Source organism: Hylobates moloch, unplaced genomic scaffold (assembly GCF_009828535.3).
Source record: "Hylobates moloch isolate HMO894 unplaced genomic scaffold, HMol_V3 SCAFFOLD_6, whole genome shotgun sequence".
Classification (NCBI taxonomy): Eukaryota; Metazoa; Chordata; class Mammalia; order Primates; family Hylobatidae; genus Hylobates; species Hylobates moloch.
The window spans coordinates 127556638-127699488 of record NW_026652281.1 but is presented as its reverse complement, the minus strand read 5'-3'; the positions used below and the strand labels follow the sequence as shown (position 1 = coordinate 127699488).

Here is a 142851-nt window from a genome sequence, read left to right as displayed (position 1 = left end):
CACCCTCCCAGTGCACCTCTCCCTGGCTAGTCCTGGGCTGGCAGATAAAACGCAGCCAAGTGGCCTGGGAGCCAGAGCTGAATGGCAGGAAAGGCCAAGGCCAGGGTGGCTTCTTGCCTACCCACCCATCCTGGTGATTCAAAGCAAGGCTGAGGCCCGACAAAACACTTGAAAATGTCAGTCAGGGGACAATCTCTTTCCCAAACTCCTTGCCTGTGACCTTGGGCATCCAGCTTTTACTCAGGATGGCTGATTTTTTCCCCAGCTCTGCGCATTCCATCCCCTGCCCCTTCCCACATAGCACTCACAGCATATACCACACACACACACACACACACACACACACACACACACACACACACCCTAAGGTGGCAACTGGGCTTTCCACTCTGTAATCACAGAATTACAGGGCGGTTGCTAGTTTGTGGGGGCCAAAAGATGGCCTACATAGCAGATCACACCTTCAGGCCCTAGACAGTCAAAACCAACGCTCTTAGGAATATTTAAAATGATGAAAGCGGCTAAGCGAGGTGGCTCATGTCTGTAATCCCAGTGCGTTGGGAAGCCATGAAGGAAGGATCGCTTGTGGCCAGGTGTTTGAGACCAGCCTGAACAACATAGTGAGACCCTGTCTCTACAAAAAATAAAAGAAAAAACAGCTGGAAGAGTTATGATCATGCTACTAGTCTCCAGCCTGGGTAACAGAGTGAGACTCTGTCTCTAAAAAAATAAAATAAACAAATAAAAATAAATAAATAAAATGCGGGAAGCACAACGAGAGCCCATTGCCAAAAGGGACAGAACACAAGGATCTTCTCCTGATCCCCGGCTTTTATTCATTTGGGTCCATTATTCCTTTATTTCCATCTACCCGCTGGCTTGATATGCTATTTAGACACCTTTCCCTAATGTAGGTAAAAACAACACACACTCCTTGTTACAATGAAAATTGGCAGTCTACGTGGCACCGTCTCATGGGCTGCCAGAGGTGCACACACCAGACTTTGGAAAACACTATCCTGGCCCAACTCTGCCATTGTGGGGATAGGGAAACAGGCCCGGAGACAGGAGGAGACCTGTCCAACATCCGTAGCGAGGCAGTGGCAGGGCCACCACCAGAACCCAGAGCCTGGCGCCCAGTAAGGCTCATTCCTTAAGGAGAGATGATCCAGGACTCAGGTCACCTAGGCCCTCTGGGAGCCCCATTTGCCACAGAACCTGAAAGTGTGCACTCCAGCCTTGCACCAAGGCTGAGCCCACATCCCAGTGTCCTCTGTGCCCCTGATGAGTCTGGATGGCCCACCACTGTCTCCCCGATGGCCAAGAGCAAGCTGTCCCTCACTCAGTTTAGGTTTTCTCACCTGCCAGGGCTACAGTGGCGTTGCCGAGCTCCTGGAGGTGACTGCTCTGAAAAAGATGAAAACAGATGTGGGAGCAGAGATTGTTATCACCTCCTTGCTCTACTTCTCAGCTTTTCCCCCAGGGAAATGGGCAGAGGTTGTGCAGGTGCCAGAAGACTGAGCTGGGCTGAAAGAAAAGGAACCAAGGAGGATGGTGGTCACAAGGGGGTCTCTGCACAGTGAGGACCAACCCCCACTCAGGTGAGTGTCCTCTCACCCAGAGGGCCCTCCCAGGGGGCAGCCAGCAGGCTCCCAAGCTCTGGGTGACAGGTAGGAGTGTGCCCAGGACTTAGGCCACGGGAGGCCACTTCAGCCCTCCAAGCAGGAACACCCCACTGACCTACAGACAGGCTCTCACGTGTGCACACACGCTCATTCATACAACAAGCACATGCACAGAACTCATTCACTCACACTCTGACACACTCTCACTTGTACGGATGCAAATGACCCCAAGCCCTCCTGCACAGCCCCTCACCCACCCTGGGGCACATGGTGGGGCCAGCTGCATCTTTTCTCCCCCAGCCCCAAGCCCCAGGCTTGGCGGCGTCTCTGCCCCGCTGCCTGGGAGACACATGTGGTTTCAGTTAACAGGAAAGCGGGCATTTCCGTCCCAGACAGCCAGGCCCTGCCAGGGCCCTGGCCCTACAGGCGCCCGCAAGAAGGGCCACCTCTACCCCCACTCCTCCACTGGCCATCCCAGGGACCCCGAGGCCCCCTCTCCCCTGGAAGGCCCTGTTCTCCTTCCCTGTGGTCGCCCCCTCACCTGTAGCCGGACACTACACCCTCTGGCACAGCAACTGGCTGTGCCCGGGCCTCTGTCCACGGCTGCCCGGCTGCCCGCTGCCTGCCCGCCTGCTCCTCACTCTGGCTCTGTCTTGAGCAGGCTGAGCGGGATGGGAGGAGGGCAGGGTGTCAGGGGGGGCGGGCGGGAGGGAGGGGAGGGGGCGTGTGGAAATGAAACTTTAATAACAGAGCCCCTTTTGTTTCCGAGCATATGGGATATTTCATACATACTGAAGACATTAGCCGTCTATATTTTTAAGGGCTTGGGCTAAAGGATGAATAAATACAGCCCATATTCTGCTTGACAAACACACACATCAGAGGACTGACTTCTGTAGCATTTCAAAACCCGAAGAAAAAGCCCCCAGCGACACAGGACACTTAAAAATATATATGTTTCCAAAACCTTAGGCTGGCTTTGCCCTTTCCTGGAGCCACTTGGAGGACTTGGGGCTCCCTTTATCCCACGGCACTTCCCACCACCCCCTACACCTTCTGTGCTATTGTGGGAAGCAAGCCCCAGGAATCCAGCCCCCTGCCCCATTTCCCTTTCCCGGATCCCCTAACCCCCAGCCAGATCCCTGAGTGTTAAGAGTTCCAGAAGAGCTTGGAATCTCTGCTCTCCTCATTGCAGAGATGGGGAACCAAGGCCCAGAAAGGGGCAGGGACTTGCCTGAGGTCACACAGCAAATCCGGGGGCCAAGGGGCTGTGCCTTCTTCTTTCAACAGGAGGGATCCCCACTTCCCCGCCTGGGGGATGGGCTGGGGGGACCCCAGAGCCCCAGAGGGAGGGCCGTTGTGTGGGCTGGGAGAGTGCCCGCCTGCCTTTCCCACTGGAGTGCTGCTCTGGGCATCCCCTCCAACTCTGGGCACCCATCCAGGAGTGACGTCAGCAAGGCTGGGAATGGGGCTGGCCCCAGGAAATCCCCTTCAGGCCGGCAGATCCCAACAGGCCTGGAGGCCTCAGGTGCAGGAGCCTCCCTCCTTTACAGTTCAGCTCCCAAGTCCCCTTGCGCCCTCCATCTGTTCTCCGCAAACAAAAGCAGAGGCCCAGAGAGGTCTGAGGTTTGGCCAAAGTCACGCGGCAAAATGATGGCAGGACAGAAAATCGACCCCGGCTCTTCTGAGCCTGTGTTTGCTGGCAAAGCTTTGCCAGCAAGCTGTTCCCAGCTCCCTCCAGGCAGGGTCCCTTGCTTGGGGTCTGTGCAGTTTCCCCACTCATGTCTATTCATTCTCCGGAGGTGGCCTCAGGCCCCCTCTCCTGTTAGAATTCAATTCCTTCTCATCAACTGCCTAACCATCCATTTAGTTAAGCAGTTAACACAGTGCTTGACACTTAGTAAGTGCCCATGATAAATGCAAACACTTTATTATGATGATATTGATTGAGTCCCTGCTACAACCAAGTCTGTGCCCAGCACTGGCACTGCAGTAGTTACTGTAAGACAAGCCCACCCCGCGACCCCCAGGCTCACAGTACAGAAAGAGCCTCCGTCTTTGCAGATGTCTTCTCAGGGACTCTTCTCCGATACACTTTGCAGTAGGTACCACAGTCATCCTCACTTTAGGGCAACTGAGGCTCAGAGAGGTTTAGATGTCTCCCCAGGCCTCACTGGTGGTAAGGGGGCTGGGCCTCCAACCAGGATTCCCTGACTCCAGAGCCGGTGTGGGTCACCCTCCTGGGCTCACTCAGTACTTGGCCCCAGCATTGGTCCCAAGTCTACTCAGCACCGCATATACCGCTGGGTGTCTCTACAGCCAATAACAGTCACTTTCCTGGCCCCTGCCAGGAAAAGCACCCCCAAACCATCCATGAAAAAGGGGGCACTGATGCAGAAGCTTGCGTCCTGGGTTCTTGGCCTCACCATGCCACTAGCAAGTGTGTGGAGTCCCTTCTCTAAGGACTGGTTCTTCACCTGTGAAGTAGAGATCGCCGTTTCACTCAACCGTGAGGATCACATGATAAAGGATGTGAGAGGGGCTTCGCCCGGTACGTGGTGATTTCCCTGTCTGGAATTTTGTGTTGAGAATGGATCCTGGCATTAAATCCTGTCTGGGTTCCAACAGGCCCTGACAGGCCTCCTTGCCCATGGGTGGCCCTCAGTGTAACCCGCATCCGGCCCCAGAATCAGCCTCCTGAACAAGCACTTCCGTGTCCGTGTCGCCACCCCTGCAATAAACGGACATCAGGTCCCCCAGCCATATCAGGGGCTAGAGGGGATTGATTCAAGGCCCCCATGAACCTGGCCCCACCTCAACCTCCCCCTCCTTCCCAACACAGACCCCCCACCATGTCAGCCTGCACCTTCAGGCCTCTGGGGACCCCTCCCTCCCCACCACCATCAGCGGCCCCTGCCTTCCACTGCCGCCATCAGCTGGCCCATGCGGGAAGTCCGTGAGCTGTGTTGTCTCTGCACACGGAACGCTCTGTTGGTAACGGTTCAGAGGCCTCTTTAGAAAGGGGGTTTCAGAGGAGTTCTGGACTGGGCTCTGCATTAGGAAGTTTCCCAGGTAGGTGGGAGGTTATTATCTGGATACTAATTTTCTCATAAAATAATAAGAAAACTGCCATTAGTGGAGCACTTCCTCTGTGCCTGGCACTGTGCTAAGCATTTCACATGCACCGTACACGCATTCCTGACAACCCCAGAAAGCTGGTAGGGAGGCTGAACTGTTTGCTGAAACCCCCCAGCCTGTCCGTGGCAGTGCGGGTATCTAAGTGTGTCCTACAAGTATAACCTGCTACCTCCAGCCTATGCCCTTCGCAGCAGCACAGACTGGCTCCAGGGGCAGCAGGAGCCTCAGTCTTTTCTTTCCCCCTGCAGCAGGGCTGAGCACCATGCTTGTTCTGAATTGGCATTCGTGAACATTTGCTGTGTTGAATGCCAGAGAGGTCCTGGTTAGACTCTCAGATGGAAGGAGGTAGTGTGTGTTTCTCTGTGGGCGGGGGACACTGCTTCCTCGGTCTGGCGAGCCCTGCCCAATCTACGTGGAGCCCGTGACCACGATGTGTTGCAAGGGCAGTGGGTATTCACAGGCAAGATCCCACTACTGAGAAGCGTGAGGATTTTGACCCACTCTGTTTCTGATACAGGGAAGTTTGTCCCTCCTTACGTAACTGGTGGTCTCCCACCCCCAGGAAGTCATTATATTCATGCCAAATTTAGTGTGGTCCGGGTGTGGTGGCTCACGCCTGTAATCCCAGCATTTTGGGAGGCCGAGGTGGGCATATCACTTGAGGTCAGGAGTTCAAGATCAGCCTGGGCAAGATGGTGAAACCCTGTCTCTACTAAAAATATAAAAAATTAGCCAGGCGTGGTGGCGCATGCCTGTAATCCCAGCTACTCCAGAAGCTGAGGCAGGAGAATCGCTTGAGCCTGGGAGGTGGAGGTTGCGGTGAGCTGAGATTGCACCATTGCACTCCAGCATGGGCAACAAGAGCTAAACTCCATCTCAAAAACAAAACAACACAAAACAACAAAACCAAATTTAGTATGGACAATCAATCAGCACAGCACACTATGTCGCAGAACTCCTGGGCTCACTGAGCCTCCTGTGTATGTTGATGGTGAGGGGTGGGAGACAGCCGAGAGGTGCAATGTCTAAGAAAACAGTCCTTGAGCAGTGGGCTCAGAGTAAGACGTGTTAAATGGAGATTTGAAGAAACAGGAAGCTCCAAAGCCCACTGTCCCCGACTAGGCAACTTAGCAGAAGCCACAGGAAGACAGCAGGATTGTCTTGATTTCCCAAGGAAGGCGTATTGAGACACAGCACTAGGTCCCCAACCCTCACTATCACAGCCCTGCAAGCAGGTGCCAGCCCTACCATCCAGGTTCCCCTTCTAGAGTCCAGAATGTGGACAGAAGTCATGAGGCTTTCCAGTCCTTGCAAACTCTAATGGCCGGGTACATGATGGGGCCCGTGGGTGTGAAATGCATACACTGTCTTCCCTTACCTTCCAGCCTCCTTGCCCTGACTTGGGTCTTTGCATGGGGGATCTGAGCCCGTGCAGGAGATGGCAGCCTCTTCGGGGTCCCTTACCCTTGCTCAGCAGGAGACACTGCTCACCAGACTCATTCTGGGACCCAGGGACCTCAAGAAGGTACCCTGGGCTGTGGGAGGGGTGGATCACTGGCCCAGGAACCTTCATCTCTGGCAGAGCAACCTTCACCAGGGCCCCCTCTGACACATGAGCCGTCCTGATCAGATCACTGGTAATTGAGTTGCCTTGGGGGGTAAATTCCATCCAGATGTGGAGGGCGGGGTGGACTTCCTGAGCAGAGCAGGGGCGGGGCACTGATACATGGGGGCCGTCCGTCAACTCGCCAAGTACCTAGGAGGCCTGGGATCGAACATCGTCATCTGAAAAAGCCAGATGTAGAATTTCAAGACCAGGATATCTGAGTCCAGCCTTCTTAGTGAGCAGGTAGGAAAACTGAGGCCTAGAGGGCCTAGAGAGCAAAAGGGACTAGTCCCACGGTGACTGCTGGATTTGCGGGATCAGAATTCCAGATCTCCTATCCGGCCGGATCTCTTCTCTGGGGGTGATTCCCCCAGGAATCTCTATCAAGCCCTGGATTTGGAGGTCAGGAGTAGGGGTCAGGAAGCAGAGAATCTGTGGTTGGAGGAGGCTCTAATCACCTCCAGCTTAAACCCCCAAACCATACAGAGCTGTGTTTTATTTGCAGAGATTGTGGGGACAGAGGAGAGAAGATTCTAGGGGCAAGCCTATAAACAAGACTTCCCCCCCAACTCACCTGCCCTTGCAGGGTCATGGGAGAGCCTGTGGCCTGGGCCTCTTTTCCCAGGGGAGGCCCCTCCATGCTTCTCTCCTTTGAGAAGAGCCGCTGGGCCACATACCTTCCTGGCTCCGTTGGGCCGACTTACTTACGGGAAGGCAGGAAGGGGCCAGCCAGCTGGGGGGGTGGGGGGCATGAGAACTTGGAGAGAATGAGAGGAAATGAGGGGGGAGTGGGCTGGGGTGGGGGGAGATTAAGAAGGGAATTTTTTTCCTCCTGCCTCATGTTTTGGCTGCCTTAGTGTGAACATGTCTAGGCGCCTTATCGCGAAGGCCAGCACAGTCTGCACAAGAAAGAAAATAGTGTCTGCAGCGGAGAAAATTACATCTTGATAAAATAGCCCTTTGGAATGACATTGTGGGTCTCTTATCAGCGAGTGGCTGGGCCTTACATACCTCTTGTCTGCCTGTCCCCAGGCCCCCAGATCCCTCCTTTTCTTCTCTCTCCCCTGTCCCCTGACTCCTAATGCCTACCCAGAAAGTGGCCTATGCCGAAACTGTCAGCGAAGTGTGGAGACCCAAGTTCTAGTCCTGTTGCTCCTGATGCTGTGAGGCCTGAGCCAAGTTCTTCTCCTCGCTGGGCCTCTGTTTCCCTTCAGTGAAGAACAGGGAAGGGTGGAGGAACAAGATGGTTTCTGAAGATCTTTCCAGCATTAGCATCTCACGGTGATGACATTTTCATACTTGGTGATTCTATGTGTTTTGAACTTTTCCAACCTCTTCCCAAATTCCATCGCATGCTAAATGTCTACAATCTAAAATGTGCAAATCCCCTTCATTTCCCTTAGACACATGAAGTTCTTGCTTAATCCCCAGGTAAAGCTACCCAACCCAGAGTCTGTGCAGCTCAGAAGAGGGTCCGCCTCAGCTTCCACCTGAGAAGTCTTGCAACAGCACAGGGTCTTCCAATTTTTTAGGCATAAATATTTTTTTCCTCAAAATATTTCCTACATGGAAATCCATATAAAATAACAGACAAGTGAAGCAATCATGCCTGCTTCATCCCATCCCCCTCATCCTCCACATCTGCTCCTCTCAGGACTCTGACCTCCTTCCAGCATCCAGGCCCCACTGAAGCCCCTTGCAAACTTCTGGGGCAGTTGATGGAAGTCTGGACGTAACAGCAAGAGTCCTGCTCGACCATGACCTTGCTGTGCAAACTTGGAAGGACTTTCCCCATCTCTGAGCCTCAGTTTTATCATCTGAAAAAAACTGGGGATAATGTTCACCACGCCCACCTCCCCAGGTTGTTGAGGGATAAACTAAGTGGTAAATAGGAAAGTGCTCTGTTAACTGAAAGACTTGATGATGTTGAGAGAACTTGTAGTCTGCAAATGTGAGGCCCAGGAGAGCTTTTAGTGACCATCTGTGCAATTCCTTCTTCTTACAGTTGGGGAAACTGAGGCCCAGGGAGAGGGGAAGGGATTTGACAAAGGCCACACAGTGAGATGGCAGCAGATCCAGGGGCAGGTGGAGGGACCCATTTCTGTAGCCATCTGTCAGGAAGGCCTGTTGGTAGGTTGTGGGGAAGACTGGTTGCTTTTTAGGGATCCTGCCCAGCTTGAGGATTTGCTCTGACCCCTCTGAGCTACTCAGAGTCTGGGTTTTCCCCTCTTCCAGCCTCCTGGCTCTGCAAGGCAGGGATGGGGAGAAAGCCCCTTTGTGTAGCAGCCAAGCCCCAGCTCTGACCCAAGTTTTTGTTCCCTAAAGATCTTCCCCCTGGCAGAGAAGCCCCATCTCCACTGCCCCAGCCCTACTTGGCCAGACTCCCCTGCCGCCTTCCACGCCACCCTCAAGCCGCAAGTCCTGGCCCACACACAGGATTCCACAGAGCGCCTCTGTCCTCTGGCCATCTGGATGGCAGGGCGGGAGCTAACACATGTCTGCAGGCTGAAGAAGGACAGCGCCAGGGTCAGCACGGCCATGCAGGGTAAGCCCCTCTGCCCAGCAGGGACACCCCCTGCCCCACGTCTGACTTCATTATCACCTCACTTTGTGGGGCTTTATTATTCCAGAACCAAGCACTGCCAGAGCTGGCAGCCCCCTAAGTCTTCCATGACTGGTACCTACATAGCTCTCAAACTGCCATTCTACTGACCACACACTGCCCATTTACCCACCAAACCCAGACACTGCCTCTGAATTCTTCTTTTTTTTTTTTTTTTTGAGAAGGAGTCTCGCTCTTTCACCCAGGCTGGAGTGCAGTGGCGCGATCTCGGCTCACTGCAGGCTCCGTCCCCCGGGGTTCACGCCATTCTCCTGCCTCAGCCTCCCGCGTAGCTGGGACTACAGGCGCCCGCCACCTCGCCCGGCTAATTTTTTTGTATTTTTTAGTAGAGACGGGGGTTTCACCATGTTAGCCAGGATGGTCTCGATCTCCTGACCTTGTGATCCGCCCGCCTCGGCCTCCCAAAGTGCTGGGATTACAGGCGTGAGCCACTGCGCCCGGCCGCCTCTGAATTCTTCTTATCACAGTTCCAGCCAGCACTGGCCAACCAGAACAGACACAAATGTTTTTATTGTCAGAAATAGGCCACGCCCGGGGCGGGGTGGCTCATGCCTGTAATCCCAGAACTTTGGGAGGCCCAAGTAGGGGGACTCCTTGAGCCCAGGAGTTCGAGACCAGCCTGGGCAGTGAGGCAAAACCCCATCTCTACAAAAACACAAAAATTAGCCAGTGTGGTGGTGAACGCCTGTAGTCTCAGGTACTTGGGAGGCGGAGGTAGGAGGATGGTTTGAGTGTGGGAGGCAGAGGTTGCAGTGAACCGAGATCATATCACTGCACTCCAGCCTGGAAGACAGAGCAAGACCCTGTCTCAAAAAAATAAAAAGAAATAGGCCAAGCCACTTCCGGAATATATAAAATAGAGCCAAGGCTCAGAAGGGAAAGGAGTGTTGCCCAAATAAGGGACTGCATAGGGAACAGAACCCAGGTCTCCGGGGCTCTGCTGCAACTCCTGCAGACTCAGCATCCAAAAGCTCAGAAAGGAGCTTTCCTCCTTGTCCTGGCTCTGCCCTGGCCCCGGCTCCCAGGGCAAACCTCATTCTTACTCCCTGCCTGAAGATAGCACACAAGTCAGGGCCACCAGGCATGCCCTGGTCTGGCGGCCTAAGGCCATGTCTCTGCAAATGAGAAAGCCAGAGACCAGGCCATAACAGGTAGAATTCAAAGAAGTGGGTCTATTCAGACTCCAATGGGCTACCAATACAGCTCTGAAGAACTGTCCCAGGGCAGAGGGGAGCACTTTGTTCAGAAGGCAGCGGTAAATCTACAGAGACATAACAGGAAGGCAGGTTTCTGTTCAGCCTAAGGAAGAGCTTCCTAAGCTGCCCAGTGATGGAAAGACATAGCTTGGTAGGCGGTGAGCACCCTATCACTGGGCACAAGGTTCAGATGCCCACATGGAGTGGGCAGGACCGGTAGGTGGTATTAGAGGAGATGCCCTTAAAAGCCCTTTTCCATCTTGAGAGGGCGTGATTTGGGCAAACACACTCAGTCACTCAAGCTCACAAACCACAGTCACTCAAACACAAGATCCCCTGTCTTCTGAAAGAAGGGTCAAGCTTTAATCACTGAGGAGTGGCCTCTGTCCTTCAGGCCATGGCTCAATGGGAGGAAGGGTGCTCGGGCTCCAAGACTGCTGTCTTACACTAGCTGGCCTATGGGTCCTGCCCCAATGCCTCCTTCTCCTGCATGGAGCCTTCAGAATTTCCCCCATTTGGAATGTTCTTAACCTACTTGCAGATTCCCACACTAGCATGTTTTGTTGGTCTAATTCCACCTTGAATCAGAACAGTGTTTCTCAAGATTTATTTTTCTTGGTGGCATAGGGACATGGAAATATCCAATATCACTTAGCAGTGAGAAAGCTGTTCCTTTAAAAACTCTCTTTCATTCATTGAGGGTGGGGTTACCAGATTCAGCAAGTACAAATACAGGAGACCCAGTTAATTTGAATTTCAGATAAACAAGAAATAACTTTTTTCAGGGTAAGTAGGGCCTCCGCAATATTTAGGACATATACTAAAAAATTATTCATTGTTTATCTGAAATTCAAACCTAATGGGCATCTTATATCTTTTTTTCTTCTTCTTTTTTTTTTTTTTTTTTCAGACGGAGTTTCATTCTTGTTGCCCAGGCTGGGGTGCAATGGCGCAATCTCGGCTCAGCGCAACCTCCGTCTCCCCGTTCAAGCAATTGTCCCACCTCAGCCTTCCGAGTAGCTGGGATTACAGGCATGCGCCACCACGCCCAGCTAATTTTGTATTTTTAGTAGAGACGGGGTTTCTCCATGTTGGTCAGTCTGGTCTCGAACTCCTGACCTCAGGTAATTCACCCACCTTGGCCTCCCAAAGTGCTGGGATTACAGGAGTGAGCCAGGGCATCTTGTATTTTATCTGGCAGATATAATCAAGAAGAAAGTCTTAGTTGGGTGCTAGCCTGTCTTTAACACAACCCTGACACTTGTTAATCTTCCTTTTTGTCAGAGAGAGAGAGAGAGAGAGAGAGAGAGAGAGAGAACAAGTCTCAGGCTCTAGGTAAAATTTAACAACATTGTTTTGTTTTTATTGTATTTTATTTACATGGTTACTATGTACGGTGAGTGTTACCATCTTCCCTTTACAGTAGCAATATCAAATTCCCTTTGAAATAAATGTATTCAGGTTTTAAAAAATGAATCAATTTAAAGAAAACTGTTATGTAAGTAACATCACAGGTTCAATGCAGTTGTGACAAAAAACAGGAAGGCGAAGGCCAAGAGACCAAGGCCTGGGGCTATCTGAGAAGGTGCTTCTGCCCTTTCCCGTCTGTGAACTCCAGGGTCCCTTCCTCCCCTGCCCCGTCCCTTGTCCCACACAGGCTTGATGGCTGGACTTCTGCAGCCCCTGGGGCAGGCCTGCAGGAAGTGCTGGGGGCTCAGCTGTGCATGCTGCAGTTCTAGGGGAGAGGTTTCAGTCCATTCTCCATCACCGAGGTCCCCAGAGCCCCTTTATACAAAACAGCCTCCCCGTCCCGGGCTCGACTTCAGAGGGGCTGTTACTGAGGAGGCAGCCGCCAGGGACTCCTCAATGTGTTTCCAAGTCAAATCCCAGCCTTTTCAGCTTTGCCAAGACCCACCCCCCTTCCACTCTGGCTGCCTCCAGGAGTCAGGGCTGCAGGCCATGTCCTCCAGACACCCCTCCCCCACCTACCAGACCTTCCGGCCCAGACACCATTAGTGCCCCCATCCCAGGCCTGGCACCTTTGCCTCGTCTGTTCCCCACCCCCTCTAACCCTGAGGCTCAGAAGACAGTCTTGGAATTAGAGGTAGGGGCTGGGAGGGGAGCAGAAAAGGAGCTAATTCCCTGGATTGCAGAGAAGGCCCCAGTCCCTTCTTAGACCGGGACTGGGCTGGGGACGGGGAGGTATAGCGGCAAGTCTATGCTGCACGAGCCTCTTCTCCTTAGAAGCCCCCTTCCCACTTCTTTATTGTCATCACCAACAACAACGATAACAGCCCTTCCTTTTCGAGACTCTTCACGTGTCAGGCACTGTGCTAAGTATTTTCTGTGAATCTTCTTATTGCACCCACACAGGGACCCTCTAAGCTGAGAATTGCCATTATCTTATTCTAGAGAGGAAAAAGCTGAGGCTCGGTTGTATTAAGTAACTTGCTCAAGGTCACATAGCTAGAAGGGACAGAGCCCACACAAGCGCCACCCTCAGATGCACAGTATCAGCCCCAAAAAACTTCTAGGATGTGAAGTAGAGAAACTGAGAAACCAAGAGACTAAGGCTGCCTACCAGGCTTGGTTTGACCCTGGTAGAAATCCCCTCTGCTGTCTCACCCAGTGTCTGATCACCACCAGAGCTGAAGGGCTCTACCAACTTGCTGTGTGGCCTGGAGCAGCCCCTTGGCCCTCTCTAGGCCTCCGCATCCCCTTCTGAGCTCTTAGAGGCTTTTCAGCTTGGCTGGCTGTGGTGGTCCCTCTCTCCCCCACCAGGGGCCTATGGTCCCAGCCAGGAGATGAGCCAGGGGAGCACATAGGGGAGAGGCATGGGGACCATCTCAGGCCTCATTCCCCTCTTGATCCTCAGCAAAGATGCTTCTCCCCAAGGCAGAGGCAGGCTCCAGCTCAGACATCAAAGAGCCTGTGCGGCTGGCGCTTTGATGGGAGCCTTGTAAAATAATAGGAAACATGAGGATGACACTGTGCCCCAGCCCAGAGCGCAAGGCTTAGAAAAATGAAAAGAAAAAACTCTTGGCAGCCCTCCGTGCGGGCTTTGGCTGAACTTCGTTCCTTGCAGCTGTCGGCAGCCTGTCCTCTCCCCACTAGGTTGTTTGCAGCCACCCCCGGTGGGGGATGTGGGTCCTTGCATGACTGGTGAACTGGGGACCTTTCCCCACAGCAAAGGAACTTGTCTACTGGAATCCCTTTCTCCCAGGCTCCAGAGAGCACTACAGAGAGCACAGAGCTGGGGGCTTTGAAAGGGCTCACAGGGACTCTGAATAAACCCTCACTTGAAGATACTTTAGTCCATCTCAGACCTGGAGACTGTGTGGCTCATAATCCAATAATTTGCTCTTTCTACCCCCTGCCAAATGCATTAGCAGCAACTGACCAGACCACAGAGCCCTGTCATTCCCCTGCTCAAAACCTTCTAGGCAACAATGTGGTGACACATACTGAATTAAATGCATGTATCCTTTGACCAGCGATACCACTTCTAGGAAGTTATCCAGCTGGCACACCAGCCCACGTGCTCAAAGGTGAATGCGTGAGGATATGTTCATCGCAGGGTTGTTTGTGGAAGCAAATGGCTAGAAATGATGTCAAGGTCCATTCGTAGGGATGGGTAATGAAGTGCAGGGCGTCCATATGGCAGAACAGTAAGTGGGGGTAAAACCAATGAGATACACCTACATGTGCTGCTCAGAAATTATCTGTAAGGCTGGGTGTGGTGGTTCACGCCTGTAATCCTAGCAATTTGGGAGGCTGATGTGGGTGGATCACTTGAGGTCAGGAGTTCAAGACCAGCCTGGCCAACATGGCCAAAACCTGTCTCTACTGAAAATACAAAAAAATTAGCTGGGTGTAGTGGTGCACACTTGTAGTCCCAGCTACTCGGGAGGCTGAGGCAGGAGAATTGCTTGAACCCAGGAGGCAGAGGTTGCAGCGAGCCAAGATCGCACCACTGCACTCCAGCCTAGGCAACACAGCAAGACTCTGTCTCCAGAAAAAAAAAAAATCTATAAAGCATAACTGGAACAGAGAATGGTGTGTATAGTACGTTACCACTTACAAAAAGGAAGCAACGGAATACACTGAATCAATATAGCCTCTAATATTGCTCCAAAGACATACAAGACCTGTCCAAAGGGTTTGCTTCTCCAGAAGGAATTGGGAGAGGGGAAGGAAAATTTATTTTTTACTAAAAATTCAGTTGTGTTGTTTGCTGCCTTTTTTTTTGTAAATAAGTGACTGTGCAATACAAATTTTTTAATGTCAAAAAGTGTGAACACCTTTAAAAAAAAACGGTTCCATATTCCACAGAGGATAAAGTCCAAAGCCCTCATTAGACTGACTTTATGGCCCCTGGGAGCTCCTGGGAGCACCACCCCAGCCTCCTCTTCTCTCTCCTGCCCCCTTCCTGCACCCCACCCCTAACCTCTGCCATATAGGATGGTTTTTCTCCCCCACTCTCCTGGACAGACTGAGATCCCCTTCTCTCTGACTCCCACAATCCTGTGTCTGGGCTCTGAGATGCTCAAGACCTACTTTCTTCCATGGCTGCTGCAGAGATCCTTCCCTTCCCAACATGTGGAGCCCTTTTTCCTCTGGGTGGGGACAGGCAGCCTGAGGCTCGCTCTCGGGGAGGGGAAGTTCCCCCTGGCAGACACACCCCCAGCTTCAGAGGCTGGGGTTGCAGAAGTCCAGGGTAGTGAGAAAGTTCCAGGGAGGTTATGTGGTGCCAGAAACTCACTAAGGGCCCTTTTATAACACGCAGCTTCCACCGACCCCCAGGGCACACCAGAGAGCGGAAAGTCATGCACGGAGATATGGCCGGTGGCCAGGCTGGCTCAAGAGGGAGTTGGAGGTTGGTCCTCAGACCAGAATGGGAGGTCCCAGAAGCTCCCAGGGTCCATAAAGTCAGGCTGAGGCCTTTGGACTATCCTCTATGGAATATGGAACCATGTTTTCACACTTTTTTAAAACTAAAAAAATTCATACTGTACACTGACTCATTGTAAAATCACTTCACTTTACCCCCAGGGGCCTGGTGTCCACCCTGACAACTCTACCGGGCTTTGAGAAAGGTATGGGGAGGGATATCCGACACAGCTCAGCAAGGCTGACCTTCCCAAAAATGCAAGGGAATAGCTAGATTTTGCCCCTGGGAGAGACCCAGTCTTTTCTTCTAAAGAGAAAATGGAGTCCCAGTAACTTGTCCCAAGTCACACAGAAACCTCAGAAGAGACAGGACTGGAACAAAGCCTTCTGACCCCTTTTCCAGAGGCTGTTTCACACAGTGGTGAGAAAACAGATTTGTGGACACCTAATTTGCTGTGTGGCCTTGGACACATCGATTTCACTTCTCAGAGCCTATCTGCTTATCTCCTATAAGAGGGAATTGAGCTCTTAATTGTCCCTTCTAATTATAATGCTATGTTTTATTTTAACAATGTAGTAAATAAAAGGTACCTGTCTTTAGCATTCTAGAGTTTCGTGATTATGAACATTCTAACAGTCTAACATTCTAAAGTTCCGCCCAGACATCCATCCACCCATCCTTCCATCCACCCATCCTTCCATCCACCCCTCCGTGTATCCATCCACCTGTTTATCCACCTACCTACCCAGCATCCATTCTTCTATACATTCTTCCACTCATTCATCCTGCCACTCACCCATCCATCCATGCATCCACATATCCATCCATGAATCCACATATCTATCCATGAATCCACATCTTCATCCCTGCATCCACATATACCTACATGCAGCATTCATATACACATACATGCATCATCCACATATTCATCTATGAATCTACATATCCATCCATACATCCACATATCCATCCATGCATCCCTATATCCATCCATCCATCCATTAACATATCCATCCATATATCCACCCATGTACCCATATATCCATCCATACATCCAAATATTCATCCATGTATCCATATATTTATCCATGTATCCATATATACATCCATGAATCCACATATATATATATGCATCCATATATCCATCCATGAATTCATATATCCATCCATGCACCCATATATCCATCCATGTATCTACATACTCATCCATGCATTCATATATCCATCCATGAATCCATATATCCAACCATGCTTCCATATATCCATCCATGCATCCACATATCCATCCATGCATCCATGTATACATCTACCCATCCACATCCACTCAAGCATCCATTCAACTTGTTCAACTAATATTTCTCAGGTTTTTACTATATTCCAGGGCCTGAGGATAGTCTGGTGAACATGATAGACACAACTGCTACCCTTTCAGGGCTTGCAGTTAGAAGGGGCACAATATCAATCAAATAATTCCACAAATGAATATATAATAACAAACTAAAGTTCTGCCCAGACATCATCCATCCATCCATCCATCCATCCATCCATCCATCCATCCATCCTTCTATCCACCCGTCCTTGTATCCATCTGTCTATTTATCCACCTACCTACCCAGCATAGGAAAAGCCTCAGTTTTAGAAGTGCTGTTCTGGAGTTTGACCGTATCTCCAGTTTATAGTGGGGGTTGGGGGTTAGGTATCAGGGCGGGCTTCCCTGAGGAAGAGTAGCTAGAGCTAAGACCCGAAAGATGAGAAGGCATTTGACAAGGGGAGGGAGATTGAAGTGGCAGGTGAGTCCGGTTTAACGAGCTTATCACAGCACTGGCCTCAGCTGCCTCGCCCTAGAGAGACAGCCGTCAAGCATGAGCTTCCCCTTCTCCCTTCCCGATTTTCCAGCCCCACCAGGTCTGCCAAGGCCGAGGGGAGCCTCTGCCTGGCACTCACCTCTGCCGGTCCCGCATGCTGGCCTGCAGCTGCGCCATACAGCAGAGAACCTGATGCCAATGCATCCTGAGGACCTTCAGAGCCTGGTACTTGTGCCGGCCCCTGGCAGCGTCCCTCGCTGGGGGTGGCACAGCCACTAGAAACCTCTTGGCTCCTCCTTCCATGGGGCCTGGTTTATGATGCCAAGGAGAACTTTGCCCAGCTCAGGGCCTCCCAAGTTCCTCTGGGGCTGACCCTGGCAGAGCCTCCAAGAGCTCCCCAGACTTGGGTTCCTGGGCCAGGCTCACCTGTCAGCCCTTCCTCCAAGGAAGAAACGGCAGGATGCCAAGAGCTCAAATGGCTCCCTTGGCCAAAAGCCTCCCTCTGATCGGGCTGTCACCTCGCTGGTCCCAGGGCTCAATGGGTATGTTTCGGCTTCCATACCTTGGCTCGAACAGTGCCCACTTTCCAGGATGTCCCCCTCCCATCCTTTTCAAGGTGTGCTGAAACCCCAGCTCCTCGTCAAAGCCTTTATCCATTGGGTGCCCCAGTCCCTTCCTCATCCAGGGCAGGTCAGCCTGCTGGGAGAGCTGAGGTTTTAGAGAAAACAGACCTAGGTTTGAGTCTTGACGGCTGTGAGCCTTGGTTTCCTTGCCTGTAGAATGGGGGAAAGATGATAATCATAGTGTCTACTTGTTGGGTTATCAGGAAGACTAAATAAGAGAATGTATGTAAAGGGCCTGGTGCACACAAGCACCCAGCACATGGAAGATACAACTCATGTCAGGGCCACTCTGAACTCCCTTAGGATTCCATGTCTGAGCCATGTATTTGGAGTGCAACACATGCCACCTTAGACCATTAGTGCTCCCGGTGGCCTGTGCTGTCTCCCCAAATAAAAGCCCTGGCCTGGGCACAGGGAGCCTCAACTGTGAGGCCTGGCTCTACGCTCCCTCCTCGTGTGACCTGAGCAAGCCCCCTCCTTCTAGGCCTCACATGATGGGATGAGCTCTCAGTTTCCCAAAGGATGGGAACCTGAGCTACCCACCCCACCACAGGCCCAGTGGCGACCTCAGTGCCAGGCACACAGTAGGTAGGCACTCCAGTGGCTTGAGAGAGCAAAGGAGGAGAGAACAGGGAGAGGCTGGCAAGGAAAACGAGGGAAAGAAAAAGGATTCAGGGACAGGGGCAAGGGGCTGCCCCCCCATCCAGTTCAGAAGCGCAGGTCTGGGGAAAACTCCACATCTATACAAACCAAGAAGGTGGTTTACAGCCTGTGTTTATTATGCTTACTGTGTCTCTAGCTGCCTGAATCTGGACAAGCCAGGTCTGTTCCACTGTGTACCAAGGGCTGGGTGAGGCGTGGGGGGTTCATGTGGTGAACACTCGGCTACTGCAGCCCGGGCAGGAAGGCAGCGTGCAGGGAGTTGGGGGGCCAGGTTGTGTCTGAGTGGTGGGAGGAGAGTGTGTGCTGAGGGTGGGGCTCCTCTGGTCAGCATCTCTGTGACCTTAGGCAAGTGACTTTCTCTCATCCTTGCAATGAAGCTAACAAAAGGAGGCTTAGACAATGCCTGGGAAGGGCCTGGCATTTAGTAAACGCTCAATAGGTGTTATTAAAAGTATTACTACATTATTATTATTGTGCATCTGAATGTGATCTGCATGTATGAGGCAATGAAGATGCAGTCTTTAGTTAGAGAGAGAGAGAGAGAGAGAGAGTGTGTGTGTGTGTGTGTGTAGGGTAGAGAATGCTGCTGGTAGTAGTTGACTTTATGTGCAAAGTTAAATGAGCATCTGCATGTGAATGTCAAGAAAGGTGCCAGTTCCATGCAGTTGGGATTCTCAGGTTCCAGGAAGCCTTGAGAGGTCAACCCCAAGTCCATTCTACTCCTCCAGCCTTCTCTGAGCAGTCACAGCTCATGCCTCTTTGTCACACATCCCTGTCCTCAAAGAGAAGCAGCCAAGTCTTCTTCAGTTGCTCACTTCAGGGCTGAGCTGCTCTTGCCCTGGCCAGGGTTTCCAGTCTGTTGGTAGGAAGCTGGGCTGTCACTGCACAGGCCCCTGCCTGGAGCAGTGCCCATGACATGAACATCCTGCCCTTGTGCCTCTCACAGTCCCCATGTGAGTCGCAGAAGTCCCTGCAGTGGGCATATTGTAGAGGACCTGCTGTCATTCACAGACTGTCTAAACTGAAGGAGGCTGTGGTACTGGCCCCCCGTCACTCCCAACGGGTAAAGTGTGGACTAGACAGGACCTGGCTAAGGTCCCTTCTGTTCCAGTCCAGGACTTCCCCACCATGAGATGCCCTCTAGAGAGAGATCAATGGGGCGAGATATTTCTGGGCTCCCAGGCCAAACTTGTCTGGCCAGAGTGCCCACCCCCAGCCCCTGGTGAAGGGCCTTGCAGTACCACTAACCACCTTCCAAGGTGGGGTGGGGGCACGGTGGACATCGCGGGCAGCTCTGAGGGAAGGACATAAGCAGAGGGAAGAATGAGGGCCTGCGTGTGCGAGTTCAGTTGGTTCATAGGTTTACCCTTTGAGCAGTTTTACTTCTTGCCACTTATCCCAGGGAAATAATTCACATGTGTACGAAGGTGCAGGTACCAAGAGATTCAGTGCTGCATTGTCCATTCAAGGGACATTTTGAAAATCCCCTAAAAGCTCGACAATATCAGGCAGCTATACAATGGAACGGCCCTAAAATGGTCGAAGTGGATCTGCATTTCCTAACATGGCCAGGTGTGCACCACTGGTGTTGAGTAGAAGAAGGAACGCAACAAAGCTAGATGGGTATGATAAGCCCACTTTCCTGAAAAGTAAACATACATAAATACTACATAGACCCAGGATAGAAATAATAGGAGAAATGATACCAACATATTGGCAGTTAGTCATTTTACATGGTAATTTTGGGGTGATATTTAGTTCTCTTTTTTGTTATATTCTCTTCTAGTTGTTATGTGTTTAATAATAAAATCATTGGCTGTGTGCAGTGGTTCATGCCTGTAATCCCGGCACTTTGGGAGGTTGAGGTGGGAGGATTTCTTGAGGCCAGGAGTTTGAGACCCTGTCTCTTAAAAAAAATAAGACAACAATAATAATAAAACCATTGAAAGGGCTAGAGATGGTGGCCTGCAGCTCTCTGCTATAATCACCGTACTTGAGAGGAGCTCATGAGGAAATGCGCCTTGGGATCATCTCAGCACCTGCTGGAGGGACTTTCTCTGAGAAGTCCAGAATCTGCCTTCGGACCCTCTCCGAAACCACTCACCCAGGGGCCTCAACCTGGATTTTCCTCCTCTATGGATGGTTCAGGTGCCAGTCACACCTCCCCCTGTGGCTCTGGCCACGGTAACACAAGAACCTTGGGCAGGTGGAACATTTTCCTTTTTGGAGCTGAAAGCCCTTTCCTAGGCAGCTGTGTGCCTCTCCCAGCAGGACAGGGTGGGTGAGTTCCCCACCCCCAATTCTGAACAGAGCCAAAGTCCAGGAGACACAGTCATCGGCCAAAGGTCAACAGTACAGCCAACGCCACCTGGGCCCAGCTGCTGAGGGGAAGGAGGTAGAGAGGTTCGCTGTCTGGGCAGCTGCCCTCTGGCCCGCTGCCGGCCTCCCCTGCCCCCACCCCAGCTCCCCAAAGGCCGGGAACATCTGGCTGCTGGCCTAGCTCCAGGAAGGGTGAGTGAAGGGGCCTCTTTCCACCAGGCCCGCCGCTGCCGCGGTGCAAGGCACATCAATCAGGACCGCAGAGCTGGCTGGTGCTGGGAGAGGAGCCGGCTCCTTCCCCACCCCCTCCCCAGACATTCCTGCGTAATGGAATCTCCTTTCCTGTTCATTTATTACCAACCCGCAGAACCCCGCCAAGCCCCGTCTGCACACTCAAGCCCCACCGACCCTGCCTGTTCCTGGGGGTCCTGGAAGGAGCGACCCTAACGGCCACTAGCAGAGTCCCATAGTAGTCCTCTGCCTGCGTGCACTTGCCCAAGGGGCCTGCTCTGCTAAGCACTCACATAGGAGATCTCAAGTGTCTATGCCTATGATATGAGCACTCCCATCCTCATGTTAACAGATGAGAAAACTTCAGCTCAGAGATGTTAAGCCACTTGCTCAGAGTCACACAGCAAGACAATGGCAGAATCTGCCAGATTCCCAAGCCCAAGCTCTTTCTTTTCTTCTGTTGAAAAGACTGTTTTTTCCCTCACTGAATGGTCTTTCTTCGAACCCTTGTCAGTTGATCATAGATGTATGGATTTATTTCTAGACTCTAGACTTGATACATACATATCCTTGTGCCACACTGTCATGATTACTGTTGCTTTGCAGTTGCTTTAAAATCTCAATGTGTGAGTCCTCCTGCTGTATTCTTTTTCAGTATTGTTTTGACTATTCTGGATCCCTTGAAAGTCCATATGAATTGTAGAATTAGAATGTCAATTTATACAATTTATATCAGCTAGGATTTTGATAAGGGTTGTGTTGAATCTGTAGATCAATTTTGGGAGTACTGCCATCTTAACAATGTTAATTGAGTCATCTAGTCCAGGAATATATAGTATTTTCCATTTGTTTAAATCTTTACTTTCTTTCAACAGTTTTGTAGTTTTCAGAGTATAAAATTTGCATTTATTTTGTTAAGTTTATTTATACTTATTTTATTTTTTCTGATGCTGCTGTGAGTGGAATTGTTAATTTAATTTCTGGATGGTTCATTGTGAATGTGTAGAGATACAATTGATGTTTGTATACCAATCTTGTATCCTGCAACCTTGCTGAACTCATTTATGAGTTCCAATAGTTTTTTAGTGAATTTCTTAGGATTTTCTATGTGTAAGATCATATCATCTGTGACTAGAGATAGCTTTACTGCTTCCTCTCTTTTTTTCTTTTACGTTTACTTACGTATATTTTTATAGCGACAGGGTCTTGCTCTGTCACCCAGGCTGGAGTGCAGTGGTGTGATCACAGCTCACCACAGCCTTGAACTCCTGGGCTTACCCAATCCTCCAGCCTCAGCCTTCTGAGCAGCTTGGGATGACAGGTACACACCATCACACCTGGCTTATTTTTTTTTTTTATTGTGTTGAAGTGAGGTCTTGCTTCGTTGCCCAGGCTGGTCTCAAACTCCAGGCCTAAAGCAATCCTCTCACCTCAGCGGCCTCCCAAAGCACTGGGATTATAGGCACGAGCCACCATGTCCAGCCTATGTCTTCCTTTCCAATCTGGATGCCTTTTTCTTTTCCTTGCCTAATTACCCTGACTGGAACTCCCAGAACATGTGGAGTAGAAGAGGCAGGCATCCTCATCTGAGCCCCTTTCTTCTCTATGTCCCTTCCTTTCTTATGGCTCCTTTTCCTCTCCTCCACCCAACGAGGGGTGGGAATGGTGTTAGCAGAGAAGAGAGTCTACACAAGGGAAGTGGCAAGAATAAAATAAGAAAGAAAAAAAACAATTTGTCAGATACCTGAAAGTCCAAGACTATATCAGGATCCCCACTGTATAATTGAGAAAACGGAGGCCCAGATAAAAAGATGTGACAATTAAATTTATTGGACACCTACTCCATGCCAAGTACCCAAGATACAAAGATGAATCAGAAACTCAAGGTTGAAAGCTGGAATTCAAACTGGGATCAAAGTAGACCCACACTACCATCTTGGAAAGGAGGGAAACATAAAAGAAACCCGTCACTATTGCTCTTAAACCTCTTTAGAAGCGGAGGCTCTGAGCTATCAGGACAGTGGCCACTGCACACAGCCAGGTGTGCCAGCTGTGGTGGGGTGGGCAGCTCTAGGCACTGGCACAGGGGCTGGCTCTGTGTGAAGCTGCAGTTGAACCAGATGTACTGCAAGCAGCTTCCACTGTGGGCACCGGGGAACATGGTGGCTCCTGGAAGCTTAGAGACACCAGAAACCCGAGTCCCAAAGAGGGTGTCACAGCCCTGGCTCAGGGAGCCCCTGGGTCTGGGCTCCCTGAAGGGCTGCAGCTCCTCTCTCCTCACCACCCGCAACATGGCAAGTGGGGGGCATGTTTCAGCCTGTTGGTGTTACAGCTCTTTCAGTCCCACCATTCGGTAGGTCCCGAGTTCTTGTCCTGTGTCCAGGAAGTATGAGGTATGTGGACAACTGGAGGGTGAGCAAGACAGAGAGGAGCTTCACTGGGTGACAGAACAGCCCTCAAGAGACCCAGAGTGGGTAGCTCCTTCCTGTAGGCAGGCTGTCCCAATGTGTCCATCTTTCAGCGGAGAGGAGACCCACAGTGGACAGCTCCTTCCCGCAGGCAGGTCATCCTGACAAGTGTCCATCTCGCAGTGGAGAGAAGACCCACAGTGGGCAGCTCCTTCCCGCGGCTGGTAGTCCAGACATCTGTGTGAGTCTGGCTGAGTCTGGGTTTCTATGGGCTTAGAAGGGAGAAAGTGCTTGCTGATTCGTCCATGGGCAGCCATAGGTGGCCTGGAAAAAGCACCATTAGTTATCATTCTGGGCTGGGCTGTGGACTTCACCCAGAATAGGCAGCCCAGCACCCAGGCTTCAGGCCATCCCTAGCTTGAAGGTGGGGTTTCACCAGGGACCTGCCCCTTTCTGCCCAGGGACCTGTCTGCCTCTGCCATCAACATGCTGTCCATGGTGTTCAGGCTGTTCATGGCAAGGAGTGCCAACAGGCCAGTGCTGAGCTGCCCTCAGCCGTCCCTGGCCTTCCTCCCAAGCTTATCGGTGCCCAAAGTCCAGAGGAGGTCAAGGTGGTGGGGGTGCCGGTGTGTCAGTGCCACCTCAAATGCATGCACACCTAGCTGGGTTGTGACAGCACCTGGGCTCAGCCACAACTTTGCTCCAAAATCACAGCAGGTGCCAGGAGCAGGGAGAGGCCAGGGAGCAGGAGCAGGTACATCAGAGCCTGCACGGGGAGGGGGACTTCCCAGGCCCCTGAGCACACAGGGATGCCCTGATCCAGAGCTGCGGCTGTGCCTGGGAGCAAAGGCTCCCACCCTGCCGACTTGGTAGGGGCGGGGCTCCTGCCTGTTCTTGGCCCCCTCTGGCTCTGCAGGACGCGCAGCCCTGGCAGTACCTCCCCCACTGCAGCTGATGTGCCTCCCCCACTGCAGCTGACGTCCCTGCAGCGGCTGCTCCAGACGGGCCGCTGCCGCCATCAGTAGCTACCTCGGTGCTCTATTGTGAGGATTAGATGACTGGTTAATAGGTGACGTTTGTGGCAAAGGGCCTGGCATGCAATGGAACTATGCGAGCCGTCCCTCTTCTGCATACTTGGCACCCAGAGAAGCCAGCTCTGTTGTGCTATGGAGTGTAGGTGGGGTCGTGAGGCTGTCTGTGCTGGGACTTTGGACGGGACTTGTCCTTGCTGCCCAGAGCCCTTTGGAGTCATGGAAGAAACTGCTGTGACTTCTTTTTTTTGTTTTGAGATGGAGTCTTGCTCTGTCACCCAGGCTGGAGTGCGGTGGCACGATCTCGGCTCACTGCCACCTCCGCTTCCCAGTTCAAGTGATTCTCCTGCCTCAGTTTCCCAAGTAGCTGGGACTACAGGTGCCTGCCACCACACCTGGCTAATTTTTTGTATTTTTAGTAGAGACTGGGTTTCACCGTGTTAGCCAGGATGGTCTCGATCTCCTGACCTCGTGATCCACCTGCCTCAGCCTCCCTAAGTGCTGGGATTACAGGCGTGAGCCGCCGCGCCTGGCCGAAACTGCTGTGACTTCTGTTCTGCTTATAAAATGGGACTCCTTGGCACTTGCCAAGGGCCTGCGACATGCAGACCTACTGCTGGGGACTTCCCAGAAAAGGCGATAATTGCGATTGTTATTCTTATCACAGCTCACTATGTGTGTCAGTCAGGGTTCAGCCAGAGAAACACAACTAGTAAGAGATGTATAGTAAGAGATTTACTGCAAAGACTTGGCTTACGTGATCGTGATCGTAGGAGCTGGCTAGGTGAGTCTGAAATGCATAAGTGTGATGGTGAATTTTATGTGTCAATGTGTCAACTTGACTAGGCCATGCGGTGCCCAGAAATTTGGTCAAACATTATTCTGGGTTCTCCTATGAGGATGTTTCTGGGTGAGATTGACATGGGAATCACTAAAGGCAGATGGCCCTCGCTAATGTGGGTGGGCCTCATCCTGTCAGTTGAAAAGAACAAAAAGGCTGACCTTCCTTCCAGTAAGAGAGAATTATTTTTGCCTGCTGGCCTTGGAACTCAGACATTAGCTTTTTCTACCTTTGGATTTGAACTGAAATAGCTCTCTTGCTTCTCAGGCCTTCAGACTCAAGACAAGAATTACATTCTCAGTTCTCCTGGGGCTCCAGCTTGCCGACTGCTGTTCTTGGGATGGGTCAGCCTCCATAATCTGGGGAGCCAATTCCTTATAACAAATCTATATAAATACATGTGTGTGCACACACGGGTACACACACATACATACACATGCACATGCACACATGTGCACATATGCACACACACAAATGCACATGCACATATGCACACACTCACACATGCACACATGCATGCACACACAAACCCACATGCACGCACCCACACACATGCACATGCACACACATGTGCACACACAAACGCACACACGTGCACACATGCATGTACACACCTTCTATTAGTTCTGTTTCTCAGGAGAACCCTGACTAACACGGCAGGGCAGGTTGTCCAGAAGGGCAGGCTGGAACCCTCAGGCACAGCACACACTGAAGCTGGTGTCCACAACTTCTCTTCTTTAGGGAAACTTCAGCTCTGCTTTTAAGGCCTCAAACCACTTAAATCAGGTTCATCCAGATCATCTCAGATGGTCTCCCTTACTTAAGAGTCAACTGATTATGGACTTTAATCACATCTACGAGATACCTTCACAGAACACCTAGATCAGCGCCCGACTGAATATCTGGTGACCATAGCCTGGCCATTGACCATCACAACACCTGCTGAGTGTGATGGTGAGCCCATGACTACATAGCAGCTGATTTGTATCCCCAAAAATCCCATGGGAAGATGTTTTTAGAACATGTCTTGCCCAAAGTGACACAGCTGGCCAGGGGGAGCGCTGGTGTTAGAAGCCAGAGTTGCCTCCAGAGCTCAGCCTGAGCCACTCTGAGGCTCTGATCCCCTAACCCACCTTCTCAGCCCTCATAGAGGCCCCTGTGGTGGGACTCTCTTCTCTGCTTTTGGAGGACACAGAGGCTCAGAGAGGGCAGGTGGCTGCCCCAGTCACACGGCTGGGCGGTGGAGGCTGTTCCATTTCAGCTCTAGGCCCCTCCTCACAACAGCCTATGCTCACTCCCCTCCCTAAGCAGTCCACCCCAAAGGACAACGCTGAGTTTCTGCCCAGGAGCTCTCTGTGTGATACAGGCACCCCTCCCTCCGGGCCTGAGCATCGCCCAGTGTAAAGAGGGACAGGGGTCTTCCAGGTTTGAGGTCGGGGGCCCCGGCCTTGGAGCACAGGGTAGAATCTCAGGACCCCTGGCTCCAGGGAGCTCCTATTTTGGGACTACTCCCACTCTTGGGAGAAGGTGCTGAGGGTATCTCATGGGGGCTACTCAGTTAAGACCAAATGCCCTCAAATGGCCTCCCTCCCAGAGGGCCTGCATCGCCCAGTAGAACATGCGTTCCTGGGGAAACCAGGGTGCCTCCTGACAGACAGGCCCCCAAAGGGTCCCAACACAGCCGAGCCTGTGGTCAGTCCAAGCTATGGCCCGGCCCACCTGCCCACCCTTTCCTGTGAGGGCCTCAGTGCCAGGGGAGGCAGCCCCTGAACAATGCCTCACTCTGTTCTTGGCCTGGGCAGGGGCAGCTAATTCAGCCACACCTCACACCGGCTGCAGATCCCACACTCCCCTGCTCTCCCCTGCTCTCTCTGGCTCTCCCCTGCTCTCCCCTGTTCACCCCGATCACCTCTCCTATCCCCTGCTCACCTCCGCTAACTGGCCTCAGGAAACCCAGACACTCCACACTTAGCACCCTCCCAGCTCCCCGACAAGCCACAACTCAAAGGTCAGGAGTGACAGCCAAACGACTTAGGGGTCCTGGGGCTGGGGGTTGGGGATGGCCCATCGTCAAGGCCAGCCATGAGCAAAGAGCCTACCCAGCCAATGTAGCCCCACCTTTGCTCAACCACATTGACCATCATCATCTGGTGAATGAGGAGAGGGGCTCAGAGAGGCTGGACAGCTTGCCTCTGGTCACACAGCCCAGGAGCAGCAGAAGTGGAACTCAAACCCAGGTCTTGTGCCTCCAGAGCCCATGGTCGTAACCACTGCACACAACTGCCTTTAGGAAACCCCGAAGTGATCATGAGTCCAAGAACTCAGAGGCACCTTGTGTGGATTTCAGCACATATGCACACACACACACACACACACACACGCCTTCCTCGGTAACCAAACCCCATAGATGGGGCCTGCCCTTCCCAGGCAGCCTTGAAAAGGGCCTTGCAAGGGTCTGAGACATTCCAAGCCCGGTCCCTACCTTCACCTGGAGGGGGCCTCTCTGCCTCCCACATCCCCAACCTGGGCCTAGGAGTCAGAATCACAGCTCAGAGTCTCCTTGGTGTGTGTACATGGCTTGGGGAGGTCAGTCCCGCCCCAGAGCACCCCCAGCCTGCCAGGCCTGTGGGTCAGCCAGATCCCTCCCCCAACCCTCTCAAGGCCCACAAGCCCCGGGCCAGGCCTGGCTTCCGGAGCTGCCGCCACCTTGGCTGGCCACACCACACATGGTTTTAATCAGCAGCCTGCCTGGATGAATGGCGCCTTGTGAGAGCGCCGCAGGGCTCACCTCCACGGCAGGGCCAGGATGGGCCAGGTGGGGCAGCCTCAGGGAGGGAGGAGTGTGAGGGGACCCCATGTGGGGGTCAGGCTGGGGGTGAGGGGGACAGACGGGGACAGCCCAGCACAGCAGTCATGAGCCAGGGTCTGTGGCCAGACAGAGAGCGGGGAGCCTGGCTCTGCCACCCACAGTCTGCGTCCGGGCAACTCACGGAACCTCTCTAAGCCTGGGCCCCACCCTGCATATAAATGGAGCCCTTTACGGGGGGCTGTGAGGATTTCATCTGAGGGTGCTTGGTGCATAGTGTGGGCCTGACACATAGTATGCACTTTGTACCTAGAGGCCAGCCCAGGGCTAGGGGCAGGGGACTCACAATTTGATTTAATGGAAGAATGGAGAGAACTCACCTTGGAGCAAGGTGGCTGACCTCCAAAGAGGCTAGGGGTGGCATCTACGGCTGACTCTGGTTTCCTCAGTTCCAGGGCCTGGGCCTCTGCTGCTCCCTCCACCTTTCAAAGGGCCTCACAAAGAGTGCTGGAGGGGCACACCTCAGCTCCTCGAAGGGCCCACCTCGCCTCCTTCCGTGGCAGGCAAAGCTTCAGACAGTACTAATTAATGTTTATTGAGCACTTACTAGGTGCTGCACCTGGGCGTTTCATGCATAATCTCATCTAATCCTCCTTTTATGATTGTTTTCATTTATGTAGAACAAAACTATGACTCAGAAAGGGTAGGCAACCAGGCCATGGCCACACAGCCAGGGAAAGGCAGAGCTGGGATGCGACGCGGCAGAGCCCTGCTCCTGCTCTTGCCTCAACTCCACCCACCCTGTGTCCCATCGAGGGAGCACCATTTCCCACAGGGGTGGCTGGCAGTGGGCAGCCTCCCTGGGGGTGCAGAGAATGCCTTCTCCTCGGGCCTCCAGTGGACAGAGCTGTCTCCCTCACTGGCAACCCTGCTCAGCCTCCCTTCCCTCCCACAGAGCCTCCGAAGGCCCCATCCCAAGGGCCCAGTACCCGTGTCCTCCTCCCTGCCACTCTCCCAGCACCCACCAAGCCTGGCTCCCGGGTGTCTGAGAAATTATGGGAGGGAGGGAGAAAACATCAAGGGAGGGCCCAAACCTTGTCATGCCTCTCCTCACTGAGCCATCATGGCAGTCCTGTCATGTGGGGTAAAGTGCAGACTCCTGTAACCCCTGCTGCACCCCTGCCCCTAACCTCCACCCTGCAGACTAAGGCTTTCAGCTCCTCCGCAGTGCTGGCTCTGTCTCTCATCTCCAGGCCGTGCTCATCTTTCCCCCTGCCTGGGACCCTCTCCTTTTCTACTCTGGCTAACTTGTGGTCCGAGTCCCATGCACTAGGATGACTGTGTGAAGCCCCTCTGTTCCCCACCCACCCCCTAGAACAGCCCCTGGAGCACTTCTGGGAGCAGAGCTCTGGGACCTCTGGGAGTTGCTCCAATTTCAGAATCCATTTCTGCAGAGGAAGGACTGCATCCTCTTTCCTCTGTTGGAGATGGGGACATCACCTTTGCAGACTGGTTTTCTCTCGTTCCTCTTCAAATTCAACTATCTGCAGAGCCGCGGGGGCTGTACTCACATGCCCACATGGGTGTCACTTGCCAAGCTAAGCTCCCAGCCTTTCAGTGGTTCTCTGAACTCAGCTGAAACCATTTCTAGAGGACTGTTGAAAGAATAAGGCATCCTGCTGTCTTCTACATAGATTAGGATGTCTCCCTCAAGCTGACTTGGCCCAGCTAAGAACCGGGTGAGCACACCTTATTGGGTGCTCCCCCCACCCAGGGTCTCCCTGATCCCCCTGCCCTTTGGTATGATGGGTCAGCGAGGGGCCTTAGGGAAACAGCCCTGTGGAAATAACTATAAACATTCTCAAGGGTTAAGCCACAAAAATGTTTCACATAGCTTTGTTTATGATACTAAAAAATATCTAGAATAACCCACATATTCAACAATTAAATAAAGTGTGATACATCCATAAAATGGAATTCCACAAAGAGGGTTATTTAACAACACCGAGAGATGGTCACAATTTATCTGTAAGTGAAAAAAGCAAATTATAACATCTTACGCTGGAAGAGGAAAACCTCCAGGCAGTTCAGTGAACAAAACTGAGGGATGTAGAATGAGGGGTGCTTCAGGGTGCAGACTTGGAAGCTGGAGGCCCGGGTCCTCCGGCAGCCTCTGCCCCCTTGCAGCCAAAAGACTTTGGGCCATTCACCAAACCTAAAAAGCTAGAGGTGGCCATCTGTACAATTGGGATAATATTGTACCTACAGACATACTAGCCACTTAGTACACTGTGTGGCCTGCGACAGACATACAGACTAAGCATGCAACAGACATTATAAACATCATGTATGGGCTTATTTCCATATTATGGGTGATTTTCATTTTCTTACATTTGCCTATTTGTTTTTTTTTTTTTTTTTGAGATGGAGTCTCACTCTGTCACCCAGGCTGGAGTGCAGTGGTGCAATCTCGGCTCACTGCAAGCTCCACCTCCCGGGTTCACGCCATTCTCCTGCCTCAGCCTCCCGAGTAGCTGGGACTACAGGCGCCCGCCACCACGCCCGGCTAATTTTTTGTATTTTTAGTAGAGACGGGGTTTCACCGTGTTAGCCAGGATGTTCTCATCTCCTGACCTCGTGATCCACCCACCTCAACCTCCCAAAGTGCTGGGATTACAGGCATGAGCCACCACGCCCAGTGCCTATTTGTATTTTTAAATTTTTCTGCAATGAATGTTATTACTTGTATTAACTTAAAAAGTAAAAGCAAACATGACTTTACAAGGAAACAGCCCAATGGAACTCATTCCTGTGTTAATGGCCAGCATGTTGTTAAGGACATTGCTTATTATGCTGCCCTAGTGAGATTTCCTGGGAGAAACTATGATCTGCTCTTGGAACCAGGAGGCTTCGCTGGTCACACTGGCTGCCTGTGGGCTTCAAACAGCTGTGTTCTAACCTCAATGCCCACTGTGACAGAATCATTTAAATAAACTATGACACAGCTCTACCACGTACACCAGTTTGTCATGTACACAGGAGAATGTCTGAGAGATTTCCACCAAAGGGTTAGAAGTATTACTGGGGGACAGGAAAGAGGGGGACATTTGAGCCTTAAATTTTGTGCACTTCAATAACGATTGCAATTCTTTCACAATAATCTTGTGTTATAATCAAAATAGAAATAACATAATTTGATGTAGTAGAAAAATATTTCACAACATATAAAGATGTTGACAATTTATTATGATTTAAAAGAGTTCGTAGTCTGGGTGTGGTGGCTCATGCCCATAATCCCAGCATTTTGGGAGGCCAAGGCGGGCAGATCACTTGAGGCCAGGAGTTCAAGATGAGCCTGGTCAACATGGTGAAACTCCCCTCTTTTTCTTTTTCTTTTTTTTTTTTTTTTTTTTGAGATGGAATCTCGCACTGTTGCCCGGGTTGGAGTGTAATGGCGCAATCCTGGCTCACTGCAACCTCCACCTTTCAGGTTTGAGCGATTCTACTGCCTCAGCCTCCTGAGTAGTTGGGATTACAGGTGCCTGCCACCACGCCCGGCTAATTTTTTATATTTTTAGTAGAGAAGGGGTTTCACTATGTTGGCCACGCTGGTCTCAAACTCCTGACCTTATGATCCGCCCACCTCAGCCTCCCAAAGTGCTGGGATTACAGGCATGAGCCATCGCGCCCGGCTGTGAAACCCCCTCTTTACTAAAAATAGAAAAATTAGCCACGCATGGTGCCACACACCTATAGTCCCAGCTACGTGGGAGGCTGAGGCATGAGAATCTAACCACTTGAACTCAGGAGGTGGAGGTTGCAGTAAGCCAAGATCTCAACGCTGCACTCCAGCCTGGGTGACAGAGTAAGACTCTGTCTCAAAAAATAAAAATAAAAATAAAGGGGGTTTGTAAAATACAGTGTATGCATATTCTCCTTTCTGCAAAAACAACTTTATATATCAGACAGAAAGGAAACGTCCTAAAATATGAACCATGGTTATCCAGGGTGGTGGGATACAGACATTTAGATTTTCTTCTTATGTGTCTGTATGTTCTAAATTTTCCACGATGGAGATTTATAACTCTTGTGATGAATGAAAAAAATGCATTTTCTTAAAAGGAAAGATTTGGCCCCAGCTCTCCCCTGCCCTGAGTGCCTAAGTCACAGCAAACTCATTCTTAGCCTTCTCGCCTCCTCGCTCCTCACCCAGGCATGTCTGTTTCCCACTGGCTTTCATATGGGCCACCTTGCTGTCCTTCCTGTGTCCTTGTAAAGGGCCTGAAATCCTCGTTAGAACCAGGCAAGGCAGAAGCCAGGACACAGGCCCAGCCCACCGCTCAGCGTCCAATGGTCCCCCAACCACCCGCCGCTGCCTCCTGGGGCATTGTTCTCATTAGTGAGGATGCAAAGCAGACCCAAAGGCGGAACTATAAACACCAGAGGCAGAGACCCATAAACAGCTGGGTAACCAACTGCAGCTGTGCAGATGGGCCCTGGCCACACTGGGGGGCAGATGGGGGCTGGGCTGGCCACTGAGGAATTGCCCTTTGCCTGTCCTCCTTAGGCCATGAGCTGCCAGGAGCCAGGTGGGCACCACTAGTTAGAGAACTGGAGGGTGGAGGGTCTGCACAAACCTAAGTGAGATTACATGCAAGTGAGCAGGGGTCTGGGAGCCAAGGATTCTCAGGCACCTGAGTCCCATTACCTATGCACCTGGGCCTCAATTTACCTATCTGAAAATGGGGAAGAAAAGAAGTAACAGACTAGATAGGCTTTCTCAGCTCTACTACTTCATGACCCACCCATAAATCTACGCACTAGGCCTAAATGCCTGTAATGTATCTGTCTGTAATAAAAATATATACTATGCGATAATATAAACAAATGTTGTAACTAAATTATCTATACCATAACCCATACATATTATATGTTTTATATCAGCCTCTTTAATGTTATGTTTCTAAAGGTTTAACGACCATCTCTGGATATCTGTGATCAGAGAGTATGTGGAGGAAAGCCAGGAAGACCTCCTGGGAGAAGGGAGACTTAAAGCCTATGAATTCCACAGGCAAAAGGAATGAGCCTCCAAAAAGGTTATAATGGAGGAGAAGGGAGATTTGAGTGTGAGGGGATTTATAGGGCTGTTGAGGGTCATCTGGGGAAGGGATCCATGTCCATCTTCCACCCTAGAAACAAACCTTCTGGCACAGGAGAGGGCAAGGAGAAAGCACACTGGACTGAAGTGACTAAGATTTGCCAGCCCCAGAAGCTCCCAAACCTGGTTATGTAACAGGACTACTGGGGAACTTGGTAAAATACAGACTCTTGGGCCCTTTCCAGGGCTCCTGAATCAGAATCTAGGACAGCAGTGTCTGAATATTTGGATTTTTAATAATTGCCTGGTGGACTCTGAGGCTAGAAGTCTGTTACAGGTGGGTGTTTGGGAACCTCTGGCCCTGAGCTCCCAGTGTCTGTGGATTGGATGTAGGGCAGAAGGAACACCCATGATTTTCACATCCTGTCCTGTGTCTGATCAACCAACACAGGGTATAGTCATTGCCAGGCAGCTGGTGCCACCCTATGCTTGGGGCCTGATGGGACTGGGGACCCTTGAGAAGCTCATCACCTAGTGAGGGGTCCAGACCCCTATATCAGCCATCTGAGCTCAGTGCTGGATGTTGGAATCTTCTCAGGTGGCACAGCCGAAAGGGTTGATGCTGGAGTAGCCCGGAGGAGCAAAAGCAAACCTCTGAAAGCAGGACTAGGAAGGGGACCACAGAAGGCTCTAGAGAAGATACTCTGAAGGATGGGGAGGATTCAGATGATGGAACAGGAGAGGAACAAACAGGCTATATGGAGGGAATGGTGGGATCAAAAGCGAGAAGTGCAGAGGCAGTAGAGGTACAAATCATATGGAAACCATTTTCTGGCCATATGGTTTGTCAGGGGCTCTTTCTGTTGGGTACTGTGAAAAGGCAGTGTGCTGAACAGCCTGGGCCAGGGGACCAGAGAGCACATCTCCCATGTCATAGGCAGCTGGCCCAAGGTCCCAGAGGAAAAGCCCAAGCCTGGGACTCCCCCCACCTACCTGGGGGAGACTCTCCCTGTCCACCAGGCCCAGCCATGTGACTTTCCCAGTTCCCCCATCTAGGATCACATGAGGCAGGCATGGGCAGGGGAGAGTGGCAAGTTCCAACTCTGACCCCAAGATCAGAATCTCCTTTTCCAGAGGGGCCCCTGAGGCCAAGTCAACCCTGATCCAGGTCACATCTCCCCAAGCCAATTCAAAAATGGGCAAAAGACTTGAACAAACATTTCTCCAAAGAGACATACAAATGTCCACCAAATACATAAAAAGATAATCAACATTATTAGTCACTAGGGAAATACAAATCATAACCACAATGTGGTACCACTTCACATCCATTAGGATGGCTATAATTTAAGAAAAAAAAAAGGAAAATAAGGCCAGACTCACACCTGTAATCTCAGCACTTTGAGAGGCCGAGAGGGAAGGATCACTTGAGCCCAGCAGTTAGAGGCTGCAGTGAGCAATGATCACACCACTGCACTCCAGCCTGGGCAACAGAGTAAAACGCTCTCTCTTAAATAATACTAACAACAATAATAATAATAATAAGGCCAGTCACGTTGGCTCACGCCTGTAATCCCAGCACTTTGGGAGGCTGAGGTGGGCAGATCTCTTGAGCCCAGGAGTTTGAGACCAGCCTGGGCAACATGGCAAAACTCTGTCTCTATAAAAAATACAAAAATTTTCCTGGTGTGGTGGTGCACAACTGTAGTCCCAGCTACTCAGGAGGCCAAGATGGGAGGATCCCTTCAGCCTGGGGGGAGGAGGTTGCAGTGAGCCATAATCCCATCCCTGCACTCTCGCCTAGGCAACAGAACGAGACTCTGTCTCAAAAATAAATAAAATAAAGTGGAAAAAAACAAGTTTTGGTGAGGATGTGGAGAAATTGGAACCCTTGTATATTGCTGGTGGAAATGCAAAATGATTCAACTTCTGTGGCAAAAAGTTTGGTGGTGCCTGAAAAAGTTAAACATAGAATTACCTTATGACCCAGCATTTCCCTCCTACGTCTATACCTAAAGGAATTTCAAATAGATAATTGTACATGAGTATTCGCTGAAGCACTATTCACAATAGCCAAAAAGTGGAAACAACCAATGAATGGATAAACAAACATACCAGTAATGGAATCGTAGTCAGCCATTAAAAATGAAGTATTAACACAAGCTACAACATGGATGAACCTTGAAAGCACATTGAGTGAAAGAAACCAGGCACAAAAGGCCACATATGGAAGAAGGATTCCATTTATGGGAAACGTTCCGAATATGCAATTCATTGAAACAGAAAGTGATTCAGTGTCTGCCAGGGCCTAAGAGAAGGGAAGAATGAGGAATGACCACTTACTGCTATGAGGTTTCTTCTTGAGGTGATGAAATGTTCTGGAATTAGATAGTGGTGATGGTTGCACAATTTGCTAAAAACCACTGAATTATACACTTTAAAGTATTATTTTGTGTATGTAAATTATATTTCAATTTAAGAAAACAGAGCTGCCTTGAATGCCATATATGTATTTTTATTGTGGTGAAATACATATAACATAAAATTTGCCATTTTAACCATTTTAAAGTGCACAATTTAGTGGCATTAGTACATTCACAATGTTACACAACCATTGTTACTATCTATTGTCAACATTCTCCATCACCCAAGGAGAAACTCTGTGCTGCTTAAGCAATAACTCCCATCCTCCCTCTCCCCTCAGCCATGGTAACCTCTAACCTACTTCTTATCTCTATGAATTTGCCTATTCTAGATATTTAGTATAAAGGAAATCAGACAATATTCGTCTTTTTGTGTGTCTGGCTTATTTTATTTCACATAATGTTTTCAAGGCTAATTTATGTTGTACCATGTATCAGAATTTCTTCCTTCCTTTTTTGTGGTGGAATAATATTCCACTGTATTATACACCACATTTTATTTGCTCATTCATCTATTGATGGACACTGTGTTCTTTCCAGCTTTTGGTTACTGTGAATACTGTTTAACCTTTTGATGAAACACTCAACTGTTTTCCACAGTAGCTGTACCATTTCACATTCCCACCAGCAATGTATAAGGGTTCCAGTTTCTCCATATCCTTATCAAAACTTATTTACCTTAAAAAAAAAAAAATTATAGCTGGCCACATGTGGTGGCTCATGCCTGTAATCCTAGAACTTTGGGAAGCCCAGGTGGGCAGATCAGCTGAGGTCAGGGGTTCCAGATCAGCCTGGCCAACATGGTGAAACCCCATCTCTACTAAAAATACAAAAATTAGCCAGGCCTGGTGGTGGAGGCCTGGAGACTGAGGCAGGAGAATTACTTGAACTCGGGAGGTGGAAGGTGCAGTGAGCCGAGATCACACCACTGCACTCCAGCCTGGGTGACAGAGCAAGACTCTGTCTCAAAAAAAGAAAAAAAAAAAAATTATAGCCATCCTAGTAGGTGAGAAGTGGTTTTGATTTGCATTTCACTAATGACTAATGTGTTGAGCACTTTTTCATGAGTGTGTTGGCCACTGTATGTCTTCTTTGGAGAAACATCCATTCAAGTCATTTTCCCATTTTTTAATTGGATTGTTTGTCTTTTTGTTGTTGAGTTGTTCTTTATATTTTTTGGATATTAGGCCCTTATGAGACATATGATTTGCAAATATTTTCTCCCATTATGTGGATTGTCTCTTAACTCTCTTTATAGTGTCCTTTATTCTTTCTTTCTTTTTTGAGACAGGGTCTTGCTCTGTCACCCAGGCTGAAGTGCAATGATGCAGTCTTGGTTCACTGCAACCTCCACTTCGCAGGCTGAAGGGGTCATCCCACCTCAGCCTCCCAAGTAGCTGGGACCACAGGCACACCACCATGCCAAGCTAATTGTTGTATTTTTTTGCAGAGATGGGGTGTCACCATGATGCCCAGGCTGGTCTTGAACTTCTGCTCTCAAGTGATCCACCCACCTAGGTCTCCCAAAGTGCCAGGATTACAGGTGTGAGCCACGATGCCTGGCCTTAATGGTGTCTTTTGACACACACAAGTCTTTTAAATTTTAATGAAGACAAATTTATTTTTTTCTTTGTCGCCTGTGCTTTTCGTGTCATATTTAAGAAACCATTACCAAATTCAAGGTCATAGATATTTGCACTTATGTTTCTAATAGTTCTAAGTTTAGCTCTTAAATTTAAGTCTCTGATCAATTTTCACTTAGTCTTGGCATATGGTATGTGGTAAGGGTTCAACTTCGTTCTTTTGCATGTGATATCCAGGTTTTGGAGCACTATTCTTTCTCCAGTGAAAGGTCTTAGCACCCTTGTCAAAAATCAATTGGCAATAGATGTGAGGGCTTGTTTCTGGGCTCTCAATTCTACCCCAGGGTCTGTATGTCTATCCTGTGCCAGTAGCACACTTATAATTACTGTAGATTTGCAGAAGTTTTGTTTTCTTGTTTTGTTTTGTTTTGTTTTGTTTTTGAGACAGAGTCTCACTCTATTGCCCAGGCCGGAGTGCAGTGGTGCGACCTCGGCTCACTGCAACCTCTGCCTCCAGGGTTCAAGTGATTCTCCAGCCTCAGTCTCCCAAGTAGCTGGGACTACAGGCATGTGCCACCACGTCCAGCTGATTTTTGTACTTTTAGTAGAGACGGAGTTTTGCCAAATTGGCCAGGCTGGTCTCGAACTCCCAATCTCAGATGAGCCACCCACCTCGGCCTCCCAAAGTCCTGGGATTACAGGTGTAAGCCACCGTGCCCAGCCTGCAGTAAGTTCTGAAATCAGAAAGCATGAATCCTGCAACTGTGTCATTTTTTTTCAAGATTGTTTTGGCTATTCTGGGTCTCTTGTAATTCCACATGAATATTAGGAATTTTCATATTAGGATTTTTTTTTTCGTTTCTGGAAAAAAACCTATTGGATTTTGATAGGAATTGCAAAAAATCTGTATATTCCTTAATAATACTAAGTCTTCTAATCAAACATGGGATGTCTTTCCATTCACTTAGATCTTTAATTTCTTCAAGAAATGTTTTATAGTTTTCTGTATTCAAGTCTCTCACCTCCTTGATTAAATTATTCCTATATATTTTATTTTTATTTATTATTATTATTATTTTGAGAAGGAGTTTACCTCTTGTTGCCTAGGCTGGAGTGCAGCGGCACGATCTCAGCTTACCACAACCTCCACCTACAGGGTTCAAGTGATTCTCCTGCCTCAGCCTCCCAAGTAGCTGGGATTACAGGCATGTGCCACCACACCCGGCTCATTTTGTACTGTTAGTAGGGATGGGGTTTCACCATGTTGGCCAGGCTGATCTCAAACTCCTGACCTTGGGTGATCCACCCGCCTTGGCCTCCCAAAGTTCCAGGATTAGGGGTGTCAGCCACCACGCCCAGCCTATATTTTATTCTTTTAGATGCTATCATAAGTAGAATTGTTTTCTTAACTTCCTTTTTGGATTGTTCATTATAGTGTATAGAAATTCAATGGATTTTGTGTATTGATTTTGTATCCTGAAATTTTGCAAAATTCACTTATTAACTCTAATAGTTTGTGTATGTGTATGAATTCTTTTGGGTTTTCTAGGCATTAAGATCATGTCACCTATAAGTAGAGATAGTATTACTTCTTCCTTTCCAATTTGGATGCCTTTTGTTTTTTTCTTGCCTAATTGCTATGGCTAGAACTTCCAGTATTGTGTTGAGTATAAGTTTCTAATCTTAACTAGAAGTTATGAAAACAGACATCCTTGTCTTTTTCCTCATCCTAGGGGAAATGCTTTCAGTTTTTCACCATTAAGAATGATGTCATTTGAGCCCAGGAGCTCTAGACCAGCCTGGGCAACATGGCGAGACCCTGTCTCTACAACAAAAATAAAAAATTAGCCAGGCGTGGCACGTGCCTGTAGTCCCAGCAATTTGGGAGGCTGAGGTGGGAGGATCGCTTGAGTCTGGGAGGTCGAGGTTGCAGTAAGCCACAACTGTGCCACTGCACTCCAGCCTGGGCAACAGAGCGAGATCCTGTCTCAAAAAAAAAGTTATGTTAGCTGTGAGTTTTTCACATATGGCATTTATCATGTTGAAAGAGTTCTTTTCTAGTACTAGTTTGTGAAGCGTTTATATCATGAAAGGGTGTTGGATTTTGTCAGATGCTTTTTCTGCATCAGTTGAGATGATCATGTGGTTTTTTTCCCCTTCATTCTAATAATGTGGTACATTACTTTGCTTTCATATGTTGAACCACCCTTGCATTCCTGGGATAAAACCCACTTGATCATGGCATACAATTTTTTTTTTTTTTTTTTTTTGAGATGGATTCTCACTTTATCACCCAGGCTGGACTGCACTGTCGCAATCTTGGCTCACTGCAACCTCCGCCTCCTAGGTTCAAGCGATTCTCCTGGTTCAGCCTCCTGAGTAGCTGGGATTACAGGTGCATGCTGCCATGCCTGGCTAATTTTTGTATTTTTAGTAGAGTTACGGTTTTGCCATGTTGGCCAGGCTGGTCTTGAACTCCTGACCTCAGGTGATCCACCTGCCTCAGCCTCCCAAAGTGCTGGGATTACAGGCGTGAGCCACCACACCTGGCCTGCAATTTTCTTTTCTTGTAGAGTCTTAGTTTCAGTATCAAGGTAATGCTTGGCCTCATAGAATGAGTTGGGAAATGTTCTCTCCTCTTTAGATTTTTGGTAAGAGTTTAAGAGAAGGATTGATGTTAATTCTCCTTTAAATGTTTTGTAGAATTCACCGATGATGCCACCTGGTGGTAGACATTTCTTTGCTGGGAGTTTTTTGATTACCGATTCAATCTCCTGACTTGTTACAGACCTATTCAGATTTTCTATTTTCTCTTGAGTCAGTTTTGGTAGTTTGTGTGACTCTAGGAATTTGTCCATTGCATCTAGAGCATCTGATTTTTTAACATGCAGCTGCTTATAGCAGTCTCTCGTGTTCCTTGTTTTCCTGTGAAGTTGGTGTTGTGTGTGTGTGTTTTGAAGGGTCATTCTCAGCGCCTCAGATCACCCACCACTTCCATTTCAAGGTTCCAGGAAGAACAATCAAATGTAATGAGTTTCCACATTGAGTGGGCTGCTTGACTCCTCAGCCCATCCTGATCTGCCTCAGGACAAAAGTGGCAGTGCCACCCCCAGGCTCAGGCTCAGAAATGGGGTCTGTATGTGTGTGATACCAGGAACTGGCAAAGACTTCACTGAGCACTCACTGTGTAGCAGGTTCCTGCTGAGGGCTTTCCAGACACTGTCTCTTCATTCCTCACAACATCTCTGTCACCTCAGTCCTGTGACTATCCCCACTTCACAAAAGCAGAGACTGAGGCTCAGAGACATGAAGTACTTGACCAAGGTCACACAGCCAATACTGAGCCTGTATTTGAAACCAGATCTACCCAGCTGTGCATATTCTGACTACCGTACTGCACATCCTATTCCTTCCCAAGGGAGAACACCCCAGAATGGGGCAAAGACCAAGGAATTCAAGCTCCAGTTTTTACCCCCACTCCCTGAAAGGTGTAATAGAGCAGAGCTTCTCCAAGTACCCATGCAGAGGAGCCCTCCATCTGCTGCCATGCAGAGCAGTAAATACCCTCCACCCACCGACCAGAGGCACCCATGGAAAAGCACAGTGCAGAATAGCCTGAGGGCACACACCAGCAGGGCGTGCATGCGCACTCAACTGTTTGTATATATAAAACAATTTCTGGAAAGATCCACAGAAACTGCTAATGGTGGTTTCCTCTGAAGAAGTGAGTTGGAGGACAAAGGTCAGGGAGTGGAAGGAGACATACATCTCGCACCATTCCCTGTTTGTACTTCTGTTTTAGATTTGTAGGTACACATACTGTTAGGCACCTTTAACAGCTTCTCAGGACCACCCAGTCCCCAGCCCTAAAAAGGGCAGGGGCAGGCTCGGTGATTTGTCTCCACTCTGCCTCATGGTCATGGCACTTTCCTGTGCCAGGGCACATTCCTAGCCTCAGGCCCAGGGGGCAGGACAGCCTAGTGGACTCCAGGCTGTGGAGTCTCATGGACCAATGACTACCAGCTCTGTGATCCTGGCAGAGTTACTTAACCTCTCTGAACTCAAATTCCTCAAATATACAATGGGAATGATAATACCTACCTCAGAGGATTGTTATGAAGATTAAAAGAGGCCGGGCAAGGTGGCTGATGTCTGTAATCCCTGCACTTTGGGAGGCTGAGGCAGGAGGATCATTTGAGGCCAGGAGTTCAAGACCAGCCTGGGCCACATGGCAAAACCCCATCTTTACAAAAAATACAAAATAATTAGCCAGGCGTGGTGGGGCATGCCTGTAATCCCAGCTACTCAGAAGGCTAAGGTGGGAGAATGGCTTGAGCCCAGGAGCTTGAGGCTGCAGTGAGCCGAGATCACTGCATTCCAACCTGGGTGACAGAGGGAGACACTGTCTCAAAAAGAAATAAAAAATTTTAAAGATAGCACTTGATAAGCAGAGGGTCTGCCTGACAGGATAAGAAATACTTTTTATTTATATTACTTAACTTATTGATGTTAATATTGATAATATTATTGCCCCACCACCATTAACCACCAGCCCAGTCTTCCCGGGAGGCATTCGTGCTGACTACACTGTGAGAGGCTAGGATAATAGTGCCCCCTGGTGGACACCTTTTGGACTGCATCTGATGAGTACCTATCATCTAGTACCACTAGAGAAAGAACAAGAGTCAAAATTCAGTTCCATTTCTTCCTTTTTACCCCTAAATATTAGGTTGGTGCAAAAGTAATTTAAAAAAACTAATACCTCACATGTACTTCATTAGACACTCTTTCATAACAGTAAAATAATCAAAACCAGAAAATTGAACATCGGTTGAATAGTATTATCTAATCCACACGGTCCATCTTGACATTCTGCTAGGTGTCCCTATGGTATCCTTTATAGCTAATTGTTTCATGGTCCAGGACCCCTCCAGGGTCACACATGGCATTTGATTACCACATCTCTTTAGTATCCTTTAATCCTGAACCATTTCTCAGCTTTTCTGTATCTTTCATCACCTTGACATTGTTGGAGTTCAGGCCAGTTATTTTGCAAAATGTCCCTCAATACGGATGTGTCTGTCTGTTCCCCTTGGCTGGAATCATGTCCCGTGTTTTTGTTAGGAATTTCCCAGGTGTTGCACTGGGTCCTTCCCATTGCATCATATCGGGAGACACATGGTGTCAATTTGTTCCAGCAATGGTGATATTAACCCTAGCTGGGGGAAGCTAAGCTCCCAGGGCCAGAGAGGAGTTGAGACTGGCCTACAGTCACAGGAAGGTTAGGCTCCTCAGCTCAGGGTCTTCACGAATGCTTAGGATAAATGCAGCAAGGCAAGAAATTCATCGCCGGCACCTAGGCCTCCTCCAGATCCTAACTCCATAGGAGCTTAAGGGCTGGGTAAAGCAGTGTTGGCCTTCATCGCGTCGTCGTGTAAGTCTAGCTGCTTGGAGTCCCCCTTTCTGCTTTGTCCATTTCTATTTTTCATTAAGACTTTTTCATTCCACAAATGATATACAAATACACTATACTTGTCTTATATATATTTCAGCCAAGGCTGAAGTCTCCTTTGAAAGTTCCCCTTCTCAGTCTTTCCTCCCCTAATATCAGTTTGATGTGAGATACGTCTATCTACAACCCCAGGAAAAATACAAACTGTAGTGTTCTCTTTCCATGATGGTCACATTGTATAGGTCTGTCATAGAAACTTCCCTGGCAGGGCTTGGAGACTGAGCTCATTACTTTCAACTGAACCATCATTACAGTGAATGGATACACTGGAGGTTACCTAGCTGAGCCCCTATGGATGGACATCTAAGTTGTTCCCAGCGTTTTGCTATTGTGAAACACACTGCCCTACACGCATGATCCAGGCTTCTCCAAGGGAACTCCCCACCTCTAGAAGCCCGAACCACTCCTGGGGCACCAGATTTCCTGGGTGGACATCCCCGTGGGGGGTGAGGAGGGGCTGATGGGCTGCTATTCATTCAGCCTATTAGAACTGCAGGACTTTTAGGACCTCTGGAAGCAACTGGGCTGGGTTTTCACAATGTGTTTTGAGAAATCTTAGGGTTCCAAGATAGGCTAAGAGACAGGGAGGAGGTGAGCTGGGAAGAGTCCAGAGCTTCACTCCCACTCCAACCACAGAGCACTCTCACCTTTACCTGGTTTTCAATTAAGTGATTCTTTCAAAACAGAATCTCAGCTGTATTTAAATTCAAAAATCCCTGTTGCAGGCTGACCCCTCAGCTGGCACAGTCACCTTTCTGCACCATGCCTCTGGATCTGCTCTTGTCCATGCAGCCTCCAGCTGTGTTCTTGCTGGTGCGGGCCACCTGACCCAAGCCAAGCTCCCAGCTGACGAACTCCAAAGAGGGCTCTGCAGGTGCTGCCCTTGTGCCATCAGAGGTGGCACTGTGGTATGTTCACTTTGAACATACTGGGTCCTGGGAAGCAGGACTGCCCAGCTGCGCCCCCAGCATGCCCCTCCTCTGCCCCTCAGAAGCTGTGCACACTTCTGGGTACCGTCTCTGACATACATGGTGGCCTGGTTCCGTGTTCCCAAACTTCCCTGAACACCAAGGAGTCTGTTAAAGTACACAGTGCTGGGTCCCACCCCAGAGGTTCTGAGTGAGCAGATTTCGGGGGAGCCCAGGAATGTATATTGTTTAAAGCTTCCCAAGGGGATTCTGAAGGAGCACGTCTGATCAACTGCATTGCAGACACTGGCCTGGGCCCCTCCCTACCTGTGAACTCTCCTTCTCCAAGCAAATCTCGAGTCTGGCCCTCAATTAGGCTGTGAGGGCTTCAGTCATTTGTTTTACCCTGTTTTCCTGGACAGTGGGGCTCTCCGTATTAATTAGAACCCATAGGAACCATGGATCTGAGCCAGAGTTTCCCACTCTGAGCCAGAGTTACACTGGGCTGCCTCAGTGTACTGGAGGGCTCGTTAAAAATTCCTCAGTGTTCTGGAGGGCTCCTTAAAGATGTTGGGCCCCACCCCACATCTGCTGGAGTTGAATGTCTGGAAGTAGACCTGGGAATCTGCATATTTTAGGCAAGTTCTCCAAGTGAGGCCACGGAGTCCAACTCCCTCCATGTGGGTAAAAGTGAGGGAAATGGGATAAAACAGTAAAAGTGGCTTGCCCCCAGCTACAATATACATTAGTAGCAGAAATGGTTCCAGTCCCCAAGTCTCTTCTCGGTCCAGTGCCCGACCCCCAGGGCTTCTGAGCAATCCAGCTTGTCTGAGGGCTCCTGTCATCTGAGATGCCCCCTGTGGCTGCCCCGGGATAGGCCTCTGCTGTATCTGGGAAATCTTCCATTTATAACCCAGTGAAAATGATCTGTGTTGACCAAGTCACCATGTGTATAGGTGTGTGCATACATGTGGGCACGTGTGCATGCCTGAGGTGGCAGGGACAAGCGGGCTTTGGCCATGCATGAAAACACCCCTACTCCACTCTTCCCTGCAGGCCTTGCAAAAAGGTCAGACAGGACCGAGGTGTACAAACAGAACCCCACTTTATTAGCAGTTAGTTCGAGATTGTACATTAATGGAGGAAGGTCTCACCTTTAACACAACCCAAAACGGCTGGTTTGAGAGCGCTCATCAGGCAAACTGGGTAGCACCCACTCTCCCCACTCTCCCCACCCCCCTACAAGGGAAGGAAATCTCTGCCTGCTCCCCCAATGTGCCCCCCACCCTCTCCAGTCAGCCCTCTCCTCTCCCAGGAAATGACATGAATTTCATGCACAAATTACAAAAGGAGCCCTCTTGCTAATAATAAAAGCTAACACGGTCATAGAAAACCCTCTCCTCCCTCATTCTCCTCCAGGGCCAGAAAGAGGAAGAGCAAGAGGGATGAACTTCTTAGGATAAAACGCAGCCAGTTACCCCCAGGTTCCTGGCATTGACCCCACAAAACCCTATGCCCGTCCCTTGGGGAAGCTGAAAACTCTCCAGCCGTCTGAGCTGGCAAGGGCAGCCAGCCCAGAGCTGTCAAGCCAGGAACCCAGTATTACCTCAAGGGCCTGGGCAGCAGGGGGTCTAGGCACCCCCCCCCCCCCACCCATCCTCACATCAACTAGAGCAGAGCTGCCTCCTTTGATGTGTGAAAATCCCTGCTGTGGCCCCTATCTGCTCATTCTATAGATGAAGAAATTGAGGGCCTGGGAGGAAGATGGTCAGGCAGCTACTAAATGCACCCGGCTGGGATGAAATTTCACAGCTCCTGCCGCCAGCCAGGGCTCTTCTCACACCACAGCTTTCGGCAGGCAGTTCCCCATGTAGGCTTTTCCCTGCTGCAACCGAGAGCCTGGCTCTGCTCCAGTGCACACAGACCACGGGCCTCCAGGAAATGAAAACCCTGGGACCCCAAAATAGAAAGACAGAGACATATGATGTGTTTGGTGCCCTGTGGCCGATCCCCAGGGTCAAAGGCCCAGCCTTCAGGCATGCAGCCTCTTCCTTCCAGAGTCCTGTGTCCTTCCTTCTGAGGCCCAGATATTGTGGCCCTCTCTAGGGAGCCTTTCCAGGCCCCCCCAGAGCTCTTGCTCTAACTGGCCCCTCTGCTGTTTTGGCACTTGGTACAGGTGACAGCGGAGGCGCATCTTAGGCAGAAGTGAAGCTGTCAAGTCAGCACAAAAGGCAAAATCTCATGTAGCCTAAATTATCCTTGAAAGTACAGGGGATAGAAGAAGTGGTTATGCGACACCATGAGCAAACAATTGGACAGATTCAGAATGTGGGGCTTCAACAAGATAGCAGGCCTAGGGCCTCAAAAACAATGTCATTTAAAAACTCAAAGTGAGCCGAGGGAAGACCTTTCAGCATTCAAAGAGGTTTTAAAAACATAGTTAGAAAATGCAACGTGTGCACCGTGACTGGATGCTGATTCCAAAACCAGACATAAGTTACCTGGGAGACAATTGGGGGGATTTGAATACAGATTAGATAGCAGACATCGTTGGGAAATGACTTCTCGTCTTGGCTGTGATACTGGGCCAATGTGTGGGACAATGCCCTAACTCTTAGGAGATGCAGGCTGAAGCTTTCAGGGATCAAGTTTCATGATGTTTGCAATGTACTTTTAAATTAGGACAGAGAACATATATGTACACAGAGAGAGAAAAATGAATGTGGCAAAATGTTAATAATTTTATATCTAGATGCTGGGGAGTGGGCATTCATAATTCAATGTTTGGTAAAACATTGTTGTACTTGCTTTTCCCACTAACAAGCCCGTGGGCACAGCTCTGTGCTGGGACCACCAAACTCTGCAGGTCAGCGCAGCAGCTCTCCTCTGTTGGGAACAGATGGCTTCCTTAGCTGGGTCCAGAAGCACTGACTGCTCATCAGGGGGGCTCAGAAAAGGCCCATTTTTAAACTTTAGACTCATCCTCCAAGCAGCAGGATGCTCCACCACAGAAGGCTCTGGAACCCTGAACGACTGAGGCAGCTGCAGGTGACACTAGCACCTGCACCCACCCTGGGGCAAAGGCTCATGGAGGGGACCACAGAATAGACGGTGGAGCCACCTGAACAATTTCAGCTATTTCTCTCTTCTTTTTTTGGCCAAATGATTAGAGTGAATTGGTGGACATTGAAGACTGGCCTTGCTGGCCCACTCATCTGTGGCTTTCTCTTCTTGGGAGGGGGTGTCCGTGTACCCATTAGCCAACAGCCCCTCAGGCAGCTTATCTGCCTCTCCTACCCCCCATACCTGCAAGTCCCGGCAGTGTCTGGGCCTAATAGGTCTTCAAGAAAGGTCTGTTAGTGGGAGGAGAAGTGGCAGCAGCGACCTAGGCAAGACTTGGAACATGTGGCAGGTCCAGTCCCCAGGCTTGCAGAAGGGTCCAGGCAAAAATCCAGAAGATCTCTGCTGTCACAGGATTTCCAACCGCCTGCTCCTTCCCACAGCCAGAGGCAGAGAGAAGTGGAGCTCCTGCCCCAGGCCAGCCCACCTCTCCTGCCTTCCAGGCTCTGCGAGAGAGGCCTCCAGGCCCAGAGGGTAGATTTCAGAACCTGGGAGCTGTAAGATCCTCACCCATCCCGCAGCCCAGTCCCCTCACTGACGGATGGGACTCTGGAAGTCACTGCCCCTCTCTAGAAGCCCCTGGCTCCATGGTGTGGGCAAGTCTTCATAAGCGCACAAGCAGACATGCTACCCTGTCCTCAGACCCTTTGCTGCTCATCCTGCTGGCCCAACGATGCCCAAGGTTCCCAGGCTTGCAGGCCCCATTGGGAGGCATGATGGGGACACTGCTGTGTACACAGTGAAACCACCTGCAGCTGGTCCCACTGAGTGTCCAACTTTCTTCATCCCAGCAGAGAACTGGAGAAAAGGGAATCAGCTCAGAACAGACCCAGGTCCCCACAGGCTGGGGAAGGACCCCTTGAGGGAGAACACGACAGGGATGCAAACGCAGACCTCGGAATGAGAAGGCTCAAAGGCACCCTGGCTGGGAAGGAGTGGTTTGTCCCCATATCCTGGAATGACCATGGTGTGACGGAGGAAGGGACAGGAACCTGGCACAGAGTAGGGTCCCAAGGATGGGCTCAGAGGCAGTGTGGCATTGGAAGAGGAGCACAATGGGACTTGGCACTGGGAGCCTCGGGTTCAACGCTCAGCCCTGCTCCCAGCTGGCTCCATGACGTCAGCCAAGCAGGCCACCTCCCCTTTCTGGCCCTGTTTCATACCCGTCAAAGGACCTTCCAGCCCCAAGACGCTAGAGTCTTCTGAACAAGACAAGGCTCTCCAGAAAGTATTTCCTGGGGTTCAGAGAGAAGCAGAATTTGGCAGTTGGAGGGGGCCAGGGAGAGGCACCCCAGCCTCAGTCACTTCACATTGTTAAACGGGGTGGGGTAGGAGCAGACCCCAACCAGAAATCAGCCCAGAGATCCCATTGTCTACAAGGGCCTGGAGACAGTTCTGTGGGCCCTGGTGGGCATTCCAGCTCTCAGGGCAGCTCCCAGCCTAGCACCATGTGAGGGAGAGTGGGTGGGCCAGCTTTTGACCCCAGCTCTCCTAGCCCAGCCCTGGCTGTTTCCCTTGGCCAAAATCCCCTCAAGGTCACTGGACTTCACGCAGCCCGATGTCCTGGAGACAGCTGGTCTTCCCTGTGCATCTCACCACCTCTGTTCACCTAGGGTAGCCCCAGAGCAGCCACGGCACTGGGGAGGGCCCCTTCCTACTGTCTGCTCAGCCCCAGGCCACTGAGGACACAGCCTCCCTCCCTGCCACCTCATCTCTAGCTCTAAGACAGGGCGCCCCCTGAGACTGGGGCTTACCACCATTTTGTAAGACTGAATTAAAAACAAACCCAACCAAAAAAAATAGAATATATATATATATACACATTATATATATATATAACACAGTGCGACCCCAGCACCCAGGGTATAAACTCTGGCACCAAGAAAAAAAAAAAAAATATTAAAATACTTTAGCTTCTTAGTATTTGGGAGGTTAAGGGGGTCTCTGAGAGCCCTCGGCCACAGGTGGCCGAGCAAAGCTGTGGCCGGCAGTCTCGCCAGCTCGCCCACGTCTGCCTGGGCCTGAGGCTGGGAGGGTGTGGGGACCGCGTCTGTACATGGGAACATGTTACTGGCAGACCCCTGGCCTGCCTCAGTCTTTTACCACAGGAAACACCACACATGTCATATCCCAGGGGGAAGAAAGGGGTGCAGGTGGGGCCCGGAGAACTGGGCCCGATGGCAAGGCAGTGCCCCAAGGCCCTGCGGGAAGCCTTGAGGATGGTGTGGATACTGTAGGAACCAGAGATTCTTTCCCCAGAACGGGAGGGTGAGATGTGAAGGTAGGAACCAGATGTGGAGGCTGGGAGTCCTCTCGAGGTGGCCACCCTCCCATCCAGCCTAGGACTGACTCCGGGGACCCAGCTGGCCCCTTGGAAGAGCCTGGCTCGAAACAGGGAAATGTCCAGTCTGTCTCCCCCAACCAGGCTCTCCTCCCCTACAGCCTGGAGGACAGGGACATATGGCAGCGAATACTGAGGGGCGCCCTGCGGAAGCAGGGAGTGATGGGTGACGAGAGGGGACGGTCGGCGGAACACAGTGAGGGACAGAAAAGAGTCTCATGGACTCCCTCCTACCAGGAAGCAGCCTCCCCAGGAGCGGCTGGGAATGGAATGGACCTCTGCTGGCGAGGGAGGTCCCGTAGGCCGCAGACCCAGCAGTGGGTGCTCTGAGGTGCTTGCAGACCCACCTGGTTGCTCCCCCGGCCCCACCAGGCCTCCACAGAGTATTGCTCATAAGCGCGCAGCTGCCCTGGCCCAGCTTCCCACTCTGCAGGTCAGTCTGGCTCAGCGTGTGGTGGGACGTTCCAGCTGTCACAAACGTTCAGTCTGGCTGTGGTGGCCGAGGCTACCTGGTGTTCTGGAGGTCCTCTCGTAGCCAAGTGGGAAGTGTCTGGCCCATCTTGTACAGCAGCTTGGAGAGCTCGATGTTGTGGTCCCGGTAATAATCCTTCAGGAAGGCTCGGGACTGTAACGGGAAGGAAAGCTCAGACCTTGCATACTGACTTAAGAGTGACCTCCTCTTTAAAAATCACCAAGCTCGGCCAGGCGCGGTGGCTCACGCCTGTAATCCCAGCACTTTGGGAGGCCGAGCCAGGTGGATCACCTGAGGTCAGGAGTTAAGACCAGTCTGGACAACATGGTGAAACCCCATTTCTACTAAAAATACAAAAATTAGCAGGGTGAGGTGGTGGGCGCCAGTAATCCCAGCTACTCGGGAGGCTGAGGCAAGAGAACCTTTTGAACTCGGGAAGTGCAGGTTGCAGTGAGCTAAGATCACGCGATTGCACTCCAGCCTGGGTGACAAAAGCGAAACTCCGTCTCAAAAGAAAACAAAAAAACAAAAAACCCACCATGTTGATGGCACCACCCCCCATACACATCTTATTTATCCACAATCTCCTTCTAAATGGTAGCCTCCAATAGCGAACTCCCAGTTGGCAGGAGCATCAAAATAGAGCTCACTAAGTCAAAATTCTTCTGATAGGGAGAGGAGAGAGAATTAATAATCAAAACCCAAGGCGGGGCAGGGCCAGGGCCAAGCACAGTGGTTCACGCCTATAATACCAGCACTATGGCAGGCTGAGTCGGGAAGATCGCTTGAACCCAGGGGGTCGAGGCTACTGTGAGCCATGATCATGCCACTGCACTCCAGCCTAGGCAACAGAACAAGACCCTGTCTCAAAAACAAAACAAAACAACAACAAAAAAAACAAAGCAAGTAGGAAAAGGAGGAAGTAACAAGACCCCCAGTCTGTGACCCTTTTTCTATATTTTTAAAATTTCTTTTTTTCCCCCTATGTTTTTACACATGCTGTTCTTACCTACCCTCCCATTCCATAAGTCCAAATCCTATAAAATGGATCTCATCCTTCTAGGCGCAACTCTGGAGACCCCCATTCCTCCTTTAAGGAGCGCCTTTTTTAACCCTCTCAGGTTCAAGTGACATCCCCTTGTTCTGAATTCCCATAGCACTCGTGTGCCCTCTCTGACTACACACAGTAATCTCTGCCTGTATTCTACTTAGTGATGTTGGGACTCATACCCCTCCAAGACCAGGAGTTCCTTGAAGGCAGAGAACATGTCTGGCTCATCCTCAAAACCCCACAGCACTCAGCCCTTAGTAGAAGATAACCAACACTTGTTTGACGAAATCAGTTCTGACCCACCATGTCCCAGCCCCCGTTTCCTCCTCTTACAAATACTGTCCAAGAAATGCTAAGGCCATGAACGTGCTGAGTGCATGGTAAAGAAAAGAGAACGCCCTCAACCCCATACAGGGACCCCTTACGCTTATGCAGGTGCTACAGGTAGTGTGTCTACCACTTACATCCAAGTCCATCTCGGGATATTTCCGGCCCTTGCTTTTGCCCAGACACTTGGTTTTTCCTCCTTCGAGCAGTTGGCACCAAAATCCTTTCTTTGGATCAAACCTGTGGAGGTGGGAAAGTCTCTGGATGGGAGCTGGGTCAGCCCACCCACTTCCGACCTTAAAGCCATGTTCATGGACCCCAGGAATGGCAGAGCCCAGGGAATCTACTGCTCTTGAACCCACGTGGACTGTCAGAAGCTATGTGCCATCTGTGGGATCAAATGTGTCCTAGGCTGCACTAAACGTGCCTGTCCTACTTCCGGCAAAGGGCAGCTCGCACATTCTGAGTCTTCTCTTCTCCAGCCTGAGCAGCCACAGCCGCTTCAGCAATCTACAACATGAACAGTTTCCCATCCTTCGATGTTCTGGGAAATCTTTCCTGGCATTCTCAATGCTGAGTAACTTTTTTTTTTTTTTTAAACCCAAGAAGGCTTCTTTACCCCTCCCAGCATCATTGGGGGAGAGGGGTGTTTAGTGGAGGTTCTTTTGCTTTTTAATAAATTTCATCTTTATCAAAACACGCAGTATCCACAGCTGCACTTAAGCATGCCTATCACTGGAGAGTTTCATTTTTTGGAGTAAACTTCAGAAATGGCACAGCAAGACTGCCAACATCATCCTGTCTTCAAAGGCATTTTTGGGATATGAGATCCGAAGCTGTTATGGGAAGGGAGGAATACTGACATCAGAATTTAGCCCTGGATCAGGAACTGTGAGGAGATTCTTGAGCATGAGGGCATCAAGAAAACAGAATTCCCACGAATAGCAGAAGAGAACAGAGATTTCTGAATGGGTCACAGGATAGGTATAGACGATGACGATGATGATGGTGATGATGATGATGACAAGGACAACAGCAGCTACCATTTATTTAGCACTTAGTGCATGCCAAGCTCTCAGCTAAGAGCCCCACATGAAGCTTTCATCCAATTCAGCAACTTTCAGGATGCAGGGATTACTATCTTTATCCCCAACTTACAGATGAGGAAAGTGAGGCTTGAAAGACTGAGGAAATGGATGTGGGGCCCTAACCCAGGCATCTCTGACATCATGGCCCACAGCCTCAGCAGGTGGCCCTTTCTCCCTCAAGGTGAAGGACTGACTTCCCTTCTCCCTTCAACTCCCACGACAGTGAAGATGGAATATTCTTGTTGCAAAACTTTCCCAAGAATGGAGCCAGGGAGGGTGACTTGATTCCTCCTTCTCTTGGGGTCCCATCATCCAGCTGAGTGTGTCACTTATCTGTGACATAGCACAGGAAAGCAGCCTTTCCTAGCTCTGAGCCCATGCAATGCGGACAGGCCCTTACTCATAGTAGGAGGGCGTTCTCAACACACTTGCACCAGGTTCTGAGTGAGTAAGGTTATTAACTGTCAACAACATTTGTGTTTCCTTTTCTTGAAATCATAAGTCAAAATCTAATGCTGGCCGGGGGCGGTGCCTCATGCCTGTAATCCCAGCACTTTGGGAGGCTGAAGTAGGCAGATCATTCAAGACCAGGCTGAGCAACATGGTGAAACCCCTTTTCTACAAAACATACAAAAATTAGCCAGGCATGATGGCACATGTCTGCGGTCCCAAGCTACTCAGGAAGCTGAGGTGGGAGGATCACTTGAGCCTGGGAGGTTGAGGTTGCAGTGAGCCAAAATCACGCCACTGCACTCCAGCCTGGGCAACAGTGACCCTGTCTTAAAAAAAAAAAAAAAAAAAAAGCTAATGCTAAGAAAATCTTGTGGGAATTAGGGCTGCTCATTACTGATCTAATTTACTTACATAAAACACTCTGAAAATGTTCAGCCCAGACCAAAGAGAACATCCCATGATGGTCTGACCAGAGTAGAACAGATTCATCACCTCCCTTTTTCTTAAGGTGATACGTTTAACAATATGACTTAAGTCATATTAATAAGTTTTCGTACTTGCTGACTCTAATTAACTTCTCTCTCTCATAATTATTCAAGCCTTTGGCTTTTTTGGCCCAGGTGCCTTATCAGGGAAATAACCTGCAGAAAGGCAAAGGCAACACTCACGCCAAGGTTTTGTGGTAGTCAATGGTGTTGGTCACCCCAAGGAACTTCTGCACCATGTCCATCACTTTGGCAGGTTCTGTGCGTAGCAGTTTGCCATCTAAGACCAGAATCTGGAAAGGGAGAAAGGGGATCGGGACCTGCTTTGACTTCGGTGGCAAACAAGGGCAACAGCCACAGCAGCAGGAATGGGCCTGCTTATAAATATGGGACCCTGCACCCTCTAGAATCTGGCTCCTCCTCCCCTGTTGAAGGGCAGGTATCCCCAAGCTCAGGCCTCTGTGGTCTCACGCCTGCTTTCTACCAGCTTCTGCTGCCCAATGCCATTTCTCCTAGAATTTAAGCTCTCACCAAAACCCTGCCTGCCCCTCAGGTCCCTGCAAACATCCCTCTCTGGCCTCTCTCTGAGCTTCCAGTCCATGTCACTCTCCTGCTCAAACACTCCACAAGTTTGCCTAAAAGGCCTGGTATGGCTGGGCATGGCCGGGCACGGTGGCTCACACCTGTAATCTCAGCACTTTGGGATGCTGGGGCGGGCAGATCACTTGAGGTCAGGAGTTCAAGACCAGCCTGGCCAACATGGTGAAATCCCATCTCTACTAAAAATACAATAATTATCTGGGCGTGGTGGCGCATGCCTGTAATCCCAGCTACTTGGAAGGCTGAGGTGGAAGAAAGGCTTGAACCTGGGAGGCAGAGGTTGCAGTGAGCCAAGATCGTGCCACCGCACTCCAGGCTGGGAGACAGAGCGAGACTCCATCTCTAAATAAATAAATAAATAAATAGCCTGGTATGATTGGGTTCCTGCCTGTCCCTCCAATCAGGCTCTCCCTCCATCACCACACCCAGTCTCCTCGCTCCCACCTGCCTGCCTCAGGGCTGTCTGGGTCCCTTTAGGGCTACAGGGTCTGTGGTGATAGGACACAGGCTTGGGGAGTTCTCATGTATCAACCTTGGGATAAACAGGTCTACAGTCTTTTTAGGCCAGGTACAGTGGCTCAGGCCTGTAATCCCAGCACTTTGGAAGACCGAGGGAGGACTGCTTGAGCTCAGGAGTTTGAGACCAGCCTGAGCAACATAGTAAGACCTTGTTTCTTAAAGAAAAAAAATTAGCTGGGTACAGTGGCTCACACCTGTAGTCTCAGGTACTCAGGAGGCTGAGGTGGAAGGATTGCGTGAGCTCGGGACACCGAGGCTACAGTGAGCTGAGATCACACCACTGCACTCCAGCCTGGGCAACAGAGTGAGACCCTGTCTCAAAATAATAATAATAATAATAATAATAATAATAATAAAATCTTTTTATAGACCCAAGGGTCTAGCTCTCCAAGGAGGGCATATCTGTCCCCGTGGCTGGTGAGAAAGACTTGGAGGCTCTCCGCTAACCACAGCAAGCCAGTACTGCGACTGCCCTCACAAGGGTCAGGGACAGCAGCTACCTGGTTGGCGTGATAGGCACTGAGCCAGCGCTCGATGTGGGTGGCGTACCAGCCGGGGACCAGGCAGCGGTTCTGGAGGGCACGAAGCTTTGAGGATGCATCGGAGCCGGCCGTAATCACCTCATGGAAGGTGTACTTTAGGGCCACTGGGTCGTCGTGGGCTCGCTGGTGCTGCAGGCAAGGAAAGAGGGTCAGCATGCCACATGGAGGACACAAAGGAAGTGGCCTTAGAGGGATAGCAGCCCACAAGGTGGCCAGAAGATCCTCAGCTGGACCCAGGAGCTCTGTGTCTGAGTCCTGGCTTTGCCTCTCACTGTGTGCAGTATCAGTGGAAGCCACTGCTCCCAGAGCCCCAACTTCTCCATCTTTGAAATACGGGAGCTGGACTAAATCAGGGTTTCCTGAGGCCAGGAATGGTGGCTCATGCCTGTAATCCCAGAATTTTGGGAGGCTGAGGTGGGTGGATCACTCGAGGTCAGGAGTTCAAGACCAGCTGGCCAATGTGGCGAAACCCCGTCTCTATTAAAAATACAAAAATTAGCCGGCATGGTGGTGCACGCCTGTGGTCCCAGCTACTCAGAAGGCTGAGGCACGAGAATCACTTGAACCCGGGAGGCGCAGGTTGCAGTGAGCCAAGATCACACCGCTGCACTGTTGTCATACATAGAAGGCAACCACTCATAAATGCAATAAAAACAAAGCAATGTTCTCAAACTCCAGCCAGACACAAATGTCTGCAACAGGCCCTGAATATGCTCTCTTTGTTGAAAGCGGAGGTTGGCAATGTTAAAAAGGACATAAGACCACTTGCACTAAAGTGAGCATTTCTCCTTTATGGAAATCAGAAGGATTGGGAAAGAACTATAAAAGGGAGACTGGCTGGTCTGAACCACTTAAAATAATGCCATGGGAGGTCCGAATCTGCAGAATTCACTAAGTCCAGAAAGCCAGAGCTCGGGCACCTGTGCAACAGGCACTATCCCCCAGCCACCAACCCCCTCCCCTGAGGATCACATACAGCCCAGGGCCGGGGCAATATGGTGCACAGCAGCCTCCTCCTCATCCCAACCTCCTTCTGAGACAGGCCCCCACCCTTCCTCTCCTCCAACATCTTCCCAGGTCCTCCTGGGGAGAATGAGTATCCCTTCTCCTTCTCTCCTTTACCCCTCTTGATCATGGACAGAAAAAGGAATAGGGTCTTAGATTTAGAGACTTGGATTCAAATGCCATCATATGAAACTTGCTGCAACTTGGTTTTCTCATCTTTGAGAAGGGGACACGAACGTGAAACCCCTCCTCTGCCTTCTAGAAACCCGCTGTGACTCTCCAGTGAGGTGGCAGATGTACAGCAGTGTCAGTGCAGAACAGGGACTGACCCAACCTGTGGCGGCTCCCTCTCTACCCTACGTTCCCCCACGAAAGCAGACTGCCCGTTCCCTGCACAGCGCCAGGAGGCGGGGGCACATGCCACGGCAGAAACCAGAAACACTTGACAAGTGTTTCTCAGTTTTCTTCTCCTAAAGAAAAAGCCACAGGAAAGCAGACATCAGGGCATAAACAGAAGCCCTAGAGAACAAGAGCAAGAAGGGGCTTCCCCACCAGCCTCATGGACTGGCAGGAGGAGAGACTTCCATGGGAGCAAAGAGGAGGCAGGTACCAGTCCTGCGGGAGACCGTAAGGTCCCAGGCGGGAGGCAGCCACTGTCACATCTGAGAAAAGAGCCTCAAAGCAGGGTGGGAACTATGACAGTGGCCAGGCCTGAAGAGTCTGTCCCAGCCAGGACAGGGGACACTTCTCTGGCAACCATGGGCTAAGACCCAGGGCCCCACCCCCTCCCCAACACCAAGCACAGGCCTGGTCGGCTGGGTTAATGAGGATGCTCGGGACCTCGGCCTGGACAACAGGGTGGTTTCTGCTGGGGCACCACTTCCGAATCACAGTGCTTGGCTCTGTGGCATAATCACAGGAATGTTGGCAGCCAGGGGGAGGACTCCCCCTACCCCACCAGGGAAGGCCTGAAAGCATTCCTGCAGGCTCAGTGGGCTGGCAGGCAGGAAATTAAGTCAGGCCATAGGCATTAAAGAGAGCTCTGGTTCAGCCAGGCGCAGTGGCTCATGCCTGTAATCCCAGCACTTTGAGAGGCCGAGGCAGGCGGATCACGAGGTCAGGAGTTCAAGACCAGCCTGGCCAACATGGTGAAACCCTGTCTCTACTAAAAATACAAAAATTAGCCTGGCATGGTGGTGCACACCTGTGATTCCAGCTACTTGGGAGGCTGAGGCAGGAGAATCACTTCAAACCGGAAGGCGGATGTTACAGTGAGTTGAGATCAGGCCACTGCACTCCAGCCTGGGCTACAGAGCAAGACTCCGTCTCAAAAAAAAAAAAACAGAAAGAAAGAAAGACAGCTCTGGTTCGTACATGTCCCATATAGGGGCTTGGATCCACACCCTCTCCATGTATCACAGTCCAGGTAACTGCCTCACCTGGTCAGGTGCCCGCCTTCTCCACTGTGAATGGCAGTCTTGTGTCTTGTCCTTCCATGAGCTCCCACTCCCACCCGTGTCCAGCGAGGAAGTTATAGTCAGTATGATCCTGCATCGCTGTTCACCAAATCTAAGCTTCCTCTAGGTGTAACCAGCCTCCACCTCTTGTCAGTGTCAGAAGTAGAGGCAGGACCCCGCATGACACTAGGCAGGTGGACAGTTAACCGGTGTCTGGCTTTCCATTTCCACCTGTCACCTCCACCAGGGACTCTATTCTCAGCCACCACCACGCTCCAGGCGCCTGGCTCAGGGCTGGCACACAGTAGGTGCTTACTAATATCTGTTGAGAGTGAGTAACTGAGTGTCAGACGGAGCCCTGCGTTCCCTACACAGGGACTCCACCCCAGCCCCACTCACCTGGTACCATGAATAGGCCCGGTCCGCGGGGTTGATGAGGATGGTCAGGACCTTGGCTTTGGGCAAGAGGGCTGCTGCCCGCCGGGGCGCCACTTCTGAATCAAAGTAGTTGGCGCTTTTCTCAAAGTAGAAGTCGGAGGTGGTGTTGGAAGGGATGGGGAAGAATTCCATGTACCTGCAGGAAGCCCAGAGAGGGGGCTCACAGACAAAACTCAAGAGGGGGGGGCTAGGGGAATGCAGCACAAGGGCGAGGCACTGGGGTAGAATGTCCTCAGAGAGCAAGCAGGACGCTTTGCTCCCAACCAAACAAGGACTTGCCTCCAGTGGGGATTCTGGAAGGGAATGGCCTCTCGGCAGCCTCCCTGTTTCAAATTCGTTCCTTTTCCAGAAGACTCTGGAGTCGGGAGGATCTGAAGACTCGTGGGTGCGCCGTCAGTTGCAGGTCATGGGGAGGGGGTAATGCCCCTCAATCCTAAACTCTAGGATCCCGCCCCCTCAGCTGCTCCAGGCTTAACTGCCAGGGCTGTCACTCTCTCTGCCTCTAGGGGGCGAGCTGGGGCTCAGAGCGGCTCCAGGACTGCCCCAGGGAGGCCGGCACAGAGCAGAGGGGGACTCTAGAGGGCGGGCTTTCTTTCCTGACCTGGGGGAACACCTTCTAGGCTGTCACTGTGGACCAGGATCTCCTGCTACCCACAACCCCTCCCCAGCCTGCTGTGGGTGAGCACAGCTTTCCAGACTAATGCCCATATCCCACCAGAGCAATGGCCACCTCTGGATGAAGGAACCTCTGGAAACCAAAGGAACACTCCAGACCCTCCCAGGGGAACCTACCTATGCAAAATCAGGGTCCAACTTCTGGGGCTTGTAAGAAGCAAAGTCCACTCTCACGAAAGGTACAGGGTCCCTATCCTATCCTGTGAGGTGGGGCTGCTCTAGGCTGGTCCCAAGGATGCGCATCATCAGAGTGTTCTGGGGGCCTGCTAGATTCCTGCACCCCACTTTAGACCTACCTACAAAATCAAGCTCTTGGGAATTGGGCCAAGGAATCACGCTTTCTCTCATCTTTCTGAATTTTCTTTGCATGTCCACAATCCTTTGTTTACAATATCTCAATTGAGAAAGCTCTGAAAACACAGGCTTTGTTTCCTAGGTTTGTAGCAAAGCCATTTGGCAACAAAACCTGACTTATTCCTCTTACTTAGTGTAAATATTCACATACTTTGCTACAGACATATTAATGAATTTGCTAACAGGGTGCTACCCCAGGCATCGCTGAAGATGTTACTAAATATATGGTTTCGCACCACATTACCTTTCTAAAATCTGAAAAATGTTGACTTCCAATAATCCATCTGACCACAATAGATTTTAGATAAGAGACTGTGGAGATGTCAGAAATGTAGGTAGATGGGCCGGGCACGGTGGCGCACGCCGTAATGCCAGCACTTTGGGAAGCCAAGGCAGGCAGATCACGAGGTCAGGAGTTCAAGACCAGCCTGACCAACATGGCAAAACCTCATCTCTACTAAAAATACAAAAATTAGCCAGGTGTGATGGCGGGCGCCTGTAGTCCTAGCTACTTGGGAGGCTGAAGCAGGAGAATCACTTGAACCCAGGAAGCGGAGGTTGCAGTGAGCCGAGATCGCGCCACTGCACTCCAGCCTGGGTGACAGAGCGAGATTCCATCTCAAAAAAAAAAAAAGAAATGTAGGTGGGTGGATGGATGGATGAACAGATACAAAGGCAGACATACAGAGCAATGATACACAGACAAAAAAGAGAAATATGCACAGAAAAATACCAAAAAACAGACAGAAGGCCCATAACCTCTCCACCCAGGGAACCCACTGACATAAAAATAATAAATAATGGTAATACATGGACAAGGTTTAAAAAGGCAAACTTTGCAGTCCATGCACGTGATGATTGGGTGTTCACAAACATGTGAGGGGTACCCACCTCAAACCTTGTTATGATGTCGGCACATTACCTGCCTGACATGAAAAATTTTTAAAAAAGAAAAAGGCAAATAGAGAAAGATGCCAACTGAAAAGGTGGAGAGTAAAACCATCTCTGCTCTGGCCCCCACACCCTTAAGGGAACCTCTACTAGGACCCTCTGCTGGGAACCTCTACAAAGGTAACCTCTGCAGGCTCTGGTGGGAAGTGGCAATCTTAATGACTTCCCCAGGTGATGCCCAAAGACCAGCGACCTGCCCCTGAAGGGCCCGCAAGAACACCTCTGCTTCACAGTCAGCCACACACAGTAAGGAGGGCCAGAACATTTGGATTTCAGACCTTGGGACCCTGGGCAAACCCTTCTCCTCCCCAAGGCTCAGGATGTTTTTCTGCAAGCAAGGGAGGGGTGGACTTGGACTTCAGCGTCTGACTGCAGGCAGTAGAGCAAAGGGGCAAAGGGCCTCCTCATCGAGTGTCCTGTCTATGACAACACTGTCACACCATGATTCAAGGGTCACCGCACTTTGTCCCTGTTTACAGGAATGACAGCTGTGTGTGAGCAAGCTCCAGCTGCTTCCTGCTGTGTCCACAGCAGACTCCCGGGAGGCCCCAGGATGGCCTTCCTGTCCTGCTGTGGACAGAAAGGCCAACTCACCAGTCGATGCCTTTGTGATAGTTGTGGCCATTAAAAAACTGGATCTCCTCAAAGGTCTCAGAGCTGGGGTAGTTGCTGCTTAGGTCAGGGTGCATGCCCAGGAACAGGTAGAGGGCAGTGGTGCCTGTGGGGAGGGTAGACACCTGAGACCCAGGGCCCAGCCCCCAGCCAAAAAATAGAGTCTGGGTTCTGGGCCTAGCTCCCCACGACCCACTGGGGGCTCCTGGGAAGGTCTCTGCCTTTCTCTGGTCTTAGCTTCTTCCTCTGTGCAATGAAGCAATTACTAAATCCAGGGTGGCAAATATACGGCATGCATGTGGACACTGCAACTCCTGTACCTACTGCAGACATCGCTAATCTATCACAGCATTCTTCACTAAACAAGGACTTGGCCTCAGAATCCGCCTCACCACTGCACTGTGGTAGCCACGTTTGACTGACTGCTGTCCCCTCAGCATCCCAGAAGAGCTGGTCCTTTCCAGCTCTGGGCCTCTGTCCTATGGCAGTTGGTAGGAGCTCAGGGAAAAGGGAGTTTGTCACCCTCCAGTTCTGTTAATGTGAAATTCTTAAAGAACGAAGAAATCTTGTTCCTATCTACCTCTGCTCACTCATGCACCCTCCCCTACCTCCTCCTCAGCGAGTTCATTCACTTTCTGTGGTATAAGTCTATGGTTTACATGCTATAATGAGAGAGCCCAGAAGAGAAGGAGGCTATAGAGTTTGGCGATTAAGAGTGTATGTTTCAGGGTCACAGAGACCAGAGTTCAGGCCCTGGAATTGCCATTACCTAACTGAATATGTTAAGGAAAGTCACTTGACTTCTCTGAACCTTGAGTTTCTGTCTATAAAATGGGAGTGCCCATTTGTGCCTTGCAGGGTTGTATGGATGACAACTGCTTAGCAATCATGTCACTGCTTCTCCCTGCTGCACCTCTGGCAGACATGGCTAATTGATCACTGTCCTCTTTGTACCCGTTTTGCTTGGCATTACTCAAACTAGCAGAGCAACTGATCTGGGCTTCTCTGACTGGACTTGGATACTCCCAGGATAATGCAGGGAGAGCTCACTGAGGCTATGGTTCAGGATACATAGGAGAACTCCAGGCCTCTCCTCCACCTCTTTCCCCTCCATACTGACAGGCAATTTGTGTTCACCCCAACTTCACTCCTACTTCCTGGGAAAGAGGGAGCAAATTATCCGGGAGTGGGGCCAGGGGGAGGCAGTCCTCAGAATTCTGTGGCTGAGACAGCAGGCAGTTGGGGAAGCTGGGTCAAGAGCAGAGAGACCTGCCTGTTTTCTGGGGGCCGATGATGAGGAGCTTTGGGAAGCGGTCACACGTCTTCTCCTTGGACCAGATGTCTTTGTGACGTTTGTCCTCGCAGGGGTCCTGAAACAACAGTGGAAGGGACGTGTGGGGTGCCCCAGAACCCAGTCAGCAGACTCCCACTGCACATGGATGTGTGGCCCTTACAGCCCAACAGGCATAATACCTACATGCTACATTTATCCTTGTCACATCCCCACCCCCAGACACTGAGCCACTGACAGACAGGCTCCACTTCTGGTCAGTTTCATGTCCCCCAAAGAGCTGGCAAAATGCCCCTTAGCACGTAACTGGAACTCATAAGCACTTGTTGAATTTAACTGGACAAGCTGCATCTGAACCAGGGGGTCAAGAAATGTTGCCTATAAAGTTTAATTAATCTTTTGGTAAGTGTTTAGTAAATATTTTAGGTTTGGGGTATGGAAGTTTCCATTGCAACTACTTGACTCTGCTGTCATAGCATGAAGGCAGCTATAGACAGTACATACAAGAATGAGCATGGCTGTCTGCCAATAAAACTTTCTTTACAAAAACAGGTCTCAGGCTGGATTTGGCCCATGAGTCATGGTTTGTGGACTCCTGGTCTGAACTATGAGACTGTCACCAATTCCAGCTTCTGCTTCCACTTTTTAAAAGCCCGTAGGAGCAGACTTTCCCAAAAACTGGCCCCCAAACCCTCCCATCAATCCCTTTTCCCACTCAGGGCCTGCTGGAGTTAGAAGAGATACAAGAGATTATCTAAGAGTCTGACCAAGACAGGGCAGTCACTTTCTATACTTCGTCTGCACTGTGTTCACTTGGAGTTGTTTTTTGTTTTTGAAACAGGGTCTCACTCTGTTGCCCAGGCTGGAGTGCAGTGGTGTGATCACAGCTCACTGCAGCCTCAACCTCTAGGCTCAATTGATCCTCCCACCTTTGCCTCCTGAGTAGCTGGGACTACAGACGCGCACCCTCATGCCCAGCTAATTTTTGTATTTTTTGTAGAGATAGGGTTTCGCCATATTGCCCAGGCTGATCTTGAACTCCTGGGTTCAAGCAATCCACCAACCTTGGCCTCCTAAAGTAGTGGGATTATAGGGGTGAGCCACTGCACCCAGCCCACTCGTTTTTTTAACACTGTTTTTTCCAAGGCTATGTATGACTGCGTGTATGTAGGTCTGCGTGGGGAGGTATGTACATGTATGAGCATGCATGTATGCAAAGGAGTGAATGCACCCATGCTGGTAAGTAGATGGGGACCTGAGTTTACATTCAAGCGAGACTGTGAGGGCATGATGGCTGAGCCTTGAGTCCATATCTGGAGTGTATGCCTGTGAGTGGTGGCGTTCCATCCCTGCAGCAAGGTACCCAGGCTGCCCAGCCTCCCACCTGCCAGAGCGGGTCCTTCTCCTCGGAGAAGATCTGGAAGTACTTCTGCGCCAACTGCACAGGGGGCAATGTCTGCAGCCGGAGGTTGGTCCAGGAGTGCAGGAAGCGCACCAGGTGCTTGAAGGTGTACAGGCCCAGGCGGTCATTCCCATAGTTGGACAGGTGCGTCATGAAGATGCTAATCTGCTCCAGGGGAGGGGAGGAGAGAGGCAGGGCCCATCAGTGTCTGAGCCACCCTCACCGCCAACTCTGACCCTTCTGACCCTGCCTCGGCTTGCAAGGCTCCTGATGACCAGTGAAGTTATGCTGGGGCTGTCAACAAACTCGCTGCGAGTACTTGGATGAGGCAACAGATGAACCAGGCCTGACTGACCCCAAATATTACAATCCTGAAATGGAAAGCAGACCCAACGTGGGAGCTATTTGGGTTTTGTTTTGTAAATGTTAGGGGTGGGGTGCATGGAAGATAAAGAGTACCCAGCCCACAGAGCTGAATAACAACCACCACTTGAAGTTTATTTAATATTATTAAAGTAGAGGTAATTGTTTGCATTTTACAAATAAGGAAAGCGAGACCTAGAAAACTCAAATGCTGTTTATATATGTGTTTATCTGTGTATGTGCGTATACACACATGAGCAAAGACTGAAAGGGAACATGCATAAAAATGCCAACACTTTTGTATTAAAGTACATGATTAGGAAAGGGAAAAAAAAAAAGCACGCTCAGATTCTTTAGCCAAGGTCACACAGCCGAGGCAGGACAGGGCCAGTGCTGGAGAGGGGGTCTCCCAACTGCCAGGCACTCACTCATGCCTCTCCGCCCTTTCCTGGCTCCAGGAAGCCTGTGTCAGCTGCAGACGGGCTGTGCAGCAGCCCCTTCTCACCAGCAGCCATGGGCTGTGGAGCACTCACAGGATTGAGGAGCACGGTAAGGAAGAGCTCGCCCCCGTTGATGATCTTGTCCAGCTCGCTGGAGCCGCCAGGGTACTCGTTGTAGAAGATGGTGTGTGTGAAGAGGCCGCAGGTCTGCCGTGGGAGAACCTGCGGAGGGGGTGGGGGAGAGGAGCTATGGTGCCTTCTGGAATGAGGGTGGTGGGAGGACTCTTCCTCAGAGGAAGAAGGCCTAGCTGCTCCTCAGAAAGGCAGTCTCCATGTGGTCACACAGCCCCTACCCTTGGGTGCAGCCTACAGCACAGCGTTCCCCCCGGTGAACTACAGGCCCTTGCCATTTTACAAACTTCACTGCTATTCTCTGCACAAAATGAGCAGGCCTCAAAGTAACAGAGTGGGAATGTTTCTGGAAACTTGGGACTGCTGCAGCCACGGCCCCTGCCTGGCCCTCTCTGAAGCAGCAATCCCAGACATGTTCTGCAAGCCCCCTTGCAACATTAGAACCTCACCTGGTGACACTTGTTGTCACACACTGGCTTAGCCATTTGTCGTCTGTCTCCCCTCATGAAACTGTGAGCTCCAAGGGAGCAGGGAATGGGCCTGCCTTGTCACCACCTCATCCCTGGAGTTCAGGTTGAGGACCTAAAGGAGTGCCTGGAGTTCAGCACAAGGGCCTGATGCTGAGTCAGTGGGTGGATGGGTGGATGGACTGATGGACAAATGTACAAACCTTGCCTACCCACTGCTGCCCCAGCTCAACTGATGACAACTCATCCTTCCAGCACCTCAGGCTAAAAACCCTGCAGTCGTCTTGGACTCCTCTCTTCCTCCCGCACCCTACATCCAACTCATCTAACCACGGGCCTAACTATTCTAAGCCCAGAGTATGGCCACGTTCCAACATTGGGCCCTGGTCCAAGCTGCTGCCACCTCTGGTCTGGAAGACTGCAGTGCCTCTTAACTGGTCTTCCTGCTGCTACTTTTGTCCCCTACAGTCTCTGCTCCTCACAACAGCCAGAATGATAGAAATCCCTTTCAAAGATGAGTCAGATCATGCTCCATTCAAAACCTTCCCATCTCAGCCTAAAAGCCCATGGCCATCCAACGGCTGGCCTTACATGGCCCTATCGATCTGGTCCCTCTCCCACCCCGACCTCATCTACCACCATCCCTCACTCCCCTCCAGCCATCCTGGCCTCCTACTTGGCCCTCAAACACAGCCAGCACAGCCCGCTTCAGGGCCTTTGCACTTGCTGTTCTCTGCCTTGAGTGCTCTTCCTCATGTGGCAGGGTGGCTTATCCAGGAAGGCCCACCTAGCCACTTTATTTAAACCAGCTTCTCCTCTTGCCAGCCTTCCTTCCTTCCATTCCCTGCTTAACTTTGTCCGTGGCACTCATCACCATCTGACCACTGTATACTTTACACATGTATCGGGGAAACCAACCCCCAATACTCAACGTGGGTCCTTTTCTATTTTCCCTAAGTGTCTGCTGGTCTGAGAAATAAAGGGAAAGAGTACAGAAGAGATTTTAAAGCTGGGTGTCCAGGGGAGACATCACATGTCAGCAGGTCCTGTGATGCCCCCCAAGCTGCAAAACCAGCAAGTTTTTATTAGTGATTTTCAAAAGGGGAGGGAGTGTACGAATAGGGTGTGGGTCACAGAGATCACATGCTTCACAAGGTAATAAAATATCACAAGGCAAATGGAGGCAGGGCGAGATCACAGGACCGGGGTGAAATTAAAATTGCTAATGAAGTTTTGGGCACACATTGTCATTGATAACATCTTATCAGCAGACAGTGTTTGAGAGCAGACAACCAGTCTGACCAAAATTTATTAGGTGGGAATTTCCTCGTCCTAATAAGCCTGGGAGCACTATGGGAGACCGGGGCTTATTTCATCCCTTATCTACAACCATAAAAGACAGACGTTCCCAAAGCAGCCATTTCCAAGACCTCCCCTTGGGAATGCATTCTCTTCTCAGGGATGTTCCTTGCTGAGAAAAAGAATTCAGCGATATTTCTCCTATTTGCTTTTGAAAGAAGAGAAATATGGCTCTGTTCTGCCTGGCCCACAGGCAGCCAGACTTTAAGGTTATCTCCTTTGTTCCCTGAACATCGCTGTTATCCTGTTCTTTTTTCAAGGTGCCCAGATTTCATATTGTTTAAACAATTTGTGCAGTTAACACAATCATCACAGGGTCCTGAGACGACATTCATCCTCAGCTTACGAAGATGATGGGATTAACAGATTAAAGTAAAGACAGGCATAGGAAATCACAAGAGTATTGACTGGGGAAGTGATAAATGTCCATGAAATCTTGACAATTTATATTCTTCTGCCATGGCTTCAGCCGGTCCCAACGTTCAGGGTCCCTGACTTCCCGCCACTAGAATGTCAGGTCTACAAGGGCAGGAACTTTCCTCCATTTTGTGCATTTCTGTGTCTCCAGTGCCAAGGAAAGGGATAGATGCGAGGCCAGGCACGGTGGCTCACGCCTGTAATTCCTGGCACTTTGGGAGGCCAAGGTGGGCAGATCCCCTGAGGTTGGGAGTTCGAGACCAGCCTGACCAACATGGAGAAACCCTGTCTCAACTAAAAATACAAAATTAGCCAGGCATGGTGGTGCATGCCTGTCTTCCCAGCTACTCGGGAGGCTGAAGCAGGAGAATTGCTTGAACCCAGGAGGCAGAGGTTGCAGTGAGCTGAGATTGTGCCATTGCACTCCAGCCTAGACAAGAGTGAAACTCTGTCTCAAAAAAAAAAAAAGAAAAGAAAAAAGAAAGAAAGAAAAAAAAAGGGATAGATGCATGGTAGAAGCCCCAGGGAAAAAAAAAAATTTTTTTTTTTTTTTTTGAGACAGTGTCTCACTTTGTCACCTAGGCTGGAGTGCAGTGGCGCAATCTTCGCTCACTGCAGCCTTGATCTCCCAGGTTCAAGTGATCCTCCTGCCTCAGCCCTGCAAGTAGCTGGGACTACAGGCACGCACCACCACACCTGGCTAATCACCAGGCATATTTTTTTTTAGTACTTTTTTAGTAGAGATGGGGTTTCACTACATTGCCCAGGCTGGTGTGAAACTCCTAGGCTCAAGCAATCTGCCTGCCTTGGCCTCCCAAAGTGCTAGGATTACAGATGTGAGCCATCAGGCCCAGCCAAGAAAAAAATTTTTAATCAGTAAAAAGACTCTAACAGAGCCCTGTCCCACGTCCTCATCAGAAACCTCTTTCAAGAATGCTCACTATTCCTTGATCCTCTGTCACAAAAGCTAAGAAAGAGCTCATGAAAGGGGTCAGAGTGGCAGCTCACCTTCCCTGGGACAGAGAGCCTCGGGTGCCAGAGGAGGCAGCAGAAGCTGATCTGCAACCCCTAAGCCAGCAAACCAGAGCCATGCTTCCCAGGACAGCGTGTGCACACACACAACAGACTGTGCTCTCCATTCTGCCACCTCCTGGGCTTCCAGGGGCCCACTCACCATGATGCCATTGTGGATGAAGCCACGGCGGTAGCGGGCTGGCTTCAGGTGGGGGTACTCCTCCGTGCTGGTCACGCGGATGCTCCACACCTGCTTCCAAGCCTCGTACAGCTGCACATGCACGGGGTACACGCCCGAGTGGTGGGGCGCCACTGCATACCCCATGTCTGTGGGAATGCCATGCTCCTGGGGAGAGGATGACCAGGCCAGGGTGAGCATAGGGGTCCTTCCCCTTTGGGCCTTATTCCCCCTTTGTAGAATGGGAGAGAGAAATCAGAGGCTAGGTTGGCATGGCTGCTGGTCTGAGCCTTCATGGTAAGGTGGGAAGCTGAGGCCTGGGAGGGCAAGGAATGTGCCCAGAATCTCAGTGTGGGCAACTGTCAGAGCTGGGATTAGAACCCAGGTCTCCTGACTCGGTCCGGTGCACATGCCTCTAGCACAAAGGACTCAAGTACCCTGTAGTGAGGGACAAGGATGAGGGCCTTTCCTGCCTTCTCTTCATTCTACCTAGCATCTAGGGCTCGTTCCCTCCTCATTGAGCATCTCTTCCAGCTTTCCAGAGCCTCCCCTTCTAGTAAGAGCTTGGGTGCAGGAAACAAATGGCCTGAGTTTAAGTCCCAGCTGGACCTCTTAGTAGCTGGTGTGACCTCCCTGAGCCTTGGTTTCTTGTCTGTAAAGGGGTTATTCTCTTGAGGCTTCAAGGAGACAGTGGCTATAAAGGCAGCTCTCCCTGGGCCCTGGCCCAGAGGTGTTAGTAAAAATCCGTCAGAGCAGACTGCAAAAGCAGCAAGAGGCCAGCAGTCTGGACCTCTAGCCCAGCCCTTAGCCCGCCCCACTCTGCCCTGCAGGGAATCTTACTCACGACAGCGAACTTCTTGTTCAAGGCCATCTGCTCGGCCAACACGGACTGGTTGTGGAAAAGGTGGGGCTGCATGTGGCTCCACATGTGGGGGAACCACCAGAACTCCTTCACATACGACAGCAGCAGATCATCCCCAGCGTCCTCAGCATCAGTACCTGCAGCAGCACAGGCAGCTCAGACCCGCCCACTGGGCCTCTGCCTGGGGATGGGAGAGCAGGGCCACAGCCTACCCAGGAGCTGACTGAAAGAGTTATCTGGGCTACAGCACAGGAGCAGACAGAGCCCCAGCCCAGAGCCCTGAATTCTAGTCTAGAGTGTGCCCTTGACTCAGTGGGGCACCTTGGCCAAGACGACCTGCTCTCTAGATCCTTGGGCCCATCTGCACAATTCAGGGTCTGGAGTCAATGATCTCAAGGGTTTCTTCTACCTCTGACATACCTGCTCTGATTCTATTCCAATGATCCAAATCAGGTCACTTGTCTTTTATCTAATGATCTATGGAAGCTCTTTGTATATATACAGGATGTTTGACCCTCTATCTCAGACATATTACTATAACCACCTCTGATATACTAAGGGTTATGAATATAAAAAACAACCAGGTGCAGTGGCTCACACTTGAAACCCTAGCACTTTGGAAGGCCAAAGTGGGAGGATCGTTTGAGCCGAGAGGTTTGAGACCAGCCTAGGCAACATAGTGCGAGGCCCCATCTCTACAAAAATTTTTAAAATATTAATAGCCAGGCATAGTGGCATGCACCTGTAGTACCGGCTACTTGGGAGGCTAAGGCAGGAGGGTTGTTTGATCCCAGGAGTTCAAGGCTGCTGTGAGCTGTGATCGCACCACTGTACTCCTGCCTGGGTGACAGAGAGAGGTCCTGTCTCTAAAAATAAATAATTTTTTTTCTTTTTGTTTTGAGATGGAGTCTTACTCTGTCACCCAGGCAGGAGTACAGTGGTGCGATCACAGCTCACTGCAGCCTTGAATTCCTGGGATCAAGCAATCCTCCTGCCTTAGCCTCCCAAGTAGCTGATACTACAGGAGCATGCCACCACGCCAGGCTAATTTTTGTATTTTTTTGTAGAGATGGGGTTTTGCCATGTTGACCAAGGTAGTCCCGAACTCCTGACCTCAAATAATATGCCCACCTCAGCCTCCCAAAGTGCTGGGATTACAGACGTGAGCCACAGCACCCGGCCAAAAATAAATAAAAAATTTTAAAAAGAATATAAAAAATACAGACAGACAACCCAGGATCACTCCTATTTGGCTTTGGGGCTATGTTGCATATACTCCTCCATCTACTGAATTATTGACTAAATGGTTTTCTTAGAATTCAAGAGACGCTGTCTCAATGAGGCCTGGGCAGAAGGCAGTGAGGGGGAATGGTCACTGCAGATGACCAGCTCAGGGGTTGTTCCTTCCTGCCCAGTCCCTGAAGGACAGCAGATGAGGAGAGGACAGCAAGTGAGAGAGCCGCAAAGAGGAAGGAAAGTGTGCACCAAGCAACCTATAGCCCTCACCCCTCAACCCTTAGGACTCTAAAATAAACCCAGGACACTGGTCATCCGAGGTGGGTACAATTACAGGGCATCTTCACTTTCTATGCTACATGTTTCTGTAATGTTCTTAAAATTCAGCCAGCTTCTTTTATAAGCAGAAATAATACACATAATTGTAAAAGATAGGAGGGAGAGGCAAGAGGGAGAAGATGCCCCACCCAGGCCAGCACAGCCCGAAACGACAGGGAGGGACAAGCGGCTGCTGTTGCTGCTGCTGCTGTCCCCAGATGGCCTCTGCCTGGGCTGTGACTGCTCTTGTAGGCTGTTGGCTCCACGGGGGCAAAAGGGTCACCTCTGCCCCTAATGTGGGCCAGTAAGCCCACCTGCTGCCCTCGTGGATGGGTGCTTTGAGGGTTTGGGTGCTGAGGAGTCCTGGTAGTTGCTAGTGAGGGCAGGGGCAGGCCCACTTACCTGTGTGGAAGAATTTCCCTGAGTAGCCCAGGTTGAAGGTGAAGTTCGGGATGTGTGCGCGTAGTTCATTCTGTGTGTCAAACAGGGCCTAGGACAGGCAGCGGAGAAACGAAGGAGTGAGGGAAAGCCAGGAGCTCCCTGCTCCTCCCACTGAGGGCAGTGAAAACACGTGGAAACCTCTTGTTCAAAAATGATAAAGAATGTCAAGGACGGCGTGGCGGCTCATGCCTGTAACCCCAGCAGTTTGGGAAGCTGAGGCGGGTGGATCACTTGAGGTCAGGAGTTCAAGACCAGCCTGGCCAACATGGCAAAACCCAGTCTCTACTGGAAATACAAAAATTAGCCAGGCATGGTGGCACAAGCCTGTAATCCCAGCTACTTGGGAAGCTGAGGCAGGAGAATCGCTTGAACCTGGGAGGCGGAGGTTGTAGTGAGCCGAGATCGCACCACTGCACTCCAGCCTGGGTGACACAGCGAGATTCCGTCTCAAAAAAAACAACGTCAAGAAGGCAACAGCAGGCATTAAACCATGTAATGGGCTCCCTCTGAGCATGGGGCTCTGTGTGGCTGCACAGATCACATACTCTTGAAGCCAGCCCTGTGCTGCCGTCCCCCAGGCCTCTGGCAAGCGAAAATCTAGAATCCCACCCAGCTCTGCTATGTGTCCTTGAAAAGGCTTCACATTCCTCTAGGCCTTGGTTTTGTCAAATGTAAAACAGGGATGATAATATCTCCCTCATAAGGCTCTTGCAAGAATCAAGTAAGATAACCGCATGTATGCCAGCTATTCGGGAGGCTAAGGCAGGAGGATTGCTTGAGCCCAAGAGTTAGAATCCAACATGGGTCCAACTGTAAGACCCTGCTCTAAAAAGATTAAACAATTATAAAAAAGATATTGTAAGTAAAACTGCCTGACATCTGGTAAGTGATGAAAAATGGTGGCCAATGCTATGTCTGTGGTCACTGCCGCTGTGAGCCTGTGTCTTCATCTATCAAATGTGGAGGATTTCTCTTTGCTGATGGAATGCAACGCTGATATTAAAGGGCCATAACCTTTCCAAGGATGGGATACTGTGCGCCCACCAGTGCAGTCTTCCCATGCACTGCGTACCCAGTGCTTTTCAAGTCAATGAAGGGACACTGACTTATGAAACAAATATACAGGTGTACTCTGGGGTTAGGACACATGAGCCACAAAGTGGCTCAGAAACCTGTAAGAGCCACTGGGCGCGGTGGCTCATGCCTGTAATCCCAGCACTCTGGGAGGCTGAGGCGGGCAGATCATCTGAGGTCAGGAGTTCAAAACCAGCCTGACCAACATGGTGAAACCCCGTCTCTACTAAAAATACAAAATTAGCCAGGTGTGGTGGCAGGAGCCTGTAATCCCAGCTGTTCGGGAAGCTGAGGCAGAAGAATTGCTTGAACCCAGGAGGCGGAGGTTGCAGTGAGCGAAGATCGTGCCATTGCACTCCAGCCTGGGCAACAAGAAGAAAACTCCGTCTCAAAAAAAAAAAAGAAAGAAAGAAAAGAAAAAGAAAAAACAAATCCATAAGAGCCAGCTATCAGAGCACTTTACAAACTAAAAGTCCTGGCCCTCCCCAGGCAATGTAGTCACCACCAGCATCTTACCAGGGCCATGCACTGCCTGGTGGACATGCATGCTCCAGCTGTGTGGCCTTGGGCAAGTTACCTCAACTCCCTGAGCCTCAGTGCCCACCTCTGTAAAATGGGACTCAGAACAACACCCACCTCACGGGGCTGCTGTAAGGACCCAATGAAGCAACAGCCAGAAAGGGCTAAGCACAAGGACTCACCAAGCCCTGAATAGGCAGCTGCTATTGGTATTATTTAAATTGTGCTGTACAGCCAGTACTGTACAAGCTAATGAGGCGACATTCATGTCTCTGAAAGAAGGGCTCTGTTGTAGGCTGTGCTTGGGATTAAAGAAAAAAAAAAAAACCTCTGCCCTTTCTGACTCACAAAAATGTTTAAGGCAAGTAGGATTGTGGCTGGAGAAGCACTTTGCAATCTGAATTGAGCTGAGTGTGTAAAAGTGGGTGCCTCTATTTGCATTTTGGGTTTGTATCCTATTTTTCTATTTCTATTGTTCTACAGAAATGGCCTCAAACTGCTATCATTCCTCTCACTTTAAAAATAGAAAAAATAGGGCCAGGTACGGTGGCTCATGCTTATAAACCCAGCACTTTGGGAGGCTGAGGTGGGTACAGCACTTGACTCCGGGAGTTTCAGATCGGCCTGGGCAACATGGCGAAACCTGGGCTCTACAAAAAACTAGCTGGGTATGGTGGCATATGCCTGTGATCCCAGCTACTCAGGAGGCTGAGGTGGGAGGATTGCTTGGCTTAGGATCACTTAAGTGAGCTGTGACCCCGCCACTGCACTCCAGCCTGTGTGGCAGACTAAGACTCTATCTCAAAAAAAAAAAAAAATTAAAATACGGAAAATTAATAAGAGAGAGAAATTCAGGGCTTATAGGAACACAGTGAGCCCAGGAACCTGATCTCTTCAGCCTCAACCTGACCCTGGACCACAGTCTCTCCAGAACTCACTGGACAGACAGCAAGAACCTAGGTTCCTGCAGGAGAAAATGAGCTTGGGCCACTGGAAGAACACCTCAAGTAGAACACACAGCAATCTACCTTGCCAGAGGCAGGTGGTGGCACTGCATGAAGACTTAGACTGGAAGGCTAAAACGTTCTTTAAACAGGAAAGCCTTTAAGAGAATGGAATTTCAGGAGGAAACACAATGCGTAAAAGCTGCACAAAGCAGCACCGCTGGAGCAACTGAGGTGGAGCCTGGAGGGCTGAGCCTGGCACCAAAACATCCCCCTCACCCCCACCCCAGCTATCCAGGCACCTATGGGAGACCCCTGGGGCACCAGGAAATAGCCTGAAAACTTCCCATCCACCCCATCTCATCATTTTATAGCTGAGGCTTAGGCATGGGACTCGACTCAAATTAGGTCTTAAGTCCTCAGACAGTGCCTGCTCCCGAATGTCATCCATTCTGCCCTTCTCTAGAGGTGTAAGGAAGAGCAAAGTTCACTCCTGACCAAGGCAGAGCGATGAACGCCACCAGGACCTTCCTTCCAGGCCCCAGGGCCAACCCCTACCAGAGATTTCAGAATTCCTCTTACAAGTCTCTTTTTAAAGCCTCCTGCTAACATCAAAGACAAGCCTGGGTTTGGTGCTAATATGTTTCTAACACTTGCTAATCTCCTATAAGAGAGGACAGGCTGTCAGCAGACAGCAGAATGTCTCTAGAATTTAATCCCCCTGTTTTGTTTTCATTGGATTTATTGTTATGGTTGCCCTCTATTTATGGCAACTGATCCGGATTTCCTATTTACACCAGGACGCCATCTCCTTTGCGAATAAGTTTAAGTAAAACAGTGAGTAGATGAAAACTGTATTTTAAAGATTGTTTAATGGTCTTAATTTGTAGGCTGTTTGTCACAATGACAGTTCACGTGTGTGTAAAATCTTGTGGTCCTGCAAAGTACTTTTACACAGTTTTGTTTAGTAAACACTTTTTTTTTGAGACAGGGTCTTGCTCTGTGGCCCAGGCTGGAATGCCATGCACAATCATGGCTCACTGCAGCCTCAACCTCTCAAGCTCAAGCAATCCTCTTGCCTCAGCCTCCCAGATAGCTAGGACTACAGGACGACTACCACCACACCCAGCTAATGTTTTATTTTTTGTACAGACAATGTCTCCCTATGTTGCTCAAGCTGGTCTCAAACTCCTGGGCTCAAGCAATCCTCCTCCCTTGGCTTCTCAAAGTGCTGGGATTACAAGCACAAGCCACCACACCCGGCCAGCAAACCTTTTTTGAATTAAACACATGCATTCCACTGTCTACTTACACCTCAGTTAAAATCTGCCTCATGCATGATTCAAGCTTTCATCCTTATTTTAAGAGTTTTGTAGGCGCTCTGACATTAACATAAACATTTTTAAGAGTTAAAAATCATATTTAAATTAAAGGCGGACAAACAGCATTGTACAGCTCCCATCTTTGTCCGGATGTCTTCTTCCATACATATTATACAAACTTAAACTCCACATTCCAGATGCAAAATTCCTCTATATTCAATACTTCAATACAATAAAGTTTTTTTTTAATTTTTTTGAGACAGAGTGTTGCTCTGTCACCCAGGCTGGAGTGCAGTGGCACAATCTTGGCTCACTGCAACCTCCACCTCCTAGGTTCAAGCGATTCTCCTGCCTCAGCCTCCTGTGTAGCCAGGATAACAGGCATACACCACCACACTTGGCTAATTTTTTTTTGTATTTTTAGTAGAGATGGGGTTTCGCCACGTTGGCCAGGCTGGTCTTAAACTCCTGACCTCAAGTGATCTGCCCACCTCGGCCTCCCAAAGTGCTGGGATTACAGGTGTGAGCCACTACACCTGGCCAATGCTTCAATCAAGTTTTAAATGATACTTGCTTCTAATAAGACAATTAATAAAAACCAACTAGTAGGATAGGAAGCAGAGTGAGACTGTCTTTTAAGTAACTCCCAGCACAGGGGAGATGCAGACAGGGCACACCCACAATGGAGCACCTGAAGGCTGAAGCTTGCCAGGCCCCGTCTGCCTTGCCCGGTCTGGCACCCCCAGCCATACCTTCACATCCTCCACCTTCATGCGTGTGCCCTCCTTGCCCACGAAGATGTCATCGATGTCCACCAGGATGTAGCGGTCCAATGGCAGGGAGAGGCGCTTCCCCGTGAGGAAGGCCACGGCGTCCACGAAGACAAGCTTGTGAAGCCAGAAGTTCAGGTTGTTGCCAAACAGCACGCGCTGGATGCCGTCGTGCAGGCCCAGGTCCTGGACTACAGTGGCGTGCAGGGCGGCGTGCAGGCCAGCATCTGCGCCCAGGTGCGGGATGGACTCAGACGAGCGCGTCTTGGCCAGCAGCACTGGCTCATAGGTGGAGTGATTTGACTGGAACACCGTCCAGTCCTCGCCGGGGAGCACACCCTTCTCCACCTCGCTAGGTCGCGTCACGTAGAGCAGCGGGGACTTGGGGTTGATGCTGCAGTCCTTCAGGCCCAGGTTTGAGTGCAGGAACAGGGGGAAGCCCTTGAGCTGCGCGCTCAGCAGGCTGTTCTCATTGGCCTGCAGTCAATGGGGGGCAGGAAGGGGAACAGAACTGTCACATCCAGAACCCCAAAGGACACAGTCTCTCACAATGTGGACCATAACAGTGGTATCAATATTCACCAACATTCATGGAGGGCTCACCACCCTGGCCCTGCGCTCCACCCTGCACAATAATATACTCACAAACACACATGACTCACTTACCAAAGCCAGGCACTAGGTGCTGTGCACTTTGCAGACAGGAATGCCGTTAACCCTCCAATGACTCCATGATGGAGACACTGCTCTCATACCCATTTTACACATAGGAGACAGAGGCCTAGAGAGACTAAACCACACAGAAGAAAATCTAGCAGTTGAGAATATGAATCCTGCAGACTGCCTGACTTTGGGCAAGTTATATCACCTCTCTGTGCCTCAGTTTCTGCTGTAAAATGTGGCTAAGAACAGAAAATAACTCCAGGAGTGGTAGAGGATGATCAGTATCAATACCGGCAACGTGCTCAGAATATGGCCTGTGGCATGATGAGAAACTGCTCATTCAGTCCTCACAGTAGCCTGTGTATCCCACTTCACAGGTGTGGAAACCGAGGCTCGGAAGGGCATGCTGCCCTCCGTAGCACAGTGGTTGGGAGGAGCTATGAATCACTGCCAAGAGGTCGAGCTCTAGCACCCAGACACCTAACCATTAGGCGTGGTTGCCTGGGGTTTCCAAACTGGCTCTAGCCAAGCAACCTTTTCTTCAGGAGACATCTTACATGGATGCCAATGCAGACGGTCAAAGAGGAGGTTTCTGCTGGGGGTGCCCCATACGCCCCTAGCACTCCAGAGGCCACTCCCTCACTATGGTGCCTGCCCGGTCATTGCCATCAGTGGTGAAGTCTCTGCCTCCCTTCTCTCAAGGCATGTGGCTGCCCAGCTCCCTGGAAGTCTGAAGACAGTGTGCCCTAGTCCCCTCTTCCCTAGGCTCACAGCCCCTGTTCCTTCATGACCTTCCTCACCCTCTCAGCCACCTGCCCCTGAATATGGTACAATTTGTCCTTGTTCCTGTGCCAATTCCATTCTGTCTTCTTGACCTGACAAACTCCTGCTCATAATTCACACCCAATGCATATACCCTCTTCCCTGCACTGGCCTTCCTGAGACCATGTTAAAGCCTCAGCTGCAGCATTTCTCACCTCAGCTGCAATATTTTATTTTCAGCGTTCTATCTCCCACCAGCCTGCAACCCCTTAAGGTTAGGGGCTATGATGTTTCACCTTTGGACCCCTGGTGCCCAGCTTGATACCCAGCAGGAACACACACAATTTAATGCAGAACTGGATTTTTAAAAGGAATAAAAGAGGAACAGCCAGCTCTCCAGTACCTGGCATATGATAGATGCTCAATACAGGTTTCATCTGTTCATTCCACAACTATTTGCTGTGTCAGGCACTGTTTTAAGTGCCAGTGATACAGTGAGAAAAACAAAGACATGGCCCCTGCTCTCGTGAACCTTAAAATCAAGGAGGGAAGAGAGACATTCACTGAAATCACAGGAATAAATATAAAACTTCAGTGTGGCACATGCTGCACAGAGGAGGTTCATATTTGTGGAACACTAGATTACTGGGCACAGTTAGTGGGCTCAGAAGGTCTCCTGGAGAAAGGGACTTTTGAGCTAACATTTAAAGAACAAATAAGCACAAAGGGAAAGGTAGAGGCCAAGAATAGCAAGTGCAAAGGCCCTGAGGTAGGACAGGCCTCAGCATGACCAAGGAATAGCAAGAAGGCAGCAGAGTGACCAAGAGGGAAAGGAGGAGATGAGGCAGATAGGTCAGCTGGAACCAGGCCTGCAAGGTGCTGGAGGATTGAAGCAGCAGCAGGAAGGCCTCAAAGACTCCATCAAAGGATGACAGGTTCCAATTTGCATTTTAAAAAGATCCATGTGGCTGCTGCCTGGAGAGTGAGTGGGGCAGGGCAAAGCAAAATGAGTTTGGAGGGGGAGGTGGGGTCATGTGTGGGGCCCCCAGGAGAGCTGCTCAGGGGGCACTCACAGGGGTACGCAGGTCATGCAGAGCTGTACCTGTCCAGAAGAGTGCCTTTCACTCATCTCTAATTCCCAAAAAGGCTCTGCAGGGCCCTGGCCTCGTAAACCACATTAAGTAGCCTGCATGTGATTCTCCAAACATCAAGAGTACCTCCCCACCTTGTCCTGAGCCAGCCTCGGGTGCTGAGGCCCAGCGCACAGCCCAGTCCTCAGCTACCTCCCCAGCTCCAGGCTGCTCACGACTCCTAAGACAGCCCTGACCAAGGATGGGAACTACTTGGGCTGTGTGGGGACAAAAGCGGTAGGGGCCAGAGACATTTCAGGCCTTGTCCATCGCCTGCTGAGGCCTGGGATGCCACACTGGACCACGGGTGCTGAGGGATCCCATTTCAAAGTCCTGACCCTGAGCTGACTGCCAGGTGCTGGAGGCTCAGTCAGCTGCCCAGCCATCCAGGAAGGGAGGAAGCCAAGTCACTGATGGCCTATCCGTTGGCAATGAAATGAACCAGCCAAGAAGGGAATGGAGGGCCTCAGCACCGAGAGGCTGGCCTCAATTCACCACACGGCAGTGGAAATCCCTTTTGCTCCTCACCACTGAGTGCCCAAATCGTCCAATGGGGTCCCCCAGGCAGAGGGAGGAGAAGCCTTGATTCGGGAATGCAGAGGTGGAGGCCAAGCACAGACCTCACCATTACCTGGGGGACCTTGGGAATCCCACATCTCCTCTCTGAGCCTCAGGCTCCCTGTCAGTCGGTTTGCTCCTGTGGCTGGGTTAGAAACAACAAGCTTGACTGTCAGATCTTGGCTCTATGACTTACCACAGGTTGAGCATCTCTAATCTGAAAATCCAAAATGCTCCAAAATCCAAAACTTTTTGAGCACCAATGTGACCTCCAAAGGTCATGCTCAAAGGAAATGTTTATTGCAGCATTCTGGATTTCAGATTTTCAGATTAGGGATGCTCAGCTGGTAAGTAGAATGCAAGCATTCCAAAATCCGAGACACTTCTGGTCCCCAGCATTTCAGACAAGGGACACTCAACCTGTAGCTATGTCATTCTGGACAAGCCATTTAACTTTTTGAACCTCAGGTCCTTATCTGAAAATAAAGTGCCTACTTCACAGGATAGCTGTGAGAATTAGCCATGAAATGCCTGCAAAGCACCGAGCTCAGTGGCTGGGACACAGTAAGTGCTCAATGAAAGAGGTCAGGTACTCCTTGCCAGACCCCTGCCAGGGTGTGTTTAGCCCCAGGTCACCTGGAACTTCAAGGTTGAGGCATGACAGTGCCAGGCAGTAGGGATCCAGATGAGGATGACCCTATTCCCACCCTCCAGGATCCCACAGGGGCACACATTGGTCAGGGCCACAAGACAGACACAGTGTTACCACTGCTGTTTACTGAACCTGGAGATGACAAAGCATGATAGCTACCATCTATTGAGTGGCTCCAGTACCAGGCAAGGGGCTCAGTGCTCCCCACCCACTGTCTTGTTTTCAACACACACCAGTGAGGCAGGAGCTGTAATTAGCCCCACTTTGCAGATGAGTTGAGCATTTTACCCAAAGTCACTCTGTTTCTAAGTGACAGAGAGATCTGAATCTGTCTGGACTTTTAAGTCCCTGTTCTCACACTGCCCTGGGAATCCAGCATCAGTGGGAACTGGAAAATGAGTCTTCAGATCCCTGGAGCCCACAAACAATCCTCACTTGGCAAGCCCAGCACACAGCGGGGAAGCTGGTCTTGCAGAAAGAGTGGAAAGATGTGCCTTGACCACCAGGGGGCATGCATTTGAGCAGAAAATCACAGGCCTCTGCTCAAAACCAAGGATAGTCTTGTCCTAGGCAACAGGGTAGGAAGAGAGCACCAAGTCCTGGAATTACCACTGGCCCCACGATGAGACTCTGAACATGTCCCCACCCTTTGCTGGGCCTCCTGTTCACCTTCTGCAGAGCAAGGAATTGGGGCCAGACAGCGCCCAAGCTCCATTGTACCAATTATGCCCAATGACCACAGCCCATTGCCTGGTCCCCAAAGACTGTGGGAGCTCTGTGCACTGGGTGTGGCCTCTGATGCCACTTCTCCTGAATAAATGGTATGTGAGGCTCCTGGACTCATCACATCGTGGTTAAGACTAAGACCTCTGGGGCAGGACTACTTGAGTTCAAATCTCAGACCTATACTCATCAGAGGCGTAGGCTTGGACACATTGCTTATCCTCCTTTGCCTCAGTTTCCTCCTATCTTAAATCAGGCTGCTGGCCACCTGCCTTGGTGTGAAGTGCGTGAATCTGCACAACGCATGTAGATGGTGCATGGCACTGAGTGAGCACTCAATAAACGTCAGCCTCCTGATGCTTTTCAGGCCTGGAGCTCTGAATAGAACTTAATGAAGTTCATGGCAGGAAAGGGTACAGAGTCCAAGAGAAAAGAGAAAAACAGACAATGGAGATAGTCTGACTTGATGTCATTGTAAAGCCATAAACCAGGCCAGCGTTCCCCTGAGGGTGCTCTGTAAAAGAAAAGGTTTTGTGATCAAGCCAGTTGAGAACAAATCTCACTGGTTGCTCTACTGCAGGACTTCTAAGGGCCTTCAAATTCTTGGCTCACAATATCTTTCAGTGGCAGAGCTTCCTGCTATATTTGGGTGTGAAAGAACACGCCATGAGAAGCCCTCCAGGAGACAGGGCCCAGTGCACAAGTGCACTAGGAAGGCCTGGCACAAACGGGCACCCAGCAGTGGACACAGGCCACTTCTGACCCGTCTCCCGCTCCTCCTCTCCTGGCTCACACCAAGCAAGAGGCTGCTTTAGGACTTGTGCACTTACTGTCCCTTCTTCCTGGAAGACTCTTTGCACAGAAAGCCACACGGCTCCTCCCCTCAATTATTTCAGGTCACTTTATCAAAGACGACTTTCCTAAAATAATGTCAAGCTCCCACCCCCACTACCCTCTGTGTCCTTTCCCTGCTTTGTTTCTTTTTGTACTGATCACACCTGCCCCATCCTGTGTTTATTTGCTCACTGCCTGTCACCCACCCACTCCCACAGCACTGAAATGCCAGCTCCATGACAGCAGGGACTTTGTCCACTTCGATCACCGCTAGCACAGGACCACAAACACTGTGAGTGCTCAGTAAATATTTGTTGAATGAAGGAACAAATTCCCTGCCACCTCCAAAGCATCCAACTAGAGTCCCAGCTAGTGTCTGCTTTCATCTTGCAGGTCAGCCTTCTCTGACCACAGCATCTGGATCCCCCGCCCACCATTCCCAACCTCCCCCCGCCAAGGACAGATTCTCTGTGACACCCTTTCTGCAAGGACCCCAATCCTGACGGTCATTCTGGGAGCCCCATAAGGCCCAGAACAACTCCCCATCTGCCAGTGGGATTTCATTCTCCTTTCTCGTCACCCAAAATGGCTCTGGGTCAGGAGGTATATTAACGCCATACTCCACCACCACCAAGAGGAAAGAGCATGGGATAGAGAGCCCAAACTGTCTATGTCTAGGTTCAAATCTCAGCTTCTCCACTTACAGGCTGCAAAACCTTGCATAAGTAACTTAACCCCCGGAGCCTTGGTTTGCTCATTTGAAAAATGGGTGCACAGGCCCTCCTAGGGGAGATTGCCTTGACAGGTTTTGGGGCACCTAGCAGAGCATGCCCCTCCGACTTCACACTTATCCTTGTGGCCTCCTTTAGGCAAGCACCTGCTGTGTGCTGGACCCCATGCATAGCAGGTGATCCCCCTGGCATGCTCCACTAATACTTACAAAGCCCTTGCCAGGCAGTGGGCACCGCGTGCTCCCAGTGCTTTACATATACTCACTCATTTAACCCTCCCAACAACCCCGGGAGGCAGGTGCTACCATTACACCCATTTCACAGATGAGAAGTCAGGCACTGAGCTATGAGTCTGGAGAGGGGGCTCTGAACTGCTCAGGGACCCTGCTTCTTGTGTACCTTGAAGAAGCCAATGATGCCCACGCCATAGGCCACACAGTACTTGTCCAGCAGCTCCCGGTTCCAGGCGTCCAGGTTGACATACTTGAGGATGTTCTCATAGATGATGAGGGCGAAGCGGCCACGGCCCTTATCAGTGAGTGTGGGCATGTCACCCTTGCCCGGCGCAATCTCTGTGCGGTATTTGAAGCGGCTGGACTCCAGGATGGCCACCACCTCCTGGCCCAGTTGCGAGTAGAGGCTCTCCACAAAGACCAGCACCAACGGGTCCGTGCGGGAAGGGGTGGCTGCCTGCACAGGCTTGAGCGGCAGGAGGCGACTGGGGGCCACGGGCGGCGGGTCCCCGCAGTCAGGCTCGGGAGCATCCGCTGAGGGCTCCAGGCCTCGCTTCCAGCCATATAGGTAGTAGGCCGAGATGAAAACGCTGAACAGGCAGAAGACGAACAGCAGGAAAAGGACAGCCTGCGGGGACACATGCCGACACAGCCTCCGGAAGCATGCCAGGGCAGGCATCCTGGCCTCCGAGACCTTGGCCACTGGAGGCCCGGCCTGCCCTGGCTACCCCAAGGCCCCACACAGGAGGAGACACGAGAATCGTCCACTGACCAACAAATTCACAGAGACTTAGGAAGCGAGGCCCTTGTGGGGCACTGGGAGTGGAGGATCTGGGCCCCCAGTCCTTCCTCCCAGCCAGGGGCGCAGTCCACAGGCTGGTCACGCTCCTTCCTTCCTCCGCGCCCCTTTATGTCACCATGGCAAACCCCCGCGTGGTCCTGTGCAGAGCAGAAGTGCCCCAGGGCGTCAGGGCCTTCTGGGGTTGCAGGGCAGCAGGCCAGAGGACACTGGGCAGGCCCGGGGGTGCCGCATGCCGCTCACTCCGTGGGGCCCACGGGACTAAGGCTGTGGAGAGTGGAGAGAACAGGAGCGTCAGAGTGTGGGCTTCAGAGTTCAGCTAACTGTGGACACACAGGAGCTGACCTAGGAGTGCCCAAATGCAAATACAGCTGCCGAACCAAGGTTGCATGATTTAGAGCAAGCTCTTTAATATCTCTGAGCCCCAGTTTCCCTACTTGTAAAATGGGGCAGACAATAAATAATATGAACCCATCTCATGAGGGGTTGGAGGATTAAGTCCAACAATGTTTATAAATGACTTAGAGCAGTACCTAGCATATGGTATCTACAAATGGGAGTTGCTATTTTTGATCATTATCGGAGTCCAAGGCTAGGCCAAGAAAAATCCAGGAGCAGGAAGGATGGGGAGAGATGATAAACATTTGCACAGCCTGGGAACTAGAGGTAGAATTCTAAATCATGACTGAATACCACATCCTTGCCATATTCCATTCCCTTCCTAACCCGTTGCTCTCTTTGAATGAGCCCAGCAGCCCCATCTGATAGACGAAAAGACTGAGTCTCCATCCGAGGAAAGGAGACTCAGAATGAAGCCAAGCCAGGATTCATTAGCAGGCTGCAGGGCATGTGTGCCTTAGCTGTGTGAGAAGGCCTCAGGTGACCATTACACCTTTCAAGCATCAGTGAGCCCATCTGTAACACCAGCATCCCTGCAGCTCATGGCTGTAGCTGAGTGTTAAGTAAATGTGTCTGAGGAGCTTGGCACAAGAAACATGGTAGATGTCTTATTTGCCCCTAATGCAACCAGGTATCTCTCATCCTCAGGGTACGTACCCATAGGTGCACACAGCAGCCCAGGACAACAGATGACCAAACAGCCTTCCTGAGGATGGCCATACTGCCACCACAGGATGCAGAGGGGAGGCCTCCCCTGCCCTGGACCTTCTGTCCACCCAGGTAGCCATAACTCTGGGTTCCAGCCTCCCCCTCAGCCTGAACCCCCCGCACCCAGGCCACGCCTCCTGTACTCATCTCACTGGAAAGAGTTAATGAAGATGCATATACACGACACAAAGGCCCCAATTCTCTCATCCCAAACAGCAACCCCAAACACAGCCTTCCAGTCTCCCTTAAATAGTAATGAAGTCACAAGAAGTGAGATTTCCCAGCAACCCAAGGAGCAACTTTCTTTTTTTCTTTCCTTTTTTTTTTTTGAGGCGGAGTTTCACTCTTGTTGCCCAGGCTAGACAATGGCGCGATCTCGGCTCGCCGCCACCTCCGCCTTCCCAGTTTAAGTGATTCTCCTGCCTCAGCCTCCTGAGTAGCTGGGATTACAGGCATGCACCACCACACCTGTAGAGATGGGGTTTCTCCATGTTGATCAGGCTGGACTTGAACTCCTGACCTCAGGTGATTCACCCGCCTTGGCCTCCCAAAGTGCTGGGATTATAAGCATGAACCACCACGCCTGGCCCCCAAGGAGCAACTATCAGTCACAGCAGCTCAAAGCTAGAAGGAGAGTTGCCCAGGTCTAGATGGAAGGTGTAAGAGCCAGGGCTAAAGAGGCCAGCAGGGAATTCAAGGCTTGGGCCCAGCCTAGAGGGTAAAGATCTTTGAAATCCCTTCCAGCCCCAAGACTATATGATGTGCTCAGCATGGGTACCGCATGCTCCAGACTCAAGAGCTGCACTTCCAGGAATTTATCTAGAGGTATTACTGCAAAAGTGTGTAAAGATTTTTCCACAAGAACACAAATCCTAGTGCTGCTTATAACAGCAAATCCCAAACAATGGGAGATTGTATTTAGGAATTATAACACAAGGGTCGGGCGTGGTGGCTCATGCCTGTAATCCCAGAACTTTGGGAGGCCGAGGTGGGCGGATGACTTGAGGTCAGGAGTTCAAGACCAGCCTGGGCAACATGGTGAAACCTCATCTCTATTAAAAATACAAAAATTAGTCGGGCGTGGTGACACACACCTGTAGTCCCAGCTACCCAGGAGGCTGAGGCAGGGGAATCACTTGAACCTGGGAGGCGGAGGGTGCAGTGAGCTGAGATCACGTCACTGCACTCCAGCCAGGGTGATAAAGTGAGACTCCATCTAAAAAAAAAAAAAATTATAATACAGGCATATGATGAAATCCTAGGCAGCCATTTACAATATGTTGAAGAAGGACATGTACTGACACAGAAATATAATTACCATATGTATTGTCAAAGTCAAAAACATTTATAAAACAGTTTGTACGTGTGGTCACAATTTTGTTAAAATATTTTTGTGCATAGGCTAGAAACTGGTGCTAAATGCAAAAAAAAAAAAAAAACCATTAACAGTGATTATCTCTGGGTGATTTTTATTTCCGCTTTTTGTTTGTGAAATGAGGAAGTGACTGGGACAACAGGTCTGGTCTCAGCTCTGCCATGATGCACTGTGTGGCTCCCTCTGGGCTTCCTACATGTTAGAAGGGGGTTGGGGCAGGTGATCTCTGGGGGCTCCTTCACCTCTGATATTCTACATTTCAGTGCCAGTACCCTGAGGAACCAGAGGCAGCCAAGAAAATGGGCATCTGCAATGCAGGGGGACAAGTGTGACAGACAGGGATGGGAGGGGTGTTTGGAAGAACTGAGGGGTCCTTAACTGTTCTGGCAGGGGGAAGGAGGGGACCGGGAAGGCTTCCTGGAGGAAGGGTACCTAAGCCAACCAGAACAAAAAGTAAGGGTTGGGCAGGGGTAGATAGAGGAAATGGCACATACCACAGTTTGGAGATAAGAGCATGTGTGGCACTTTCCAGGGACTCCATGCAATTCTAGCTGAGAGCAGGGCAAGAAGGAGGAGGTGTCCTGGGCAGAGCCAGGAAGGCTGGGGTGACTGGTCCTGTTTACACTCAAGGTACCCAGGTGTCCCATTTACCACTGATAAGGGCAGCCTGTGGCCGAAGCCCAGCCCCACCCCCTTGGCCTAGGTCCAGGACAGAAGCACAGTGGATAGGAGGTGGGGATGCCCTGATGGCGTCCTGCCTACGTTGGCCACCCAATCCCATGGAAGCAGAGGAGAGAAGCCACCAGCCACTCCTCACAGGCTTGAGTGCTGTGGTCAGTGACCCTCTGTCAGATTAACAACCTTTCAGAGTGTGAATGATGCAGCTCAGAGTCTCAGGAATGTGGGAGCCACGAACCCCTGTGGGAATCTGACATTTTTCAGACATAAAAAATATGCACATTAAAAAAATGCACATGGTTGCCAGAGGTTGGGGGTTGACAGTATGAATCAGCAGAGCAAAGAGAATTTTTTTGGCAGTGAAACTACTGTGTATGAGACAACGATGGTGGATACACGTCATTATATATTTGTCCAAACCCACAGAATGCATACTACCAGGGGTGAACCCGAAAGTAAACTATGGACTCTGGGTGATAATGCTGTGTCAATGCAGGGTCATCTGTTCTAACAAATTTACCACTCTGGGTTGGGCACAGTGGCTCACACCTGTAGTCCCCTGACCCTGGGAGGTCGAGGCAGGAGGATCACTTAAGGCCAGGAGTTCAAGACCAGCCTGGGCAATATAGCAAGACCCCCATCTCTACAAAAAAAAAAAAAAAAATGAGCCAGGTGTCAGGGCATGTGCCTGTAGACCCAGCTACTCAGGAAGCTGAGGCAGGAGGATCACTTGGGCCCATGAGGTCAAGGCTACAGTGGCCATAATTGTGCCACTGCATTCCAGCCTGAGCGACAGAGCTAGACCCCATCTCAAAAAAAAAAAAAAAAAAAAAAAAGTACCACTCTGGTGGGGGATGTTGATAATGGGGGAAGCTGTGCGTGTGTGCAGGGGAAGAAGGCATATGGGAAATCTCTGTATCTTCCTTTCAATTTTGCTGTGAATGTAAAACTAAAAATCTAAACAATAAAGCCATACACACACACACACACACACACACACACACGCTAGAAAATGTCATAATGGTGTGGTGGCTCATGCCTGTCATCCCAGCACTTTGGGAGGCCGAGGTGGGCAGATCACCTAAGGTCAGGAGTTCAAAACCAGCCTGACCAACATGGTGAAACCCCATCTCCACTCAAAATACAAAAATTAGCTAGGCATGTGGCAGGCACCTGTAATTCCAGCTACTCGGGAGGCTGAGGCAAGAGAATCACTTGAACCTGGGAGGCAAAGGCTGCGGTAAGGCGAGATCACACCACCGTACTCCAGCCTGGGCAATAGAGCGAGACTCCGTCTCAAAAATATATATATCATAATAATTTCAAGGAGTTCAGAGCCTCCCCGCCACCCATCCACAGACCTGAAGTCCTAGATTAATGGACCCTACAGGTTACACGTGCAGACTGGAGCCAAGTGGCTTTGATTCAAAACTAAGCTCCACCACTTAGTAGCTGTGTAATCTTGGGCAAGTTATTTAACTTCTCAGTGCCTCAGTTTCCTAGCATGTAAAATGGAAATTCTACCTACTTCCCAAGGTTGTGAACATTAAATGAGTTGATACATAAGATGCTCAGAACCACGCCTGGCACACAGCTGCTGTTATCACGCACCCCTGTTGCTTATTTAACATACTTACGACAATCCCTCACGATGTGGATCACAGCTTAGCTCACGAAGCACTTTCAAGCTCATTCCTCTCTTGAGAGTCTGACAGCCCCAGGACTCAGGCAGGGGAGGGCAGCTCATTTCACAGAGGGAGAGCAAGGGCTGAGGCAGGCAGGCACCAGACACACTTATTACACAGAGGGCCAGGCAGCCAGGGCTGCTGTCCTCCTCTCGCAGCATGCCTGAAAAGCAGCCCTATCTTTTGAGGCTGTGGCCCTTACTGGGAGCTGGCTGGCTAGCTGGATAGAAGCCAAGAGGCTAAAGATAAGGCCATGGCAAAACCCAGGGCAGAGGGAGAGCAAGGTAGCCCCTGTCCTCAGAGAAGGCCAAATACCCTGGGGTGGGGGTGGGTGGGGGGAAGCCAGTTGCTTTGTAGCAAAGCGCCGGCCACTCAGCCGGCTGGCAAAGGGGGCTTCCAGCACAGCCCCTCTGCAATCCACTCAGAGGCTGCCACCCTCCACCCAAGGCCCTCCTCACCCACCTGCACCCCAGAACTCCCGTGGCTCAAGGGGTAAATAACTGAGGGGCTTCTAATCCCTCTGCAGCCACCAAGGCCTCAAGGACAGCTGGGGCTGAGGCCTCAATGACCCCCACCACCCTGGGCCTGCTGGGCCTTGCAGACATCACCAGCAGTTTCCCCTAAATTCCAGCCTCACCCAGCCAGTCACCAATCTTGGGGAAGCATTGAGGCTTTTGCTGATGAAATTCCCATTGCCTGGAATGCCTCCCCGGACTCCTTGGGACACTTACGTATCTTTCAAGATCCCGGTTCCAAAGTCATGACCCCTCTGAAGTCATCACCAACCACTGCCCCCTCTCCCACTCCTAAGTCTCATTCCTCAGGCTCCCGCCTCATCCCCACTCCATGGTGCAGAGGCTGAAAACCAGGACCCTGGAGCCCAAACAAAATGCAGACTGTGCTCTTTGGCTTGCACAGTATTTTTCTTTAATTTGGGATTCGTTAGCAACATTTTTAAATCAGGAGATTTTACATAAAAGTCAGAACTTCTAACTTGTCTCTAAAGAGGGCAAGTTCTGGTGACACTGGGCACACATCCTCACCCACCACCATCAGCTGAGGAACTTAGAGTGCCAGCCTCAAATGGGCCCTGTATCTTGCAGTTGACACCATCAGCATCTCTGTGTACAGTCTCACAGCCAACCTCTTTCCTTCATTTGGCTTCCTGCCCAGCCCCTGGGTGCACCTGAGCATGTGGTCTGTGCAGAGTAAACTGCGGGCATTCCTGCACATGGCTCCACCTCCTGTAACCTGCAGATCTGTGGGGCAGGACCAGGGCTTACTGACCTCTGCATAGGCCCTCACCGGCACCCAGCACACAGAGCCCTCAGCACAAAACAGTGTCCTTTCTTCCTCCTCCCTCGATGCCCGGGTGCCACTCAAGGGCAGGAAACAAGTTTGATTCATCGTGGAAGCTCCCACTTTTCCCAGGGTCAGGTCCTTATTGAATACTCAGGATATAAATGAATGAGCAGCTGTTATTATTTCCAATTTACAGATAAGGAGACAAAGACTTCAAGGTGAAGTGACTTGCCACAGTCACATGGAAACCACCAAATCTTAACTCAAATGGGTTTCCTTCCTGACTTTGAGTTTGGTCTTTCATTCCTCCCTGAAACCCAAGGGTTTCTACAATAAAAATAACACCAACAACATTATAATTATCATCATTATGAATACTGCCATATAATGAGCCTGGCACTGTGCTAAGCACTTTTCTTTTTTCTTTTGAGATGGAGTCTCACTCTGTCACCCAGGCTGGAATGCAATGGCACTATCTTGGCTCACTGCAACCTCCACCTCCCAGGTTCAAGCAATTTTCCCACCTCAGCCTCCCAAGTAGCTGGGATTACAGGCACCCACCATCATGCCCGGCTAGTTTTTGTAGATATGCGGTTTTGCCACATTGGCCAGGCTGGTCTTGAACTCCTGACCTCAGATGATCCACCCACCTCGGCTTCCCAAAGTGCTGGGGTTACAGGTGTGAGCCACCACGCCCAGCCAGCACTTTTTATACCTCATTTCATGTAATCCTTACAACTAATATTGTTATCCACATTTACAGTTGAGTAAAATAAGGCTCAGAGAGGTTAAGTCACTTTGCCCAACATCACACAATGTTCAGTGGCAGAGCTGAAATGTGAACCCAGACCCCATGGGTGGGAGACAACTCCAGAGCCTGCAGAGAAACCTTGGCTTGGGGTAGGCAGGGGCATGAGGGGAACCTCAGCCACAAATGCCAGTGGCCCACAGCCCTCAGCCAGCCTCCCACTGCACTCCCCTAGCCCTAGTCCCATCTTTCTCTGCCAAGGTGCTGAGGATAATGAATGAGATGCTCTGGTCGTCATGGAGACGCCATGGCAACGCTGCACTTTCGGGAAATACCACGGTAACCGTGGCCACTGCTCTGGAGTTGAAGTCACTCTATCTAACATCCCCACCTGAAAATGCTGCCCCGGACCCATAAGGGAAAAGGGACAGAGGTACAAGGGCCTTCTTATAGGAGCAAGCTGTCCAGAGACTGGGACCAGGGAAGGGGGTCCAGCTTGGGCCTGTGATGAATGGGTGGGCTCCAGGAATGAGACCAAGAGCTCTGTAAGAGCAGGTACGGAGACTGAGCAAGCCATGCCTTTCATGGTGAATTGTGCCCAGTAACCCAATTCACATGTACACAGTGCCTACTGTGCGCCAGCAGGCCTCCTTAGAAGGGCTGTGCACACCCCTCTATTTCACTCTAGTGGTGACAGCTAGCATAACAGTTAAAGGCCCAGACTGGAGCTAGCCTGCCTGAGCTTGAATCTTTGAATCTTTTCTTTCTCTTTTTAAGAGTCTTGCTCTGTTGCGCAGGCTCACTCCAGCCTTCCCCTCCTGGGTTCAAGCTTCGAGCGATTTTCGAGCTGCAGCCTCCTGAGTAGCGGGGGTTACAGGTGCCCACCACCACACCCAGCTAATTTTTGTATTTTTAGTAGAGACAGGGTTTCGCCATGTTGCCCAGGCTGGTCTTGAACTCCTGACCTCAAATGATCCACCTGCCTCAGCCTCCCAAAGTGCTGGGATTATAGACACAAGCCACTGTGCCCAGCATATTTTCATTTTTTGAGACAGTGTCTTTCTCTGTTGCCCAGGCTAGAGTGCAGGGGCACAATCACACTGCAGCCTTGACTTCCCACGCTCAAGTGATCCTCCTATCTCAGTCTCCCAAGCAGCTAGGACTACAGGTGTGTGCCACCATGCCCAGCTAATTTTTTAATACAGACAAGGTATCCCTATGTTGCCTAGGCTGGTCTTGAACTCCTGGTCTCAAGCAATCCTCCTGACTCGGCTTCCCAAAGTGCTGGGATTACAGGTAATTCAAGCCCCAGCTGGGAGCCACTGCACCCAGCTGGGGCTTGAATGTTGGCTCCATTATTTACCAGCCTCATGACCTTTGAGAAAATCTCTCAACCTCTCTGAACCTCAGTTTCACTAACTCTAAAATGGGGTTTATACTACTTATCTATCTTGCAGGGCAGCTGCCAAGACAAAGAGAGATGAAGCATGTAAAACACTGAGCTCAGTGCCTGGCACATGGTAATATAAGCTAATAAAATGATTACTCAGTAACAGATTTGGAAAGTGAGGCTCAGGAAGGAACTGGCCCAAGGCCACGTATCAAATTAGTAGTGAATTGAGAAAGAGAGAGGAAGGGGGAGGCCAGACTGACGCCAGAGGGAAGGAGCAAGAGAATGGGATCCAGGAAGGAGGTTCGAGATCTTTCTGGGAGTGCGGAACAAGCAAACGACCTGTTTCCTCATCCTGTATTTACTGAGCACCACTAGGTGCCAAGCATGCCACTAGGCACTGAAAATGCAGTGGCGACCATGACCTTCCCATAAGGGTTTCTAGAGGTCTCTGGAACCCAAGGTTTTATGTCTCTGGTATGACATGGCTGCAGTGAATGGGGGAAGGTGCCCACAGCCCTGAATGCTCACCCAGCCCACATTTTATTTCCAGCCTAGGTCACTCTTGACAATGCCCTCTGTGGACCACACACCCCTCCCCGCACCCCCCAACACACACCACACTCACATGCACACGACAGGCTCGAATGGCATCATCATAGGCATCTGGGCCACATGCACATGGGGTGGGGGCTGAGAGGTCAGTGCAGAAAGAGCTCTGCCAGCAGCCTCAGAAGGATGTGAATGGGTACCTGGACTTGGGCAGGGACCTGAGCAGGGGAGGGCGTAGTAGTGGCTGCACGCCTGAGGAACAGGTAGCCCCACATGCACTCAGGGCCACTCCCCATAGCTGATCCAGCCCCTCCCAGCCAGTCACACCCCCAGCACAGTCACATCATCAGCCCCCACCCAGCCACACCCCACAGCTTCCCAGCTCCACCAGCCACCCTACCACAGCCTGCCCCACCCACCACATCCAGCTCAGCAAGGAAAATCCTCCACATTTGCTTCCCAGCTGTGCAGGAGTTTCTCCAGCGTGATTACATCCCTGGGAGGCCGAGACCAGAAGCAAATCCCTTCCTCTGCTGGAATCTGCTACATGCCCCAGCCCCCATCACCTCCACAGTGCTGCGTGGCCAGGAGCCAAGCTGCTGCCTGTCAGTCACCCCAGAGTCCAGGACTGCCACCACCGGGAAAGAGACTGTTGGAGGTCTGGCTCAGAGTCGCAGGGCCACAGAGAGCAGTCTACCCTGCAGTAAGCCCCTGGGGACACCTAGACCCAGAGAGAGGAAAGGACCTCCCAGCCTTGTGCCGTCTGGTGTGCCCCCACTCTCATGTACCTTGGTCCATTTTCTTGTCCATTAAAACCCTGTCCCTCCTCCTCCAATGCCAGCCTCAGCAGGGAGGTGAATAAGCCTGCTCTGGATTTCTAAAGTCCTGGTTGAGCTCCCCTGCTCCACATCCCACTATACAACACCAGGTATCAGTTGTTCTTGCAACTAGAATGTGGGGCTCCCAACTTCACTGAAAGCTTTCCAAGGCACAAGCCGTCTCCTACCCACAGCAGGTACTCAAGAGCCTTGTGCCCTTGCCAATTACCTTCCCCTCTGTGAATCTGCTACACGGCATCTCCAAGCTAAATGCATTAATAACATTAACTTCCATTTATGAGACATGCCATGTCTGCGTTACATGCCATTATTTCAACCGTACCACAGCATCATGACCTAGATTCCCCCCATTATACGGATGAGAAACTGAGGCCCAGAGAGGCCAGTCACTTGCTGCAGCCCACAGAGCTAATAAGGTGGTGAATGGGAACTTCAGCACACAGCTGCTGGGCTCCAGAGCCTGGGCCCCTCATCCCCCATCTCCACAGCCCCTCTGTGATCACCTAAGACAGCTAACACTTGCCAGATGCCCTGCACATCCCATTCTCCATTCCCTTTGAATAGTTTTCTGTCTGTGTTTGTTTTCATCCATTTTACATGTGTTTTAGTATCACAAGCAGCCTCTAGTGATCTTTCTTGGAAGTAGCCCACAGATCATCCGTCAATCAACAAGGAAACAAAGCATTAAGCACTACTGGTTCACTCCCTGGTTCTCAACTTGTGAATCTGTTCTGGGTTCCCTGGCAGGGAAGGCCCAACAGAAAACCTCAGGAACTTAGACCTCACTTGTTGAGAATGTGTCCTTCTTCCAACAGGGCCTGAGTTGCGAGTTTACCTTTGTACCAGCTCTGAAAAAAAGGGCTTACTGAGCAAACATACCAGAAAGCCTGGGGGTGGGGCTGTGTGGGGAACACGGCAGGTCACCCGCCACCCTCCCGTCCAGGATGGGACAGTCCTGACAGTCCCACTGAGGCTCTTCACGCACACCAAGGCTGTCAGGCCCATCACATAGAATGTTATGCAGTGGCCACAAAGCTTCCCAAAATGGGGCTCTCTGCCCACCCTATCCCCAAATCTGCCTATGACAGAGTCAAATCCATCCAGAACTCTTTTTTTCTTAGGCTCAGATCACAGACACTCAAAAGGAACAAAGCAGCATATCCCAACACATATCATAACCTCCCTTACTGGCGGCCAACATTAAGCTCCTGCGAACATCTGGGGCTGTGCCAGGAGCCTTCCCTGCTCCACCACGCTCAATCCTAACACCCTGAAAGAGGTGTCACTGCTATGAGCACTTTATAGACAAGGAAATGGAGGCTCAAAGAGGGCAAGTAACTGCTCTAAGTCACACAGCTAGGCAGAGGTGGAGCTAGGATGCCCCTCCCAGCCCACCCCACAGCCCCTGTTCGTGACCCCTCTGCAGTCCTGCTTTCCACACCACTCCCAAGCCAGGTCTGCAGCCCAGGAGAGAGGCTTCCTGGAGGCGACCAGGCCCAGGGCTGCTGACCCGGCTTCTCTAGCTGAGCTTCAGCCTCCTGGGAAAGCCTGCACTGCAGAGAGGTGCACCATGGGACCCAGCAAGGCAGGACTTCAGCCAGAGGGTCCTCACGCCCCCATCAGACACCCCAACATAAGAAAGGGGGATGGCAGCTCGGGGCGGTGGTCCCTGCCTGTAATCCCAGCACTTTAGGAGGCTGAGGCGGGTAGATCACAAGGTCCGGAGATCGAGACCATCCTGGCTAACATGGTGAAACCCCATCTCTACTAAAAATACAAAATTAACCAGGTGTGTGGCACATGCCTGTAATCCCAGCAACTCCAGAGGCTGAGGCAGGAGAATCGCTTGAACCCGAGAGGTGGAGATTGCAGTGAGCCGAGATGGCGCCATTGCACTCTAGCCTGAGCTAAACTCCATCTCAAAAAAAAAAAAAAAAAAAGCGGGGGCCACCTCCTGCCCCAGGCAGAGGCCTCATGCTAAGGAAGAGGCAGGAGCGAGGGTCAGAAGCAGGAGATCTCAGCTAGCAGGGCACCACAAAGGACAATGATGAGCACCTCACCTCACAGCCTGGCATGTGCCAGGCGCTCTACCAACCACTTCCCAACCCTCACTTATTTGTCATTTATGCCCAGTGAAGTAAAAACAATTTTATCACACCCTGAGCTTCTCCCCTATCCGCCTCCCCTGCAGAGGAGCTGGAAAATGTGGGTCACCACCAGCCCCCACCCTCCCGCATGCCCGACTCCAGGCCTCAGATATACCCTGAGAGATTCCAAGGCACAGGCAGACTCAGGGGCCTCCATCTCATGGATGCAGAAGCCAAAATCCACGCGGGCCTGGAAACCGCAACAGCCTCCCAGTCCTTCCCGAGGCCCTGAACACTCAGAGGATGACAGTCATTGTCCCCTGAATGAGCCAAGCTCCCCCAGCCTGTGAGGTCAGGCAGAATGCTGGCAAGAAGACAGAGGTGGGGGGTGCCACAGCCTCCATCGCTGCCTGTGAGTCTCTGGGCAAGTCCCTTCCCTTCTCTGAGCCTCAGTTTCCACAACTGCAGTGAGGGGTATAGACTAGAGGAGAAGTCTGTGACCTTCTGGGGGTTATAGAACCCTTTGAGAATCTAATGATGGCTATTAGCAGATTCTCTCCCCAGACACACAAATTCAGAGTGGTTGTGACTGGCCCCCATCAAAAGCCAAGTTAAGAACATGGAAATTCTCTAGGGGCCCCTCTGGCTTTGACAAGCCATGGCTCTCATAGTCTAGACAGGACCAAAGCCACAAACACAACATCTGAGAGCCGTGGGATCTCACCATTCCAGCTTCCCCCGTGGCCCTGAAGTAAATCTTTAAACTCTTGGACCTGCTGGCTTCAGGTGGATTTGTGGACGTGCCTAGCTGTCTGGAGAAGCCACAGGAGAAACTGAGCCCTTCCTTCCCATCCCTCAGCCTCCTCCTCCTTCTCCTCCATCAGGAATCTGCCAGGTCAGCCTAGACCTCTCCCTGAGGCAGTTCCGGGAGCTGCTTCTGATCTGGAATGAAGGCAGGACCCAGTGCCAGGCTCAAGTGCCATCCTGTACCCCCAGGTCCCTCCTGGGGACACACACACATACCACATACACACACACACACACTCAGATGGACCTGGAAGGACTGGACAGGGCAGGGGGCCAGGGACAGTGGTCAGAGGGGACAGGAGCCAGAGAGAGAATGACCAGACCCACCGGAGCTCCAGGCAGTGGCGTGCAGTTCCTCTTCACTTCGCCACGCCCTCTCGAACGTCCTCTCCTTAACACGGCTGCACCTAATCCCAGGGCCAGGAAAAATGGCATTACTGTTGGCCCAGTCCCCTCCCCAGGAGAAAGGGAAGGCAGAAGCAAGGGAGGGAGATGGCCCTAGAGCACCCTGTGCCACCAACCATGTTCCTAGAAACCTCCACGCCCCTTCATGCCACCTCCCTTGTCAAGGCCTCCAGCCCCTACCTCCTTAACCTCAGAAAGAAGATGTCCTCTTCCGATTCTGCCCCGTGCCCAGGGGACCACTGACACCTCGCTTGCCTCACCCAAGCCCTGCCTGGAGGAGCCTTCCATGGGAAAGGAAAAAGCATGCCCCTCACCCTCGTGCTAGTGGGTCTTCTGACCCTCTCAAGAGAGGTAGCAGCCAACAGCAGGAGGAGCGCTCACTGGCAATAAGGATAACTGGGTCCTGGTTCCAGCCCTGGCCCTTCCCCCTCCAGACCTCAGTTTCCCCACCTGTCCTGAGAAGAAGAGGAAGGACTGGTATGCCCAGCTGGTGGGAAGTGTCTACGATGCTGGCTTTTGGCCCCTGGCCTCACCCAGCTCAGCTGCCAGGCCCTTCCCTGTGCCCCACCCTGCAGAGGAGGAAGAAAGGTGACCGGCAAAGGTGTGGAGGGTGTAAGAATCCATGCTGGAGCCTCAAAGTGCTAGAGCTGAAAAGGGTCTTACAAAGACGAGACCCAGAGAGGAGAAGCAACTTGGCCACGGTCACAGAGAACACTGGAAAAGAGCCAGGCTGGCCACGGCTTGCTTCTTGACAGCAAATGCTTAAAAGCACCCAGCTGAAAAGGTATTTGCCTTCTTAGAGGATGCCAAAGAGAGCACAAGGCAACCTGACAACGATAGAATTGCAGGCTCTGAGAGCTGCAGTTAAAAAAAAAAAAAAAAATGGTATGTTTATATGTGGGGCTTAAGGATGGAGGTTGGGCTGGCTTTCCAGGCTCCTCATGTCACATCGCGTGGGTGGCCAAGGGTCCTGCTAGCCACAGGGAAATCCTAGGAGCCCCTTCCAGGGATTAGCAGCTTTGGCCACCTCTCAAGAAGTCACCTAAGGCCCAGCAGGCAGGCCCAGCAGTGGTGACAGAGAGAATGGCTCAGATGGACACCCCAAGACTAGCCCACTCTGGAAGACGCCAGAGCCTTGGAGAGACTGCAAATCCCCCAAGCTCCGTGGCCAGTGAGGACGGAAGCCAGGTGGGCTAGGGATAACACAGAGGAAGGGAAAAGCTTTGAGCCATCTGGAGCCCCTAATCTCCTAGAGGCCTGGTGGGCACAACACAGGGCCTGCTGAGACCAAGGAGGCTTCACCGAGGGCCCACATGAAAGCAGCCAGTCCCTGTAGACTTGCTGGGGCTTGTCATCAAGACAAAAGCTGGCCACCAACACGCCTTGGGGTGTTAAGGGGCTCAAAGTACTTACATGGAGGCGCAGCTGGCAGGGGGAGGGAGAAGGAGGAGGGGAGAGGTGGGGGCAAGTAGGCCCGGCTTTCTCTAGGACACAGACAACAGCTAGAGAACAGAAACGTGGAGCAAAAAGCACTGGGTGACCTACTTCACAGAGGCTCCTTTTAAAGAGGAATAGGGGGCCTCGGCGAGACTCTAGAAAGTACCTCACAGGGGTCCAGAACAGTTCATGGGGCCAGGAGACCAGGGTTCCAGTCCTAGATCAGGGACTCACCCAGGACTAGGCTCAGGTGAGGCCAGCAAGGAGCCTTTAAGAAGGCGCTCACTGCCAGGTGCGGTGGCTCACGTCTGTCATCCCAACACTTTGGGAGGTCAAGGCAGGTTGACCCAGGGGTTTGAGATCAGGAGCTCAACACCAGCCTGGGCAACATGGCAAAACCCCTTCTCTACAAAAAAAAAATTACAAAAATTAGCCAGCGTAGTGGTGTGTTCCTGTAGTCAGTTACATGGGAGGGCTGAGGTGCGAGGATCACCTGAGCCCAGGAGGTTGAGGCTGCAGTAAGCCCAGATAGCGCCACTGCACTCCAACCTGTGCGAAACAGCTAGACCCTCTCTCAAAAACAAAGGTTCTTATTCTCCACAATGTGCAAGCACATAGCAGGCACCTCCTGAGACGCTGCACTTAGATGCCTCACTTGCCTCATCCTAGGCCCAGCCTTACACAACCTGCCTGTGACCTCAGGCAAGTACCACTCCTTTCTCAGCCTCAGTTTGGTCACATAAAACAGAATCATGAAGCTAGGCATGGTGGCACGAGCCTGCAGTCCCAGCTATTCAGGAGGCTGAGGTAGGAGGATTGCTGGAACCCCGGGCATTCAAGGCTGCAGTGAGCTACAACTGCACTAAGGCACTGCAGCCTGGAAGATACAGCGAGACCCCATCAATAAAAAAAATAAAATTTTAAAAAACAAATTAATTTTAAAAATTGAATCATGCCATATGATTCCAAAGACCCTCCTAAATCTAAGCTGGGTTATTCTGTAGGGAGCATAACCGACCTCTGCAGCAAATGCCCAGAAATGGGCACAGTGGCCCCAGCTCTCTGCCATCAATAACCTGTCAGTCACCACGTTGTCAGTGACCACGTTCCAGGCAGAATACACATTATACAACCATTATGCCATTATGTTCTGGGCTCTTTGTTAAATGCTTGGCCTCTACTTGATCATGGCCTCATTTTACACATATGGAGCCTGAGGTCCATAGAGATTAAGCAACTTGCTTAAGGCCCCCGTTGGGAAGTGCTTAGCTGAGATTCGAACCAGCGTCTGTCTGGTTCTTAATCCCCACATTCCATGGCATCAGCCACAGATAACAGAAAACCCACCAGGGCTGGGGAAATGCCATCAGCTCTTTGCACCTCCCACATGTTCTAGCATATAATGCCGGGGCTAATGTGAAGGCAGGCTGGTGGACAGCCGGGAGCAGGTAGGCGGGGATGGGGAAGTCTGTGTGGGCACTGGGCATTCCACAGATGAACCAGCCTCCAGCCCGGCCAGCTGCCCACCACTGTGGCTACAATGCCCTCATCGCCATCAGCACACCACAGCCACCGCTGTGCCATTTTTAAATCATTACACAGATGCAAAGCATTTTCACAGGCATTGCTGTGGCATCATATGCCAACTTTATTAAAGTATAGCAGGGATTTCTTCCCCCTTTCTCAGAAAAGGAAAGTGGGGTTTCCAGAGAATAAGTGGCTTCCCAACAAGCACACAGGAACGCAGTATTTGAGGTGAACTTGGAGCCCACATCCTCTGCCTCCCAGTCCAAGCTTGGGTCTACTCCTCCATGCTCACGACTTTCCAGTTCAACCAACTGATGGGCCTTTGGGAAAATGATGACCATTTCTGAGAGTTTACTTGGTACCAGGTGTTGTATTCTGCATTTCACACGTTATCCCATTTAACTGTCCTGACATTCCTATAAACTAAGTATTGCTACTGTTTTCATTTCACAGAGACAGCGGCTCAGAAAAGTAGGGTATCATGCCCAAGGTCACTAGGCCAGGAAGGGGCAGAGCTGGCATCCAAACAGAGTCCAGAGCCTGGGGCCTAAACCTCATGCTGCACAGCTCTGTCAGGGAGACTCTGTCACAGGCAGTCAGTGGAGGGGACGGGAGGTAGACACATCAAATAGTGTGCGCATCTGGCAGATTATGGCAAGATTACAATAACGGAGGACAAACAAAGCTCTTAGGGAGCCCACAAGAGGGAGGTTGTTACAAATATCCAGGCAGAAGGCCAGGAGTCTGTGCAGAGGACATGGAAACAGAGGGGAGTGACAGATATGAGGGAGGCAGCCTTGTGAGACCTTGGTCAAGTGCCTTGCTCTCTCCAGACCTCAATTTACCAAGCTGTTAAGAAAAGTCCTTGGAATATCTCCAGAACCCCTTTCATCCCTGAAGACTCTTGGGCCCTGGGAAAATAAGCAATGCCCGGTGACAGCCTGGCTATGAGCCCTGGGGACTCTGAAATGTCCTTGGCTGTCCTGGCACAGCTCAACTGCTGGGAAACAGGCTTGCAGAAGCACAGGGCTTGGCTGGCATGCCTGGGCACCAGTGAAGTGTGGGTTCTGAAGGGGCCACATTCCGCCCATTGTCGACCTCTCCACGGCTCTGCTGGAGCAAGCACCATCCAGCCTGGATGCAGACCAGAAACCGAGGTCACTCCCAGTGCCCAGTGGACGGCCACTCCAGGCTCCGCCTGACCCACCAGCTCTGTCCAGAGCCCTACCTACAAGTAAATTAAGTCCCTTTGATTCATTCACCCCCAAAGCCCTTCCCTCACATTTCCCTAAGGCTGGCCACTGGGATATAGAGACAAGGGGTCCTATAGGAGGCCTTAAGGAAAATGACCACCCCACCCCAAGGGACCTGTGCAAAACAGAGGCTGCCCATGCCAAGCCAGTGAAGACCCTTAGCTAGGGAAAGGAAGATGATCCGTTAGGGCCGGCCCGCAGCTGTCACTCTGGAAGGTGGAAGGGGCTCTTGGACTTGCTAAGAAAACTCAGCCCAAGTCTCCACACTCACAGCTGCCCCATCAAACACATGCCTGGCATGCTCCTGTTCAATAACCTCCCACGGTTCCTCCCACTCACTAGGCCAAGCCCCTTACCTACCTGCCTGAATGGGTCACTGTGAGTAGAGGCCTTGGTTAACTAGGTGTGCTATATGCCAGGGCCTTGCTAAGTGTTTTATTTGCTTGTTTGTTTATTTTTTTGAGACAGAATTTTGCTCTTGTTGCCCAGACTGGAGCGGAATGGTGCAATCTCGGCTCACCACAAGCAACCTCCACCTCCCAAGCAACCTCCATCTCCCAGGTACAAGCGATTCTCCTGCCTCAGCCTCCTGAGTAGCTGGGATTATAGGTGTGCACCACCACGCCTGGCTAATTTTGTATTTTTAGTAGAGATGGGCTTTCTCCATATTGGTCAGGCTGGTCTCAAACTCCCGACCTCAGGTGATCTGCCCGCCTCAGCCTCCCAAAGTGCTGGGATTACAGGCGTGAGTCACCGCACCCGGCACTAAGTGTTTTATGGACATTTCCTCATTCAATCTCACAGTAACCCTGTGAGGCAGGTACTATCATTGGCGCATTTCTACAGATAAGAAAATTGAGGCTCAGAGAGGTTATGTTACTTGTCCAGAGTCTCACAGCCAAGCAGCAGGCAAGGATTCATGCCCACGCCTGCCTGACCCTAAGCCCAGATTCTTAACCACTGTACCATGTGGCCTCCTCAAATACTCCCTGCCACCCTCAGAACCCTGGGGCCACCTCAACCCTTCTCCATACAGGAGGGGAAACCAAGGCAAAGAGCTCTGTTGGTAGCAGAGCCAGGATAAGGCCTGAACCTCTACCCCACCCTTCCGCCCCCTACTTCACCTACCCCGGAAGGAACTCCCTGCCAGGAGGCGTGCCAGGCAGAAAGGCTAGGACCATCACAGTGACAATGAGGCTTCAGAATCTGCCTTTTTCCTCTGTCCAAAAGGAAGAGAAAAGCAGAGGGAAGTTTGCAGAGATAGAAAAGGACATGAAGGGACCAGGAAACATTTGTTCTTACAGAACAGACTCCTAGCATTGCGGCCCCTCACACAATCCCTGCTGCTGTTCCTGACAGCAACAGGAACATGCAGGACCCAGCACCCATGTGCACCATGCCCCTCCCCCACCAGCATAGGCCCCACCCCAGCACAGCTTATCCCAAATCTTTTTTTTTTTTTTTTTTGAGACAGAGTCTCGCTCTGTCACCCAGACTGGAGTGCAGTGGCATGATCTCGGCTCACTGCAAGCTCCATCTCCCGGGTTCACACCATTCTCCTGCCTCAGCCTCCCAAGTAGCTGGGACTACAGGTGCCCGCCACCATGCCCGGCTAATTTTTTGTATTTTTTTAGTAGAGATGGGGTTTCACCGTGTTACCCAGGATGGTCTCGATCTCCTGACCTCGTGATCCACCCACCTCGGCCTCCCAAAGTGCTGGGATTACAGGCGTGAGCCACCACACCCAGCCTGCTGACCCCAAATCTTAATTGCTCTCCCCAAACCTGCTTGTCCCGCAGCCTTCTCTGTCTTGGTAAATAGCAATACTGTCCAACTGTCCTTCCAGTTCCTCAAGCCAGAAACCCTGTGGTCAACCCTCTCTTCTCACACCCCACATCTAATCCATCAGCAAATCCCATCAGCTCATCCTGCAAAATAAATCCAGAACCAACCCCTGGTTGCTCCCCCGCCTTCCCCACCCACCACTGACCCGCCCAACCTCTCTCATGGCAAGACTGCAGCAGCCTCCCAGCCAGTCACCCTGTGTCCACCCTCACTCCCAGCAGTCTCTCTAAAATGTGTACCCAAACCAGTCAGTCCTCACACTGGGCCTGCCAACAGCTTCCCCTCCACTCAGACTCAAACAACAAAGTCCTCCCCAGGGCCAAGAGGCCCTGCCTGTCTCCACACGCCCTCTGGCCCCTCTCCTCCACCATCTTCTCATTCTTCCAGCCCTGCCTCTGGCCACCCGTGCCCTCCAGTTCCTGCGCCTTTGCCCTGCAGCTCCCTCTGCTTGGAAAATTCTTCCCTCAATTTCCCATGGGCCGCCCTCCCAGAGTCTACTGCCCCTCACCAGGGACCATCCTGACCACCTGACATGGCAGGGTCACTCCCCCAAGTCACACTCTTGACCCACAAGCCAGCTTTATTTTTCTTCCAGGCACATCTCACCACCTGACAGTGAGCTTGTTGGGCTGTTCATTTCATCCCACCACTCGAATGTCAGCCCCACATCCAAAACAGGGTCTCCATGTGTTTTGTTCACTGCTGCATCCCAGTTCTAGAAAAGAGCCTGGACCAAAGTAGATGTTTAATACAAATATACTGAATGAGGGACTATTGTCTCCCTCATCTGAACACACCTTTAGGCTTACACAGCCCCTATAGACCGGGGGCTAGAGGCCGATACAAGACTCCACCTGGGCCAGCTAAAACCCTGAGGGTTTTCGCCTGGCCAGTTCCCAGCCAAATCCCCAGTTCTGTTCTAGGCCAATTGACTGCTTGAACCAATGGATGACAAGACTTTACGTTTGTCCCTGTCCGGTGCCTTGGCCTCTCCTTTTGGCCATGAGGGAGAACTTCTGAGTCCTGACAGTTGGGCTGCCAGAGGGAATGTGGACTGGACTGCCGCCACCCACCTTCACAGCCCTTCCAGCATCCACCCAAGGCTGCCTACCCCATGCTCCCAGCAGGAGGAGGCAGAGGAGAGAGGCTGGTGCTACGCTTGCCCTTTTCCTGTGGTCAGCAGGAGGACTGTCAGAAGGAAGCTTTGTTCTCAGAATGAAGAGCACGAAGCCTAGTGCCAGGCGGAAGCGGGCACAGAGGCAGCTGGCCCATCAGACAGTTTAAGGAAAGACAAAACAACAACAACAAAAAATGGGATGGAGTATGTTTGAGGGGTAATTTGCACACCCAACCGGTTTCATGCCTCCAGGGTGGCTGTGATGATGGTTCATTTTTCCAGGCTCTAACTAGGTCGTCATAGACAATCAGATGATTGTCCCAGCTAGGTGATCTGCCACTGGCCCTGCAGAGGGAGGTGGAGATGGAAGAGTGTGGCCTTGCCTAGCATTGGAAGACCCGGGGTCCCAGCCCGGCTTTCCACCCACTCATGTGACATTAGGACAGTGTCTTCCCTCTATGTATCTCAGTTTACCCGGCTGTAAATGGCTTGTTCATGCCTGCACTTGATGTTTCAGCCTGCCTGCCACAGGACCACATAGCAGGAGAGCCCCTCAGCCTGTGGCTAGGTCACTGGGCCACCCAGGCCAGGCTTTCCCTGTGGGGCCTGATACCAGGGGCACAGCACTTGCCCACTTTGAGCCAGGCTTCCAGTCTGCCTCCTCTCCTGACCTGTTCCCTAATGTGAATGTGAAACTCCTCTGGGCCTGGCTAGGGTGGGGCCAGGACTGGCAGCCCTCACCCCACCCAGACACTGGCACCTGCCCCAATCCACTCTGTGTTATCCTCTCCAAGGATAGCTCACATTGCACTCAGCCACGACAACTGGGGAAGCCCAGAACATTGGCACGGGGGCAAAAGAGTAGCCCAGAGAGAGAAAGGGGCATGGTTAATGTCGCCCAGCACAACAGCCACGCAGGGCTCCTCCCTACCAGCCCTGGGCTCCATGCACTAAGACAGAGTCCTTGAAGAGTGGTCTATAGACCCCCTGGTCTGAATGTTCTCAGGATGGGGAGGCTATACCCTAGAATGAATCAGAGCAGGAGGCAGGAGGTGGGGGCAGCAATCTGCATGCATTTTTGCAAGCTTCCCAGGTTTTTCCTGTAGCCACAACAATTACAACCTCTCAGCTAAAACCTCTTCCAGGAGAAGACATCTTAGGAGGCCCTAGGGAATACTTAAGATTTCAAGGCCGGGCGCGGTGGCTCACGCCTGTAATCCCAGCACTTTGGGAGGCCGAGGCGGGCGGATCACGAGGTCAGGAAATCGAGACCATCCTGGCTAACACGGTGCAACCCCGTCTCTACTAAAAAATACAAAAAAATTAGCCAGGCGAGGTGGCGGGCGCCTGTAGTCCCAGCTACGCGGGAGGCTGAGGCAGGAGAATGGCGCGAACCCCGGGGGACGGAGCCTGCAGTGAGCCGAGATCGCGCCACTGCACTCCAGCCTGGGTGAAAGAGCGAGACTCCTTCTCAAAAAAACAAACAAACAAACAAACAAACAAAAGATTTCAATTGAAAGAGTTAAATAAACCTTGGCTGGACAGACAGTTGGACAAGGGAGCTGTCGGATAAAGTAACATACTCTAGGAGGAGAAAGCACAGAGAAGCCTAATGGAGAAGAAGCCCAGGCCAGTAAACATCTGAACTGGTCCACACCCCCTCTTCACCCCAATGGCCTCAGCACACAGAGGTCTGGACCTGATACCCTCTGAAGGCTGCTGAGCACAGTCCTCCCCTCCCTAAACTCCTCCAAGCACACCATGAGAGTGAGACCTGGTGACAGCTGCAGGTGGATGCTCCTCTCCTTGGTTACACTGCAGGGTGGGGCCTGCCCTTTCAGGGACTGTTATCTGCAGCTTAAGAAGCCGCCTGGGTCAGTGGCTAAGCAGGAAGAGCTTATCTTGGGGGAGGGTTCGAGGGTCACAGAGCAGGCTGACCCAGAGGCCTCTAGCAAATGGAACCTTCACAGCTGGAGGGATAGACCATGGCCACACCTGCTTTCACACAGGAAGCACTTGTTACGCTCCTACTGGGGACACCGTCCTGAGCCTAAGCATGATGCTCCAATGCTTCCATGCTTCAAGGGACACAAAGGTGATTCAGCCCACAGCCCCTACACCCGCTGCCTTAGAAGAGCCCACAAAGGAACAATGTAGGAGAGAAAGTGGTTCATGGCTTAAGGACAGGGTTGCAAACTCAGATGCCTCCAGTGACCAGAAAGATCATGTAAGCATATGAAATGGCTGGCTGGGGATGGGGTGAAGTGTACATGCCTCACCTCCAGCAATGACCCCTGGAGAATGTAGGCTCGAGGTTTTCCTATCTTCCAATTTTTGAAATAATGCCAGAAGTCTGAGTTTTTATGTAAAACGTCTGGATGGCAACCAGCTCAATATCTGGCATGGGCCAAACAAAATCTGCCCATAGGGCAAATGCAGCCTGCCAGTTTGTGACCTCTGTTTTCTTAAAAGGGACAGAGAACACGCTGTGGAGCTCAGTAGAGGCCAACTTCCCTGCAGCTGAGGTACCTGGGAAGGCTTCCTGGAAGAGAAGGCATTGGTGCTGGGCTGCAAGGATGGAGAAGGCTCTTCTGGGGAAGGAATCCTGGGTAGGGAGTGGGGTGTACCTGTAGAACTGCAGAGGCCATGGGCAGGAACGTCCTGTCCCTACAATCTGGCAGGCTGGACCAAGAGCCCAAGCCATCTAGACTCCTGCGTTTCCTTCCCAAAAGGAGGCATGAAGCAGGCATAGAGGCATCAGTTTAGCGCTGTCCCCAGGTAGTGGGAGGAGGGGCCGCCAGCCCAGCAAACCTCCGGACTAAACTAAATCAATTGGTGGCAGAATAGCAAGGGTCCGATTTCATCCCTGGAGCTTGAGGAACAGGTCAGCTAACAACAGCTCCGTGGTGGGAAGGGAGAGGAAGAGACAATGGAGGGACAAAAGGAGGTTGAGAATCGTGCCCTGCCTGGCCAGACCCGGCTGGTTACATAACCCTGCCTCAGGACAAAGCCAGGGAGGGCCTGGGCTAGGGAGTCCCAGAATGCAGAAAGGGTTTCCCCCACCTCCCCTGCCCACTCCTGCTCTCTAAGCTGGTCCTGCAGCTCCTAGAAAGCCCAACACAGAGTGCAGAGCCAGGGGTGGAGACTAAGACCCCAGGATCAGGCACTTACAAGATCACTCAGCAAATTCATAGCAGAGCTAGAACTACCAACAGCAAACTTTTACCAAATGATTACTTTGTACCAAGCACGAGATAAGTCCTTTACAAACATTAACTTACCTAAAAGTCTAACTATAACACCATGAGATAAATACTGTTATTGCCATTTTACAGAGGAAGCACAAAGTAACTTACCCAATGTCACACAGCTCCTAAGTGGAGGAGCCAGCTCAGAAGCCAACAGCCCATCTCCAAGACCATACTCTGACCCAGGATGCTACACTGCCACCAGGCTACTTTCTACTTGTACCACGCTGCCACCATTTCTCAAGCCCGCAGTGCACACAGCCCCCCGTCAGCACTCCACAGGGACACCCAGCCTTCTGATGATCTGATGAAACCAATAAACTCTTTCTTCAGAAAAAGAAAGCACAGAAATGCCTACAACACACTGCACCTTTGGGGGCTCACGGACCCCTGCACTGGTAGGAATCGACAGGTCACGATCACAGGATACTCAAGAGACAGGAGGTAGCAGAGGGAGCTGACTCCCTCAGGTCCCCTGGGCCTCGTCATTATCAGCTTTCATCCACAGGCGTGGGCATGGATCGGTGCTCAGGGCCTCGTCATCCCTTCGGGGCTGGGAGAACAGAATGAATCATGGCACACAATGGCCTGCGCCTCTGTATCCACTGGGTGTGACTCACAGCTCCCAGCTGCTGGGCAGACGGTGCACAGCTGGGCCTGGCATCTGGATGGGGGTGGCATTACCAGGTGCACCATCTCAGCCTTCTCCCCACCAGTGGGCTCATCTCGCCCAAGACCAGACCTGGCCCTACCCTATCCCCAGCAGCAATGAGCATTTTGAAGGGAACCCCTCATCAGCGACTGCCCAGCCCCCATGCCAGCCAGGTCCCAGGAGGTGGTAAGTCAAGATGGACAGCCTCTTGCAATACATGGGAAGATCCAAGACCTCCGCTGCCTCACTGTGTGACCTCAAGCAGGCCCCCAACCTTTCAGCCTCCATTTCACCAACTATAAAGTGAGAAGACTACTTGATCGAATCCTTCCCAGCTTCAAAGCCCTGAATCTATAAAAACAGCACCTAATGGCCGGGCGTGGTGGCTCATGCCTGTAATCCCAGCACTTTGGGAGGCCAAAGTGGACAGATCACCTGAGGTCAGGAGTTCGAGACCAGCCTGGTCAACATGGTGAAACCGTCTCTACTAAAAATACAAAAAAAATTTAGCTGGGTGTGGTGGCACACGGGAGGCCGAGGCAGGAGAATCGCTTGAACCCGGGAGATGGAGGCTGCAGTGAGCCAAGATCGCGCCACTGCACTCCAGCCTGGGCGACAGAGCGAGACTCTGTCTCAAAAAAATATAAAAATTTCAAAAAAACACAACAGCATCTGACAAGCTTCACAGAGTGCTGGGATCCTGCCTTCAGAAAGTTACACAAACATCCTTCAGAGAAACAAAAGTCAAACGTAAAGCCTGTATTTTTTTTTTCTAAGGATATCAAGAAGCCCTTTTTAACTTCCCTCATCCCACCTCCATTGTTCCAAATATCCTCTCAGGGCCCAGAAAATACATTTGGTTTCCGTCTAGGGTTTGGGCTTCTTGGTGCTCTTCCTCTTGGAAGTTGCCCCACCCCTTCTTGGCAGCCTCTTCATAAGGCACCTTCATCTCTACCCCCAGCACTGCTCTGGGCCACCCTGAGGGCGACGGCTACTCAGCCTGCCGAAGAAGGGGTGGGGTAGGGACAGGTTTTGGGAAACAAATCCCTTCCTGGTTGGAACTGAGACAATTCTGGGTTCTGGCCTCAACAGTAATTCTGACCCCATGTGGCCGTGGGTGAGTCCCTGCTCCACTAGGCCTCAATCCCCTAAATGTGAAGTGAAGGGGTTCCTCTGTCAGAGAAAGACTGCCCACCCTTGGGCTCCTGGGCAGCAGCTTGGGGACACTGAGGCAGGAAAAGACAGCAGAGTGGACAGTGGGCTGTGATCTTGAATCTCACATCCCCTCTTGTTAGAACCAAAGGAGATCTACCTTTTTTATTGTTTGAGACAGGGTCTCACTATGTTGTCCAGGCTGCTCTTGAACTCCTGGGCTTAAGCAACCCTCCTACCTCAGCCTCCCGAGTAGCTGGGATTTCTGGCACGTGCCACCATGCCCAGTTAGAGATCCACTTTTATCTCTCTGATTTGTTCTTTTGCCCTAGCAGTGGAACCTTGAACTCACAACTGAATCTCTGGGCCTCAGATAGCCCATCCACAAAACAGGAGAACAACAATGTCTGCAGTGGAAGCCCCAGCTTGGAGGCTGGAGCCCTAATCACCCCAACACAATCCTATCCACCTTCCTCCAAAGCCTAATTCACTCATTTGACAAAATATATATTTGGGGACATCTTTAGAAAATCGCCGTAAGTTGTGCCTGCGATACAAACACTCCATGACAATCCCCTACTGCTCTCCTTCCAATGAGATCATGCCTTTAAGCACTCTATATCTCTCCATAGAATTCTTAGATCTATCCTCTTATAGCTGTGTGGCCTCAGTATTTTCATCTATTAAGTGGGGACAATAATAGTGATGATAGTGCCTACCTATAGGATTGTCCTGGGGATTACTTCTGATAAGGTGACATGGAAGTGCCCGGCAAGCATTTATAAGCTGTCAATAAATGTGAGCAGCAATTATGATCATCATCATTAAAATTATTAAGGCCGGGCGCGGTGGCTCATGCCCGTAATCCCAGCACTTTGGGAGGCCGAGGCAGGCAGATCACTTGAGGTCGGGAGTTCGAGACCAGCCTGACCAATGTGATGAAACCCCGTCTCTACTAAAAATACAAAAATTAGGGCCGGGCGCGGTGGCTCAAGCCTGTAATCCCAGCACTTTGGGAGGCCGAGGCAGGCGGATCACGAGGTCAGGAGATTGAGACCATCCTGGCTAACACGGTGAAACCCCGTCTCTACTAAAAAAATACAAAAAATTAGCCGGGCGCGGTGGCGGGCGCCTGTAGTCCCAGCTACTCGGGAGGCTGAGGCAGGAGAATGGCGTGAACCTGGGAGGCGGAGCTTGCAGTGAGCCGAGATCGCGCCACTGCACTCCAGCCTGGGAGACACAGCAAGACTCCATCTCAAAAAAAAAAAAACAAAACAAAAAAATTAGCCAGGCGTGGTGGCAGGCGCCTGTAATCCCAGCTACTCAGGAGGCTGAGACAGGAGAATTGCTTGAACCCGGGAGGCAGAGGTTGCAATGAGCCCAGATTGCACCATTGCACTCTAGCCTGGGCAACAAAAGTGAAACTCCAACACACAAAAAATAAAAAACAAAAAAAATAAAATTATTAGGCCGGGTACAGTGGCTCACGCCTGTAATCCCAACACTTTGGGAGGCCGAGGCGAGTGGATCATGAGGTCAGGAGTTCAAGACCAGCCTGGCCAATATGGCAAAATGCTGTCTCTAGTAAAAATACAAAAATTGGCTGGGCGTGGTGGCGTGTGCCTGTAGTCCCAGCTACTCGGGAGGCTGAGACAGAAGAATCACTTGAACCCAGTAGGCAGAGGTTGCCTGAGTGAGCTGAGATCGTGCCACTGCACTCTAGACTGGGTGACAGAGCAAGACTCTGTCTCAAAAAAAAAAAATTATTGAGGCCAGGCGCGGTAGCTCACGCCTGTAATCCCAGCACTTTGGGAGGCCAAGGCAGGTAGATCACTTGAGGTCGGGAGATCGAGACCAGCCTGGCCAACATGGTGAAACTCCGTCTCTACTAAAAATACGAAAATTAGCCACGTGTGGTGGCACACATCTGTAATCTCAGCTACTCGGGAGGCTGAGGCAGGAGAATCGCTTGAACCTGAGAGGCGGAGGTTGTAGTGAGCCAAGATCACACCATTGCATTCCAGCCTGGGCAACAGAGTGAGACTCTGTCTCAAAAAAAATAAATAAAAGAAAGAAAGAAAGAAATTATTGAGATGCTGACCGGGTACGGTGGCTCATACCTGTAATCCCAACACTTTGGGAGGCCAAGGTGGGAGGGTCGCTTGAGCTCAGTTGGATTCCAGCCTACACGACATGGTAAAGCCCCATCTCTACAAAAAATACACACAAATAAATAGCTGAGCATGGTGGTGCACACCTATAGTCCCAGCTACTCAGGAGGCTAAAGTGGGAGGATCCTTTGAACCTGGGAGGCAGAGGTTGCAGTGAGCCAAGATCGCACCACTGCATTCCAGCCTCAGTGACAGAGTGAGACCCTGTCTCAAAAAAAAAGGAAAAAAATTATTGAGATGCTTAAAACCACTGGATTGATAGCAGTTAAGGCCACTCAGCCCTCTCAGACTACATATGGCCGTTGTAATCGCACATGTGTGCACCCACACCACACACACGTGTGTATATACACACCTAAGCACACTATACTTTTTTTTTTGAGATGGAGTCTTGCTCTGTTGCCCAGGCTGGAGTGCAGTGGCACAATCACGGCTCACTGCCACCTCCACCACCTGGTTTCAAGCGATTCTCCTGCCTCAGCTTCCCAAGTAGCTGGGATTACAGGCACCCATCACCATGCCCAGCTAATTTTTGTATTTTAGTAGAGATGGGGTTTCACCATGTTGGTCAGGCTGGTCTCAAACTCCTGACCTCAGGTGATCCACCCGTTTCGGCCTCCCAAAGTGCTGGGATTACAGGCATGAGCCACCATGACCAGCCTGTTTATTTATTTTAGAGACAGGGTCTTCCTCTGTTGCCCACGCCCGGCCCTAAGCACACTATTCTTCAAGGCAGAGCCCATGCTCTCTGCCCAACCCCTGCCCTGGCCCCAGCCCCAGAAGAGAGCTGCCATGTCCCTGGCACCCACACTTGCCACCCACAAAATCTCCCCTGCGCTTCTAGCTCCCCAATCCTGCCTTCCTCATGTTGCCCCAGCACTGGCTCCTATAATCATGCTGGGGTTCTGTTGTATCCCATCATTGTGTCACGAGATTGTTTCCTGGGGGATAGGGAGCTGTTACAAGATGGGGGCTCCTTGAAGACAGGGTGGTGAGAACCTGGGCTTTACTCTGGGTCCCCCACATCTGCTGGGTGACTGAATATGCTGAAAACAAGAGAGCCCAAGGAAATAGGCATCAGTTTTTTTTTTTTAATGATATATCCTAGTATTTCTTAAAATTCAGCATGTGGCCAGGCGCAGTAGCTCATGCCTGTAATCCTGGCACTTTGGGAGGCCGAGGTGGGCAGACCACCTGAGGTCAGGAGTTCGAAATCAGCCTGGTCAACATGGTGGAACCCTGTCTCTACTAAAAACACAAAAATTAGCTGGGCATGGTGGCAGGCACCTGTAATCCCAGCTACTTGGGAGGCTGAGACGGGAGAATCACTTGAACCTGGGAGGCAGAGGTTGCAGTGAGCCGAGATCGCACCATTGCACTCCAGCCTGGGCAGCAAGAACAAAACTCTGCCTCAAAAAAAAAAAAAAAATCAGCTTGCATTAGAATCAGCAGGAAGGTTCTTAAAACAGATTGCTGAATCCCACCCTCCAGGGTATCTAATTCAGCAGGTCCAGTATAGAGCTAGATAATTTGTACTTCTAACAAGTTCCCAGGTAATGCTGATGCTACTGATCCAGAACCCAACTTTCAGAACCACTGACTTAGCCTGCAGGTGGATCAGGGAGAGCTTCCATGAATAGACGGTGCTTACACTCATAGAAGCATTAGCAGGAGTTGCCCAGGCATAAGGAGAGGGGGAGGGAATGAATGCAGGCAGAGGATGCAGCATGAGTAAAGGCTCTGCTATGACAACACTCATTTCTCCTCATCTGGCCTCTGCCTGGGCAGGTCATACTTGCAAGGCTGGTGGTGTAAACCAGAGGTGGCTGCTGTGCAGTGATGACTATAGCAAACCTCCACCTAATGCCACCCTGGGACCTGCCCAGACAGGCCAATCCCTTGGACAGCCTGGGATGATAAAAATCCAAGCCCTCCCTCGTGGAGCCAGACCTCAGGTCTGAACGAGGCCAGAATCCCCACCACATCTTAATCACATGAGCTCCAGGATTCTGCTCCCACCTCCAGAAACAGGGAGCTCGCTCCCTGCAGACACAATCCCTTCCATCTTGGCTTGCTCTAATTTTTTTTTTTTTAAGTCTCCTCATTACACTGAGTTGAAGTCAGCCTCTCCTGGCCCATCCACCCATTGGATTTGCCTTCCAGCACCTCACACAACAAGTCTACCTCCTCTGGCCAGAGCAACCCCTCAGAAAGCAGTGGGCCCTGACTGTAATCCCCTGGGACTAAACTTCTCCAGGCTGGCCACCTACCTCTCTAAGCCTTGGCTGCTACATCTGCTAAAAGGGAATAATAATAGTGCCTATCTCTCATTGCTGTTGTGAGGATTAAATGAGCTCCTTAGTCAATAATATCAACTACAATAATAACGATAACTCACATAGATTGGGCTCACAGTGTGTTATCTTTCTAAATCCTGTCAGATGGGGACAATTATCATCCCCTTTGTACAGAGGAAGAGCTAAACAGCTTGCCCAAAGTCTCACACATAGGAAGCAGCCCAGCAGGGACCTGAACGCAGGCCACCTGGCTCCAGAGCCTGGCTCTCAATCTTTGCTCTGTCTGGATCTTCTAGTCACTTGCCCCAAAACCAAGCCCATGTCACCTGTCTCTGCCACCATCCTCTCCCCCTTCCCAGGCAAAGTGAGACTGGGTGGGAGGCCTCAAAAAGCTCCAGCCCATGCAGTCTGGGGTACGTGTCCCTGGTTACGAGGATAGCCACAGGGCCGCCAGCCCAATTTATCTGGTGCAATCTTTAGACATCCTTCAACATGGTTACCAGGGAGGAGATTGAGCCCATGGAACTTGAGCACCTTAGGCTTGATGACAGGAAGGAAGAGGAAAAACAGAGGCATAACGAAGAAAAGAAATCCTGTCCAGCTTCCTAGATGAGACCAGATGTTCCCACATGCCATGCAAATTGCTCTATCTCTCCAGGCCTCAGTTTCCTCATCTGCACATGCCATCTCGGGCCATTACGCAGAAACTCAAATTCCAGGGATTCTTTCTCTCATCTCTAAAAGGACAGATCCCCTCTAGCTACAAACAATAATCATAACAACTGTTATCTTTGAATAGCTTCTACTTACTGCACACTTATTATGTCAAAGCACTGATTTCCTTAACCTCCCTAACAAAACAGAACTATTATTATCCCCATTGTGAAGTTGAGGAAACTGATGTCCAGGGAAATTTAGGCAATTTACCCTAGATCACGCAACTAATAGCGGCAGAATGGTGATTTGAGCCCAGGACTTTTGATTCCACTCTACAACACTGCCCACCCCCATTGGAAATCGGTCATGTGCAGCCCCTGCCTCCAGAGCACAGAGCCTAGAGGAGATGAGACTTGTCTTTAGGAAGCTAGAGTTCAAAGCTAGGAGCTGAAGGGCCCATGAGAGGTCCAGGTAACAGGTTCTACACATGTAAAGGAGGGAGCAGGCAATGCCAGCTCTGGAGAATTAGGGATGGCTGCATGGAAGAGGTGACCCTGGAGCTGGGTACTGGTAGGGAGGATTTTGGGGTGAGCAAGGGGAAGTAACTGGAGTGCAGCATTTTCACCATGAGCAGATTTGTAGAGGCAGGAGGGGTCAGGAGCATAGCCAGGGAGAAGGAAAGAGGCCAGTTCTGCTTGAGGGTTGAGGGGGAGTGGGAGAGGGGGCCCTGCAGTCACACAGCAGGCACTTCCCATACATTGCCCTCAAATAAACAAATGCTCATTCGTCATGCACATTTTAAAATTAGATTAATCCAATCTGTATTCAAGAAATAAGGTGACTAGAAATAAAAAGGGCCAGGAGGCAACTTAGCACAAACTCCCCTCCATCTAGATAAGGATTTTGACGGCAAATTGGCTTTAGCCCTGAGGCCACAGGGTCCAGGACCGCTGCCCCCCAAACATCCACCTCTTCCACTGAGCTCCACACCTCCAAGACAAAAGCTGCCAGGCAGAGCTTTGTAAGAGCCCCACAGACAGAGAAAGCAACTTTGCTGGTGACCCCCAGAAACCAAGAGGGCCTCCTTTAACCTCCACTGCAGGGAAGGAGGGGCACAACCCCCGCATCTTCACTTTCAAATCCACAAACTCACCAGCCCTTTTGCCCTAAGCCCTACTGATTCAGCCTGATTCATGATTTAGCCTTATTTCTTCACAGGTGAGGAAAAAGAGACTGACCCCATTTCACAGATGAGAAATGGAAGCAGAGGGTTCAAATCCTCTGTGAAAGCACAGTCCTTAGCCCAGCTCTGGCCACTGCTCCAGACATCCCCAAGGGGCCCCTTGACAGTCAGCTAGACTGAGTGTATTCCAAAGGGCAAGGACTCTCCCAGTGGAGCTCTGCAGGCCAGGCCATATGGAACTCCCCAGGATGTGCAGGAAGGGCAGCTCCAAAGCTATGAGAAAACAGGGGGTGGAAGTGGGCCGGGCACCATCCAAATGCTGAGATTCTTGGGTGAAAAGGGAACTGAGAGTGGCCACCCAGGCCTGCCCCTGCTGATGCATCCTCTTGCCGCCTCTGCAGCTCTCCAGGCTCTTTGCATACCTTCAGCCATGCTGTTCTCGCCTTCTTTCTGGGCAGCTTACTTCCGGACTAGCTTCCTTGGAGCTGTCACCCCTGTTGCTTTCTCCATCCTCAGGAACCCTGAAGGACAAGACTATGCCCCCTACCTGCAGAGGGCCTTTCAAGGATTTGAAAGCAGTAATATTGCCCCTTAAGGGTTATTCCCCAAACCTTAAGACCACCTGTGACGATCCCAAATGCCAAGACAGCTACAAAGTCCTGCAGCTTCCCCCCTTCCCTCTCAGTCCACCGCCTGAGTCAGCCTGTGGTCAGCTTTCTGCAGGACCATGATGAGCGCAATCTCTGGCCTGGTCTTAACCCTGCCAGTCTTGCTACCATCTTTGGTCAAAAGACCCCTGAGAAGCAACACAGTAAAGCAGAAATAGTTCAGGCCTGGGTTCAAATTCCAGCTCTATAAGTGACTCCACCCCTCTGAGCCTCTATTTCCCCATCTGAAAATGGTGCAGGGATAGGCGACCAGCAGCAGCAGCTACTTTGCAGAGTATTGTGAGATTTCAATGGGGTGTCTGTAAAGAGCCTGGCATGGTGCCTGACACAAGGCACAGGAACAGGCATCAAGTCAATGAGCTACTTACAACCCTCTGTCCTCTCTATAGGCTACAGAATAAAATCCAAACTCCTGAGCAGGGCATTGCAGGCTCCCCATGACCTAATCTTGTCTCCTATTGTCCCATTTCCCGCAGTCTGCACCCTCGAAAACACTTCCTCCTCCAGGAAGCCTTGCTGACATTAATAAGCAGAAAGCGTTTCCTTCCACTGACCTTCCAAAACCCATCTATAACTGATCAGATCCTGCCCCATAGCCATCATCTGAATCCTTGTCTTCTGTCCCCCATCAGAACAGCCTCTCCTGAATCCAGCAGGACTGCACCCCATTTCATGTCCCCTGTCACCCTCAGCCACAGACATTTTCCATACACATTTCACAAATTACCCTAATGTTCCATTTCAAGTAAAGAATGTCCAAGTCCTCCAAACAGTCCAGATATTTCGAGCTATACTCAAATCCAAATTCCAGGCCAGTAGAAGTCGGCCCAGCCTCTAGAGACTTGCAGGCCTGGCTTTGGTCCCAAAGCATGGAAGGGCGGCCAAAGCACAGCCAAGCAGGTCCAAAGCCCAGGGCAGAGAGAGCTCTGGGCTGCCTAGACCAGAGCCCATTTGTGAGTTTGTCAGATGCCAACCCCCAGCCTATGATCTTAAATTCTTGACCACATCCTCAACTTGTGATTACAAAACTGTTCCTCGCATACCTCCTTGTGACAGGAGGCTCACTATCCATGTTCTGCTGCTTGCTGGGGCCCTCCCTTTACTTGTTGATTCCCCCAGAGGCCTTTCCTTTTGCTCTGACCACAATGACAAGGACAGTCTGACCATATGACGAGTCAGCCTTCCAACTCCTCCATTCAATGCCCTGCTTTTCTGAGTCCCCTCAATGTCCAGCAAAGCAACGGAATTTCCACATTTATTCCTACAAGCTGAACTATCAGCCCAGGAGGGCCCCCTATTCCCACGGCCCTCAAAAAGCCTACAAACCCTGCAAAACCCAGACACAGTGCTGGAACACCCCTTGGAGCAGGCTGAAATGCACAAACTTTCCTTCCCCAAGAAATTCTCTCATTATCTACCCCCACCCACCACACTCTCTCTCAGCCCTAGATTTAAGATGTTGTTAATTAAATTGCAATTTGTTTTCCATTTTTAAAGTAATTACTCAAGGACCTCAATCAGAGCCTGATCAGTACTCATAAGATGTCACCCCCCACCAAATGATTGGGCCAGCCCAGGGTGTGAAAGCCAGCAGAAGTCTAAGCCACTTCACACATTCACTTGTGGGATATTTACTGAGGGCCTACAGGGTGCCCAATACTGAGCTAGCTAGGCTCAGGGACCTGTACACACATGCATTCTCCATTAGGGTTCTGCAATCCTGACACTATTACTATCCTCAAGGACTTTGGGCATCCAGACCCATCTATTAGTTAGCAATGAGAACCCCTGCCATGGCCAAGTTACACAAGAACACCCTTGCCCTACCTCTGCCCCCTGCTGATCTGAAAGTAACCTGGTCTGAATGAAAAGTAAAGATTCGGCTGTCCCTGGGTGCTAGGGAGAGAGGCTTGTTGACAAAGCCACCAGCTGTCTCCAGTCAGAGCCAGGGAGACGGGCTTCTCCCTGCACCACCCGCACTGCCATAGACCCAGCAGCCAGCAACAGCATTTGGACCATTACGGAGTTCCAGGCCCAGTCTCCAACTGACATCCCTCCTGCTCCAGCTGCCCATGCTAACAAGAGCCAGGGCACAAGACCTCACTTGGAACAAGTACCAGGCAGAAGACAGCATTACCTGCAGGTGGGGAAAACGAGGAAGAGGACAGATGTCCCCATAATTTAAACTGAAAATGAAACTGTACAAGGCCAAAGTTGTAAAAAAAAAAAAAAAAAAAAAGGAGAAGTAAACTGTGAGCTGTCACAGCAAGACACTGTAGACATCTGTGGTTGAGACACAGGCTGAGAGAGGGAGGTAAAACCCAAGCTCCACCACTTTCTATCTGTGTGACCTTTACAACCCTGCACCTCAGTTTGCCCCTCCGTAAAATGTGGTTAATAGTAATGTGGGAGAATTAAATGAGAGAATGTATGTAAAGCAATGAATTCGTCCAGCGCCTAACACACAGTAAACGTGAAATGTACTTGTTGAATATAAGCATGCCACCATTTACTGAAATACCACACACTCCTCTCATCCTTATTCTAGCAAATACTATTCTCCCCATTTTACAGGTGAAGAAACTGAGGCTAGGGGAATGTAGGGAACCCACTCAAGGTCACACCGCTGGAAACTGACAAACAGCCAGGTCGCTCTGAAGAGACCTGGAGGCAAAACTGCCCGCAGGCCATTCTGAAAGCTCTCCTGGGTGGGGAGGGCGACAATGGATCGTTCAGGGGGTGGGGCTCTGTATTCCCTTAGCCTCGCAGGGCACACCGGGCTGCTCGAATCTGCAAAAAGCCAAGTGGCCAGTCCCCGGATTCCCGGCCGGTCCTAGAGCCCACCCGTCCCACCGGCGCCCCCTCCTCACCCCTGTCCCAGGGCGTTAAAGAGCTGCGTGCAAAGGGAGAACTTCTTGCTCCCGAGACCCTGAGGTAGAAGGGGAGTTAGAGAGCAGGCCGCTCAGAGCCCGCAGAAAACCGGTCCGGCTGCCTCAGCCTTCGCGAAGCCAGGACCCGGCCTCTAACCCCCTCCCTCGCTAGACAAAAGTTTCCCCTGTTCGGGAGCAGGGGAGGGGGAGGGGGCATTCCTCGTGAGTGACATTATCCGTGACCTACAGCTGCCGCGCTGCCCTCGCCCGCACCCCAGCCTGCCCCCGGCCCCGCGCGGCCCCCTACCCTTTGTCCTCCCACCCCCGCGCGCGGGGCCCGGCCGACTCCACCCGCCCGCCCGGCGCCCGCCCGCACCAAACTTGCGCCGGCGGCCGCTGGGGGCCCCGCGCGGCCTGCACGCCGGGCTCGGGCCCCACCGGCTGGGCGACAGGGGACTGGCAGGCCCGGGCCCTCCCGGCCTCTTACCTGCCACGGCTGGGGCGCCACTCGGGGGAAGGGGCGCTCCCGGCGAGGAGCGGGACGCCTGGGTCCCCCGGGCCGTGCGTACGCCTCCGGGCTCCGGCCCGGGCCAGGGTTAACCCCTTCGCGGCCGCCTCCCGCCGCTCCCACCCGCGCTCCACGCCGCCGCCGCCGCCGCCGCCGCCGCCGCCGCCTCCTCCCGCCCGCTCTCCTCCCCCTCCCGCTCCCTCCCGGTGCCCAGCCCCCAGTCCCGGCCCGGCGCTGCGCCGGGGCAGCTCGCAGCCTCACCCTCGTCCCGCGGCGGGGAGGGGTCTCCCTGGAGACTGGAGGTTGGGGCGCGCTGCCTCGCCCCCTAGCCCAGAGGGGCGTACCCGTGCGCCAAGAGCCCCCAAGCCCGTCTCCCCTTACCTCCTCGGCCCAGCGCCTACCTCCCCGAATCGCGGCCGCTGGGAGCGGGGTTGGATCCCGTGATGCCGCGTGGGTGCTGGCCAGAGACGAGCTCCGGAGGCAGGGGCGGTCGGCGGGCGTGCGGTGAGCGCCCCGGGGCGGGGGCCGGGGCGGGACCGAGCGTTGCTATCGGGGCTGGATTTCTCGACTTCCACCCGGATTCTCCCTCGGCCCTCCCGGCCGATTCGGTGCTGCTCGGCGACCACGTGACGCGGGCTGCCTTTGACCCCTATCTCCGAGCGGGTAGGGGGCGGGGGCCGGAGGGGGTGTCAGATGCAGGACCCACGAGGGCCGGGGCGGTTGCCCGGCGTCCCCCAGGCGGTGACCCCCAGGAAACAAAGCCCGGGGGGAAACCAACAAGTTATTCGGGGTCAGAGACGAAACAGCGCTGGGGGTCCGGAGAGGCTGCAGAGAGAATGTGGGAGACAAAGACCCGCGCCCGCGGCGGCTCCGAGGGCCCTGGGAGGGCTCTGGCTGGGCTCGAGAGGGCCTCCAGGCTCTTCCACTGCTGGGCTTGTGACAGCTCTCCAGGACCTCCTGGGACAGCTCCCCGACCACCAGTGCTCTGCCAGAGTGACCCCTCCTGGACAGACCCTCCCTCCCCCAACACACACCTTTGCCCTGACTCTCGAAAACGCCTTTATCGTGATTATGTGGTTCATTTACTGGTTTCATTGTTTACTAGAATGTCATCTTTCCCAACAAGTTGTTCCCAGCAGAATCCTCTCTCCTGGCACAAAACAAGCAGATGAAGAGGTGAATGACCTTGTGCAAATCTCCCGCTGAGCCTGCCTCCCAACCCCCACCCCTGTTATTCTAACCATCCCAAGGACTCTGCAAATTAGGCAGGATGACAGCGGTTGTTCCCGTTAAACAGATGGGAAGAATGAGGCTCAGAGAGATGAGATGATTTGGCAGGTTAATGAGAGCCTAGGCTGGCGCTCGGATCGGCTTGCTCCCAGTGGAGGGCTTTCTGCCATCCATGAGCTAGCCTGTAAAATGAGCAGGGTGGGGTTGGATGAGTGAATCCCTTAAGAAGCTTTTAAGGATGCAGATCACCAGGCCCCTGGAGATCCTGAGTCTGGGAAACAGTGGATTGGTGGATTCTTAAGGACTTTTAGAGGCTCAAGATTATCCAACTGGGCCAGGTGCAGTGGCTCACGCCTGTAATCCCAGTACTTTGGGAGGCTGAGGCGGGCGGATCATGAGGTCAGGAGTTCAAGACCATCCTGGTCAACATAGTGAACCCTCCACTCTACTAAAAATATAAAAATTAGCTGGGGGTGGTGGCGCATGTCTGTAATCCCAGCTACTCAGGAGACAGGCAGGAGAAAATCACTTGAACCTGGGAGGTGGAGGTTGCAGTGAGCCGAGATCGTGCCACTGCACACCAGCCTGGGTGACAGAGCAAGACTCCGTGTCAAAAAAAAAAAAAAATTTAGATTATCCAATTGTAGGAATAAAGCTCGAAAAATATACAAGGCCGGGTGTGGTGGCTCATGCCTATAACCCCAACACTTTGGGAGGTTCAGGCGGGCGGATCACTTGAGGTCAGGAGTTGGAGACCAGCCTGGCTAACGTGGTAAAACCCATCTCTACTAAAAATACAAAAAAAAAAAAAAAAATTACCTGGGCATGGTAGCAGGTGCCTGTAATCCCAGCTACTCAGGAGGCTGAAGCAAGAGACTCACTTGAACCCAGGAGGTGGAGGTTGCAGTGAGCCATGCCACTGCACTCCAACCTGGGTGACAGAGCAAGACTCTGTCTCAAAAAAAAAGGGCTGGGTGTGGTGGCTCATGCCTGTAATCCCAGCACTTTGGGAGGCCAAGGTGGTGGATCACAAGGTCAGGAGTTCAAGACTAGCCTGGCCAACATGGTGAAACCCTGTCTCTACTAAAAATACAAACATTAGCCGGGTGTGGTAGTTCGTACCTGTACTCCTAGCCACTGGGGAGCCTGAGGCAGGAGAATCACTTGAACCTGAGAGGCAGAGGTTGCAGTGGACCGAGATCACACCATTGCACTCCAGCCTGTCTCAAAAAAAAAAAAAAAAAAAAAAAGGTGTAGAAGGGTGGGCCTGTAATCCAGATTCTGGAAGCCGAGGGTGGATCACCAGGTCAGAGTCAAACCATCCTGTCTAACGTGAAACCCGTCTCTATAAAATACAAAATTAGCCAGGCCTGGTGGGGGGCCTATAGTCCAGTATCTGAGGTAGGCAGAATGGATGAACCGGGGGGTTGCAGTGAGCCTGGGTGACAGGGAACGGTCTGGGTGGGGTTAGATGAGTGAATCCCTTAAGGGGCTTGCTAAGGATGCAGATCGCCAGGCCCCTGGAGTCCCTGAATCCGTAAGGCTGGGACAAATTTGGAAAACAGTGGATTGGTGGAATCCTAAGGACCTTCAGAGGCTCAAGATTATCTAACTGTAGGAACAAAGCTCAAAAAATATACAAGCCAGCAGAGCAAAGCAAAGGAGGACAGAGAAGTCAAGTCAGACACGTAAGGGTGGGACAGACTCCTGTTTCCTCCAAAAGCCAACCTCCTTGTGTTGAAGAAAGGGGCTTTCTGTCAGCCTACTCATATCTCAGAGGGGGAAAGAAGTGGAGGCCTTAACAAAGTGAGATGCTGGGAGATTGGACCAAGCTTCTGACTTCCATATGTGACCATGTGACATCTTTGGACTGGGTATAGTCAGATAGGACTGGACCTGATGGTGATGGCCACAAGCCCAAACTGCAGGCCACATACAGAGATAGGCTTGTGACTTCCTAGAACGTGGTCCTGTCACTCTACCAGTTTGATGAGGGTAATCAGCATAGACCAGCAAATTCTCCTTGGTAATGTGTTCCTGTGCTCAGCAGTCTAAAATCCTTGAAGATGGTCTGGATCTTTGTCATGCTAATTTCTGCCTTAGAGGGTCCCTTCCAGCTACATGAGGCCCTGTGAGCATCTTCTCTGTGCCAGGCACTGTGCTCCTGGTAAGGTAGATGCAGAGTTGAGACAGGAGCTTGCACTCCCAAGAAGTGTCCATATTTGTTTGGAGATGACCTGCATGTCCCTCCTTATGTCCAGAGGCTGGTGGAGCTGAGTGCCTGCTGGTGAGATATAGTATAATGCTGTGGCTTAAGGAAGAGAGGGGAGCCTTGTTTTTTTGTGTTTTTTTTTTTTTTTTTTTTTTTCCTGTCACCCAGGTTGGATCAGAAACTCACTCACTGCAACTCACCTCCGGTTCAACACCAGAGCAACTGTGATTACAGGTACCTGTCACCACGCCCGGCTAATTTTTGTATTTTTATTAGAGATGGGGTTTCACCATGTTGGTCAGGCTGGTCTTGAACTCCTGACCTCAAGTGATCCACCCGCCTCAGCCTCCCAAAGTGCTGGGATTACAGGCATGAGCCACTGTGCCTGGCCAGAGGGGAGCATATTGAGGGAGATTTTACGAGAGGCAGATTCTGAGCAGGGTCAGGAAGAATGGATGGGATCAGGGTGGGGAGATGGACATTCCCAGCACAAGGAACAACTCGTGCAAAGGCCACGTGGAAGGCTCAGGAAAAGCAGAGTGTTGCATGGGGGAAGGGGATGGAGGAAGCAGGGAGGAAAAAATGAGCAAGAAAACTGGAGAGCTGGTCAGGAGCAGATGATGAGTGACCTTGTGTGTGATAAGGTCCACGGACTAGACCTTATCCTGAGGGCCTGCCAGAATGAGCAGACAGGTGAAAGAGGTGATAAGAGTAACCTGTGGGAATGTGGAGCGGAAGGGAAGGGCGGGAAGCCAACAGGCCAGTCAGGTCAGGGAGCTGAGCTCCCCTGGCTCACTAGGGGAGTGGCAGATCCACAGCATTTGGAGGCAGCCTGTGAGTTGGGGCGACTGCACGTCTCTGGCAGCCCTTGCTCATCTTCTCAGGTCTTGGGAGTTGCTCTTCACCGAGCTGCGCCCAAATCCTTCCAACTCATTGTCACCTGGAGAACCTATAAGGAGGCGAGGCCCGGGCCCCACCCAGGGAGGTGGCTGCCATGGGTACAGGTGAAGCATGGGACCTACATTTCCAACCACACCCTGGGAGGTTCTGAGGAAGACTGCTCTTGAGGGCCTGGCTCCTCCCTCTCCACAGGACCATCTTTTTGCTGAGGGGGCCCCCTGCCTAGACTCCATCCTCGACCCCAGGTGGCTCCCACTACCCACTTCACATCCTCGCTGGCTGTCCCAAAGTCAGCTCCAACCCAACACGTCAAAGGCTGAACTCACCAACCTGCTTCTTTTCTTCCTCCTGTGTGTCCAATTCACGTTTGGTCCTAAAACCTGACGCTCCGCTCATCCCCACATCCCATCCGTGAGCCAGTCCCATAGGTCCTATGTCCAGTTTTTTTCTCTAACCCAACCCCATCTTTTCTTTCTTTCTTTCTTTCTTTTCTTTTTAAGATGAAGTTTTGCTCTGTTGCCCAGGCTGGAGTGCAGCGCCGCGATCTTGGTTCACTGCAACCTCCACCTCCTGAGTTCAAGCAATTCTCTGCTTCAGCCTCCCGAGTAGCTGGGACTACAGGCACCCGCCACCATGCCTGGCTAATTTTTTTGTATCTTTAGTAGAGATGGGGTTTCACCATCTTAGCCAGGCTGGTCTTGAACTCCTTACCTCGTGATCCATCCACCTCGGCCTCCCAAAGTGCTGGGATTACAGGTGTGAGTCACTGCACCCGGCCCTCTTCTTTATCACTACCACCCTAGTCCAAGCTGCACAAGTCTCTGCCCTGACCATGTTTACAGCCTCCTCACTGTGTGTCTCCCTCTCTCTGACTCTATTGCAACCTCATCATGACCATTTCCTAATTAAAACCACAAGAATGGCCCATAGTTCCCAGGATAAATTATCTGCCTTGTCCTGCCTTACTGGCTCCACCGCCCTCAGCAGTATACTCCACCTTCCCCTTTACCTAATTTCCCATTTAGAGTATGGATGCCATAATATGCCATGGGATTAGAGTTTAAAATAAAAATAAATAAATAAATAAAATAGAGTATGGACTCAAGCCAGGCTTCCTGGGTTTGAATCCCGACTCTGCCACATATAAACTGTGTGACCTCGGGCCAGTTTTTCAAACTGTCTGTGCTCAGCCCTCCTCTCTAAAGTGTGGATAATTATAGTACAACATACCTCCCAGGGCTGTTGTGAGAATTAAATGAGTTAAATATGTAAAGCCCTTAGTGTGTTATCTGTTACAGGACAAGCACTGTACAGTTACAGTGTCCCTCAGTATCCATGGGGGAATGATTTCAGGACTTTTCATGGATATCAAAATGTGTGGATATCCCTGATATAAAATGGCTTAGTATTTGCATATAACCTATGCTCATCCTCCTATATACTTTAAATCATTTCTAGATTACTTATAATACCTAATACAATGTAAATTGTATGCAAAGAGTTGCTATATTTTTTAGAGAATAATGACCCAATCAGCCGGGCGCTGTGGCTCACGCTTGTAATCCCAGCACTTTGGGAGGCCGAGGCGGGTGGATCCCGAGGTCAGGAGATCGAGACCACGGTGAAACCCCGTCTCTACTAAAAATACAAAAAATTAGCCGGGCGTGGTGGCAGGCGCCTGTAGTCCCAGCTACTCAGAGAGGCTGAGGCAGGAGAATGGCGTGAACCCGGGAAGCGGAGCTTGCAGTGAGCCGAGATTGCGCCACTGCACTCCAGCCTGGGCGACAGAGCGAGACTCCGTCTCAAAAAAAAAATTTAAAAAAAAGAGAATAATGACCCAAAAAAAAAGTCTGTACATGTTTAATACAGACAATTTTTAAAAATATATTTTCGATTCATGGTCAGTTGAATCCACAGATTCAGAATCTGTGGGTACAGAGGGTTGACTGCTTAAATGTTAGATGAATGATTCATTGTGATCCTTTAGGTCTGAGATTTCTTTTTTTCTTTTTTCTTTTTTTCCTGCAGGCTGGAGTGCAGTGGTGTGATCACGGCTCCCTGCAGCCTTGACCTTCCAGGCTCAAGCAATCCTCCCACCTCAGCCTCCCAAGTAGCTGGGACTTCAGGCATATGCCACCAAGCCCAACTAATTTTTAATTTTTTATAGAGACAGAGTTTCACCATGTTGCCCAGGCTGGTCTTGAAGTCCTGGGCTCAAGCAATCTGCCTGTCTCTGCCTGCCTCGGCCTCCTAAAGTGCTGGGATTACCAGCCTTTTTTTTTTTTTTTTTTAATTGTGTGTCAGGGTCTCACTGTGTCATCTGGGCTGAAGTACAGTGAGCAATATCACAGCTTGCTGCAGCCTCGAACTCTTGTTCTCAAGCAATCCTCCCATCTCAGCATCTCTAGTATCTGGGACTACAGGTACATGCCACCATACCCAGCTATAGGTCTCAGATTAAACTTAATTTCCTCCTGGGCTTTCCCTCAGACCCTAATCCAAACCAGGCTTCCTGTATACACTTCACATCTCCCTCTTTATCACCCTCATAGTTACCTGTCAGCTGCCACTCTCTCCCTCTAGATTGTGAGCTCCATGTGGGCAGGACTGTGTGTGTCTCAGACGCCCTGAGCCCCAGTGCCCCAAACAGCACCAGGCACATTGTAGGCAACCAGCACATACTTGCTGAATAAACAGATGAAATGAAAGCTCACAGATTCATCATGAAACAGAGGACACTGTCTACCTAACAAAATGCCCATCAATGGTACTTCACTCTTCATTCAACAATTATTAGTGCCTCTTCTATAGTCTTCCTCACACCATCCTGGTGGCAGAAGAGAAATAGGGAGACACAGAGATGAATAAGATAGATGTGGTTCCTGTCCTCAAAAACTATACAATCCACTGTGAGAAAGTGCTGTAATACATAGGAAGATACAGTGCAGTGTAACCACGTTGTTTTAGTATGTAACAATTTTGTTTCCTAGGAGGCTGGGGCTGGTCTTTGGAACAATAAAAGTGAAAAGTAACTGAAAACAAACACTGTTGCCTACTTTAGCCAGCACCACCAGTTCCCAGCAAGCTACTTTTCTGTCTCTCTCCCTCCCTCCCTTCTTCCTTTCTTTTTTAACAGGGTCTTGTTCTGTGGCCAAGGTTGGAGTGCAGTGGTGTGATCATGGCCCACTGCAGCCTTGACCTCCCAGGCTCAAGCAATCCTCCCACTTCAGCCACCTGAGTAGCTGGAACTACAGGCACGTGCCACCTAATTTAAAAAGAAAAATTTTGCAGAGGCTGGGCACAGTGGCTCAGCTGAGGCAGGAGGATCACTTGAGCCCAGGAGTTCAAGACCAGCCTGGGTAACATAGGGAGATCCCGTCTCTACATACATACATACTCTAGGCATCGTGTTGTGCACCTGTGGTCCCAGGTACTTGAGAGGCTGAGGTAGGAGGATCACTTGAGCCTGGAAGATGGAGGCTGCAATGAGCCATGATGACACCACTGCACGCTAGCCTGGGTAACGGGGTGAGACCTTGTCTCTAAAAAAAAAAAAAAAAAGAATTGCTGGGTGCAGTGGCTCACACCTGTAATCCTAGAACTTTGGGAGGTCAAGGTGGGCGGAGCACCTGAAGTCGGGAGTTCTAGACCACCCTGGCCAACATGGTGAAACCCAGTCTCTACTAAAAATACAAAAATTAGCCAGGCATGGTGATGCACGTATGTAATCCCAGCTACTCGGGAGGCTGAGGCAAGAGAATCGCTTGAACCTGGGAGGCAGAGGTTGCGGTGAGCTGAGATTGCGTCACTGCCTGCACTCCAGTCTGGGTGACAGAGCAAGACTCCATCCGTCTCAAAAAAAAAAAAAAAAAAAAAAAAAGGCCGGGCACAGTGGCTCACGCCTGTAATCCCAGCTCTTTGGGAGGCCAAGGCAGGCGAATCACAAGGTCAGGAGTTCCAGACCAGCCTGGCCAACATGGTGAAACCCCGTCTCTACTAAAAATACGAAAAAAAATTAGCTGGGCATGGTGGCGGGTGCCTGTAATCCCAGCTACTTGGGAGGCTGAGGCAGGAGAATCACTTGAACCTGAGAGGCAGAGGTTGCAGTGAGCCAAATTCACGCCTCTGCACTCCAGCCTGGGCAACAAGAGTGAAACTCTGTCTCAAAAAAAAAAAAAAAAAAAATGTAGATACAGGATCTCCCTATGTTTCCCAGGCTGGTCTTGAGCTCCCGAGCTCAAGTGATCCTCCCACCTTGGCCTCCCAAAGTGCTGGGATTATAGGCATGAGCCACCACACCCGGCCAGGGCTGTCTTTAGAGCAGGAAGAGTAAGTCCTGTCCCAAGGGCATCCAGGCCACCACCTTTTTCTCTGCCTGGAAACCTATTTAGCCTTCAAAGTCTCACTTAAGTAGCGCTTGGTCCAGGAAAACTTCTTGCTCCTGCTAGAGGTCTGTATGGGCCCCAGTCACAGCTCTAGTGATTTTCTGGGAATATAGCAGGATTTGTCAAGGACAATCCAAATTTCATGTCATTTGCTTCTTTAAAAAAAGAAAAGGTGATTTAATGAATGTGTAACTACATGTGATTTCATGTTTGGACTTCAGTGGAGGCAGAAAATAGCCTCTGTCAGACCACGTGACCTGATTTGTGGTTTGGAGAACATGGTCACCATAATTACAGCATTGACCACATGCTGTAACAGTTTCCTCTCTCTTCCCCTCCGCCCCCCACTGTGCCCTCCCTCCCCCAGCGCGCGCGCGCGCGCACACACACACACACACACACACACACACACACACACTCACCGAACTTTTCAAGTGCTAGGACTATTTTCTTCCTGGCAGAGCAGACCTTGATATCTGTTAAACAAACAGCAGAGAAAATCTGTAAAATGGGCAGGCTAGGGTGGAGGGGGGAGGGATAGCATTAGGAGATACAACTAATGCTAAATGACGACTTAATGGGTGCAGCACACCAACATGGCACATGTATACATATGTAACAAACCTGCACATTGTGCACACGTACCCTAAAACTTAAAGTATAATAATAATAAAATGTAAAAAAAAAAGGGCAGGCTATCCCTACTTCAGCCATACAATGGATATAAAATGTGGAAACCTAAGACTGATATAGGGGATGTGGGTAATTCACAGCAATTAATTACTGACTCTGATGCATGCCACCCTGCTTTCTTGTATCTGTTACTTCAGCAACCCAGAGAGGTACACCAACTTCCCCCAGGTCACACAGACAGGGGTGGCAGAAGACGTTTGGAATCTGGGTCCATCCAACTAAAACATGCAATTATTGTCACCACTCACACTACCTCCCAGTACCTAGGGGCCATAAGCCCCCAAATTCGCCAAGACCACCTAGGCTCTGTGCCTCCTTCCCTCACTTCCACGGAATTCCCTCGTGCCTTTCCTTCTACACACCACTTTCATCAGTGCCACTGCTGTCTGAAGAGCACTTCCAGTGGGTTCCCAAAGCAGTCCTGTCTTGGGATCCAGGTTTCCTGTTTCAGGCAGAGCCTAAAGATGCATGCTGTGCCTTCCCAGACCTTCATCCCTCACTCCTGGGTGCTGCTAGCACAATCCATTTCACATGTAGCACTTTCCTCCTGGTTTTGGTTTTGTTTTGTTTTGTTTTTTGTGACAGAGTTTCGCTTGTGTTGCCCAGGCTGGAATGTAGTGGCACAATCTCAGCTCACTGCAACCTCCACCTCCCAGGTTCAAGCAATTATCCTGCCTCAGCCTCCTGAGTAGCTGGGATTACAGGCACCCACCACCACGCCCAGCTAATTTTGTTTGTTTGTTTGTTTTGTTGTTTGTTTGGTAGAGATGGGGTTTCACCATGTTGGCCAGGCTGGTCTCGAACTCCTGACCTCAGGTGATCTGCCACCCTTGGCTTCCCAAAGTGCTGGGATTACAGGCGTGAGCCACAGCGCCTGGCCAGAAAGTGCTTTCTAAAAACCAGGAAGAAGCCAGGCAAGGTGGCTCACACCTGTAATCCCAGCACTTTGGGAGGCCGAGGCAGGTGGATCATGAGGTTAGGAGTTCAAGACCAGCCTGACCAATATGGTGAAACCCTATCTCTACTAAAAATACAAAAATTAGCTGGGCATGGTGGCATGTGCCTGTAGTCCCAGCTACTTGGGAGGCTGAGGCAGGAGAATTGCTTGAACCTGGAAGGTGGAGGTTGCAGTGAGCCAAGATTGCACCACTGCACTCCAGCCCTCCAGCCTGGGCGACAGAGTGAGACCCCCTCTCAAAAAAAAAAAAAAGAAAGAGACAGAGGAAGGGAGGAAGGAAGGAAGGTAGGGAGGGAGGGAAGGAGAGACCAAGCACAGTGGTTCACGCCTATAATCCCAGCACTTTGGGAGGCCGAAGCAGGCGGATCACAAGGTCAGGAAATCGAGACCATCGTGGCTAACACGGTGAAACCCCGTCTCTACTAAAAATACAAAAAATTAGCTGGGCGTGGTGGCGGGTGCCTGTAGTCCCAGCTGCTGGGGAGGCTGAGACAGGAGAATGGCGTGAACCTGGGAGGCAGAGCTTGCAGTGAGCCAAGATCGCGTCACTGCACTCCAGCCTGGGCAACGGAGCGAGACTCTGTCCCAAAAAAAAAAAAAAAGTAGAAAGAACAAATGAACTTTCTCATTCTGTACACCAATTCCTTGGTGCCCCACAGCAGCCCTGCGAGGTAGACACAGCAGAGATTTTTTTCACCCGCATTGTACAGAAGAGAAAATGACGCTTTGCCCAACCTGCGGGAGATCCCCTCACCTTGCAAAAGAGCCAAGTTGTGGCTAAACTGGGTTCTTCAGTCCCTGGACCATTCAGCTTGACTAAGAGAACAGGAATGGAGGCCAAAAGATCTACAAAATCCTCACACAGAGAAGATGACAGCTTCTACAAATAAATGTCAATCAGTTCATTTCCCCTTTTACTGTGTTCATTGTAATGCACCAATTACAACCTGACGAAAGTAAAACACTGCCAAGCACAAATGGTCTTTAGATGACCCTTATCATCTAGAGGCTCAAAGTCCCTTGAGGATAAGGCCTGGTCCAGGGCCCAGGGCTGAGTCTAGGCCTGGCGAGCAGAGTGCTAGGCTCAGGTGTCGTCAGGGCGGTAGGTGTGAAGGGCCATCCAGGGATTGTTCTTTCCCATTCTCTCAGCTGCTGGTCAGAGGGGCTCTGCCCTGGACTTGCCCTCACCACAGGCCATTTCTCATCCACTCCTCCACCATCTGACCTCCTCATTCAGCGATTCTGATTCTCTTCACTTTAGAACTAACACTTTTGACATCATTCAAATCAAAACATTAGATTAACCCCCAGAAGAGGGGAAGGGTTCAAACGGACACGGAAAGGTTAAGTGGCTGGCTCAGGATCCCAGTGTCTGCACAGCAGAATCCAAAAATGCTCCCAATGAGTGATGCAGGAAGGGGTGGTTGAAGTTGCCTGGCCTGGAGGTTGTCTGCAGTTCTCCACGCCCATCACTCCATACACACACACATGCCCACTTTGTTTCTCTGAGTTATTCTCCTGTCCCCGAACACGTCCAATTCTCCTTATAGAAATGGAGAAACTGCTGGGCACGGTGGCTCAAGCCTGTAATCCCAGGACTTTGGGAGGCTGAGGCGGGCGGATCACAAGGTCAGGAGATCGAGACCATCCTGGCTAACATGGTGAAACCCCGTCTCTACTAAAAATACAAAAAATTAGCCGGCCTTGGTGGCGGGTGCCTGTAATCCCAGCTACTCGGGAGGCTGAGGCAGGAGAATGGCATGAACCTGGGAGGCGGAGCTTGCAGTGAGCCTGGGTGACAGAGCGAGACTCCGGCTCAAAAAAAAAAGAGAAATGGAGAAACTGAGGCCCAGGGAGGCAGAGGGGCCTGCCTAGTCCAGCGGTGGCCAGCAGGTGAGCTGGGACTAGACCTGGAAGAATGTCTATCAGCATTCCCCTCTGCCTATCCTGCATATCTCGGAAGCTGGTAAGGACTCCCAGAGTTGAGCCCAGATGCCATTCCTAGGTGCTTATAGACATACCAGCAGAGGGTGAGGGAGCAGTGCTGACCTGTGGGAAGTCAGCTCTGGGACCGGTGTGGTGGCCAGCCCTTGTTTGGGGCTCTGTGCTCCAACAGGCATGGACATTCTTATCATTCCAAGGCCCTTTCCTCACTCCAACCTGTCTGGGCTGTATCTGGGGTGGGATGGAGCTGGGGCTGGGGGTGGGAAGAGTAAGGGGAACGGCAGGGATAAGCCCCATAGCACACAAAGCATGCAGTCACACTCACTTATGCTCAGAGTCTGCATGCCCCATACAAATCCCACCTCCCTTCTTCTGCAACTCGCCCTCCATCCAGTGCTTGGGCTCTGACATCAGACTGTCTTGTGTTAGAATCAAGGGTCAGCCCTCACTTACTGTCATTTAACTTGGTTTCAATTGTTTATTGCAGGAGGAGGATACTAGTATTTACCTTATAAGGTTGTTGAGAGGATTAAATGAAATATTAGGAAATTGCTTAGCACTATGCCTGGCATAGCTATAGTTTTTTGTTTGTTTGTTTGTTTTTGAGATGAGTTTCGGTCTTGTTGCCCAGGCTGGAGTGCAATGGCACAATCTCGGCTCATTGCAACCTCCGCCTCCCAGGTTCAAGCGATTCTCCTGCCTTAGCCTCCTGAGTAGCTGGGATTACAGGTGCACACCACCACGCCCGGCTAATTCTTTTTTGTATTTTTAGTAGAGACGGGGTTTCACCATGTTGGCCAGGCTGATCTGGAACTCCTGACCTCAGGTGATCCACCCACCTTGGCCTCCCAAAATGTTGGGATTACAGGTGTGAGCCACCACATCCAGCCAAACTATAGTTATTACTGTTACTTTTACCTAATGCTCCCCTATAGGTCACTGGGATATTCTCATTCTCTCTCTCTGTCTCTCTCTCTCTCTCTCTTTCTCTCTCTCTCTCTCTCATACACACACACACACACACACACACACACACACACACACACACACACACCCGAGACTAGCCTCCAGGCTGCCCTCAGTCACTGACCTACGTGGCCATCCTGTCACTCTCTGACCCCTCTATCCAGGCAGGCTGGGACTGGGTCATGTGTCCAGCATTCCTTCTGCCCAGAATGCCCTCCCCTCCACCTCATCACAGTCCCAGCACCCCTTTCCTTCAAGTCCCAGCTCTAGTTTTACTCCGCCAGGACCCCACCTGACTGATTCCAGCCTTTCTGCTCTGTGTGGAGACCTCTGGGTGAGTCATTGCCCCTCAGCACTGCCTTGGAATTCGTGACTCTGTCAATGAGAAAGCCTCTTCCTTCTTCCTCCTCAGTCTCTTAAAGTTGAAAAAAAAAAAAAAGCATTTTTTCAGGCAGACCTGGGGCTCCTGAAATTGACCTGAGATTCCTGTGCCACCCCTCACCCCAGCACCTGTAGTCACTCATCCCACATCTCCCCAGGGCTGGGAACAGACAGGACTGAGAGACCAGGAGATAGGGGCCAGTCACCCAGATGGAAAGAAAGGGTAATCTACCAATTGGGAGAGGCTGGTAGGACCCCTGCACTACTGGGGTCTCAGGAACAGCTTTGCCGAGGGATAGGAAAGCAGAGAGGCCTGCCAGGAGCTGAGAGTCCTGGTGTGGGTCCCTGAAGCCCACCTGCAGAGACTGGTGTCAAGGGAGAGCTTGTAGCCTATAGGACAGTGGCCCGGGGAAGGGGAGAGGCAGGACCCAGCACTCTTGCCTTTGCTGGGAAGGAAGACTCAGGCTTGTCCTGTGAGCCCCCACAGGTGGTGTGGGAACCCACCGAGAGCATGGGAGAAGCTGAGGGAAGCAGGCACCACCCAGCATCGGGAAACTCTCCCTAACCGTTCAAAACACCCAGTGGCCTTGTCGGGGGGAGTTGTCTACCCAGCAATGGAGAGGGGTAGGCAGAGGCTGGACCACCGCTGCTTAGGGTGGGCTAGGAGGATCCCTGCCTTGGGTGGGCAAGGGACCAGGATTCTTCTCAAGTTCTTCCAGGCTCTGAGAATTAGTGCTAAAATTCACAGTCAGCGATGTCATGATCTAGAAATCTGGTTCTAAAATTCTGTCACATTAAAGTTCTGAAATGCCACAATTTTTTCTTGATTCTGAGATTTTAAATATAATTCTAATTTTCTAAAACTGCTTAGTTCATTAGAAATGTTGGCCGGGCGCAGTGGCTCACGCCTATAATCCCAGCACTTTAGGAGGCTCAGGCAGGTGGATCACGAGGTCAGGAGTTCAAGACCAGCCTGGCCAACATGGCAAAACTCTGTCTCTACTGTAAATACAAAAATTAGCCCGGTGTGGTGGTGGGCACCTGTAATCCCAGCTACTTGGGAGGCTGAGGCAAGAATATCGCTTGAACCCATGAGGTGGAGGTTGCAGTGAGCCAACATCGCACCACTGCACTCCAGCCTGGGCGACAGAGCAAGACTCTTGTCTCAAGAAAAAAAAAGAAAAATAATGCAAGCCACATATGAACAGTCACATTTTCTAGTAGCCACATTTTAAAAAGTAAAAAGAAACAAGTGAAATTAAATTTAGAAATATATTTTGGCTGGGCAAGGTGGCCTACATCTGTAATCCCAGCACTTTGGGAAGCCAAGGTGAGAAGGTTGCTTGAGCCCAGGTGTTTGAGATCAACCTGGGCAACATAGCAAGACACTGTCTCTACAAAAAATTAATTAAAAAAAATTAGCCCAGCATGGTGTGAGCATTTGTAGTTCCAGGTATTCAGAGCCCGAGGCAGGAGGATCGCATGAGTCCAGGAGTTTGAGGCTGCAGTGAGCTGTGATTGTGTCATTGCATTTCAACCTGGGTGACAGATCAAAACCCTGTCTCTGAAAAAAAATAAATATACAAAAAACAAGGGCTGGGTACCATAGCCCATACCTGTAATTTCAGCACTTTGGGAGGCCGAGGCAGAAGAATTGCTTGAACCCAGGAGGCGAGGATTGCAGTGAGCCGAGATCACGCCATTACACTCCAGCCTGGGTGACAAGAGCGAAACTCTGTCTCAAAAATAAAATAAAATAAATAAATAAATAAATAAATAAAATAAAATAAAAATAAATAAATAGGCCAGCTGCGGTGGCTCACGCCTGTAATCCCAGCACATTGGGAGGCCAAGGTGAGCAGATCACGAGGTCAGGAGTTCAAGACCAGCCTGGCCAAAATGGTGAAATCCTGTCTCTAATAAAAATACAAAAAATTAGCCGGGCGTGGTGGCATGCGCCTGTAGTCAGGGGCCTGAGGCAGGAGAATCACTTGAACCCAGGAGGCAGAGGTTGCAGTGAGCTGAGATCGCCTCCACTGCACTCAGCCTGGGTGACAGAGTGAGACTCTGTCTCAAAAATAAATAAATAAGAAATATATTTTATTTGGTTGGGCACAGTGGGTGGCTAATGCCTATACTCCCAGCACTTTGGGAGGCCAAGGCAGGAGGACCACTTGAGCCCAGGAGTTTGAGACCAGGCTGGGCAACATAGTGAGACATTGTCTCCACAAAAAATAAATAAAATTAGTGGGGTGTGGTGGTGTGTGCTTGTGGTCTCAGCTACTCAGGAGACTGAGGTGGGAGGATTGCTGGAGAACCAGAGGTCAAGGCTACAATAAGCCAAGATTGCGCCACTGCATTCCTGGGTGACAGAGCAAGATCCCATCTCAATAAATAAATAAATACGTACATACATACATAAAATTTTAAAAATAAGAAATATATTGTATTAAACCAACACACCCAAAATATCATTTTGACATGTAATTAATATAACGAAATGATTAATGAGATGTTTAAATTCTTTCTTTTGTGCTGAGTCTTCCAAATCCACTGTGTGTTCTACTTAAAGCACATCTCAAGTTGGACTAGTCACATTCTCAGTGCTCTATGACCACATGTGGCTAGCGGCTACAGTGCTGGACAGCATAGTTTAGAAACCTTAAATCCTCTGACTCAGTTTTGTAAAATTCTAGGATGCTATACCTCTGAGATTCTCAAATTCTGCAGCATACCAAGGTTCTGAAATGCTACAACTGTGCTTCCACCAGATTAAAATGTTTCATGAACCACATCGTCTTTATTCAGTCTATCAGTGATGGGCATTTGCGTTGGTTCCATGTCTTTGTTATTGTGAATAGTGCTGCAATAAACATACATGTGCATGTATCTTTAAAATAGAATGATTAAAAAAAAATTTTTTTTTTTTTTTTTGAGATGGAGTCTCCGTCACCCAGGCTGGAGTGCAATGGTGCTATCTCGGCTCACTGCAACCTCTGCTTCCTAGGTCCAAGTGATTCTTCTGCCTCAGCCTCCCGAGTAGCTGGGATTACAGGTGCACACCACCAGGCCTGGCTAATTTTTGTATTTTCATTAGAGATGGGGTTTCACCATGTTGACCAGGCCAGTCTTAAACTCCTGACCTCAGGTGATCCGCCTGCCTCGGCCTCCCAAATTGCTGGGATTACAGGCGTGAGCCATCGCGCCTGGCCTATAATAGAATCATTTATATTCCTTTGGGTATATGCCCAGTAATGGGATTGCTGGGTCAAATGGTGTTTCTGGTTCTAGATCCTTGAGGATGATTCCTGTCTTCCACAGTGGTTGAACTAATTTACATTCCCACCAACAGTGTAAAAGCCTTATGAGATCATGTCCTTTGCAGGAACATGGATGAAGCTGGAAGCCATCATCCTCAGCAAACTAATACAGGAACAGAAAACCAAACACCACATGTTCTGACTCATAAGTGGGAGTTGAACAATGAGAATACATGGACCCAGAGAAGGGAAAAACACACACTGGGACCTGTAGGTGGGGTCTGGGAGGTCGGGGAAGGGAGAGCATCAGGACGAATTGCTAATGCATGTGGGGCTTAAAACCTAGGTGACAGGTTGATAGGTGCAGCAAACCACCATGGCACACGTATACCTATGTAACAAAGCAGGTTACATAGGTATACATGTTCTACACATGTATCCCAGAACTTAAAGTAAAAATAAACAAAAAAAATTAAAAATAAAAAAAAGTTTCATGAGCCTCAAATCTGCACTTGAAGGCTTCTACCCACATGTTTTGTATGGAAAGAAATCTAGATCCCTGTAGAGCCTGTGGGGTGGGGCGGGAGCAAGGAGCCCTCCTTGGCTGCCCCCACCATCTGGCCAGCCTGTGGGAGAGGGGATGGGCATGCTCCTTGCAGAACTACCTCTCCTGCCATCCCTCCAGCATGGCACCTCTCCATCCATGTGTGCCTGGAAGTTAGGGTCCTGCCTTCCAGTCCTCCTGGGAAGGGGGTGTGCCCCTGCTTCTTTCCCTTCATTTCTGTCCACTCTGGGGCATCTGGGGGCAGCAGTGGCAGATGGAGCAGGGAGTCAAAATCCCAGATGGAATCTCCTGAGGATGGAGCTGATCTCCATTTGCTAAGGCTGGATCCCGCAGGAGCCTGAGGAGGGCAGAAGTCAGAGGCCCGCGGTCTGGGGCTTGGAGAGCCAGAAGGGCTCTCTGAGGGCATGTGATGGCCTCTTTCACAGTGCAGATGGGGAAACTGAGACCCAAGAACAGAAGGGGTTGCCCAAATTAGGCACAAGGTGAGTGTCATGCTCTGCCAGAAGGAATGTCCCCTGGGTAGCTGCAGGCTTCTCTTCCTACTCCCAAGCTCCCTCTCCCATCCCCACTTGTGAGGAAGTCGAGGCACAAATCTGGCATGGCGAACGTCAGGGAGGCTGCAGGAAGGCCCCCCCATAGCTGTTGTGTCCAGGTGGGTGACTTCTCAGCTTTGGGATATGTCTTTGTGTCTTATGGTTTGGGCTGCTATAACAAAATAGACTGGGTGGTTTTTAAACAACAGAAATTGTTTCTCACCATTCTATTTTTTTTTCTTTTCTTCTGCTTTTGAGACGGAGTCTTGATCTGTGGCCCAGGCTGGAGTACAATGGCACAATCTTGGATCACTGCAACCTCTGCCTCCTGGGTTCATGTGACTCTCCTGTCTCAGCCTCCTGAGTAGCTGGGATTACAGGTGCCTGCCACCATGCCTGGCTAATTTTTGTATTTTTAGTAGAGATGGGGTTTCACCATGTTGGTCAGGCTGGTCTTGAACTCCTGACCTCAAGTGATCCACCCACCTCAGCCTCCCAAAGTGCTGGGATTACAGGTGTGAGCCATCGCGCCCGGCGCTAAATTTTTTTTTTTTTTTTTTGTATTTTTAGTGGAGACAGGCTTTTGCCATGTTGGTCAGGCTGGTCTCAACTCCTGACCTCAAGTGATCTGCCTGCCTCAGCCTCCCAAAGTGCTGGGATTACAAGTGTAAGCCACTGCACCCAGCCTGTTTCTCACCATTCTAAAGGCTGGTAAGTCTGAGATCAAGGCTGTGGCAGATTCGGTGTCTGGTGAGGGCTGGCTTCCCCATTTGTAGATGGCACCCTCTCACTGCATCCTCACGTGGTGGAAGGCGTGAATGAGTTCCCTTGGGCCTATTCTATAAGAGCACTAATCCCACTTATGAGGGCTCTGCCCTTGTGACCTAATCACCTCCCAAAGACCCCACCTTTCAATATCGTCACCTTGGCAGTTAGGATTTTAACACGGATTTGGGAGGCACACAAACATTCACACCATAGCAGGATGCTCATGTCAGGCTCAGAAACCTCCTGGTTAGAACCTTGCCCCAGGCTCTCCCTTGGCCTGGAACCGTGGGTCCTGCAGAGGGTCTGGGGAATGGGTACTTGGCCACAGGCAGCAGCCTGGGTGAGGTGTGATAAAGCTGGAGCTAAGTGCTGAGGGTCTCAATCAACAATAATCAGCTTCCTTCTACATATGCTCTGCTCTCCAGCTCTGAATTCCATTCCAAAGCCCTTTTGTAGCCACAGTCCCATTTTAACCTCACAAGCACCCAAGAGGAAAAGAAGGCAGGGGACTTGACATCAGCACATAAACTCCCAGTCAGAGGGCCAGTGTGAGAACTTCGCTACTGCTCCTCAACTCCATGCCATGCCTCTTCCTTTTTTTTTTTTTTTTTTTTTTTAGACGGGGTCTCACTCTGTCACCCAGACAGGAGTACAGTGGTGCCATCATAGCTCACTGCAGCCTCGGGCTCAAGCAATCCTCCCATCTCAGCCTCCCAAGTAATTGAGACTACAGACATAAGCCACCACACCCAGCTAATTTAGAAAATTTTTATATAGACGGGGTCTCACTATGTTGCCCAGGCTGGTCTTGAACTCCTGGGCTTCAGCAATGCTCCTGTCTCAGCCTTCCAAAGTGTTGGGATTATAGACATGAATCACCATGCCTGGCCTATTCCCCTTTTTACAGATGGGGAAACTGAGGCCCAGAGAGGGGCTATGACTTGTCCCACGCTACAGAGCCAGAGGGAGGCTGAGTCTAAGCTCCTGAGAGTCGTGGGCATCATCTATTGAGGAAGCCCCCCACCTTGCTGCGCTCCCAGGCACCCAGACCCTCGGCGGCCGAAGAGACAAACATCAGAGGTCACTGACAGCCACATTTTCCACGGGATGCTTCCAGGCTGGGTTTCCCCTCGGAGGAAGGCCCCAAGGTTGTTCCGCATGGTTAGGAGAACTGGGAAGGAAATGACAGAGATCCTGCCACAGAGGGCAACAGAAAACAGCCTGGGCTTTGGCCTCTAGGGATCTGGCTCGGCCAAAGTCTGGTTTGGGGAGGGAGATGGGGGGCACAGCAGGAAGGCAGGCCTGGAATCTAGATTTGAAAAAGCACAAGCTTTGGAGTGAGATGGCCTGGATTCAAGTCCCCAGGGCTGCTACTGAGTGGCTATGTGGCCCCATGTCCATGGCTCCACCTGGGCTCCCTCCTCTACCTGGGCAATGCCCATTTCTGGTAAGAATCTGAGTGTATATAAGCTAAGCCTATAGTTGCTGAATAAATGCTAGTTCTCACTCAAATGCCCCTCTGGGAAGCAATCAGGTCCTAGGGCCCCCATCTGCCACTCTTTGCTGCCATAAATATGCTCCATAAATATTTATTGAATAAACAAATGAATAAATGAATGCTGCCAGCCCAAAATATAAGGGAAGGCTTTGAACCCATCTATCAGGAGATCCAGCAGACTCTGACAGAACTTGCTGGGTGGCCTCATTTTTAAAATAATATATAATAATAACTAACCTTTCTAAAGCACTCACTACGTATCAGGCTTTGCTGGGAACTGCAGAGCACTCGGTTTTCCCAGCAGCACTGTCAGGAGCTATGACTATTATCCCTGGGCTCCAGATGAGGAACACTGAGGCATGGAGAGGCCACAGAACCCTGAGGTCACACTGCTAGTTGGTGGCAGAGCCTAGACTTGGACTCAAGCAGCCTGACCCCAGAGCCCCTGTTCCTTGCTCTGGGATGGCTCTCGGGACTTTTATTTTATTTTTATTTTTATTTTTATTTTTATTTAAGATGGAGTCTTGCCCTGTCAGCAAGGCTGGAGTGCAGTGGCATGATCTCGGCTCACTGCAACCTCCGCCTCCTGGGTTCAAGCGATTCTCCTGCCTCAGCCTCCCAAGTAGCTGGGATTACAGGCGCCCATCATCACGCCTGGCTAATTTTTATAATTTTTAGTAAAGACAGGGTTTCACCATGTTGGCCAGGCTGGTCTTGAACTCTTGACCTCAAGAGATCCACCGGCCTTGGCCTCCCAAAGTGCTGGGATTACAGGCGTGAGCCACCGCACCCAGCTCTGGGGGCTTTTAGCCTCCCCTTCCCGGCTTCCCGCTTCCTCGGCCAAGGACTCCTGTGGGGTGAGACTCCCTTTCTCAGGTTGGTGCTGCTTAGGACTTCCCAATGGTCTTAGAGGCTCCTGCAAATCAGCCTTGGGGAGCATATGTGGGAGATGAAGTGGGGGTCTGCCCAGCCCGAGACTGTTGCTCAGGTCCTTTGTCAGAGACTAATTCTCTGCAGCTTTCTGGTTGCTTCCTGCCTCAGAGTGAGGCAGGAAGCAAGGCCAACAGGGATTTTGGTTCCAGCTCCTTTGTCCTCACTCAGCTCATCCTCCCCCTCCCCTATTCCAACTTCTGGACCAGCCTTTTTTTGCCTAACCAGGGACCTTGAACTTAATGTTCACTCCCAGGCCGACTTCCCAGTGTAAGAGCAGCAACTCAGGGCTGGGAATCCAGAGACTGCCAAGAACTGAAGGGTGCTTTTCCTTCTGGGTGGGCAGATTTGGAGAAAGCCTGCCCTGAGATGGGAGAGATAGGGGTGGGTCTGGAATGTGCAAGCAGCCCACACCTGCACATCAATTTACAAAGAAGCTCCACAGTGATCCAGTGATCCTGTTGGTTCATCCCCAACCATCCCAGTTAGAGATGGGTTAGCTTGTTATCATCCCAATTGAACAGAAGAAGAAACAGGCTCAGGAGGATTTAGTGACCTGTTCATGACTATGTAGACATTTAGGGGCAAAAGCAAATGTTTACCCAATTCTGCAAAGATTGTAAAATAATACTTTTTTTTTTTTTTTTTGCGGAGTCTTGCACTATTGCCCAGGCTGGAGTGCAGTGGTGCGATCTTGACTAATCCTGCCACCACACCTGGCTAATTTTCATTTTTTATTTTTTGTTTTTTGAGATGGAGTCTCGCTCTGTCCCCCAGGCTGGAGTGCAGTGGCGCCATCTCGGCTCACTGCAAGCTCCGCCTCCCGGGCTCACGCCATTCTCCTGCCTCAGCCTCCAAGTAGCTGGGACTACAGGCACCCGCCAACACGCCCGGCTAATTTTTTGTATTTTTAGTAGAGATGGGGTTTCATGGTGTTAGCCAGGATGGTCTCGATCTCCTGACCTCGTGATCCGCCCGCCTCGGCCTCCCAAAGTGCTGGGATTACAGGCATGAGCCACCGTGCCCGGCCAATTTTTGTATTTTTAGTAGAGACGGGGTTTCATCATGTTGGCCAGGCTGGTCTCGAACTCCTGACCTCAGGTGATTCACCCGCCTCGGCCTCCCAAAGTGCTGGGATTACAAGTGTGAGCCACCGCGCCCAGCCATAATACTATTATTATTGCAAATATTTTCTAAGTTCTGACTGTGCTAAAAGCTTTCCTCTTATTACCTCATTTAATCCTCTCAACAACTCTAAGAAGTAGTGATCCCTACTTTACAGATGAGGGAACTGAGGCTCAGAGAAGCAAATCACCTGCATAAAGTACACTTAGTCACATCCACTAATCAGAATGTGAAAGCCAGATTTGAACTCAAGTTTGTCTGGCTCTAAAGTCTGAGGCTTCACAGGCAAGATTCTACCTCGGGTGGAGGAGTTATTGTTTCCCAATGCAGGAGGTGGGGTAAGCCTGACTTTACCCACCTGTTCATGATGCTGCTTCAGGCTTGGTGCACACAGCCCTGGGAACCCTGCAGGCAGTGGGCCCTGGAGAATCTAACAGGTACTGCAGGATTTGGGGGGCACTCTGGGGCCATGTGTGAATGTGACCCCTCTCTGCACAGCAGCAGCCCCTAGTCTAGGCAAAGGTGGCCCTCTGACAGCCTTCATAGATGAACTCTGCAAAAGCAGATTAATTCATTCACTCAACACCAGCCAAGAAGCCTTCACATCTCTATGCACAGACACCCAGTTATTTTGCCAACCTCCCAACCACCGCAAGCTACATAATTTGCAGGGCCCAAGTGCAAAATAAAAATGCAGAAGCCTTTGTTCAACCATTATTAAGAATTTCAGATCCTGGCACAGTGGCTCACACCTGTAATCCCAGCACTTTGGGAGGCCAAGGCAGGCAGATCACCTGAGGTCTGGAGTTCAAGACCAGCCTGGCCGACATACTGAAACCCCATCTCTACTAAAAATACAAAACTTACGCGGGCATGGTGGCATGTGCCTGTAGTCCCAGCTACTCAGAAGCCTGAAGCAGAATAGCTCAAACCTGGGAGGCGGAGGTTGCAGTGAGCAGAGATCGTGCCACCGCAGTCACCAGCCTGGGAGACACAGTGAGACTCCGTCTCAAAAAAAAAAAAAAAAAGAATTTCAGGACAGCAACCACGGTGCATTCAACCAAGCGTGGGCCCTGTGCAACTGTAGAGAGGTGACAGGCTCGTGGTGCCAGCCCTGTCTCCAGCTCATCTCGCTCCTTCTCCCTCTGGTTCTCCTGCTTACCCCTGGCCACTTTATCCTCCTTTCACATCCTCATGCTAAGCTCAGGGCTCTTGCGAAGACTGTTCTTCCTGTCAGGAACCCTTTCCCAATCTTCCCTCATAACCGAGTTCTTATGATTCAGGTCTCTGCTGAAATGTCACAACCCTGGTGCCCCAGCCTAAAGTAGCCACCCACATAGCTCTCCATCCTGTCTGCAGTGGGGTATGCTTAGCTCACAGTATGTGTTCAATAATTATTTGTGGCTGGGCGTGGTGGCTCACACCTGTAATCCTAGCACTTTGGGAGGCCGAGGTGGGTGGATCACTTGAGGTCAGGAGTTCAAGACAAGCCTGGCCAACATGGTGAAACCCCGCCTCTAGTAAAAATACAAAAATTAGCCAGTAGTGGCAGGTGCCTGCAGTCCCAGCTACTCAGGAGGCTGAAGCAGGAGAATCGCTTGAACCTGGGAGTTGGAGGTTGCGGTGAGCCAAGATTGCACCACTGGACTCTAGCCTAGGGGGTAGAGACTCTGTCTCAAAAAAATAAATAAAATAATAATTATTATTATTTATAAAACAGTGAATGAGTGAATGAATGAATGAATGGACACTGACATCCTAACAACATTTTCTCACCCTTATGTCTCTCCCTCGGCAACCCAGATGAACACAGGTGTTCCCCGAATGTCCTGGTACCTAAGACACCCCAATAGACAGCAAGGGAACTGAGAGAGGCAGGCAGATCCCAAGGCCTTGAAACAAGGACAGATGGAAGTGGCAAGGCCTAGAGAAGAGTAGAAAAAGAAAGGTCAGGCCCAGTGGCTCACGCCTGTAATCCCAGCACTTCGGGAAGCTGAGGCAGGAGGATTGCTTGAGCCCAGGAGTTCAAGATCAGCATGGGAAACATGGCAAAACCACATCTCTACAAATTAAAAAAGAGAAAAAAAAAGAGGAGGAAGAGAGGAAGGAAAAAGGAGCCCACAGGAAGGAGAAAAGAGGTAGACAAAGAGGGGAGAACTTGTTGAGCGTTGTGATAATCCCATTTCTTTTCCTTATTAGTGAAACTAATAATTACTATTAATACCTGGGCCCTCCCTGGCCCTTTCATCCAGGCTGGTGGGGAGGTTTTGAAGATGAAAGTCTGGGGGGCCTCTCTAGATGCAGGTTTCGCGGATTCACAACTACTAATTAAGCTTGGCAGCGCCTCTAGTTCCCTCCCCCACCCCCAGGGATGCTGGGCCACCAGACTCAATGCCTTTCCAGGTAGAACACAGCAGGGAGCTGCTCCCTGGGCTGGGCCTCCTCCTGAGAGGTGTTGAGTAGCTGCAGTTGTGGGGGATGGGGCTGTCAGCTGAGACAGTCACAAGGAGGTGCAGGAAAGAGGAACCTCACACCAGGTGGCTGAGACTCAGGAGCCCTGCCCTCAGCTGAAATTACAGCCCCATCCCTGAGGCTGTCCCTCACCCCATCCCAGGGTCTGTGTGTCTCTGGGCCCTGCCAGATGGTAGTGGGGGAAGGGTGCCAAAGGGAGAGGAGGCTCCAACCAGACAAAGAGACAGAGCCAGCATGTCCAGCTCCTCCGTGTGGCCCCAGGGGCACCGAGTCCTGGTATCTGGCATCCTCAGGGTCTATTTTGTTCCACCTCCCCTCCAAGAGGCCTCCTCTCTCTAGTGGCCATGACTGGCATCAGCTAGCCTGTCCTGCACACCTCCAGTGATGAGGCCTTCACTACCTGCCAGACTGTGGGCTGTGTGAAGGGATCTCATCCAATCCCTTGACATAAAATGCAACCTAGAGGCTCCTGAGGTTACATCAGCAGTCCTAAACTTCCCAATAAGCTCCAACTGCTCGCCCCATCCTTCTACTAGGATATCACACAGAAGGCTCCAAAAATAGCAGGGCCTGAGCCTGATTCCAGCCTCCACCCAAGTTGTGACCTCCCCCTGGCTCTCCCCACCTTGGTTAATAGCCCCATCATCCACCCGTTGCTCAAGCCTAGAACCAACAATCATCCTCACCCCTCCATCCAATTCATCTGAAAATTCTACAGATTCTGCTTCCAAAGTATCTCTCAGATCTGACCATTGTTCTCCATCTTCACAGCTGCCATCGTGGTCTAAGCCCCCATCACCTCTCACCAGCATGACTGTCTCTACCTCCTCCTGCTCCCTCTCTTGCTCACCTTCAGCCAATTCTCCAAAGCCAGAGTAGACTTTTGTTTATTTTATTTTTTATTTATTTTATTTTTATTTTTTGTAAAGACAAGGTCTTGCTTGCTAAGTTGCCCAGTCTGGACTCAAACTCTTGGGCTCAAGCGAGCCTCCTGCCCCAGCCTCCCAAAGTGCTGGG

At 50.9% G+C, this 142851-nt stretch overlaps 1 protein-coding gene, 1 long non-coding RNA gene and 1 other non-coding gene across 8 annotated transcripts; 2 read left to right on the top strand and 1 right to left on the bottom strand.

Annotated features, from left to right (window-relative positions):
- Positions 1–44418: 44418 nt before the first annotated feature.
- On the bottom strand, positions 44419–117651 carry NDST1 (N-deacetylase and N-sulfotransferase 1). 6 transcript variants are annotated; one of them, XM_032158365.2, is made up of 16 exons: positions 117396–117651; positions 94352–94431; positions 80822–81721; positions 74352–74846; positions 69702–69789; positions 67728–67882; positions 66866–67051; positions 63410–63538; positions 62496–62678; positions 61094–61190; positions 59803–59926; positions 57190–57364; positions 54287–54457; positions 52851–52960; positions 50779–50881; positions 44419–49416 (listed from the first exon to the last, which is right to left on the bottom strand). In XM_032158365.2, the coding sequence occupies exons 3-16, from the start codon at positions 81332–81334 to the stop codon at positions 49297–49299; spliced, it is 2649 nt and encodes an 882-aa protein (XP_032014256.1). In that variant the 5' UTR covers positions 81335–81721; positions 94352–94431; positions 117396–117651; the 3' UTR covers positions 44419–49296. The 6 variants fall into 6 exon arrangements, with proteins under 6 accessions (XP_032014256.1, XP_058296022.1, XP_058296021.1 ...); XM_058440039.1 differs by having other exon boundaries at positions 44436–49416; positions 117416–117651; XM_058440038.1 differs by lacking the exon at positions 117396–117651 and adding an exon at positions 113391–113717 and having other exon boundaries at positions 44436–49416.
- On the top strand, positions 59090–59189 carry LOC116472118 (small nucleolar RNA U13). The gene has a single exon (XR_004249022.1). It is a non-coding gene; the product is annotated as a small nucleolar RNA U13 (small nucleolar RNA).
- Positions 117427–128304, top strand: LOC116471719 (uncharacterized). The gene is made up of 3 exons (XR_004248855.1): positions 117427–117518; positions 118120–118190; positions 128052–128304. It is a non-coding gene; the product is annotated as an uncharacterized LOC116471719 (long non-coding RNA).
- Positions 128305–142851: the final 14547 nt, after the last annotated feature.

Excerpts from the sequence above, each read along its gene's own strand:
- NDST1 (XM_032158365.2), bottom strand. The coding sequence starts at position 81,334 with ATGCCTGCCCTGGCATGCTTCCGGAGGCTGTGTCGGCATGTGTCCCCG. Across the intron at positions 69,790-74,351 it reads TGAAGGTGGAGGATGTGAAG|GCCCTGTTTGACACACAGAA; the intron begins GTATGGCTGGGG and ends TGCCTGTCCTAG. Across the intron at positions 59,927-61,093 it reads CATCGGCCCCCAGAAAACAG|GCACCACTGCCCTCTACCTG; the intron begins GCAGGTCTCTCT and ends CCCTCCCCACAG.